Below are 121,896 nucleotides of genomic sequence, written 5' to 3'. Positions count from 1 at the left end.
TTCTGCTGGTGGGGCAGCACGATACTTGCAGCTACTTTTAAGCGTGCCTGCCCCGTGATGGCTTGTCATCAGAAGAGGGCTTTTGTGCCCCGCTCTTGCAGACACGCGTGCCGCACCACCCCGCGCTGTATTTGCGCGGAGGGGCGAGTGCCAGCAGCGCTCCCCCCGCCCGCTGCCCCCGCCCGCCCCGCTGCCGGACCCCCGGGTGGGGCGGGGGGGGGGCAGAGCCGCGCCGGGGCCGCTTTCTCTAAAAAACTCCCTCCCGGCAGCCAGACGGTAAAAAAAAACCCCACAACCCCCCCCCAAAAGCCCCCCGCGCCCCCGCCGGCAGCGCTCACCCGCCCGCCGGCCGCTCCGCCGAGCCCCGCCGCCCGCCCCGGCCCCGGCCCCGGCCCCAGCCCCGGCAGAGGAAATATTGCAATGTTGCAAGCTGACGTAAGGACATTACAAGGAAAGGGCTACATTTCGGAGTGTTTATGAAAAGCCTCGGTACTGTACTGTCACCAGGGGGCACGCAATAGAATGCATTTCGCCAAACATTTTGAATAATAATCATTTAACAACAACAACAACAAAAAAAAGCCCCAGTCCGGTCGGCGCTCGCGGAGCCGGAGGAACCATGCAGCCAAACTTTGGGAAGCCCTTTATTATTTTTCTGACATTGCTCGCCCGCCCTTGAGGAGCCGTAATTGCATTATCTGGTTTTTTTTTCTTTTTTTTCCCCCCCCTTTCCCCCCCCTCCTTTCTCCCTTCTCCCCCACCCCGTCTCCTCGACACTGCAAATTGGCTGCGTTTCGGCAGGAGCCGCAGCCGAAGCGACCGCGCGGCAGGAGCCGCCGCCAGCCCCGCTCGCTCCGCTCCTCCGGGCGTCCAGCCTTGTTTTGAAGGGAGCTAACATGGCGACGGTGCCCGTCTATTGCATCTGTAGGCTGCCCTACGACGTAACCCGCTTCATGATCGAGTGCGATGCCTGCAAGGACTGGTTTCACGGCAGGTAACACAAAGAGATCGGGCCTTTCCCCCCCTTTCGCCGCGGTCCCGCCGCCTTTCGCCGCCTTTTCTCCGCCGGGCAGCGCGGGGAGCGGCGCTGCCGGAGCCGCCGCCGTGTGCAGTTTTCCAACAGGCCTTTTTGGAGAGGAGGAGGAGGAGGAGCCACTCTGCCCCCGTCTCTCGCTCGCTCTCTCCCCGTTGTATTTTTTTTTGTGTGTGTGTGTGTTTTGTTTTGTAAATTTTGCTGGATTCCCCGCACAAAGCTCCCCCCCCCATCCCCGGGGCTCCGGTGTCACCGGGGTGGGGGGGCCATTGTGCCTTCCTCGGGGAGGGGATCGTTCCCGCCGGCCGGCAGGGCGATGGCAGCGCGGCGCGGCGGCGGGCTCTTACGGCCGGGATGTTGTGTGTCCCGCGCCGCCCCGCGGCTCCACACCGCTGCCCTCAGGGAGACGGGGGCCGGGGCGGCGGGGGGCCCGGGGCGGCGGGGGGCCCGGCCGCGGCACGCCCGGGGGCCGGGGCGGGCAGGGGGAGCGGGGGGCCGCGGCAGCGGAAGACGGGGCTCCGCCGCCCTGTCACCGGGCTCCGGCGCCTGGCGCGGCGGGCCGGGCGGGCCTCCTGGCCCGGAGCGGGTGGGGGATTCCGGGCACCCCCCCTCCCCCCCCAGTCCTCCGCGGCTCCCCGGGGCGGCGGAGCGGGGAGGAGCGGGGCGGCGGGCAGCCGGGGTGTTTCCCGGCTGACAGGGCTACCATCGCCGCGCCAGCCTTGCGGCTTAACCCTTGGCGGGGCGGGCCGCGGGCTGAGGGGAGCGCGGCGGGGCCCAGCTCCGCGGCCGCCCTGGCGGAGGGGCGGCGGGCGAGGGGAAGCCCCTCTGCGCCGGGAGCCGGGAGCCGGGAGCCGGGAGCCGGGAGCCGGGCGGGGCGGGAGAGCGCCTGCCCTGCGGCGGGGAGGGCCGGGCGGGGAAGACCCCTCTCGCCCAGAGCCCGCCCCTGAGCCCGGGCAGGGCACCCCCGCCCCGCGGGGAGGCGGCCGGCGGGGACCTCCGCCGCCCTGCCGCGCCTCACGGCGGGCGCCGGGCGCCTCCCCGGCGCGCCGGGCAGGGGGGCGGCTGCCCCCGACCACCACCACCGCCCCCGCCCCGGCCCTGTCGCCGCCGCCGAAGCGACCGGGGCCGGGGCCTGCCGTGGCAGCGGCGGCCGCCGGGCGGGGGGGAAGCGGCGGGCGGCGGCGGCGGCGGGGGAGGGGGAGCCTGAGCAGGGCGGGCCGGGGCGGAGGACTCCTCTTTTCGGCTCATTTCTCCCCAAACCGTGCTCACGGAGCGCCGGTGCGGCAGACAATGGGAGGGTGACCGCGCTGGAGTTAAGGCGGCCGGGCGCAACTTCGGGAGCATGTATTATTCTTCTCCTCCTCTGTGAGAAATGGGGAAGTTGGTGCCTGGGAAGCCGGGGACATGGAAATTCACCGAATGCAGCACCGTCCTGCGGGCAGGCTGCGGCCCCGGGGGAGCAGCGGCGGGAGGTGCTGGAGGAGCGGGGTCTCGGGGGGCTGCCGGCCGGGGCAGGTCCGAAGAGGAAACGGCCGGACGCGTCCCGCACCTGCGAGACTGGCCGGGACCCCGGGCGGTGGTACCGGCGGGTCCCCGTGGTGGAGGGGAAGGTGGGAGAGGAGGGCGGCCGTGCGGGCAGGTTTTCCTTCCGTCGGGTGTTACGGAGGAGGATGATGGAGCGTTACCGGCGTTGCAGCAATTCTCCAGGAGTGATAAAAGTGTAAAAAGTGAAATTAAAATCCGGTAGAACACCTGGATGAGCGCTTTTTATGACAGGTATTCTGTAAGGTTAAACTGTAACTCTTTTGTTTTAACCAGCTCTGATAACGGCCTCAAAATAGTTGGTGGAGGAGGTGAAGGCAAGACGCACTGCCTGCTGTGGTTCACAGACGCCCGAGTAGGCCCTGGGTCAACCGCGTATCTTCCCCCAAACTACCCGTGCACACAAAAAACTGTTAAAGAAACTTCCCTGTGACATTAGGGATCATGTTCCGCCATTGGTTTAAAAAGCTGAAACATGAAACAAAATACTAACATAAATAGTTCTAGCGCCAATGTTGAGAGTGGGGTGCTCTGCACATGTCGTTCTGGACCCGAGGCTTAAAGGACGCGCGCTTGCCCGTGTTGATTAAGGCTTGGGCACAGATGACAAGGTGAGACTGGTTTAGAGGCTGGAGAGAAACTTCGCATGTTGGGCACTTGAAACTTGGAAAACTTAAGAACGTGAAAAAATCAAGATTTTCATGCAAAGTGGTGATAGAGCGGATTCGTGAAAAGCTAAACAGCAAAAGGAGTTAAGCTGCCTGCATATGGTGGTGAATTTTGATTAAAACTGATGAGAAGTGATTAGCTGTAACTGATCAAGAAAACGATCGTTTTGTGAACAGCTCAGGGGCAATATCTTGTGCACGCACAAAGAAAGGTATTTCATTTTGTGGTATAAAGGGACACAATTGAATTGTAGCTCTGTCGCAGGGGTGTTGTACCCTTTTTGCTTAGCTCACGGTAGCATCCAGAGGCGGATTTAAAGTAAGGAAAACTGAGAAGGAGGAGGCTTCTCACCAAGTCAAAACCTAAGATAATTGTATCGGAGAAGTATATTGAGTGATTTAGTAGAAAACAGCTTATATATGTCCCTGTTTGCTTTTCTTGGTATTATATGAACAAATAAATATTCAACAAAGGAAAATAAAAATCAGGATTTAGTTGTATAAAATTGTCCTGTCTCTCTCCTAGACACTCAGAGCACTCGTAGTGTTAACGGTACTGCAACCAAAAATAAACAAGTGTGCAAAGCTGCATACCGTTGAGGAGGCTTGCCCAGTTTTTTAATCATACTTATGTCTCTTTTTAACATGACATACAGAAAAAAAAAGTGTCGTTTCTATTTTGGTTTTGTACAAGCAGATCAGGTGTTTTCATGCTTCCTTTCTGATTGTAGTATCGAAATATTTAAGGAAATGTTTTTCGTGGTTTTGTTCACATAGCAGTCATAGCGTCCCTTCAGTCTGAGCTTGGGTAATATCTCTGCAGCAACTTCAGCAGTTCTGATGGTAAATTCGTATTATAAAAATATCAAACGCATGTTAAACTTATTTCATGCAATTGAGAAGTTGGAAACGGGGAGTTGAAGCCGTCAGCACATGTCGGACGAGCACTCTCCAGACCACCGCCGAGCGCTCGGCGGTTTGCTGACGTGCCGTTGACTGCAGTTTGGAAATCGCTGCTCCGTGTCGCTTCCCAATACCGGTGCCAGAGGGATGGATTCGGGGTTCCCCAGGGCTTTTAGATTTCACTGATTGTTTTTATTATCTTTTTCAGGGAGGATTTCTCTTGTGAAGCGGTGTTAGACCTTTCCGTAGAAATCATTACTTAATCCTGAGAAGTGTCCAGGTGGTCCCTCACTGCTGGGTCTGAGCTCCTGCGTGGCGGGGAAGGCGGCACCTCGGAGCGCTCGCTGCTCTTGCCCTGTCATCATCGCGGTCTTAGGCCTGCACGCGGTGGAGTTGCTGCGTCAGACCATTCGGCTGAATCGATACCTATGCCCGATAGGTTTCTTTGATAGACAAAGATTAGGCATCCGCCTTGATTTTGTAGGCCTTTGCCCGTGTGGTGTTGCTGATCTGTAGGAGGAAAGAGTAAAGAATTTGTCATCGTTAGCTCTGTTCCTTTCTTGCTGAAAGCTTTCTGAGTCCCTCTGTTACGACTCGGTATGTTAGCCGTCATCAGAGACCCTTGGACACTGTTTATGAAGCGTGTTGAGCTATGGAGCCACCAGTATGTTCACAGAATGCTGTTTGTGACTTCTCGTTAGATTGAGTTTCAGTCATTTCCGTGCTTTCTGTTTGCCTGAGCAGCTCGAGACAAGCAGCTTCAAGCTCTGTCTGGAGAGGGTGGAGATGATCTTACAGGCAAAAGGAAAATAACGCTAAAGCAGACAGTGGGGCTGTTTGTCTCCTCTGTTTGTGAAGACCGTACGTTCTTTGATGTGGGTGTTTGGTCTAACGAAGTCCCACACACCTCAATTGCTTCTGGTCCTTTGCTTTCCTGTTAAAAGCCAACCTCGGTGCTCCATGCTTTCCTGGCTCGTCCATCGCTCTGTCATAGTACGTCTATGTTGTGTCCTCACCTCTTGGGTCTCCTACCTGATGAGGAGTTCCTGGCGTTGTTCTGCGTGTTACCCAGCAGCAGGACTGCAGGCAGTAGCAATAGCTGGGGTCGTAGACACCCCGCGGCTGTAAAGCCTGTTGGTATGGGAGATGGCTCTTTGGACTTGTGGAAGGCAAGGGGAGGAGGAGGGAGTTTCATTGTGGATGGCTCTTTGGATGGCTCTTTGGACTTGTGGAAGGCAAGGGGAGGAGGAGGAGGGAGTTTCATTGGGATGGCTCTTTGGATGGCTCTTTGGACTTGTGGAAGGCAAGGGGAGGAGGAGGAGGGAGTTTCATTGTGGATGGCTCTTTGGATGGCTCTTTGGACGTGAGGAAGGCAAGGAGAGGAGGAGGAGGGAGTTTCATTGTGTGCTGATGGATGAAGAAGCTGAGAATCAGCCGGTGCCCAGGAAGTCGCTCTGCTGCGTCAGCTGTAGGCCTGGCCAGACAAATGGCTTTGTGCAGGCAGTGCTGCCGGCTGAAGGAGATGTTTTCTGTGCCACGTACTGTGCAGGCTTGCTTTAGATGATGTGGGACAAGGTGGTTCCCCGGCTTGGTGGAGCGGTTTGGCCAAAGCTTGTTACACCTGCGCTGTGTGAAGAGCACTGCCTTCTCCTCTGCTTCTCGGTGATGATGTTGGTCATGGTCTATGAGGTTGCGTGTGGGTTAGGAGCTGCCTGCTTCAGGGACAGCCTCTGTTCCTAAGCGCCTTTGCTGCGGTTGAAAGCAGCTAGGGTGGGTTTGCTGACAGGTTGTGAATGTAAACCGCTGAGGGTTGGAAGCAGTCATACTTAACAACAGGTCTCTAAGTATCTCATCTATTACGGGAGCGTTACAGAACCTAATAGTCAAGGCAAGGCAAGGCCTTTTGTACAAGTTTGCTCAACTAGAAATCTGTACTGGGTTATTTATTACAGCTGTAGGTGAAGGAAGGTAAATTATTTATTTTCTCTGCAGTGGATATTTTGTTAACAGTTCTTATAACATGCTCCTGGTGTTGTAGGATGGGATCATACAACCACTTGCTAAATAAAATAACAAGTATTTTTCTATTTATTTTTCTACCCCATGTATATTTAAACTTTGAAACTTACTGCCCCAGGCGTAGCTGAAGTAAATAACTTAGTAAAGTCACAAAAGGTTTAGTTATCTAAAAGTAGTTCATGCAGTCACCGTAGCAGCGTAAAATTACGATGGGTGTTAATCAAGGTGCCTCGATGCACAGAATGAACTCGAGCTGGATTAGGAAATGCACTTGTCTGTTACATTGCAAAACTAAAAACCCTGTGTGTGGGGAGATTTTAGTCTCCTACTGGAGCGTTCAGCATTGTCCCTTTTTAAAACAGGTCTAGTTTTGCATGGCAGCATCTAGTTCCTCTCTTTTACATAGGCTTATCACTAGCTGTGGCCAATTTGGAAATTTGGGTAAAATTTTAAGATGAAGATAATCTTAAAAATACAGTGCTGTTTGCCTTAATCTTAAAAATACAGTATTATCACAGCAGAGGGAATTACTAAGGTTAATTGTACCGTGCACAGAATGATTTCCTTTAGTGTGCGGACTTCAGTAGGAACGAGGTATGTAAGTTTTTCCAATAACTACATATTTAAAATTGTTATTTTAAGTTTTCCTGAAGAGTTAGTCAGCATTACAGCCTCAGTTATACTGGGAGATTGACCAGAGCAGCTATCGTGAATAAGCCATGCTAATGCCTGTGCCAGAATGCTTTCCCTTATGGATGCTCTATTCCAGCAAATAAAGAAAACCAGGTTGTTTAGAAATTATTTTATAGAGCTCACAAAGCACTCTAATTATTCTGGATAAAGTGTCCGCATGGACACTTTAGTGGGTATTGTTTGCCTTAGAAGGAAAACAACCCAAATAAACCAAAACACCTACTTTTTTTTAAAAAATACCAGTTGTCAGTATGGAACGTGAAGGAGATTTGAACATAAACCTGTTAAAATCCTTCTTGTCTTCAGGTTGAAATTGCTGTCATTTTAATCTTCCTTTCAGTAACATAGCATTTTTTATTCTGTAAGTTGAAAGCTGTTCAGAGAACTTAAGTTTTTTTTCATTTCACATCCATTTTGTATCTTTTTAAAAATTCTTTTTAAATGTCCAGGGCTGCATAGAGGTAGAAACACGTGGCACACTTGTTCCAGTACTGACGCTGGGTTTGTTGCCTTATACTATGGTGTGGTCCCGCCGTGATGATTAACACCAACTTCCAGAGCATTGGGAGTCTGGCCAGATGGTAAAGCGAGTCGGTTTTGCATGTTGCCAGTCAGTGCTGTGTTCTTGGTCCTTTGGCATGGCTAAATAAACTTCTCGTCTTTCCATTTCACATCCATTTGTGCTCTGAGAAAGAGCCTGAGATTCAGAATGGAAAATATGTCAGAGTTTTAGTATGCCATTAAAACTTTCAGTTGACCTCAGAGAGTCTCTTGGGCCGTTGCAGTATCAATCACAGCTGCAAGAACACTTTGCAACTATTTGTTAAAAGTATACTCTCAATTTGTGTAGCAGATTTCCAAATACAAAGTTTTATCTGCAGTTTTATCTTGCAGAGAAAATATGCTAGAGGGCTGAAAGCTTGTATTTGGTATAAATTAAAAGGGTTGAATTCTTACTCAAAAAAAGAAGTTTGCATGGAAATTGAGGTTCACCCTTAACTTTTCCGTGGTGGTATTGTAATGCTGACGTCCCCGGGAAAAGCACCTGACACAACACTCTACAGCTAAATGATAGAATAGGCTCCGTGTTTAGATCTGCACGCCAAAAGTGCATCAGCTTCCCCGTTCCTGAGTCTTCTGTCCTCTTCTGCGCCACTGCCTAAGTAGCGGACAGGTTTTCCGTGGATGTCCGTGCAACATCTAGGTCTGCAAAGCTGGCTTTGAAGGAGAACGGACATTTCTCTTTTGACTAGTTCTTTGCTGTTGGACTGAGCGTCACTACTAGACACCTCTAGGTTTACTAAGTTTTACACCCAAACCTAGATTTTACACTAGGTTTACCCAGTGCCTGGGTGTCTTGTATTTAAACCGGCTCATTAGAAAACCCTGAGGTTTCAGTTTGAAAAAGTGTTTAACTGAGATACCGAGCCTAGTTGTGAAAAGGACTGATTACTCCAGTTTATGCAAATAGGAGTTTAGGTATCATGAGTGCTTAGCTGGACTGAACGTTGAGGTTTTGATGTGTCAGCTCAGAAATCACGGAATTATCCTCCAAATTAAAGTATGCTTTAGAAAATCCAAGTCTAAGTAATACTAAGCGCAGACAGTAACATGGGGAGAGCTGGCCTGCAAGTACGTTGTCTGGTACCTGGCAGTAAGTATAGACCACAGAAGGGTGTTGTATATAAAGATTCTTTTAATTTCAGATGGTTTTACCCAGATTTTACCTCTGAAAGGATAAAATGTTATGAATATTAGGCACAATTCATGTTCAATTAAAAAAGAAAAATTTGAAACAGAGTATGCATTAACGAGTGCTCTTCAGCAGCCCGAACCTTTACTTGGCTGTGTTTGGTAAGCAGTCCTGCAAACACCCAGGTGCCTGTTAAGTTCAGTAGTAGCGGGACTGCACCCTTTCCAGGGCTTTTAATCACAAAAGTTAAAGCAATGTCATTTTTCAGGCAACAAAAAATCAGTTCTGCAAGCAAAGTGAGGCTTGGTTACCCACTGCTTTTTCCTTATTGCTGAATAGCTCTATAATGAAGGAAATGGATAAAAATATCCTGAAAAAAATTATCAAGGCAGTGTAACTACATACAGGGAGAAACTGGTGAAGAGGAAAAGTGTTCTAGAATCCCTACAAGGCTTTCTAAAACCCGTCGTCTTTAATATGACCTTAATATATTTTCTTCTTTCTGATCGATATACATTTTATCTTAGTAGTGTAGTATATCTACACCGAATAGTAAGGGTATTTTTCTAGCCTGGATAGCTGTCTCCTGTATGGCAGCCTGTAATAACGCAAGCGTGGGCTTCAGCCGAGGGACAGTTTGTACAATTGCACAAGGACTCTCAGTAAATACTTGGTGCCTGGAGCGGTGCAGCCGCCCCAAGTTTGAAGTCAGCTTGGGTCTGCCGTCGTGAATTCGGGTTGCAGTTTTGGATCGCGCTGGGGGCATGTGCAGAGGCCGCGACAAGCCGCGCGCTGTGCGTGAGCGGTCTGCTGAGGCCACCAGCCTTTTGTCCGGCATGAACAGAACGTCCTTTCACTGTCAAAAGCAAAGGATCTTTTTTGCTCACAGCTTTATTAGCAAAATTTTATTACACTTCAAAAATACATTGGAATGCTGGGTCACACTTATTAAAGTATTATTCCGATGAACAAAACTCCATCAGCTAAATGGCAGTAACTTTCTAGTTGTAATGACCTATTTTCCTGTTCGTCAGAAATTTGTGTAACTAAAATATTTTACAGTTCCTCAAAACATTTTATTAATCATGGTTTGTGACATTAAAGGTATCATATAAAGGTGCACTGTAGCAGCGCTGGAGGCTTGTTTGTGATATAGGTGAGGTAACTCCTTGAAATCAGCTGGATTTTTCATAGTAACCATTTTATGCATCTTATCTGTGGCTGGGAACACCGTGATGTGGGTGTGTATTAGAAAATCTTACACTTGCTGAGTGATATGAATAGTAATTCCTTTCTAGATTTTTATTTGAAAACAGTAAGACTGTGTGCAGGCTATTTTAGGGCATTATGCACAACCTATTTTAGGATGTTACCTAGCTGTTTGTTACAGCTTCCATACCTTCCGTACAGAATATATTGGCAATAAGAAGGTTTTCAGCAAATTTCATGAAGTCTCTCATGAGGGGTTTGTCCCCCACTCCACGTAATGACTGAGTAGCTCAAGCCCCTTTGAAGAACACTCTCCGAGGGACGGTGGTGTCCCCGTGACCATGCTCGCTGGGAGACTGCAACGTCTCCTGCTCTGCTGCAGTGCTCGGTGTTCCCAGAGCTGGGATCCCACCCGGGTGCATCCAGGGCGCCGAGGGATGGTTCTCTCCTGGTCTCGGAGAGCGCAACCCCCTCCCCGTTGAGCTCTCCTGTCCCTTGGGTGGAGCTGCTGGACGAGGCTGACAGCGTGTGAAGGATACCCGACCTCCAGTCCACGGAGGAGTTCCTCTCTTCGCTTCCTCCCAGGCACACCCCCAAAAAACAGTGGGTGCTGCTTCTCCGGACGAGGCCCTGGCTTGGTAATGCGCTTACAGACCTGGGCAGATGTGAGGACACCGCCCTTCGCTGCAGTGCTTGCGTGCCTGAAGTTGCACGGCTAGCTGGTGTAGGCCTCTGCCGGGATACTCAGCAGTTTTTGGTATTTTACCCGTTAGTTTTAGCAAGTAGTTGAGACAAGCAGAAAGTTAAGCAAGAATATATTTTCACAGGAAAAAAGAAATCAGAATTTTAAAAACAAAAGTATTTTTTAATTTTGTAGTTGCGATTGTTAATCTGATAAGCTAGAACTATGTGGGAGCAGTTGGAGTTAGGGTTGCCTTTATGTTTTTATTGAATTGCTTATGGATTTCATTGCATTTTCCTCTATTAGCAAAAAATACGGTACATTTACTTTCAGGGAGAGCATTTTTCCTTGAAGTTTTCATCTGGCAGACTGAAAGGATATGTAACAAGTGAAAAAAAAAAAGTGAGATATTTCTGCTAGGAATCATTAGTTGTGATTTTTTGTTAAACCTCCTTTTTTGCTGTTAACATCTCAATGGAAGGTGACGGAAACGTGAAAACTGGCAGGAAGACTTGTTCCTATGTAATGTGTGCCATTCATTGGAAAGCTGGAAAAGCTGGATTTGATATTGCCAAATTGTAATGATTTCAAAAAACCCTAGTTAATACATACCCATTATTTAAAAAAATAATCTTCCTATGCTCCTTTGGCACAATGACACCTTGTCTACACTACATGTGGACAGCAGAGCGTTCTGGTTGACCAGATGATATCTTTGGTTTTCGTGGGATTTGCACATGGAGTACGAATGATTATGGTATGCATTTGTGATTGTTCGTGTGTATAAAAATACACTCATTAAATGTGAGCCATGTGGTTGTGATTTACCCTTTCAGCTCGGATCTGTATTGTAACCGCTACGGTGCAGAACAGTATCTCATTGTACGTGCCTAGCGCTGGGCACTGCGCAGCCCTCTGCCTTCTGATGCCAGATACGACAAAGACGGCAAGTGGTTTTCATTATGGTTTTGGATGAACGCAGAATAACGTGGGAGCACATGAAACAGCCAGTGATTGTTATTCGGGAATACAATCCCCATAGCCAGAATATAAGCAATATTTAATCCCTTCTATTGAACATCGCAGCGAAGTCTCTGGATCGGGGCAGGAGAGGGAAGTGGAAGGGCTTAGACTTCTGCGGCTGTTTGGCCTGTGTCTGAGCAGGGAGAGTGTCTCCTGGATCACCGTGCTGTCCATTTGTGATTTTTCTTTCTCTCCATTCGTGATCACTAAATACCCTTAAATACAATTGCAGCAGTTGCTAAGGAATGTAAAATTAGAGTGTATCTAGTGTACTTTTATTTTTTTTAGCTAAAACGTGCAGTTTATTGGCTGGAATTAATTTGGGAGCGGGACCACTTGAACATCTAGCTCCTTACAGACTGCTGTAGGTGTCGCATATGAACTCCTATCCCAGAAATATTTATTGTGGAATTAAAGAATGCTGTTGTGGTGAGGAACCCTGCTGGATACCTGAATGAGCGAAGAATGGTAAACTTGTAGGGCTATTAAGTATTTTTTCCATGGTCACTTCAGAAGTCAGAGTCTCAGAAGCACCATCAAAAGCAGCAAGACCCACAGGATGGCCAAATAACCTAAGGCTGCTTTCCCACTGTGTGTAATCTAGCCAGAAAAGAAGTCCATAGCCGACCTCTTGGCAGTCTTGGCTCGCTCATCCCTGCCTGTTGTGTATGAAACACTTGTACTTGAAACATTTACTTGCTGACTAGGGATTAATCATTCTAAAGACTTGACTAATTTCTGGTCTAGGGACAAGGCCTCTCAGTTAAGCTTTACTACTGAAAGCCAGAAAGATGGTAGAGCATGTTAGTGAGCATCTGAGAAAGACGAATTTCCTCACAGCTGAACGTGGGACTTTCGGTCTGAAACGGGTGAGCTTACTCTTGCTTATATGGTTGAGGAGATCTCAAAACACTCAGGCTTGTTCTGAGAAGATCCTGTGAACTTACAGATTTTAATGCCAAAATGGTGCTTGACAGTATTCTGAACTCTTACGTAGATCATCAGCCAACTTTTTTTTTGCATCAGAACAAACATATCAGCCAAGTGAAAGCACATCTACTCTTGAGGAAAAGTCAAGAAATCCACTAGTGAGTTGTCCCAATGGTTTATTGTTTCATTATTGGAAAAATCACATGTATTTCCAATTTAAGTTTGCTTTTCCAGGTGTTATATCTTATTATTTTGTTACTTGAGTTGAAGAGCCCTCTTTCTCAGTCAGATTTTTCCATCAACATTTTGATGTCCTTGTGCTGAGAGTCATCTTTGTTAATTGTGAGATGATATAATTGTTCATTTGAGTTCTGCTGAGAAAGTACTTGAACATTTTTTCTACAGTCCAAGAAATACGCTTAATTTTGTAGTTCTCTACAGAGACCTTTTAATTTTTGACCATATTTCAGTGAATGTTTTTTCACATATCTTCCCCTCAACAATAATGTTTCCCTTTTGCTTTGTCTATATTTGCGGGAACTTACCAGGCATAACCGGCAAATGTTTGTTATCTGCATTAAACTTATAAAGAAGCCTAATAAGGGTTTACTAGTTATTTTTTAAGCAACTGGGTTCTGAAATTGGTTTTCTACCTTTTGAATTAGCTCATGAATAATAGCAGAAGACTCTGCTCTGAGTTCATAGAAAGAAAAACCCTCTCCAATCTGGTGAACTAGCACTGATAAGTCAAAGTATGAGTATTTAAGAAAAGTGAAATCACTTAGAGAGTGGGCTCGTGTTGGCTTTAGTCACAGCCCAGTAGCTCTCAGCAGTTGTTGGCCGTGGGATCAGTTCATCGTCAGTTCTGCAGGAGGCCTTGGTTGGTTCTCAGTCCGAGTAGGTATCGCGACTCTAAAGCCATACCCAACTGTTTGCGTTTTTCAGGTGTAAAATAGTGTCGGGGAAAATTATTTACTGTTACTGCTACAAGGGTTCCTGTTCCCCACTCAGTCTGGTCTGATGTTTAAGAGAGGGTGAAACTTTATGATAAAAATTCAAAATACAGCAGGGCATTGAACAGTCCTATGGGAGAATAATCCTTCCCGAGCCCTGCAAAAGGCACGCTGGAACGGTGAAGGTGAAACGTCTCTGAAATACTTGCTGATTTTGTAAGAGCCCTGTGTAAGCAATCCTCTAGGTTTCCAAAGAATTAAGAGAAATAATGTATTTAACTTCTTCAGAGCCTTCTTTATTCATTCAGAACAGAGTGTGTGTCCTGACGTACCGTGCCTTCTGCACCGACTTTGTCTTCCAGTTCACGCTTTATAGACAGTCCCAGAAATGGTAACGTTTTTTCATCCACAGCTGCATTTCACTGTGGTATTATTCGAAGTCCCCTGCAGTTTTACTCCCACATCTTCAAGCAACCCTAGATTACTAATGACATCGCTGTGTTCATCGAAACGTGCCCATTCCCTCCACAGCACCTATAGCACGTCTTCAGAGATCTTGGGGACGAAGTGGTGAAAGCTGAGCAGCAGTCATCCGAGAGAGGCCCACGGGGCTGGTAAAACTAGTGATGAGGATTCAGTAAATAACATGCCGCCTTCGGAGTGAGTATTGAAGCAATTACCTGGCGTCGTGCTAGAAGGAGCTGTGCTGTTGAGCAGGTATCCTCTGCGGTGAGCAGGAGGCTGGTGGTGTGGCCACAGGCAGTCGTTAGGGTGCTTTGTGGTGATTTGACCAGACTGGATTTTGTAATACTAAATTCTGTTCAGTGCAATAGCCTAAACGTTTATTTTGGGGAAAAGTTACGCATTTCTTTCTGCTTTCCTTGGTTCTTAAGCATTTCATCGGTTGTTGCAGCGCAGCTGGTGTTCTGGTTGAAAGGCACGGTACGGTGCAGCCCTGCGCTGATTTGCTGCAACTGTCTCTGTGTTTCGTAGAACTGCGGAATGTAGAGATACTCTGGATTTAAAGTTGCTGTGTGAATTATTATAGTCAGGACTCTGTGTTAAATACTTGACATTTATATTTTCAGACATAGTGGTTAAACAGAGAGAAATGTGGAGGACAGAGAGATGGGACTGCAGGGTTTCATTACTGGCTTTGCTCCTCCTTTCTTCCTGAGTTTTTGTCAAATCAGTTAACCTCTCTGTGGTTGGGTTTGGCTCAATTCTCTCTCATGCGTGCACATTAATTAATACATTAATATTTTAAATGTCATATGTAGCATCATGAAGACAATGAATAGTTTATCTCTGGAAGAGGAAGGGGACTGAAAGTTGTTCCGGAAGACAGGGTCGGAAGAGGACGGAACGGTCTGGTAGATGTGCCGTGGTCTGGCTTTGCTGGATTTCCCACCCTGCGGCCGGCTGACCACTTGAGTTGCCTCCGAACCTGAATGCGCTATTACAGGCATCCCCTTAGCTCCCCTTCTGCCTGGCTCTGGCTGACACTGTGCATCAACGACCTTTGCAGTATTCCTGTTCGGAAGAAGCCCAGCAAACTTGTAGTTGTGTGGAGTCTTCCTCTGTTACTTGGTATCTTAAGGAAATTATTTCTTTATGGCAGAATGTGTGTCTTGAACATACTGCGCTCATTTGCAGCTTGGCAGTGATACGGCATAGCAGATAAGTGACAATCCACTGTGATTTTTCTGAGTGTGTCAGAATATTTAGCTCTCGTTATACGTGCTATTTGAATCAACAAATCTGTGTACAAGTTGCGGTTTCTGGAATGCTGCTATCAGAAGTGCGGGTAATGTCATTTGCTCGCTCTTCTGGAGGTTTTTAGGATTTCATTTTGGGTTTCATTTTTTCTCAGCAAAAGTTACCTGATTTTACTTCTTACGTAACTTAAAGGTTTGGTTTTGATCAGCTGTGTTTTCCTCCTGCATGTTCGCTGCTCACTGTAACTGAGAAAAAATACGTGAGCTGGTTCTCGGGCGACGTGATTTTATTCTTTTGACTTCCAAGCTGAATGCGGTCCATTGTCCTTGTTGGACACTGCGGGTATTACTAGAAAGTAGATATTTGTGTTTCAGATTCACTTTTGATGTTTGCAAGCTCTGTCCTGTGGGGAGTAGGTAAGAAAATTGGTGTCCACAGGGTGGTTATGGTAGACATCCAGAGAAGCCACGGGCGAAAACGGGCAGCACAGCTTTGAGGAGATGGTGTGAAGCTCAGCCCCCCAACCAGTTTGTCACTGGCGGAGTGCTCTGGTCCCGCTTACAAACTGGGGCCGCTCCTGACTCGCATCAGCCGCCCGCAGCAGTCAAGGGCGGCCCGAGGACTGGGACGTGGGGGCTGTGTGTGCCTCGCCGGAGGTGCCTGAAGTGCTCCGGGGGTGCGGTGCTGCTGCCGGGGTCCATGGCCCTGCGCGGGGGCGGGCGCCCGCCATTCACGGAGGGCAGGAGGGGGAGTGTAGCAGAACAACCGGCCCGAGGAGATAAATAAGGCTGTTACACTGTGTGTATAGCTCATCTGCAAGGTGACTACCAGGCTGCTTGCCGACTCTCCAACTACTTAAGTCCTATATACAATTTATATCACTTTTTATAATACTGCTAGATTTTTCCATTTTAAAATGCTGAATTAATTAAAATACTTAAACGCTATTTGAAAAATACTCAAGGGGCTGGAATAAGCAGTAGTTAGAGTTGTTCCCTTATGCTTCCAAAATAAAGGACAACAGGAAACGATCAATTCAACATATCAATGGTAATCAGAGATATTTTTACCCATTACGTTACAGAAATGACAAGCCGAGCCTTGAAGTTTTCATTTCATCAAGCCTATGCTTGTCCTGGGAGGCTTTCCTCAGGGAGGGGCTGACAATTTTTTTTGTTTGGTTGTTTTTTTTGTTTGCTTGTTTTTTTTTTTTTTTAGGAGGCAGAACTAGCAGAGTCCTCATTTTATGCTTTGGTAAAAGGAAGATTTTCACAGATACTAAATGCTTGCTACAAACGCTATTCAGAATATTTTTTTCTGCATTTTCATGGTGAGAGAGTTGGCGAATGGTGTTAGGAAGAAAAGTAGGCTTCAAGGAGGTGTTTCTGAACAGCGCTTAAACTGAATTTAGCAGCGAGGGGAACATATTATGTTTTCAGAGCCCATCTGAGTGCTGATGGTCACAGTCTAAACCTGCTGGCTGCTGCTGCTGCTTTTTCTTTGTTCTTTCTGAATTTTGTGTTTCTTTGCGTTCTCGGAGCTCCGAAGTTCTGCTCGAAGCAGAACTGTTTGCTTTAAATGCAAACCACGGCTGGCAGGGCTTGCTGCAGGGGAGGTTCAGCTGCGCTGGCCGCTGCCTTCCCACCAAAGTCCGTGTCTAAATGCCTGCAAGAGCGGCAGGCTCCGTCCCAGGTCTTGCTCGTGCCACAGGTCTTCCAGGGGACAGAAATTTCACAGAAAATGTCACAGTCATTTAAGGAACGATGGAGTATCTTAAGGGAAAGCCAGCCTGCATGGACTGGAAGCGTTCACTCTTTAGGTAAGGTTTTCCCTTCAGGGAGAGCAAGGCTGCACTCTAATTTTGTGTTGATAAGCCACAAGCAGGGAAACAATATTAACACTTTATGTCATGTTTGTAAGAAAAACTGTCTGGAGAAAAAGAGAAAATATGTTACTTCCCATATAATAACTTAAGTACCTTTGGAAATAAGTGCCATTGGTAACAGTTTGCATCTTCCTACTCTTTTTATGTATGAGTTCCAGTAAATGTACTGTCTTGATATGTGCAACATAATTTTTAAATTATAATTTTAAAATTATAATTGTAAAGCATAATATTAAACATAAATATAGTGTCAATTGTGCTTAGGAATATGTATCAGAATGAAAACAATACTTCATCTAAGACTTTGCAGAAGCATAGCCGAATCTCAGTACCATGTGCTAAGTAGTCTGAAAGACCCAGAGGCTCCAGGTGAATGAACAATCAAAGCCATTCTCTGTGTTTATGGAGACATTTAATCCACGTCTCAAAATGTAACGTGATTACATTTTTTTACAGTTCTTTGGTAAATGGAAATCTGCTTCGTAAATTGTGTGCAGTAAGTGTTTGTCGATTTGCAGACGTCTGAATCAGCTGAAGCAAATAGCAATTTACGGCAGCGTAACATTACACCCATAACAATGTGCAATCTCGAGAGCACGTTCAGTCACTAATGACACTGAATGTCGCTGTGTATTTTAGGTTCTGTTACTGCTCCTTTGCAGTTCGAAGTAATGCCTTATCAAGAAATATTTAGGGGTTCCCATGTCAGTTTGGACCAAATTAGTTGCAAAAATGTGAAGTTAGCGGTTCCTAACACATTTGGAGTAATTTGAAAATAGACTAAAAATTACAGGAGACTGCGACATGTGTTGCCTGTTGGAAACAAATTAATGTCTCCGTTATTATTCACTAGTAATGGAATCATGTGAAACTTAAGGAAATCAGTTTTAGACAGGTTACTTTGAATGGTACTGCTTATATTTGATTTCACATTTAGTTTTTAAACTTTAAACATTTTGTGCTTTTAAATGACATAAGCCCACGTAAAAGATTTGATAGGGAGAGAGAAGAAAAGCATCATCTTAAATACATCTAGCTTGACTGCCAGAGTAAGACCATTATGGCCCATGAATGCAACCTAATAGCCACTTCTGAAGCTTCTCCTTTGCTTTCCACTCAGACTACAGAAAGTACTACAAGATTGTATCTGTTCTGGCTGGGCAAGACAGGCTTTTGAGCAGTGTCAAAAAGGTAGCAAACAAAGAGATTAAAAAAAAAAAGACACAGAAGTAAATTGGCACACTGGGGAACGAGGAGTAGGAAGTTTCTATTTTAAGAGTTGCTTAGAGCTTCATTGAGATACTGTTTTGTTTGCCTGTTTCAGCTGAATTAAAGTTGGTGGTTTGTTTTGGTTTTTCTTAATGGGGAAATGTTAAAGGTGTAACTAGGGAAGCGCTGGTAGCAGCCAGTGCTGGGGGTGGTGGTCTTGGCTGCTCGGCAGCGCTGCTGCTGCCCGGGGCCGTGTTTGCCATCCTGGGCAGGATGCCACGTGTTTCCCAGAAAAGGAGCTGGGAACATGGTTCCATTTAAAATGCCTGGTTAAATCAAATTATGATACTGCGTTTATGAATTCTTTCTTCCATGTATTCAGAGGAGGTTTGGGTCTGTCAAGTGTCTTGCCCAGAACGTTGAAAACCCCTGTCTGCTTCCTGCTGTTTCTTTGGTTTCGCTTACATTTCAGTTTAGGCGAACTTACCTTACAGAGTATTTGTGTGTTACTCTGGAAGTTTGTTTGAACTTCAGCTTTACACAGTACGCATGACCTTCGCAAGTGTTCGGTATCACCCTGCTTCTGTGCGAGCAGCTACGAGACCAGCAATTCCTTTTGGCTTTTGGTCAGACCATCACATGCTAAACAGTTTTGTAAATCCCACCACATGTCTTCCTAGGTTAAAATGAGCGTGAACCTCTCTTCCCTCCTCGGGAAATCGAAATCCCAATCCCTGCAGTCACATCTGCAGTCAAGCCGTGTTTCTCACATGAGTAAGCTCCAGTTCATCTCCGTGTCACGAGAGTAACGCTGTGTGTTCGCTGAGTCGGCCTCTAAGACGTCATGCTAAAATAGAGCTTAAAAGAACAGTTTTGTAAAATGTAACGTTAATTTATAGCAAATCCATTTCCTAGGAATCGCCTACCAAATCCCTGAGAGCTTGCACTTCCGCAGTGCCTAACGGGCTGCTGGTTTCTGCAGGGCACGGTGTCTTTGCATGAGATGCTGTTGTGAAAGCTGTAACCAACAACTTACTGCAACGCATAAAACCGCCGATGAACAACGATAAGCCCCAAACAGCGCAGTAGGCAGAAGGAATCCGCTCAGCAGCGGTGCCTTGGGACCTGCTTCAGTAAATAGAGGTTCTGCTGAAGTCAAGAGGGAGGAAAGGGGCCCCAGGATCAAGCCCCATTGACTGATCCGTTGTCATCAACCTATTATGTCATACAGCTTCTGGAAGTGAAATCGAATCCGTTGCAGACCAGGAGGGAGACCAGTGGTGCCAGTTAGCCAGCGAAGCGTGTACATTCAGGGTTGGATTACCAGGTGGAGTAAATCGTTATTAGTCCACGGACATAAAGGACACTACTTCATTTTATACCAGCCCAATGGTTAGTCTGAAGGCCTGACCCTGGGAAACCTCTGGATTGTACAAATATTACTACCATGTTTTTCTTTCTAAACGTGCAGGTTTGCCTTTTTTCCCTCTATCGCGTATGGTATCTATCATACTGAGATGTGTGTCCTGTCTGCTGTATCAAAGGAGAAGATGTACCATCGCCGTGGTGGCTATCCTCAGCAATGAGACAGTGCAGGGATTGTGTGGGCGGAAGGGTCCCGTATTGTCACACTGGTGAATTATTGTTGAGGTGAGTCGGCCAGAGCTGCAGAGAACTGCACGGGAAGAACGTTCCGAGCGCAGCGCAGATGTACACGTATGCATATAAAGCCGATTTACCATCCTGAAATAGGAATAAAGCATGATAAAGCTGTAATTAGATAATTTGAAATTTGGTGTTAATCTTTTGAAAAATGTATTTGAAGTGCTGAAAGCTAATGAAGTAAAGATACGAGAGCAGGTTACACAACTCAACAGAAATAGACAAGAATAGTTTGGGGGGTTCTGTTAATAGTTTATCATTCTTAAATTGTTTTGTTGGCAGTTTTAATATAGTAAGTTCTTCATAAATATGACAAGTGAAAATCATTCCCTTTCCTTCTTCCCTTCTTGGTATTCCATTGGTTCATTGCTGGAGTTTCCCCTGTGAGCATTACAGTTAGCTCAGAGTGTTCGCCATGCAAAATAGAGCATGAAAAGGTAATGTCCATGTACTGTCAGGACTGCTGCGTGTTTATAAATATATATACATATATAAAAAGAACACATAAAAGTGGTACTGTGAATGAAAATGAGAAACCAACTAAACGATGTGCATTTTTAGTGAGATCTTAGCATAACAATGCCTATGCAAATTACAGTTATAAGTTACCTCAGATTTAAAAATAAGTTATATAAATGGACGTCGCAATTAAAGCAAATCAAACACATGCAGTACTCAAAATTGTTTTTATGCATATTTTGGTACAAGTGGTTATTGTTGTACAAAGTTAATGATGTCGCCTGGGGCTTTGTTGCTGTTTAGTTTATTTGTAACGTGTTTATTTGCATTTATCTGTAGTTTAGTCGTATGCGTATATCACACATCTCCAGTGTGCTCTTGCAGTACGTATGACTTTGTATGTGATATGCAGAACGACCAGATCAGTGGATGGGTGGTTAGACAGAGTATGTCAAACCCTGCCTTCCTAAAATAACAGTTTTCTCTGCATATTACAGTGCATGGTGGCTGCTGGAGAAATGAGCATTTGTTTGCTCGTTTAACGAGCGGCTGGCTTGGCGATGGGCTTGGCAAAGTAAAGTGGTCCCTTTTCTGGGATCGTGTTTGTGCACAAATGCTTGTGAAAGTAGTGCTGTGGTCTCGGCGAGGAAGAAGTGTTTTCTGAGCCTTCTGAACCGTTTCTTCAGAGGGCAGAGCAGCTATGACAGTCATCAGTTGTTTTATTTTAAAGTATTTATGTAGTCTCAGTAACTGAAGTACTAAAACTTAGACTCTATGGACCTCCCATGTAGATGTTTAATCCAGAAGATGGTATACCAGTGTAACTTCAGCGTCGCTCTGTATAAATGAGCCCTCAGACTGGTGTACAGGAAGGCAAAGACATCATTTAATTTCAGTAAGCTTAAAAACATCTGATTCAAATGTATTTTCCCTCTTCAGAGCTTGATTATTTGCAAACCCATCTTTATCAGTGTAAGGGCAGATGCATCTATCCAGGTTGAAATCCAAACCCATTTTGTTATCTTTGCACAGGAAAATTATCCGAACTCTTTTTAGCAGTGGGAGAAAGCCCTGTTTCTTCTCTGATTCTTGGTTCAAACAGCGCGGAGGTTTTCTCTGAAACTACCCACAAGGAACTGGAACTTATTCTCCCCAAAAAAGAGAAGGATCAGCTGGAGGCACAGCTTTACCCTACTGAAAACGTGGGTGTTGAAAATGATAGACAAGCACGGCAGTTTTTCGTAAGGCAAGGTTTGTTGGACATTTTTCAGCTGTGCCCAGGGAGCCAGTACGTACACACGTGTGCTCGTAGCCACCCGGGCGGGTCCTCCTCTTCCTCCCTCCCGCTCTTGCACACCCACAGCTTGCAATCCAGAAAGAGCAAGATGTATTTAAAGCTTGGCAGCGGTGCTCTCTGCGGCAGCCGCGTTTCCGTCGTGGCCCTCGCCCTGGGCTGCCTGGGCGGGACAGCGGCGGGGTTGCAGAGGGCGCATCGCCTTGCCCAGCGCGGTGCGGCCCTTCTGCCGGCCGCCGCAGCGGCTGCGGGCCCCTTTGCAGCAGGGGAAGGGTGCTGGGAGGGTCTGCGCGCGTAGGGCAGGGACTGGGGATTGGAAATGAAACAAGGGGGAAGGAAAAAGATAGGGACTCGGTTTTTTATGGATGCGGATTGCTACAGCTGACTTCACTGCAGCCGGGCCAGTCTACGTTAGCTGAAGGTGTGATCCATGTGTCTTTTGAAGGAAACAAGCGTTTAGAGAAGAGAGAGAATGCAAGTTTTTCCCTGCAAACAGTTGGATTTGTTCATCTAAACTTTCTGTTAAGTTGTTTTGGTCTTCAGGCTGCAAAATTACTTGCTCTCAACCAGTCGTATCGGAGGGCTGACAGTGCGGATGTGCATGAGGGAGGGGACCGAGCAATTTAAGCATGGGTCCCTTCTTACCGCTGGAAGGACAGGAATGTAAAATAGCTTTTGCACATGGTGGTGATCTTGTTAATCATTCTAACGTACTTGGTTTGCATAAGGTACATTGTTTTTATAAATAAATAGCACTGCATTATGGTACAGGGTTTTGGCTGGCGAGTATCTTAATGTGTATTTTTCTAATTTTGTTTTCAGCGATCTGGAGTTCACCTTTAAATTCACGTTGGTCTCTTAATCACTAGGCAGAGCTGATCAGCTGGAAATTTTCTCGCTGTTCACCAAAGGTAGCAAGTTACTTTGAGACGCATCGCAGAGTACTAATGGAAACCTTCCAGCCACCCGGATCGCCCGCATCCCGCTAAGACCTGATGCCTATCCTGAGATGCTGGCAGCGCGTCAGCCGAAAGCGGGAGTAAATCCTAACCCCGTGAGCAGCGAAACAGGCATCTCCAATGGCAGTGTGTGCCATATCCCTGTTGTTCTCACCCAGCTGAGCCGGGTCGCGGTCAGGTTTAGCACCGGTGCGGTCACAGTGCGAGGGAACGGTGTTGCTCCGAGTACTATGGCTTTCGGAGGACGAGTTACAAAATGAAAAATTACTGAGGGATCTACCGGATTGCAGATGTGAGTTTATAACAGGCCAGCGTTACAGACATTTTAGTAAGCTGTGGATATTGTGTGGCTATTTTTACTGTGGGGACAGGGCACTGCTGCATTAGTGTTTGCAGTAACGTTCCTGTTGTAAGGAGAAATGAAATGACAGGGTCATAGCAAGGCTGCGGTCAGTTTGTAAGGGTTTTACATAATGGTTTATTTCCTGATACATATATGCTTATTTTTAAAAGTTAATTCCTAGAATCACAGAGGGCAAGAAATAAGGAGTACGTTTTACAAGGTGGAACTTAAATTGTTTTATGTTGAGTCCTGCATTACAGGGAAATGAATTAGTTCAGCTGGCTCAGCTGAACCCAGCTCCCACTCCCTGGTTCTTGCTTTTAGCCCAGCTTTTGGTGTCCCTTCTGCCTCATGTCCTTGAGGGCAACCTCGGGGTCCTCCCGGGAAGGTGGCTTGTACACTCGGCAACTCGTGAGGTGGCATCCCTGGTAGAGATGCTTTTCATCTTTGAATCCTTGGGACGGCGAAGAAAGCCTGAGGGTGAAATCAAGCATTGTCCCAATGCTGTCTGCTGCCGTGGTGGGCTGGTGTCTTCCAGGTTTCACTCAGACCGGTCTTCCACTGGAGTCGGCCGTGGTAGTCTGTGGGGTCGTGCGTGCATTGGGGCTAGACAGCTGGAAGTGTCCGTCCTCCGCCTCCGTCGTGGAGGCGTGATGTGTTGTGTTAAACCTTGAGACTGTGACCTGTCCGTGGGGTCTCCAGAAACCGAACAGCTGGCGTTGCTGATTTGAGGTTTCGGACTTTCAGCTTTGGAAAATATGTTGTCGCTGGCACGTACCAGTTCTAGGTAGGCCACTTAGCAGTGTGATGCTGGCAGAGATTTTGATTGTGCAGTAACTTTAGACTGCTGTGATCTAGAAACTTTATTTATTTCTGTTTGATGGATTTCCTTTTTTCCAAGATATGTAATATTTCATTTATACAACAATACTGGTTTGTTTTTGCTGAGGAACAAAAGGCACTTGCTAATAATAGACATTTTTCTAAACCAGTTTTGACCTGTACTCATGCAGGTGGTGTCGTATTAATGAGAACAAATGAAGGTAAATCGCAGTGCTGCTTTGTGGAGAACAGTTTATGCTGGTTTTGTTACGTGGCTGTAACACAAGACTGTTTTGACAGGAACTTTCATAGGGGTTGCATCCTGGAGCTTTTTGTGGAGCTGCGGTAAATAGCAGAGGTGGCACATTGAGTGAGGAAGAAGAAGTGCTGAGACACTAATACCATGGAATTTTGTTGATCATGCAGTAAAGCAAGGATGCATTTTTTCCCCAAGACAATTCCCTTTCCTACCCGCTTCTGCACTGGGCAGAATTTAGCCTATGGTTTCCAACGTGTACGTGCAAATGAGTACCTTGCCATTATTTTTTGTTTACCGATGCACTTGACTCTCAGGATCTATTGGAGAACACACTTCATCACTTGATTATTTGCAGCTGATAAGTAATGACTTGTTTTGATCAACCCAGCACCTAATTTCCTGTAGAAGTTTTGAAGTGAGTGTGGAGACAGGCGGGATTTGTAGCTATCCGGAGAGCTGCCTGTGTAGCCTGGTGGCGAGTTGGGAGCCTGGGGGAGGAAGGGTAAGGGACAATTTTATGCATGAGTCCACTTTTTGACTTATTGCCACTAAAACGGCAGAGTTTAAATCCAGACTGAGACCCAGGACCAGTACTGAGCTTGCAGGTGCTCTTTGCTGGTGTAAAGCTCTCAGTGACTTCAGTGGGAAAACTGCAGTATTTACTCCATTTGTTTTTGAGATCTCAGCTGTCAAGAAACTCAGTGTGAGGAGTTACTCTGCTGACGAGGGGCTTTTATTAGGAGTATCCTGTGAGGATGACAGGTTTGAAGGCATCGTGCTTGTAAGGTGAACGTCAGGTAGTCCGTGCGGTAAACTGGTAACAACCACCAAAGCTACCTACTTCGTTAAAGAGTGTGAAGCTGCTGCTTTCCGTAGGACGAAGCAGAAGGGGTTAACTGTCGTTTGAAATGGCTGCCATTGGTGACGTGACCTGTCCTTGAAAGAGGCCCAGTCTCTCCTCCTCCGTACACAACAGAAACACTCTTCAGATTCCAGGGCAAAATGCTCTGCTTCAAGCATATTTACTCTCTCAAAAGTATTTTCTCGAGTGACTTCCCGTGCTCCTTTCTGCTCTGTTGTTCCTGGGGGCTGCGTTGTTTCTGCTCAGACTCAACGTGCCTAGCAGGGTGTAGTTTGAAGCCTTGCATTGCAAAGGTCCATGGTTTCTGGTGATTATAGGTTACAAATGAGAACTCTCTACTGAAATGTGGGAAGAGCTTTATGAGACCCTACAAATATGTGTACTGTTTACTTTTTACAGTCTTGCATCTAGTCTTCAGCTGAGGTTGAGGTCTGTCGTGCTGATGGTGTTTGAGACTAGAAGAAAGTCTCTCCTCAACAGTGCCTATCATCTGTAAGATAGAACCAAAATAGAAGATATTAACGTCATTTTATGAAAATGACTTATGCACATTAATGCAGATCTCCAGAGTACCTGGCCATTTCGTTGTGGATAAGACCGTTTTTCTCTTCCATAGTGTTCTTTTCCTCTTTCCGTGTTTCCTGGAAGAGTATAAGCATCACTGCTGCCAACAGGAACCGCTCGGTCAATGTGTGGGAGACAAAGGCAAAAATGTTTTGGTTTTATATGTGTAGAGGTGAGGAAACCTAGATTCAAACAGTGTATGCCGTCATGTCTGTAAACAAGTAGGCTGGGCCTATTGAGAAAAAATTTTATTTGTGTTGACACAGGAGGCACAACTTGGTGCCTGCAGAAATAAACAGAAACACTTTGGTGCTTTCAGAGATTCCAGACCCGGAGAACATTTCCGTCCCATGGGTTGCTCATGGGCAAGCATTAAGCAATTTTACCTGAGCAAACTGAAATACGTTGCAAAGACACACGTGGGAATCAAGTTTCTTACTGCTTTAATCTTAGGCCTCGTAGTGCTTGGTGGCTCCTCTCCGATCTTGGTCAGGACTGGAAGGGACAAATTTAAGTGTTATGGTTTTGGAAGCTGATTTAGTGATTGTGAATGCAAGTTTGATTAATAAAGGTTATATTTCATTACCATTTCTGTCTTTAACACACAGAGAGGCTCACTGAGAGAACAGAGACATTTGCAGAGATTTCAGCCTTTTTTCACTATTAGAGGTACAAGTGTGTGGGGGGTTTTCATGCTACATTCCTCTGTATTGCTTAACGTAAATTTTAAAAGATATGAAAAGTTGCATCTGAGAACATTTATGAAGAGCAACCACGTTAGGCGTTCATTCTGTTGCTGATCTGTGGGCCCGTTATCTAAAACTTCAGGTAAAAACGACCTATTTATTGTAGTGAAAAATGCCTACTGATCTAACGGAGTTTGGATGGGGCCACTTTTGGTTATTTAAAAGGTAGTTCAGATTTTCCTTGCTGGTTCCTGCCACGTTGCTGTTGTTGAGGTTATTGCATCTGTCTCTTGACTACCGGGTCAAGAGACCTCCATGGGTCCCTATGTGGCGAGATGAGTTTTGGGGAAGGCACCATGCGCTGCACCCAGGTATGGCTGGAGTGTGTGTGCGAAGGGAGGAGGGAGGTGTGCAGCCCACTCGTGTTGATTTACTTTTGACCAGGGTGCCAAAAATGGTCTGTTCAGGTATATATTTTGAATATTGTACCTTGTACAGAGGGATTTTGTAACAGAGGAACTTAGATGCTGTCAGGCTGAGTCAGAGCGGCGTCTTGGCTGGTGTCTGTTTCGCAGTCATCAGCTAACACCTGGCACATCAGTTGAAGATGAAGTGGAAAACTGTATGTAAAGAACAGAAGGTAACTGGTGAAAGGAGCGGGAGGGAGAAAGCAAGCAACGGAGAAAAAACATGTGTGCACGCCAATTCTTTTTTCACACCTGCAGGCTATCAACTTACACCTTAAAGCGGGGAGCTTCGTTGCCCTCATCGTCCTCTTTTGTTGCATTCCTCGGACACAACAGCTTTTGAACGCTTGCGTAATGGTGCGGTCTGCCAGCCAGCACGTTGGGCTTTGTAACCGTCCCCAGCTACCAGGTCGTCTTGAGCACTTCCAGGCTCCCTGCAATTTCCCTGTGTCCACGTAGCCTGGAAAAAAATGCAAGTTTTATTACTCTGTGTGGCCAGATTCTTTTGTGGAGCGGTGCTACTTCTTTCAGTCAAGTTACACAAGGAATAAGTTGAAAAATAAGAGGATGATTTTGAGAGGAGGGTTAGTTGTGTGTTATTTGTTTAATGTACTTCTTGCCCTTTTGTTTTTAATTCACTCTAGCTTTGCAATTTTTTCCTTGAGTTTTGTTTTGTTCTGCTTTTTACCACCGCCTCTTTCTCTGGTTCCTTCCCTCTTGGCTTATCTCCCATCTGCTTTTGGGAAATCCAGGAAGGAGAAGGGGCAGAACAAGAATCAGAACAGCTGTAATCACACAGGGCCGAGCAGCTTCTCCACCAAACAAGCTGCGTTTGGCAGAGCCCCGTTTCAGCAGCGAGCCCTCGGCGCGGTAAGAGGCTATCCCCGCAGAAGTCCTGCGCCGAGTGCCGGCGCTGCACGTGGCAGGGGCTGGAGGGGTCGACCCAGGCTGGCGCTGCCGGAAGGCAAGGCGAGAGGGCAGCAGTCGAGCAAAAAAACTCAAGGACAAACTTCGTAACCAGGGCATGGGTTTGGGAAAGAAACTCTGAAATGGTGAGATCTAAATTCTAATCCCAGCTGTATTTGGACGATTCTCTTGATTTCCATTAGCATGGTCCTACATGGCAGCCTGGTGTGGCTGAGAACAGAATCGGGCTCTGATGATCCAGTTGTCACGGGAGGATGATGAATTTTGGATATAGATGGGAATATGCTGCTGTGCAAAAAAGTGCATAAGCCGTTCTCCCCATGTTGTCTCTGGTAAAGGTGGCCTCTTCGAGGTGTTGCCTTTGATGTCGCCCAGATGACAGACATTGCAGTCAGCTGGAATTGCCTGACTAAACATGGGGGTCAATCTCTAAGCCTTTAATAATTTTAAATTATATGACAGTGAGACGAAATAGAATTTTGATTTGATATAAAATAACAAGGGGAAAAAGAGTCTTATCTGGCACTTTTTACCCCTACCCACTATTGAGAAACCTTCTTTTCAGCCTAGATTTATTTGTGGTTGTCTATTCTTATGAGAGTGTTGTCTTTCAGCAGTAGGAATTGGGAGAGCTGGACTTGCTTCTTAAGTCTGCCACGGATTTTCTGCATGACTCAGTGAGCCCCACTGAGCGACTTTTGTATTCAAAGACTAAAACTCGACTAGTCTGCAACTGCGGACGGTCTGGTCTAAAATGGCAAGCACAGACGGCTTGGTGCACTGCTGAGGTATCTCCGCGGGACAACACAAAAGATGCTGGAGGAATGAATTGGCTCTTGGCTTGAAGCTGTAACATCTCCGGTGTACTTAACGTCTGTATTAGCTGATACCTCCTCAAGGGTGGTGTGTCCGACTAACGTGTCCTCAATGAGCCTCTCTTCCTGGTGAAATAAAATAAAATAAAAGTGCTGTAACCTGGGCAACTTCTCATGAAAATTGTGACATTACGTTTTGCTTCCCAAAATCACAGCTATATTAGTTGTATGCAGCCCAATATTTTGTGTTTCTTTGTTTTCCTTTCTTTCTTTAGTGTCAAAAAATTACACAGTAAACTCAACATAATAGCTAATGAAAGACGTCGTACCCCAGAGCATATGAAAAAATGTCAACTGGAAAGAGCCAGTCTGTGGTGTATTTCCTTGGTCTGTACATTGCCTTAGTGAGAAGAGGTTGTTGGAAAATATCATTCATTTTAAACTAAACAGTAAGCCTCCTTCAAATTATATCTTAATAAAAAAGAGAACATCTTGGATAGTCTTTGATTTAGATGCGCTGCATTTTAAATGTGTCCTAATTATAGTGCTCATCGCTTAACATTAATTTAATGAACATCCTCATTTATACGGACAAGGTTGGCAAATAGGAATTAATGCCATTAAAACCTGCGAGTCTCCCAAAGGAAAAAAATCAAAAGATCTATGAAGAAAACGTAATCTTACTCTTTGTAACAAGGCAAAGCACAAACTCACCGGCCATACATTTTTGTAATTGGCTCACACTGTTTGCAAAGGACCGGTGCCGTGCTGCAAGCGGCTGTTGCCTGCCCGGCGGGTGGCTGGCAGGGACCTGCCCGTGGGCATCACTCTTGCTGACGCACAGCTTGCTTTGAGGAGCTTTCAGTCTAAAGTTCCAGTCTTGCAGGTGGACCCTTGGCTTTGTTTTGGTCTCAGCTGTCTGGATCAAGACCAGACCTCCCCTAATCACCTCCAGAAATGACCACAGTGGTTCATCAAGGCCCAAAAATAAGAACTGAAGGAAGACATCGTTATTTTCTTGGTGGATCTGGAAAAGTGTTGATGATGCACATCTCTGCTTTATCATTTAATTGCATTTAATTTCAGAACTGCTTGATTCTAAGAAACACTAGCTGTCAGATTTTCTCCGTAGGCATTGATTTCAACACACACGGAAGGTGGATGGTCCACTGACTCCTGAAAAACCTTTGTCATCCTGAATTGTGTTTCGGCGAAGTTGGAGGAATTCAAGTGATGGCAATGATGACAGTTATTTATGAGCCAAAGAGCCCTAAGGGTACATTATGTTAACAAAGCGGTAGCGTAGACCTATACAGACCCCTGCGACCCTCAGAAATCATCCTCTGACAGGAGGCTTAGGGCGTGGAAGTCATCACAGCAACTCATCGTGTGGGCTTTAGTGGGGTCTGGTTGGCACCACAGTGGCTAAGCTTTCCATCTAGTCGTTGAATTACTGTACTGCAGACTCATTTTTCTCCCTAAATATGATGGTGGTCTGCAATATTTAGCCTTTTCTTACTGAGCGCAGTGAGGAGAACTTTCATCATCCTTATCCAAATCCCGCTGTACAGTTATTTAAGAGGTGGGGGAGCACAGCTGAGCTTTAAACAAAGATGTAAGCGTTGCCGCTTGGAGAGTTACGCCTCGTACAAGTGCTACTCGGTAGAAAAATGCTGTAATTGAAGGCGCAGATTGTGCAAAATTTTCTTACAGAACTGTGTTTCAACTAATGTTTGAAATCAGTGATGAGTGCATGCTGAAGGACGGCTTGACTCGGGGACTGAATTTATCAATAACTGATGTATCTGATGCTTTATTCTTAGATCTCCTCCGTCTGCCGCTCCTGCTGAGTCAATCCCTACTCCCAGAGTGCAGCTAGCATTAACGTTGAGCTATGAGCACTGTGTGTTGATATTTGCAATCTCACTGACTGAAAATGAGAGGCTAATGCGTTGGTCTTGTATCTTCTCCAGGTCTTGTCAGTGGTGCAGCTCGGTAGGTGTTGGGGTGAATGGGAGTGGTCCTGTCCCTAGATGGGTCACGGCGAACCGTTCAATGTCAGTCATGTACATCTGTAATCTTAGACTCTTGGGTTCCTCTCAAATACGGCAGCCTCTGATCATCTGACCTTTAAAGGTCCCTTCCAACCCAAACTATTCTATGAATCTGTGATTCTGTCTCCCAGATAAAATCAATAGCAATTCTCTGGTGGACTTCATGGAGTCTATTTAGGGTCAAGACTGTGGTTACATGGAGACGTTCTTTGTGTCTGTCTGTGCAGGTTTATACATGTATGGACGTATCTGTGTCTCCAGTGGTGCACAGGTATAGACGTGAGGGGGTTTTGTTTTCTTTTTTTTTAATTCTGAGCGGATAGGTGATGAATTCGACAAGTTCCACTATTGATGTCAGAGGATCCAAGTTTATAGAGTTTTATTCTGGAAACTGAAGTGCCTTGTAGTGAATTAAAAAAAAAAAAAAAAATACAACATAATCAGAAGCTAAGGTGAAGGGAGAAGTTGGTTTGAATATTAATATGACAAAAGGGACTGTAAGATGGAACGTCCTCTGAAACCCAGGAAAAAGGTATCTGACACAGAATAAAACATCCAGTCATGAGAAGACCTGGGGTAGATCTGTGTATATTTGAAAAACAGCCTTAGGATTACTGGCATGCTTTTAACTTGTCTCAATACAGGTGTTTTTCCCTTTTTTATTTCATTATTCATATTTAGGTTTCTTTCTATTAATAAGACGTAAGCAGATCCAAATTCAGCTCCCAGATGCATAGAGAGGGTGGACTCTAGGAGCAGAAATGGCTGAGATGGTTAAAATTTTTGTGTGAATTTACATTTTGCAAGGCATTTTAATTTAACACCTTTTTGCTAATTGGAAATGTATTGTTTCTATGGCAGCATGACACTGGTGTCAGCCTTTAGAAGACAGAGCACGATAGGAAGTGCACGTCTCAAATGCTTCATACGAATCGCTGTTTACGTTACTGGATCAGGAAATGTGCCGTAAAGATGTTTCACAGTTTATTTATGTTAATATTTTGTCTTCTACACGGGCTTCCTGTCTCTTTGGTACTGTTTCATTTTGTAAATTTACATGTTTTGCTTAAAGCAAGAGTGAGAGTGAGATTACATCTCTGCTTGTCGCATGACCTATTTATTGTTGCTTCAGAAAAGCAGAATTGTGTCTCTGCCTCTGAGCTTCTCATGGAGCGCAGAATTAAGGAACTGCTCGGGTATTCGGTGGCAGGGGATGACAGCCAGGGTTGTGACTCGCTCCTAATACCGAAGCCAGCTGCCTTGAAGAAGTTACCTGAATCCAGACTGAGTTGGGGCTGCACAGCGAAATGGTTTATTGGCATGCACACTTAAGCAAAGACCACCACCGTTTCCGTGGTGAATTTCTTGCCTTTTTTAAGGGAATGTTTTGAAAATTAAAGCAGTAATTAGTGACCTGTAGCATGCTGAAATGAGCACAGAGACACCTGTGACAGGACATTGAGGTTTATACTCAATAGATGGCTTCGCGTGCTGCTCATGACAAAGGTGGTTGTTTCTTTGGAAGGGCATCCACAGTGTTTATATTGCTGCCTGCAATTCAGTGAACATCCATCTTCAAAAAACTGTTATTTTCCTGATGAAATACTGGAGTTCTTGGGTACTATGGGGAAAGAAATGGGTTTAGCCTTTGGAAATCTAGAAGCTTACCTGTGGCTTCGAGAGTACAAGCTTTTCGGAGCATGGACCCTCAGGAGTGGCTTCAGTCCATCTGCACTACAGCCAGGCTGAAGCGTACGTAGGCTCAGCAGCAGCACTTTTAGGTTGGCCAGTTTGAGCACCAGCGTGAGTAGCAAGTGGCAGAGGCTCCACCACAGCCTAGAGCCCTGTGTAGGTGCGCAGGGTCCGAGGTTGGTTTGGTACCCACCTGCAGTGGAGCCGTATCCTCCGTCGTCGTCAGGGCTGCAAAGGCTGAGCTTAACCTTTTCGGTGAATACCTAGTGATTCTTTGAGCTCCTCACTTTCCAGAATAACTTCAAAGACTGGTGGATTTTGAACAGTTATGTCGAACATGTTCTATATTCAAAGTTAAACGTTTCCTGGTCGGTTTGATCAAACTGTGACAGATGAGAAGTGGATCTGCATTGATTTATTAATAATTACTTTTAATAATTGTATGAATAAGTGAGAAGTTACTAGGTTATCAGAACTTTTCAACAGCTGTAGTAATTCAGCTTCAGAGAAGGCTGTGGAAGAGGAACCCAGGACACCCTGGCACACCCCAATGCACCCTTGAAAAATAAGAGGCAAGCTGTTTGCTCAAAGGATCCTTCTCTTCTCCCAGGCCATGTTTTGCCAGCCGAGGACTTAGAGATCAAAAGAACTTTAAACCCGTTGAAACACCTTCTTAATAGTGGAACGGCAGTGGCTTTCAAGTTACACGGGGAGAAAGCTTGGAGACTACTCTAGGGTCGGAACAGCTAGGAGAAAGATAGGCGTACGGTCAGTACTTGCTTTCAGGAGGTTATTTGGCCACTGCTTACCGTTTGTCATTGCTCCCGGAGGGAACAGAATTGCAGGTCTGAGCATGCATGAGGCTAGCTGAGCTAATTATGGCTCGCAGGGCAGCGCTGCCGGAGCGCCGGGGCTGAGCACGGTGCCAGGCTCCTGTGCTAGCTTGGGGACTGCAAGGGGTGCAGCTGCAGAAGTGCCAGGTGCAGTTTTACTGAAGAGATAAGCAGGCTGTGGTTTCCCCCCTTCTTCCACCCTTGCTTCACGGTGCAGTGACAACGGTCTGGCTGCTCCACCTCCCCAAGAGCGTGAACATTAGGACAGAGTTTGCCCCGGGATGCAACGCTCCCCGTGTGATGGGTCCGGTGGAGGAGGTTGTATGAACCCGGGCAGAGCGTTTGCTGATGGAGCTGCGTTGTTCTAGCACTTGGACAAGCTGCGCGGCGCCCTGTGAACAGAGCTGAGAGAGTCGTTCACTTCCAGCCTCTGCAGAGGAGCAGTAGTTGAAGCTCTTGTCTTGAAATCCAGTGTCCACAGAGGAGGTCAGGAAGACCTCCAGGTAGCTTCACCTGGTAACTACAGCACGAAGACACTCCGCAGGTCCTAAAGTCTCTATGTGTGTGTGTATATCATGATTGCACAAGTATAACTCCTAGGTGTAGGTGAATGTCTTAGATTCAGGTTGTGCAAAACCTCTAGTTCACAAGTTAAAAATGCCTTTTCTGGGGACAGTCTCAAACATAAATCTAGAATCTGCTTTTTCCATGAATTTCCCTGACACTAAACACCTCATGTAAAGATTTGTGGTTCCCAAGCACGGTGGAGGATTAAATACAGAACCAGAAAAATAGAATCCTTATGCAAGTTGATGTTTGTAAAGTACTCTCTCAGCTCTTCCTGGAGGCTTTCTTGATAACTGGGTGAGAAGAGTGATGTTGGCTGGCTCTTGCAGCAAGGAGGAATTTGGCATGCGAAGCAGAAATAGCAAGGCCAGAAGGAAGGTGCGGACTGCATGTTGACTTGTGTTCAAATCCCAGACAGCTGCTGCAATAAAGAAACGGGGGCACCAGGAAAACACTTAGCAAAGTTACTAACTTTAAATTCAGATAGTTTGTTAAGGGAGAAAATGGTATTACCTTGTCAAGTTGTAATACCATCAAGTTGTTGACAACTATCAAGTAAATGAGATGGATTGTTGATAATTACTACGTATTCATTTGGACAGGTAAATTTTATTCTACAACGGGGTCATGTTAGCACCGCTGTGAATATCCATATTGAGTAGTTGAGGGCGTATTGACACTGTTGGGTTCAGGCACCGACACCTCTGTGTAGATGTGTTTGTGCCTTAACGAATGTGACGGTATGGTTGTAATCACTGATGGCTCTTCTAAATTAAAACAGCTTTTGAGTTGCTCCTGCTTTCTTATAAGATTGGCTGGCCAAAACCTAGACTGTTTCATAGCTTTTTGAGTTTCTCCAGGTGTCAGAAAAAAGAGTCTTCTAATTCAGCATGTTCCAGGGACCCCTTGCAATCATTGTCCGTTTTTAACAGACTTTTGATCTAGGAAAAATAAGCCTGATGTCAGTAGGCTTAAATTTGCTCTATGGAGGACGTCAACAAAATATATAGACCAGCAAAGGTTGGGAAACCACTTTTAAGTAATTACATTAGCTAAACATGGTATTAAAAGAGACAGAGAGATGTTTTTGTAACAGCTTACTGGGGCTCCAGTCCTCTTTCTGTATGTTAACTATGTGAAGATCGTGGTTCTCTGCATTACTCCAACTGGGAGAACTGTATGTTTTTTAAGAAAGGAAAATTAAATTAGTCTTGTGTTTGATATGTTATTGAGCACTTTTGTTACCTGATAATGAAATTAGGTAATGCAGGCTGGTCCTGTGGCACCCAGGCATTCCCCTGTGCTGGAGTAATTCCCAGCTGAGCAATTAGGGCAATATTTTGGTCCTTTGTGCCCCAAGAGCAGCCCAGAAAGACTAGAACAGCATCCAGAATCTGGCTCATACTTGAAATACAACTGCATAACTGAAGGAAAGAAAAATGCAGCCAAACCTGTGCTGCTTTACAGGCTCTGCAGAGCCGGAAAGGGGTCAGGAGTGAGTCCGAGGGATGGAGAGTCGTGGTCCGATGGCTGGGCGGCGGAGCTCACATAACTGGGACTGGCGATTCAGTAAGCATCAAACGCTTTACGCGGTTCGTTCACTAATAGGAGTATGTAGTAACTAACATATAGCTTAGAGGCTTCTGAGTGTGAATACCACTAATGAAAATCAGACCTGGGCTTCCCAGTGGCTTCAGGGATGCTTTTAAAAATCACACCCCTTTCTTCAGCTTCACTCAGCTGGTCGCTTCAAGACAAAAAACCCTTTTCCCTCCCTCCCTCCCACCCCCCCATTGGTTTTTACTGCTTCTTTTGGGGTGAAAAATTACAATTTTTCTTCTAAGACGTTCCTTCCTACGGTGAAGCAGTGGTATAGTGTGCAGTGTATTTTAAGGACTCGTCTTCTTACCATCAACTTAGAAGAATCTCCCTTACGGTGTTTTGAATGCAGGTGGAGGCTGAAAATGGGTTTCATGCATCTAAGCCCCTGGAGTAGTTTAGCATTTTATGCCTCTGAATAGCAGCAATGCAACCGTGTAAAAATAGTAACTCTCTGTGGAGTGATCTAAACTTTTGTTTCCTTTGTAATGTCTTGAGATTACAGAAATCACTGGGGACTTCAGTGAGTGGATCAGATACAACGCATTCAAAAAACAGGATGTCTTTTTCCACAACAACTAACCTGCTCACAAAAATAGCAACTGAGGACGGATTATCATTAATAGTGTTCAGTGCAACAGAGACAAAACTGTTATACCTTAGGGAAACACATCCTATAATAATAGCCTCAGTTGCTAAATATGATTTGTTTCTGGTGTTTTTAAACTTGTTTTATGACTCAGGCTTGAACAATCTGGATATTGTTGATTACATAAAATCTGTAATTCTCTGCATGTAATTTAAGTTCTCAATGCCTGCATTTTGTTTCTCTGCTTACTTTTAGCTTTCCTTGCAATTTGGGGTGCACCTTCTGAAGAATGTTCAATCTGTGTTTTTAAAACTCTGCCTGTGATTTTTTCTCTCTGGAGAGCTCGGAGTGGGTTGCCGCTTTCAGCAGGAGCAGCAAGCCCCTATTCCAAGCAGCCGATCATTTCACATCATTGGGGTTTGAGAGATTTATGTTGAGACCTTTGCAGATACGGCTGTGATAAACATGTAGGTGGAACGTACACTTGAATGCCTATATACTGCAGACGTAGGGTCTTCACACCAGCAACAGGGCAGATTTTTATCTCTTAATCAAAGAGGTGCCAAGCACCTGCACTGGCCAGTAACATCCGTGAAATCCCTCAGCCATTTGCAATTAAAAAAATATTCTACAGCTGGCTTAGTTGGCTGTAACATTTGTTTTTCGGGGAGGTCCTGATTCCACTCACTTTTACAAATAGTTTTATAGAGGTCAAGTAATTCATGCTTTCTCCCAAAGGGCTAATTCTCTGCTGCATACCACAACTGCAAACAAGTTTGAAAAAAAAATCGCAAAATGTGGTTCAGTCAACCAAAGAGCAAAGTTTATCCAAAACAGCAAAACTCGTACAACTAGCTGAAGTGCGGGGATGAAGAAGCAGAGAGAGCAGCTCCTTGCTGAAATTCAACCCTGTTTGCATTTCTCAACCCGACTGTAATAAACAGATTTACTCTGTTCCTCTTTTTAAAAGGAAAGGGCACCTACTTTATAAGCAAGCGGTTAACTTCCAGTACAATTGCAAACATCAAAAACAGCAGGCAACACTGCATACCCCAAAGAATTCCCAAATAATAAAGAAGGTAGAAATGGAGATACATCCCACCCTGTGTCCCTCTCTCTGGGTGCTGGAAGGGGTGGTGGGACCAGGCTTTTCACATCAAAGGAGAAGCGTACCTCAAGAGTAAGGAGAGCATCACTTGCAGTCCTTCCTGATTTCAGCAGCGGTCCCGTCCCGTTCATGCCCTTTTCCTCATCGGAGCTTGGAGGTGCGCCTCGGGAAAGGCTGGTTGGGGGCTGCTCTGGGGTGCTGGCGCTGACCTCGCATCCCGCCCGGGCACCCGGGGCGGCCATGGCCGGTGCCCCCCACGCCCTCCTGGTCTGGGGGCTGTGGTGTTCTGCCGCGCCCTGACCCCCTGCGCCTGCGTTGAACACGCACAGCCGGGAGGGAGCTGCAGGACTGAGTGGTGTGCCTGTTTGCTGGAATAATGTCGTGCCTCCGGCCCCCGAGTACTTGAATGATTTTGTGGCTTTTATGGGTATGGCAACTATTCTGAAGTGCGAGTGGTGCTTGAGTTACTTGAATACGTGTCCTGTGTTAGCACAGCCCTCCTGGTGCACGCTGTATGTCCTGTTTGTGGCCTGGTGGCAATAGTCGTGTGGGCACGTCCCCGCTAAGGCGCAGTTCGCATCCCGTAGACAGTGGGAGGTCACCAAGTGCCTGCACCTTCTCCGGTTTTTTCCTCCAGCCTCTTCAGATTGAAGGAACGTGGTCAAAATTGAGTAGAACAGAAAAGAAGCCCCTTCAAGATTTTTATAAACTGGAGGAGGCTAATTCTTCCTGTTTGAAATACACAGTGTGTTTGCTTTCAACAAGCCCCAGCGTTGGGCCCAGAATTGCAGAAACCCGAGTGTAAATTTTAGTTTAAAAAAGTAACTGTGAAAATGCACGGAGTTGTGAAGCCCAGGAGAGGGTAATGTCACAAGGAAAATAGGTATTTGTAAATTCCCACAGGAGAATTTACAGGCAGTAGAGACAAACCTCTAAAGCAGAAGCTCTGCGTGTAGGTAGCACAACCCAGCACTTGCACAGACATTGTCATCTTCAAAGCACTGAGCAAATGTTTGTTAATTATACTGCAGCAGCCTTCGAGGCTATCAGGCAGGTATTAATATTACTGCGTCACAGGTGGAGAAATTGAGTCAAAGAAGTTACGTGATTTAGTTGAGATTAAGGACAGTCATAACAACCTGATGAATAATGCACATTTTCCTTGCCTTTACGTTTGCCTGTTGCTGAAGCTGCCATGCTCCTAAAGGGAACCGCACAGATACAGTTGTGTTCTGAAAGGAGGTCTTTCTCTCTAAATTCACGTTTCTAATGCACGAGGGTGAGCCTGTGTGAGGTGGCGTGACACGCTAGCCATCCAGCGTAGCGAGGGCTCTCTCATTTAGGCCCTAACCCAGCAGGTCCCGTGTGTTGGACACTTGCACGTGTGCCCAAGCCAGCGCACAGGGGTTTTCTCCTACCGTTGCTTGCCCTGGGGTCTCCTGAGGTGGCACGGACGTGTGCGTCTTTCTGTTCTCCCAAATGACTTTTGAACTTGCTGTTTAGCTTTAACCATATCCGACAGCAAGCTTGAGGTCTCAAAAATTCCTGTATGTTTTGTGAAAATACGTGGCTGATTAGATGAGACAAATCCTTCTGCTTAGGAAAAGGCTTGTCTGTTGTTCCGTAGACACCGGAGAGCACACTTGGAAGAGCCCTGGCCAGCGTTCACCCCGTAACAGCCACCAGAAAAACAGCACACGAGACTCAAATCCAAGGAACAGCTCGTTTCACTGCTCTTGGAACGGCTTCTTTCTTTCCCTTTTCTTGTCTTTTCTGAACATCTCTTGCATCCACAGTGTTGGCTGTTGCACTTCTGGATGCTGTGATGTGGACACAGGAAACTGCTGCCACTTAACCTTGGCCTGGCATCAAAATGTGAAGCCTGAGTCCCTCTGCTCTGGGAAGTCCTGATTTTCCCGCAGTGCCTATAGTTTTTTTCAGATGGTGGAGGCTTCTCAAACTGGCTGGGTATCTTCCTTACGAATGACACCTTGTTGTTAGGGAAGAGCATTATTGTGCAACGCGTGATAAATGACACATCAAGAAATTATACCGGTTGTTAAGGGATAGGGATGAGCTCAGGTTAATTACTAATTATGACCTTTATTACCTATAAAAATGCCATGAATGCCTCTTCTGCACTGTGATAGCTGCCCCACCTGGGGCTTTGACGCTTTGCCCTCGTGCTGGGGTGGAGCAGCCGCTTGCTGCTCCAAAGCCAGCAGCCGGCCCCGAGCACCCCTGCTACCTGTACCCCTGCCAGACCCCCAGCACGCTGGAAGATGGGCCCATCAGCACAACCCTCTGCTCTCCTGCTTGTAGACCATTGACACCACCTCCAGCTTCTGAGAGAAGAGAAAGGAGCGTGAAACCGAGCCCCGCTTCCCGACACTTAATGCGATGCTGGTGTCCCAGGTTTGTGGCTGGGAATAAAAGCTGCTTGGATTTGGACTGATTCAGGGAGAGAAGGAGAAGCAGATACGTGGTTGTGTGAAATAAGAGTTGAAGTGTCATTTTTCACCAGTGTTAAAATTCCCTAAGCCTGTAGCATGCTTCTGGGAAGTGGTAAAGGCTGAAAACAGCTTTTAAGTTAAATACACAGAATATAACAACTAGTCCACTGATATTTGCGAGCTACAAATTCTGAACAATGTATTTGCCCATGGATGTGGCAGGCACCGCTGTACTGGGCAGCGAGCTCTGAAGACCTGTGCCATGCCTTGGGCTGTGCTTTGGCCTCCTGGTAACCGGAGCAAACCCCTCCAATCCCGCCCGTGACAAATTCCTCATCTGCAACAAGGTACAATTGTACTGACCTTCTCGGTCGATAAAGTGTACGGCATGGGGAAAGGTGGGCTCTTCCCCACTCCTGTGGTTAGGGGGGTGAGGCGGGAGTGAGGGTGCCCCGTCCCATCCGTGGCCCTTCAGCAAAGAGCAGAGCGGGCAGGAGCACCCCCAGGAGCACCCAGGTGCCCAGCATCCTGGGCAGCCGCCGTCGTTCCCATCTGTGCTGGCCCGCAGCCTTTCTTACAAATCCAGTTCTCTGCCTGCAGACCTTGTATTTCATGTTTGTGCTATGTTTGAAGAGTGCTTCTCGGGAATGGATAAAATGTATGGCTTTCGGGTTTTTTCAGAAGTTAAGATTTTTATTTTTCCTTCTGCTCTATTTATGTGTTACTAGATTTTATTTTCTTTCCCATCAATTAGCCTTTCGTTTGGTTGTTCTATTTTTTTATATTTTTCTATACTTGTCTTCTGGTTGATAATGGAGATTACATGGTTTTGATAGAACAGATACTATATGGGTTAATTTTTCTCCTAAAATTACCTAAAATGTCATGTCACTGAAGATGACAAATCAAGGTCCTTGTAAACATTCGTGCTATAAAACCAGTTCTGATTTATGCACCTTTTATTATTGTTGCCTGCATAAAAAAATTGTTGTTAACTTTGTCAGAATACTGAAATCTGAACATCCCTTCACTGTGAACACAGAAGCAATTTCATTTTAAAGTGGCAAAGTGCAGAGTTTCTAAAAAATGTAATTTGTAGCCTCTGACTGCAAATGCCTCTGTTTGTGCTAATTCTCATTTAAATCACTGTAAAATGTGTGATATATCAGCTTAAACAGCTGCAATATCAAAAGCCTTACTTTTCATAGGTTTTTTTTCCTGTAACAGTTTTGGTAAAATTCAAATGCATCAGTAACAATGTTTCCCTTTATCTCATTATCAAATTAGTTTTACGACACTGCCTCAACCTGAGTTAAATGACTTAAATACCATTTAAAAATCAACCGTTAAGTTGTTTTAAATCGTTCCAACAAGATATTTTTGGATGCACAATAATTAATCTCTTATGCCATCTTTAGTGCATTTGGACAAAGAGGTGGAACAAGTTTTCTGTAGGTCGAGCATGATGATGGAGCGGTGTGTGCTGGCTGCTGCCGCGGGGCTGGTGCTCCCGCGTCCTCATCCTTACCCTTCGCACCGGCTGCATCCCCGGTTCCCAGCTGGCACGTTACGGTTGCAGCCTCCACACGTTAGCGCTGACGGGACAGCGCGCGCGAGGCTTTGCAGGGTGTCTGGGCAGTTTTCTTTCCTTGGCTTCCCTTCGCCAAGTAAAAGTTTTCTCCTTCTAATTTGCTTTGGGAACCCGATGCTTTCCCCAGGAAGAACGTGTTTGGTCCTGCCGAACGCCTTAATTGTCACACAGTTAAAAAGCAGCAGCTGGAGATAATTCACAGGCAGTCGGGGACATCCCTAAATACTTTGCTGGAGGACGCCCACTTTGTACCTGCACACACCTCCGAGTACAAAATCACCAGCGTCCGCGAGGTACCCTTGCTGTGCGAACAGGGATGTGTTTAGTGATCTCTCTCACAGATGTAAACGCCGCTCTGCTTGATTTGTGAGTTCTTGCAGCAGAGTGGGATTTTGCTGGGATGCCAGCCCACTGTTTTGGGGTATCTGCGGCCTTTATGAAACGGGTTCTTGGATTGCTGGTACAAATGAAGCAAATAAATCTGCTCCTGCTGTTGTTCAAAAGGCTGCTTCCAGCTCTGCCGCCTGCCACTCGGCCCTCTGCTCCCTGCCCGTCCTTTTGCAAGCTCTGCCTTACCAGCTGCCTTGCAGTTCCTTTGCTGAACCTCTTATGCCCCTTTTTATCTCATTTATCTAATAATCACACAAAAGTGCTACTGAGAGCTTTTTCCAGTTCCTCTCTGTCGATGGTAACGTATCCAGGGCTCATATTGAGAGATTAATGTGGGGCTGGCTGCAGCAGGGCCCGTCGCTGGAGGCTGCTCCCAAGCGCGCCGCCTGTGATCCTGCGCTGTCTGACTCCCAACCCGTTTGATCGTTGTAGGGGGTCAAACGCTTGGCTCGAGTCTTTTTTATGTTTGTGTTTCTCTCAGGCAAATGGGGCTGAAAAAAGAAACTGGAGGGAGCGAAGCGGAGCATTCTCATGAAAAAAAATAGATGCAAAACACAAAGCACCATTTGTGCTCGAATTTGGAGGGTTGAGGGGAAGGACAGCACTGTTCAGCTGCTATAGATGACTTGGTTTTCTTCAGCTGGAGAAATGCTTTGATTCTATTCTATTGTTAATTAACCACTCTGAGAAAAAATACGTGTGTAAATTAAGCGGGAGACTGCTTCAGGACTCTGCGCTGACTTCTGCCAAGGCTGGCAATCTCCTTCTGCTTCTCATTCACAGGTGCAAATGCTCTGGAGGCCAACTCAAGGGTAGGTCACTGCTGCGGAGCTGATGGACCCCGCTGCAAAACCTTGCCACATAAAACCGATACACCCGGCAAGAAATCCTCGTTCTTCTTCTGGCAGGAACGTTCTTGAGGGGTTGTCTCTGTCAGTCTGTCTTTAACTACGGAAATTCAATTTTTTCTGCGTATGTTGACATGGCAACCCACAAACAGTTCTGCTGGTGGAAATACCTGGCTCTTTTCATTGAGAAAAGGGGCACAAACTGGAACTGGTTCATATTTTGGTTAAAGATCACCTGAGACATTTCAGTAGGGTGGTCACTTGGAAAGCTTGTACTCGCAATTTCACATACGGTGAGGATAGCAGCTTCTGCCTACGAGTAGCTGTAAATGGCCAAACCTCATTCAAAAGCCATGTTGTAGTTGGAAAAGTTGACTGCATCTTTTAGAGGACGTTTGCATTTGAGGTCAGTTATTTTTACTTTTCCATTTTGTTCTAGTTAAATATTTTTACTTGCTCTCAGAACAATAGCTCCCACCACACTGAAGCCTTCGCCCAGTGCAGTAGCTTTTCATACCTCCTCCCGTAGCAATCCATGCAGTGCCTAAGGGTTCTCATCTCCGTAGTTTAGCTAAATATAGACTTTTCAAGCCCTTGTATAGAGCCTAATCCATACCTTTACTAAGCTTAACAAGCTGAATCCAGTGGCATAAGCAGCTGACGCAGCTTTATGGGTAGAGGAATCCTCTACATTCTCTGATGCTTCCTCTAATCTGCCAGGGTTTGTTTAAATTTTCTACTGCTTAATCTGGTATTTTACTGCCTGTACGTACTTGACTCTGAGAACTGGATTGTTGTGATGATTTTTCCAGTCTGCAAACTTACTTTTCAGTTTTCCATGCTATCTGCCTAGGGAGACCCAATAATTTTGTATTTTTTCAAGTAACTGTTTAATAAAAAAAAACCATAAACCAAATCTGCAGTTGCTTTTGCATGATTCAGAGCTCATGTCCTGTTCACCGGCTGAACTCACAAAAATGAGAGTTTCTCTGGCTTTGGTTGCAAAACTTCTCTCACCCCGTACTCTTTGGTTTGGAGGGCGCTGGGTCCCATACGCACACTGGCGGCTGCCAACGGGATGAAAATATCCACCAAGGTTTCTGGCAGAATCTTATTTTGACAAAACATTTATGATGGTTATAAAAAAAGTTTGTTTCCATATCTTAGCTAGTTTGGCTTTTTCCAGCTTGGTCGCAGACTCAATATGGGTTTTGTTGATGCTCTTTTCTAAAAGCAAGCGGATCTGTGGTTTGTAATCATGATGTAACCTGAAGTTTGTAATCAGTTACGCATCACTGTGTGCCTTGGATTCAAAAGTGGTTTCAAACCCACCTTTGTAAACAGAGAGGGTCATAGTGTATTTTAACAGTTACTCCTCCTGCCCCAAGCGTGCACGTGTTTGCGTGTGTGCTCGGGTACGCCGTGTGCGTGCACACACGTGCACAGCCCCCGCCAGTCATCAAAAGTCATCAGGAGAGCTCTGAGCTCCGTGGTGCCGGGTAGCTGGTTCACAACAGCGGTGACTTGCAAGGCTTAAAAAGCGTAGAGGAGGTGGGCATGCGTGATCATACCATTGTCCTTCCTTTTCCACGCACCTTCCTGTCTGCCAGCAACCAGGGGTTTAGGGCCTTCCTGCAGCTAGACCATCACGTTTAGTAATTACCAGTGTATCCAACCCACATGAATTTCTCTAATTATTTAACTTGTTTGTAATTTTGGACACTGTGGTATTGTCCTAAAGAGCTTGAACACAGCGGGAATGGTTTGAGAGATTCTGTAAGTTGCTTGACAGAACTGACCCACCCTGTTGCCTTGCCTGTGGGAGAAGAGCAAACATCCTCTCCTCTGCTTCCCATGGGTCAGAACCAGCAGCTAAAAACTCTGAGTTCACCTTCCTGCACTAATCGCCGCTTTGCACTGCCAGCGGGATGCAAGGAGGCTGAACGCTTCCACGTGCGTGGAGATGACCTTGCTGTGGCACGTGCCCAAACCCTTTCTCTGCCAGAAGAGATGTATCGGTGTGTTCTGCTAACTGAAGAGCGCAGCATTTCAGGCTGTGAAGTCGAGAAACTCCAAGAGTGCTCTTATCGTGGTGTGATCTAGCCTTGTTTGTGCCGGCGGTTGAGGCGAAGCTACCTTTGTTGCCTCTCGTGGATCCTCTTGCCTACTTGAGCTCTCATGGAGCCACGACACGAGGGCTGTATCTCACAGCACGCGGCTGAAACTCTTTTTTCTGTGTTGCAAATGTGCCTTGCAGCCTGGGCCACTTCAGACCAAGCAAGCAGGAGCAGAATCCTGTTTGCTTTCCCTCCGTCAGAAGGAACAGTGCCATTCTGGAGTTTGGTTGTTTGGCTGGCTGCTCGGCGCTTCGACTGCGCAACAACTTCTTATCTTGGGTGCTTCATTCCTTTGCAGTTTAGTTTTGTTTTTCCCCAGCGCTGTGTTCTGCCATTGGATTGCATTCATGCGGTGTGCCCGCAGGCTGCGTTGTATTGTTGCGTATGTTGTGCCATCCAAAATAATCTCGGTGGGTGTTCTAAGCAGCTGCCATGATACAACCCATCTTCTTGGCAGCCAGAAGTGCTGTGAGCTATGCGTCTTCTTTTCCTCCTCATCTTCGTATATTGTAATAGAGGTGGAACCTATAGAAGTCTTGCAGATGGCATACCTTGCCAAGATTACTCTGGTACCTAGCAGCTGTCCATACATGCTTGGTAAAGAAGATGTGTTTTGTTAATTAGGTTTATGTGGGGTGGTGCTTGGAGAACTCTATGTAGATACAAAATGGTCTCCCTGGGAAAAATATTCTTTGGGACTCTCTGCCACATGTTAATGGAGGTCCACAGTGAGCTGGTAGTGGGCTTCTGACTGACACCTTTTTTAGAACCGCGTCAGGAATGTAGGCTGCAAAAAATCCAGTCTGACTGTACTAGTGTAAAAAGCACCTAAGCTTTGCTTTGCTACAGCCGTTAGCAGTCAGCACAGCTGCATAGTAAATGCACAGCTTATTGGGGTTTGGTTTTTTTCATTATTAATTGCGTGCTTGCATGTTTGGAGATGGACTCAAGCTAATGTAATATTTGCCTTCATGTATTCCAGCTGTGTGGGTGTTGAAGAAGAAGAGGCACCAGATATCGACATCTATCATTGTCCAAATTGTGAGAAAACCCACGGAAAGTCTACTTGTAAGTATACTTGCCCAGCTCGTCCTCAGATACATAGCAGATTCTGTATGTTTAAACAAAAGAAGCTTCTTTTTTTTTTTCCATTACAAAAAGACACACCTAAATATCACGCGTCATAAATGTTAGAATTCAAACCATTAAAAGTTGTTAGAGGGAGAAAACCGTGGGTTGGATTGTGGAGCTTTGGGTGCAGCTCCCTGCCTGGCCCCAGGCAGTGGGGTGAGCTGATGCACCTCACCTGGACAGCCTCCGTCCCCAGTCCCGGCGGTGAAAGTGATGCTTCCCTCCTCGCATGGAATTAAGAATTGTGAAGGCACTTAGTACTGTGGGCTAGAAAAATCCTACAGACAGCTAATTCTAAGGTGAGTTTTGGAAACTACGTGGTGTTTTTTGTCTTTGGATGAGAAGAGTAAGAAACAGTATGTTATGCTTGGCCTAGATATAAAACTGTAGCGATTTCCGTGGCAGTCAAAATTGTAGGATGCACTGAGGGTGCCAATTCTTGCAGTTCTTTCACAGGAAAAAGTTCTCCTGAGTAAAAGTGACAGTTGATCTCAGTGGGAGTTTTGTCTGGGAAAGAACTGTGGGATGTGTTTGCTTTGGTCAGATTAATTCACAAATTCTTTCTATTATACAATGGGAAAAAAAATAGAAAAGAAACCAATCCCTGTAAAAGATGAAATGCTTTACTTGAAAGCCAGTTATTGTAAATAAGCAACAATGATGCAGAGGTTCTCACTGCTTTGCACCTTACAGCAGCACACAGAGAAAGAGCACTGTGCTCATCTCCCAGGAGCTGAACGAATCATAATGTTCCTTTTTTAGTGCGAAATAAGGGATGGCTGGAAACTGACTTCTGTTGTGTTAAAATTCAGTAATTTTAAAGACAAGCAATTATTTCTGCACTGCCTTAAAAGTTAAAGTGTGAAAAATTTCTAGGGGGAAGGAGAGGAGTCTGAAATGTTTATTTCAGGGCCAAAAATGGGAATCATTTTTCCACTTTGACTTTTTCAAAATCAAGTGTGAACTGGAAACCTGAATGACCTGCAGCTGTTCCTGTCTCCCAGATGGTCTGCTAACAACTCTGGCCCAAGCAAGGCACCCACAAATTGGGCAAGCTGGCAAAAAAACCCTTGGGAGGCTTGTTCTGAAAGACTTAACAAAATCAGTATGTCCCCACAAAATGTTTTGATTTTAAAGAGTCAGCCTTTCTAATGTTTTGTTGGAAGATTTTTGACAAACGCACTGGAAATTGGTCAAACAAATAACCACAAATCATCTTCAAGTGAACAATTTGGTATTAGAATGGGTTGTGTTGAAAAGGGGGGTATACTGCAGATACTCCCAGGCTGTTATTGACCCAGTATAGAAGCAGCAGCACAGGATTTCTAGCCTCTCTGAGTTTTGTATAACATTGAGATGTGTCTGATGCTTTGATTTCTTTCACTTTGCTTTGAATTATGGATGATGAAAGGCACCTACTTCTCAGTGCGAGGGGAGAAAAATCAGAGGCAGCAGAAGTCTATAATCAGGAATTAAATATCAATTCTGTAAAAACTGTGGTGCATAATCTTAGAGTTCAAGAAATGGCAGTTTCGATGAAAAGATTACAAGTTTAATATACCGGTTAAGACGAGGAGAGTTGAATCAGCAACAGTCTTCTGATGCTTTAAGAAGGTTTTTGGCTATCCAATTCATTTTATCCAAATAAAAATCCGACTTGGCAGTACGTCCCTCAGTCTGCATCGTGCAGCACGGCAGAAAGTGCTTCTGGAGCACTGTCGCTAGTTCTAGTCCTATCAACGTGTGAGGTTATCAGTGTGGTGGGAATACAGAACGTTATATAATTCTGCAGTACAGCAATACGACTTTGTTTGCTCCCTTCAAATGCATTGCAGAAAGTTTAATGACGTACAAGACCGATCATCAAAGTAGTCGAGTGTAAAAATGTCAGGAACATTTAAACATTAGTTATTGACAACCTTACCTTGAGTTTTGGTGACGCGCAAGATCACAGGTTCTCAAGCTGCGTAGCCGTTTTCACCATTAACTCGTAGAATCGTGGATCCTGTTGAAAAATGAGGCTGTTATCCTGTAGCCCCTCCTTGCGGAGTGCAATAGGCCAGGAAAGTTAAAAGACCGATTAAATGAAGGCAGGAAGAGCTGGGCTTAATGCATTCATTCTGTCAGGCATTTGTATGCAGGGTGTCCTGCTACACGGCACTTGGGCGCTGCTGGGACTTCTGTGAGATGATCACTTTCATTTGTTTATTAACTGTTACAATATATGTTTAAACTAGTTATCTAGCAGTATCAGTTTTGAAATAAATGAGTAAGTGTTGTACCAGAGCCAGTAGTTCACTGGTAGGATTTAATTATTGCAAGATTAGCAAAGGGAAACACAGACACCAATTGTCTGTTATGCAACTCGTCTGGATTTAAAAATCTATGTGTATTTCTGGAGCACACATTCCGCAATATATGTTTTCCAGATGTCAGATTTAAAAATCATTTTCCTCTTCTTACATTTTTCCACTTTGCCAATGTGGCTTAGTGGCTACTATTTCAGAAGATTGCTTCCTGTCATATGACATTGTAAGCCATTTCGGTTTAATGAAATTTGTAGGGACTCCTCTTTGGGAAAAATTATACACATTCACACAGAATCTTCTGACATCATTTAAATAAAATATAAGTAAAAGTGCTTTGTTTAGGCAGACTTGACTCATTTTCATAACATGATCTGAAATGTTTGGTTTGATTGCTGTCTCATTTGCAGCAGTGAAAATCAGGAGAAATTCTTTCTTTGGAATCAGTGAAGTTACACACATGCAAGCAAACCAAAGTCAGGCTGAAACTGTTTTTAAATAGTTACAACCTTTAATATAAATCAATGGAGGAGTAGCAGGGTGCTTCTAGGTATCCCTTCTTCATAAATACATTTGAAATAATGTAAGTATACCTTTGAAGTCTAGAATTACTCATTCTGAGATACAGTTTTCTTTAAAATACGTGCCCTTTTTCCTCTGGAGGGTTTTCTGTAGAACGAACGGGTTATACTTTCCAACGGTCAAATTTGGATCAGAAAGTTCTGCAGAAAAAGAAATCTGTAATCATTTAAGAAAAAGTGGCCTTTTTGGCCAAAGCTAGTATTTGTTGCACATGTTAATGGGCCTTTAATCCTTACTGTGGTGCTCATGGTAAAGATGAAACATAAAGAGAATGGCTGAAAATGGGCCAAATGTCGATTGTTTGATGTATAATGGACTACAGCAGCCAGCTTGCTGCCCTCCAGGAGATAGCAGCTCCCGGGGAGCGTTCTGGCGGCAGAGGCATCTTGCTTGCCTCTGCCTGAGAGGTGGATGTGGGAGTGGATGTGGGAGTGGATGTGGGAGTGGACGCGAGAGGTGGATGTGGGAGTGGATGCGGGAGGTGGATGTGGGAGTGGACGCGAGAGGTGGATGCGGGAGTGGATGCGGGAGGTGGATGTGGGAGTGGACGCGAGAGGTGGATGCGGGAGTGGATGCGAGAGGTGGATGTGGGAGTGGATGTGGGAGTGGATGTGGGAGTGGATGCGGGAGGTGGATGTGGGAGTGGACGCGAGAGGTGGATGTGGGAGTGGATGCGGGAGGTGGATGTGGGAGTGGATGCGGGAGATGGATGTGGGAGTGGATGTGGGAGTGGATGAGGGAGGTGGATGTGGGAGTGGATGCGGGAGTGGATGCGGGAGTGGATGTGGGAGTGGATGCGGGAGATGGATGTGGGAGTGGATGTGGGAGTGGATGAGGGAGGTGGATGTGGGAGTGGATGCGGGAGTGGATGCGGGAGTGGATGTGGGAGTGGATGCGGGAGGTGGATGTGGGAGTGAATGCGGGAGGTGGATGTGGGAGTGGATGCGGGAGGTGGATGTGGGAGTGGATGCGGGAGTGGATGCGGGAGTGGATGTGGGAGTGGATGTGGGAGTGGATGCGGGAGGTGGATGTGGGAGTGAATGCGGGAGGTGGATGTGGGAGTGGATGCGGGAGGTGGATGCGGGAGTGGATGCGGGAGGTGGATGTGGGAGTGGATGCGGGAGTGGATGTGGGAGGTGGATGTGGGAGGTGGATGTGGGAGTGGATGCGGGAGGTGGATGTGGGAGTGGATGTGGGAGGTGGATGCGGGAGTGGACGCGGGAGGTGGATGCGGGAGTGGATGCGGGAGTGGACGCGGGAGGTGGATGCATGCCAGCGCTCAGGGCCAAGGGAATCAGCTCCCCAGTGCTTTTTGAAGAGTTGCAGTGAATTTCTTAATTCAGCACTGATTTGCCGCTTTTATTTCTCGACGCTCCGTGCTATCTGATGTGTAATAAAAGAACACGCTAATATGATAAGCTCTTTAATTTTCACTGTGGCCAGCGACACCTGTTTCACTGGGACTTGTGCGAAGAGTCCCAGTGTTGGTTCGGATCTGCTGAGAGGGGGAGGAGGCAGTCGTTGGAAAGGGAAGGAGAGGAGGAAGGTTTGGCATTCATGTAGGACTTGTTTCCTTTGTTACCAGGAGCATTGAATTAATACACTAAGCCTGAGAGTCATTAAGATAAAGAACTAGCAGCTTTAATGAATATATCCAGCTAGGCTGGAGAGCTGCATGGAACTAATAAAACCAGCATGCTTTGTGCAAAACCTGGGATGGATTCGTTGGGAGATGTCTTTACTTGAGTTATTCCAGAATTGTGGTCGGGAAAACAAAGTTAGCTTATAGCTGTGGCCTCCAGATTCCTTTCTTAATGAAAAAGTATGTGGATCTGTGTGCGTGTGCACGTGCAAAGAGCAAGGAAAGGGTGCCGTCCATGCGTGGTTACTGAGGAGTCTGGTTCCTTCCCTAGCTGTTTTGAACAGTGAGAAAAGCCTGAAATCTTGATTTTGGGGTAAAATACTGAGTTTCATGATTTAAAACAAGGGTGAAAAATAAAAGAAGGTAGTGACATACGAAAATTCTACTAACGGAGGTTTGAAATGGTATGAATTTGCACTTGGGATAAAACCAATTTACTACCAAAATAAGCATGTCCAGACAGACTGTGGAAGTAGGAACAGCTGAGAGAGATAGTGCTGACTAAGAGAAAAAGCTGGACCAGTTTTTCTTGCTCTGCATTATCTGGCTGTCAAAGAGGCAAGGCAGAGCTACATTGACATTTGACTTACTTATTTGTGCTTATTCCAGCTGACCCTTTTTCCATGATGAACTTGCCTATATGTCTCACCCACTGGGAGCACAGTCAAGGGGCCTTCAGTCTGCTGTCATCAACTTAAGGCCTAAGCCTGGCTCGCCTCTCAAAACCTAAGAATAAGAAGAGTTCTAAAAATTGCATTTGTGGTGCCCTTGCATCTTTTTTTTTTCTTTTCTTTTTCCTTTTATGTGCATGCCGTGTGCAGGGCATAATTCAAAGCCCATCAAAATTGATGTCAAATCTGCCAGTGCTGGACAGACCTTTAGATTAAGGTAATTCATGACAAATATATTCATAAAGATCTATACTGCATACTGAGAAGGCAGAAAAGTGGCTTTCTAAGAGTTTTACGATAAGGATTAAGTGTGTAGTCTGGCAAGCACAAAACGTCCAGAGCCTGTGTTTGCATAAAGCCTGCAGTAGCTGTGCAGCTCAGTAATTATCCGTCTGGTTGCCCTTATGTTACAAAACGAACACTGTTCAGTGTGTAATAGATCTTCAGGCTACGGTATAATTGTCTAATGGTGAATTGAGAGCAATATTAAAATTTGCAGTGCAGCATAGTGGGGGTTCCCTCTTCTCTGCTCGTGTAAGAAATGAAATGAAGATTTGTCCTTCCTTCAAATGTCTTAATAATTATCTTCTACTTAACATACCGTCAATTCATTCTTTTTCAGTGAAAAAGAAAAGAAATTGGCATAAACACGATACTGGACAGACGACAGAGGTCAAACCTGTACAGAACGGGAGCCAAGTCTTTATAAAGGAACTTCGAAGTCGTACTTTTCCAAGGTAGGTTGTTCAGCTGCACGCATGGGCAGGGCTGTTGGGGTAAAGCCTATATAGCCAGTTTCCTATGATGATCCCTGCTGAAAGCATTATGTGGTGCGGAGTGATGAAGTTTAAATGAGTGCTGTTTTATTGCCCATGTCCCAGGCTCTTCCCCTTTTTATATTTGTGCAGCCATATTAAAATCTACTCTTGATTGAGCCCAGTTCCTCCGGATTTCCATAGAAGCTAGTATTCTAAAGACAAGAACAAGAATGTGTTTGGCCCCTACAACATTTGCCTGCATGAGAAATTAACCAATTTATTGCATAGAATTATCCAGTTCTCAAAAATACTAATGGTTTTGCTGAAGTCTGTCTCCATCTGGAAGAGAAGAACAATGACATCCTCAGTTGCTACAGTGACAAAGGCTCTCTTATTTGGGGTAATGAATAGTGCTAATTGTTAGGTGACATGTTCCACACTTTATTAGGCTGCTTCACAGCCATTTGTAAGAGCGATGATTTTCTTCTGGTTCTTTAATGTAGGCCTTAGCCAAATAAATCCTTAATAATTAATGCCTAATTATTTTAGAAGAATCCTTGGAGACTGGTAAAGTGTACTTGGTAAACACAAAACTTCTTCCTTTTTACGGAGAATTTAATTTCAGATACTGGTCTTAGGCTGATAAAGGAAAAGGATGAAAATACTGTGTTTGCAGCACTTACGGCTGTGTTTCACTGAACTCAGGACCCAGTGTTTTTACTTGCTTGGCTATTTTTATTTGGGCTTGCTAGACTTTTGTCTTAGTCTTTTTTTTTTTTTTTTTTTTTGGTATACAGAGCAATTTGACAGGTTGCAAAGCTAATTTCTTAAAAGAGGTTTAAGGCATAGGCAGAATGATTTCAGTAACCTCGGATGGCCTCTGACATTGCACTCACATGTGCAATATCTCTGAGTCACTCCCAAATTGTAAAAAAAATACGGACCCCCATTTTTTTTGTGCACATAAGAAAATCCTGCTGCCAGATGAAAGTTTTCTGAGAAAGAAGGGTCTGTAGCCAAAAGGAGTGCCTGCAAGATTCAGGCCTCTGACATCTACACTTGCGCCATTAGTAAAACAAAGTCTTGTTGAGAAATTTTCTCTTCTGAAGAAAATGAATGAAATCTGCAGATGTTCGCAGAACAAAACCCAACACGTCAGTCAGAATGTGATGAACGGAAAAAGGGGGTCTCAGTTCGGAGACAGAAACATCATTGCTGATTCACAGCGCACGACAGTAAATTATAACCCACGGTTAGTCCCTTGTGAGGCTCGGATCAAAAGGAACAGCGAAGAGAGCAAAAAGGCAAAAGCCACAATTCATGTCATTCCGCTCCTGAATGTTTAATACCAAAACAGCATTACAGTAGTAATAGTAGTAGTAATAATAATCAAATTGATGATTCGGGTACCTCAGTGTAGGTGCCAGACTCTCCATTTTGGCACGATCATTACTAGATGCTCTGGTACTGATCTCTCGTTATGACTATGTGTAAGTTTCTTCGGCGCATATAGAAGCAAATCAGACTCAAACAAGTACGCAAGATGCTTGTAGGCGCTGTAAAGTAAGTGCAGAGGTTTAGTGGTAAATCGTGGTTTGCTTCTTGCTCCCTAAAATCTCCAGCCTCGTTCTTTGCACGTTGCTGGCATACGGTACCAGTGCTCACATAAATGAGGAACGTTCCTTTTGATTAATTATTAATTAAATTTGCCTCCTGATCAGCCATTGATGATGCACTGTGGCTGGGGTGAGCCAGAAGTAAGCCAGGTTTCTCCAGCTGATCCCTCTTCGCGTCCGGCCACCTTGTTCTCCCTGGGGTTCCCACCTCCCGCCTGGCCTGTCCCCGCCGGGGCGACCGGCGCAGGCCCAGGGCGAGGGGTTCCCCCTGCGTGGCGGGCTGGAAGGGGGAGCCCCCGCAGCAAAGGCTGTGGGGGAGCCCCCACAGCTCAAGGGTGTCGGGGGCTCTGCCGCAGGTTGGGCTTCACGGGGCGGTGAAGGCGGTGAGGCCCGAGCGTGCCGGCCGCCATGGCGGTGCTGGCAGCCTCGTCCCCTTTCCCACCGGTTTTTGGTGCCGTATGAAGATGTGAGCTGTAGTTCAGAACTGCTGCAGGAGAGGGCAGTCATGTATTAGCCTTACCCGCTCGGGGAGGTAGTCCTTTTTGGGGTGAAGGCTCAAAAGTTTTGCTGCTCCCCCTCCGACAGCCACGGCGCCAGCCTGCCGGGTGGTTTTCGGAGCCCGGCTGACAAACTACACACGGCGGCAGGCCGCTTTTGGGACTGATGGTTGTTCATATACAGTCACTTTTCACTCCAAATTCAAAGTGTTTTACTCTTGAAAAGATGTAGAAGTCGGACTTGAATTCCCCTGGAGAGTTGTCGGTGCAAATAGCCGTCGTCTGATGGAGCTGCCCTTTCCTTAGTCCCTTTGACGCCCTCCCAGCGACTTGGAAAATGATTTGCAGAATATTTCCCGAGCAATTTATTTGACTACTTAAAAACGATTCGCAAAGTATTTCCTGGACAATTTATTTGAGATTATGTAACGTTTTTAATCTTGCCTTCTTTAGAGCGGAACATTTAACGCTGATTTCTTTAGCATTGATCACTGGTAACTCGACAGATCCCTGCAGCTGAGGAACACGGTCTTTCTCCGTAAGCTGTTATTTTAGGATTTTCCAGTAGTTGGTGCATGAGGCTCAAACGAATCGATTCCGGACGATTTTAGTGTGCCCTGCGTGCTATGCAACAAATGGTTTTTTGGCTTTTGTCTTATGCACCATGTTTGCATATAATTGCTTATTCATAACCTTTTCCTTTCGGTAGTGAAATGCAGAGGATGCCAAACTCTGTGTGGAAGCACCTCACCCTTGAATCTGTGTTTACTTTTTCAGTGCTGAAGATATAGTCGTGAAAGTGCCAGGCAGCCAACTAACAACAGAGTATTTGGAAGAAAATGGCTTTGCAGAGCCCATCCTCGTCCCAAAGAAGGATGGCCTGGGTTTGTCCGTACCCGCACCCACCTTCTACGTCAGCGATGTTGAAAACTACGTCGGTGGGTATCTGGCAAGCAGGTGGCATTGTACTGCTTGGAGCTCAGCTTCTTCTTGAAAAATATGTATATTATTTGTGTAAAAAAATGTAAAATATATTGTAAAATGTTGTCTATGTCTCGAGCTATGCTGACTTCGATATTTGTTATGTAGTGGTAGCTTGTAATTAGCAATTAATTCACTCTTGTTTCTTGTACCAACTTGTGTGTCTTACAGTGAGCCAGACTGCATTGTACTCCATAGCACTGCATTAAAAGAAACACTCATAATAGTATCAAAAAATTGTTTCTTCAGGCCAGGTCTTAATTGATTACTGCCATCTCACTTTGTATTGAAGGAATTACTAGACTGAGACTCGCCCTCTGCAAAGGCAGTACAATTTTTAACACTGCTGTCAGTGAGAGCCATTTTCATTGCTGCTGGTCATTCGGATTCATTTTGTCGTCCTCCTGTCTCTGAGCAGGGTATTGTACTGCATCTTCTCACAAGTCATCACGTCATCCCACCTTGGAAGACATACCTTGGCCAGGAGCCACGGAAGTGCTCTGAAGTCGCTTGTCTTGTCTTTGCATCCTTCTTCTGTTAGCATGTGTGATCTTGTCTCTTGTCCTCTCCCGCTCCGTCCCTCCTCTGTATCACTTTCTGTCCAATTCTCTCTCCTTCCAGCCTTCTGGCGAGGCATTGTCCTCTTGGAGCCATGACTCCGGCTCCAATGTGTCTGCATTTCGTGGTCCCTTTATCTCCTTACATATCTGCTAACCACCCTCTCCTCCTGCACTCTCCTTACCAGGCCATTGACCCGCTCCCAAACTGGAGGGTGCTTTCACCAGCACCGGTGTTCTTGACTGTATCTGTTGCTTTTGCAGTGATTGTGTGCAGTGAGATAACTATGAATAAAGGAGAATTCAAGACCCCTGATTTTATTGTTCTCTCTATCCTGTTGCTTCTACAGGAAACATATTTTCCTTGCCCATCTGCTACACTTAGCAGATTTTCTTGTATGACCTAGGTGCTCCTTATGCATCTGTTGGCTTTCTCTCAGCCTCTAGCTGAAATAATCCACCCTACCGACAAAATACTTAGTGAAAAGCTGGAGGGAAGAACACAGGTTGTTTAATCTGGAGCTGGCACCAGATTTGAAAGTGAATGGAACAAACACGCTGGCCTAACCTCCGTGGGGTTAGTTTGCTTGAACGGGATTTCCCAGGCAGGGATTTATCTCCCTGTTTTGTAGTTTATTACACTGGACCTAGAATGTCTTTTAGAAACAATCTAAAGTAAGTAGCGGAGGACGAAACACCACAACTGAGGCTGCCAAATACATCATTACTGTTCTGGCATTTCATGAAAAAACAAATTGATTTTTTTTTCCTCTCCTAATGTGAAAAAAGCTGTGAATGAAGCGCTGGGAGAGGAAAAATAAGGCCAATTAAAATTGAAGGGAAGAAAGACTGGAGAGATGCTTTTCTTGCAGAAAGGATAAGAGAGTGTGCTTAGAAATGGGCACTCTTTATAAAGCTCTGACTTTCTCCGTGTGTTCTCTGGTGTGCCCAGTGTTAAATTCCACTAATTGACCAATACTTTTAGTGTTAACACTGGAGATTTGTATCCAACGAGGTCTGTCAGAGGAAACGTATAAGTACTAGCAGCTTATTCTCTGTACTCTAATACAGAGAGGATGGATTTTTGATAGGTGTAATTTTGGGTAAAATAACAAAAAGTAAATTTTTTTGTGGCACACCTGAAATACCATGTTAAAAAATGGGAATTTTCCTGCAAAATTCCTCCTCAATTTTAGATTTCATAAGCAAAAATTTAAAATAAGCATAAAAGAACTTACAATTTTGGAAAATCAGTTTGACAAGATAGCCTATACAGTATTACACTCTGTCTACAATCACGAGACTTTTACAGAGTGATGGATAGGGCTTACTCTGTGGATATACAAGTATTTGCATATAATTTTCACCATGCAAATAAAATCCATAATGAAATTAATAGATTCAAAATAACATTAATCCTTTAAAGATAAAAACTACAGAAATAATTATGTCAGGGGCATGAATACAAAAGCACCATTTTATGCATATACATTTTATGTATATACACATCTTTTATATATATATGTATATGTGTATACATGCATAAACAACAGGGAAGATAGAAAGGCCAAGAAGATCGGAAAATCGAACGACTGAAACGTTTCTCGAAATGTTAACTCGCCGCCCAGCATACAAAATGGGGCAAGTCAGGCTGCCCTTCAATCTCTCTTTTTCATTGCATTAATTTGTAGGACCAGAGAGGAGCGTTGATGTCACTGATGTCACCAAACAGAAAGACTGCAAGATGAAGCTCAAGGAATTTGTGGATTACTACTACAGTACAAACAGGAAAAGGGTCCTCAACGTGACCAACCTGGAGTTCTCGGACACGAGGTAAGAGTCCCGCCTGCTGCACCGCGCAGAGTCCAGGGTACGTGGGGGTGCGGCTGGGGGAGTTTGAACCGCCTCTGCCTTCTCCGCTGGTTCCCTCTTTAGGAGGTACTGCTTTAACCATGGGATAGCGGCTTCTTGTTGCTCTGACTCTCCCCTGCATCGTCCGTATGCAGCCAGTTCAGGCAAAGCACGGACATGGAAGTGCTATTTGCTACATGAGGAGAATGGTCCGTAGCGGACTAAACGGGCCAGCATTTGGCATGGCAATTCTCACTGCGTATCATCAGCTTTCATGTGCCCTCAGCATTCACGTGTCAGAACAGAACGTTTTGGCACCTTTCGGTTTCATTTTAACTCTAGTAGTATAGGTAGAGTTAATTCATTGCAACTAGATACTAGTGATTTATAACTAGAACATGACTTCATGCTCCAGGAGCAAATTCTCTGCCTTGTTATTATCAGTGAGTGATGACGTACCATGTTCCTAGTATGATCTTGGGTACTTAGATACAGCTTGACGAATACTGGTAAGACCAAAGAAAGGAGGACAGAGATGACCGCAGAGGAGTGATAAAACTGTATGTGGGTTCATGGGAGAGCATGGACATAAGGGGTCTTATTTTTTAATATTCTGTGTTATTTTTCTGGTGAGATGGGAATCCTGATGGATATAAGGCAATGACAGCCTTTCTTCCAGCTTAAGGTGATCTTGAAACATGGTGATCTCCTTGGAGCATTCTTTTTTAAAATGCATTGTTCATCAGTGAGCATCTGACTTGTATAGCACTGGTTTGAGTGCATCGTACACTGCTTACCGAAATCTTCCATTTAAAGTAGCGGAGAGTAAGTAAATAGATGATGTGTGGCTCTGGGTATAGCATAACATGTCACTGGATGTCCTTGAATGAGCGTAAGTTTGAAATTATTATCATTTTGTAATCCTATACCATGCGTTATAGTTTTCGTTTCAGTGCTTTTGCGAATTAACCTGTGATCTGTATGACAGCCGCTCAGAACTAGAGTGGTGCTGACTTCTTGACGGAAAGTTGGGGGTTGTGACGGTTCAGATTAGCTCTGAATTTGAGGCTGAGGTGCTTTAGTGATGCAGCGAGCCAAAGGTAATGGTGCTGGCTATGTGAATATCACCAATCCTCAATGACAGGAAGCCTACTATTCTCCTCATGTTTTATATTATCTGTTTTATATATAGCATAATTAGCTGATCTAAATGCCTAAGAATTCAGGTTATTGCTTTGTGCTTTATACAGCTGTATTCATCACCTGAGCTGTGCTTTTATTCCAGAAGTAGGCAGATGCATCTACAATGTATTGAACTTCATGCAACTATGCAGATCATTTTTACAGTTCTTGTAGTCCTTCTGGATAGCGAGTACTTCTAGAAGGGAAGTATCAAAGAAGGAAAAAATTCCTTTATATACAAATGCTACACAGAAGATGATGAGTGTCAACATGAAAATAAAGAATGGTTATTTTGGGGGAGCATTCCATTTTAGCGAGAAGACTTAAAGAAGCCTTAAAAAAGAAGGCTGATGAGTAATTACAAGGTCATTTTTTTTAAAGCCATTACCTTTAGCCCTGTAGTTAGTGTTTTAGTAGTGCACACCCATTTCTGCAGAAAGCATCTCTAGTAATTACAGGCTTCAAAGATTACCAGTATCTTCAGTTGAGACTTTTTTAGCTTTCTGCCATTATCCCAGAATAACGGGAGCTCTTTTGTTCCGAAGGACTGCTGGAGCTGTCACTCATATGCTGCTAATTTAGACATTAACTAGCAAATATTTTATTTCTTAACATAGTCAGTGACACTTTAATTGAATGCACTGCTCCATCTTTCCCTGCCATTTTAAATAGAGCTATTGTTATCAGTGTTTGACAGTGAGCATAAATGACACATGGGAGCATTTAATTTTAGTTTGAAGTGCAGATTCTCTTACTGATGTGGTATTTTAGAGCGTCCAACAGTGAACCTCCACCCCCTGCAAATATTAGTCCAAATTTTGGACTATTTAAGTATAAATTCTAGCACATTCTGGGATGAAACACTTTTAATACCTGTTTATCATGCCACTACGTTGTCTTACGATATATATTCTATATTTAATATAAACATAATATAAAAATTACATAAATAAATATATACAATATGAATATATGCTCAATGTAAAGACATGTTCATTTGTATAAATTATATAAAAAATATTGTATATGCTTTATTTTAAATATATTCACATTATCAACCCAAATTAGACTTTTTCCTTCTTCTAAGCTTTTAATGTAATGTAGTCAGTCTAAATAAAAAGATCATTGTGATTTTCAGCATCAGATCAAGACAGGTTTAGTCCTTAAGTATTCATGTTATTGTTATTAGGATTTTTAAAACTGAGATTAACTTGCAAATTTGTAAGATTTGCCAGACCATTTATGTATGAGAGCACACATTTCACTTTCTCTTCTGAAGGGGGCTGGAAAAGTGGCTGTGATAACAGCACTATGGATAACTGAGCCTACGTAGCAAGAGGCAGGGACTGGAAAAATACAAAGAGCATATATTTGATCAATAAATAAATACATACTGCTACTGAAAGAAGTCAAAGGGTCATTGTTAAGTCATCATACTTAAAAAGCCTTAAATCTCTGTCTGGAAACAGTTTTCACAATTTTTCTGAATGAGGAGCAGTTCCACTGACACGTAAGGAGCTGCTTCAGATTGTCGTGCAAGTATGAGAGTCACGCTCCGCTTTGTGTTGTATCAGGGTCCTTGTGCTCTTTTTTAAAAAGATGCATGTTTGTTTCCAATTCTTTCTGTAAAGGATGTCCAGTTTTGTAGAGCCTCCAGATATAGTTAAGAAGTTGTCCTGGGTGGAAAACTATTGGCCTGATGATGCTCTTCTGGCTAAACCAAAAGTTACCAAGTACTGCCTGATCTGCGTGAAGGACAGCTACACAGATTTCCACATAGATTCGGGAGGAGCTTCTGCATGGTACCATGTGCTGAAGGTGAGGGGTCATGTTTTTGCAGTGTATCTAATAACGAACTAAATTGTACATGCAAAGACCATCCTAAAATTCGCTCAGGAATGCAGGTCTCAGGTTTTTTTTCCCCACGGTCCTGTTGTATCCGTAAGAAATATGCAGAGCCTTAACTGCTGTAAGTGGGTACGCTCTCAGCAGTGCCAGGGTCTGCTGAGCAAGGAAACCACTTGCAGTGTGGAAGTTCTCTGTGTGTTTTCCCTGTATTTGGATTTTAATATTTGTTTAGTGCCTTCTGCACATACGTCGCCTAAGACCTGAAAGACATTACGTCCTGCTTTTGCAGGATAATGGAATCTGGCACTGTAAACTTCTTGCAACATCAGTCCCATAAGCCTGAGCACATGTGGTCAGCTAGTGATTTAATTATTTCAGCCATTCTGTACAAAGCTGACGAGTAAATTTTATTTCAATACTACTAAAATATGTAATGCTATGTATTTCTTTAGATAAATATTTGTGTGCGCGGGTGTGTGTGTGCATGAATCTGTGCCAGTGCAGCAGTACTTGGTTTGGCTTGTTGCTAATTTTATATTTTCTAATTCAGGGAGAAAAGATATTTTATCTCATCAAACCAGCCTCTGCAAATATTTCTCTTTATGAACGCTGGCAATCAGCAGCAAACCACAGTGAGATGTTTTTTGCAGACCAAGTAGATAAATGTTATAAATGCACAGTTAAACAAGGACAGACACTCTTCATTCCATCAGGTGAGCAGGCTGTCGGAGGTGAGGTTTCCTGCTCTTTTTAGAGCTGCTGGAATAGCATGTCCAAAATCCTAGAGGGATGTGATTTAACCTTCTCTGATAAAGTATGAAGTCTAATTCTCAGTAGAAGTATAGTTTCATATGCTTACAAAAAAAAATCAGAACTTTTACTGCTTTCTATCAATATTTTAGCACCCTTTTAAAAACACAACCAGTAGGTAGAGTGTTCCAGCCTTGGTCTAGCTGGGTTGCAGTAACTCATGAGTTACTTTCTATATCCAACATGACATAGGTGCTTTTTGCCATCTAACAGAGAATTCATGTTGAATTACTTGCTGACCATGACTCCCCACAAAATCCTTTTCACGGTCATTGATTCCCTGTGACACTAAGGAACTGTAGGTGCCTGCACGAGTGTGAGTGTGCATTTTTGGTTTCACATGAGGCTGAAGATCTGGATGTCACAGATTTTTATGGGTTACTTGATAGACTCTGGCTTTCATTGCAGGTTAGGGATGGTGGATTTTTTTTTTTCTCAGTTCCTGGGACGATCTTCATAAGGATAGGGAGCTGATCAGCAGATAGTGCAGAGTTTTAAGTGAATGCAGTTCTACTCCTCCCCCCGTCCCTCACCTTCCTCTCACCATGAACAATTATTTCCTCATTTGCATTGCTGTTTCCAGTACTCCCTGTTACCTGTTGAAACGGTAATCTCTTTGGGACAGGGATTTTCTCTCCCTCTATGTGCCTTTAAAGGGTGCACTGCCCACTCGATCCATAATCTGAGTTGAGGCTTCCAGGCGGTGGGAGTAAGTAACAGCACTGGTACTTGTGTTTTGGAGGCAGCATCCAGTAGTGCCATTTTTCTGTGTGCGAGTATATTCTTGCACAGAATGTTTACACACTTGAATTTTACTTTGACTGTAAAAAGTGGAAAGTAGGTATTTCTCTCATGGCCATATGTGGAGCAGATGGTGGAATAAACACCGAGCAATTTATAGAGATTCACTAATTTAAGTAGATTTTTGTATGAAAATAAGTGTTTGGAAAACACCTGTTCCTGGCGCTACACTGAAGTCAGTGTCAGGAGCTGTCACAGATTTTTATGGTGATGGGAAAGCAGGTACCATTCTGTAGCTGCTGCTGCTGCTTTCCACAGTAACAAGAAAGTAACGTCAGTGTGAGCAGCGTGGCCCCTTTCACTGTCTGCCACCGTTGAAGGTAGTCCTGGGACTGGGAGTCAAAGGTGTGTAGCTCCTTCCTGGGCTGGGCATTTATCGTGCAAAACAAACAAGGGGCCAGATGCAACTTCATTCAAAGCATATGCGGTTCTGGTGCTGACTTGGACTGAAGAACTCTATTGGTACCTAGGAAATAAGTTGCTAAGTGAGGTATAAACATCATGTTGTGAATAAAGTCTTTGTTACTGTCATTCCAGTTTTTATCCTCGGGACTCTTCTTTTTCTCTTTTAGGTTGGATTTATGCAACTCTAACACCTGTAGACTGCCTGGCCTTTGCAGGACATTTTCTACATAGCCTAAGTGTTGAAATGCAGATGAGGTAATCTGTCTTTAAAATCTAAAGTTAGGTAGAGGCTCAGTTTTTAATAAATTTGCCATCTCCCTCCTATGAATTAGCCTACATTTGCAGTAATGTTGATGTAGCTCTATTGGGCAGTTTCGGAAAGTGTACCCACGTTTGTCCCCTTTGACCGTGTTCTCCCGTGCTGAGTTATTCCAAGCTGTCTTTACACCTATTGCATGGAAGGGTATGTGAGGTGCTTGGATTGATGTGGCCAAGTCCTGAAGGAAGAACTGTTAAAAACTGTCAGGAGTTTTACCCTCGAACCTGCCATACGCCTTCTGGATAAGCCCCCACCTGCTCAGCTGGGTTCTTTGCCCAGTGTAAGACAACACAAGTGGTTCTTTACTGGTGCTGGACAAATAATGCAATAAAACTATCCTAGGTCTGTATTGCACAGTTTCTTACTAGTGTTATTCTTACGTTTTGCTTTTGGTCATGCCAGAATACGTGGTAGCAGCACAAAGAAATGAAGCACTGCAAAATGAACCTCGGGCATTTATGAGCAGTGCTTGTGGCTGTGCGACATACTTGTGACCTGCTATGCTTTAAGTTCATGTGGCTTTGTATTGCAGGGCATATGAAGTAGAAAGACGATTGAAAATTGTCAGTCTGACCCAGTTTCCAAACTTCGAAACTGCATGTTGGTATATGGGAAGGCATCTACTAGAGACGTTCAAAGGTAAAACTGCATTTCTTTGCCTGCCTTAATTGCTTAGCTTTGGGGGCCTGAAAATAGTTACACTTCATTTCTGCTGATGTGTCATGTAGAAGATGGACAGGTGGCCAAAATCAGTCTTGTTAATATTTGAAAACTACTTTCAACATACCAGCAGAACATGCTGGTCTCGTCCAGCTTCCCCCTTAATATCCTGCCATCTCGCTCTAGGAAGGGCCTTAATTGTTCCTCTTACCTATGCCTAAGGGAAGGTTTCATCTTCTTTATAAAATGTATTTAAGTTGCCTTAGAGGCAAATAACGTTGTAACATTTTTGTCAGTTTTTAGTTGCTTGTCAAGTCTGGATTCATTCCCTGTTTTAACCTAATGAAAAACACACTCTGTCAGCCCAAGGCGTAGAGTAGCACTTCCTTCTCCCGTCGTTCTGCTGGTACCGGCTGAAGTACATGGGCAGGTCGCATATACAGGGGGCCACGGGAACGTCGGAGATGTGGCCGGCAGGAGCACTGAGAAAAGTGTTCTGTGAAATTCAAAATCTTCCCAAACAGATTGCTTCAGAGTTGATCCAAACATCCATGCGTGTATGTTCTTTACAGATTCGGTCTCACTTTGCTCTTTGCCTCTATTTCTCTTATTACAGAACGTGTCTAGAAACACCCACCAGATCCTTTTATAACGAGAAAAATGTGTCTAATTAATAAGCAAGGTGAGGGGTTCCTCTGAGTGTCACCTGGAAGGGGCCCCTCTTGTGACCGACTCTGAACAAAAACTGGCATGAGGGGAAGAGTTTAGGCAAGCTTGTACTCATGCAGAAGTGAAATTCTTTGCCCAATATAACCTTTGTTTCCACATATTGGTACTTGCTTTTTCAGTCAGAATAAAAGAACTGCTGACGGTACCTTTTTATTCCCACAGCCTAGGATGTATGAACATGGAAGCTAGCTTGAGTATGGGACCAAGAAAGGAACTGGAAGGATTGCCAGTGTAGACATAACCTACAGGAGCACAGTGTAGGAAGGCTGAGTTGGATTTATGACACAGTAAATACACTCCTTATTACCATCAAGCTATAATAGGGATTCATTTATGGTGACCAACTTTCAAAGAGTTAACTTTTACAGTTAAACTTTTTCAAATTAAAGACTTTATGTAAAACAACTTTAGCTAGCAGCGTTTGAGTGGCATTGTTTTTTTTCCTCTACTTAGGTTTGCATAAAGCTGGGCAACAACCTCCTGCTCATTTACTCCAAGGAGCAAAAATTCTCAATGGTGCTTTCAGGTCATGGACTAAAAAACAGGTAGGAGAAGCAGCCTGTTTGAATATTGTGCGTTCCTCAGGTTTGTCAGTCACTGGAACAGAGAGCAAATGCTAGAACAAGTAATATCTCCATAGCTAACCAGCTAATTCTAAAATCCCAAAGAGAAGGGACTTGGGAGAGCAGGGAAGGAGGGCAATAGCTGGGATTTCATAGTGCCACACGAGGAGTCAGCAGGAAAGAAGGTACCACCAAAGCTTTAAAGAAGTCAATTCTGCATACCGCCAAAAGGATACTGAATGACTGTTCTCCCTGACTCTGAGCATTTTCATGTGCCAAATCAGTTAAGCAGAGGTTGTGTATGCAAGCGAGGCCTAGAACAACGCCTACATTTTTGCGTGCACAAGGTGCCCAGTTCAGGCAAATCAACACGTTAATTGAGCCAGGAAATACATATTGGTTGGAGAGAAGGCTTAAAGGGATTTGCAGCCTGAATTTCCGGCTGCAGTCGTTTCAGAAGTGTTATTCTTGCGTGTGCTGCTCCTAAAGTTTTAGGGAATTAGCTGCAGGATACGGGCCGTTCAATCATAAAACGTGAACAGGGGAACTAGCAGCTTTAGGATTTTCAGACATTTTCAGAAGGGATGAGCAGCTGAGTACACAACGTTGCACGCACAGTTAGGTCGGTTAGGTGGCTGTCCCAGATTTAAATGAAGTCAGGGACTTGGCTGCTCCCTACTGCAAGAAGCCAGCGCTTGAGCCTGAATTCAGAACTGCTGCCTGGTTTCCTGTAGAAGGACCGGCTGTGTGGAAGCTCTCTTCTCCATGTCACCCTGTTTATTTTTCCACTTGCCAGGCAGATGAGAAGTAGTGAGTCAAAGGAAGTGAGACTATGTTGGCATTTAGGTAAAGTTGAACTTTGAATATTGTAACATGACATGTGAATGCAAATGTTTAGTCCTGACAGGGAGCTCCCAGACCACTCTGCTGACAAGGTATATGTCTAGTATACTCATTGAAGATACCAGCCTAAGACAATCTCTCCTTCTAGATGTAGAAAAGGCATTTCTCACAGAATATCACGTAAGGGGGTGAGCAAAGTGATGTTACAGTTATGAAAATTCAATAATATCTGAAAAAGACTATTGACTTTGTTGTTCTCTCAGGACAACTATTTACAATAACATCCAGAAGGGGAAAATAGTATATTTTTTCCTTATTTGGAGTACTGATGCAGTCAGTATTGATTTCAGTACGTAGGAAAAATATTGATGTGTCACTTAATGAGTTTTTTTTTATATTTTTGCAAAAAAAACATGCACAGAAACAGTAGTCTGGCTTTGTTCTATTTTAGGCTTTAGCAGAGCATGAAGATGAACTACCAGAAAACTTCAAACCAGCACAACTTATCAAGGACCTTGCCAAAGAAATAAGATTAAGTGAGGTTTGTGTTCTTTTCATAATATTAACTATATTGTGGGTCTTTTAATAATCTAGGCTATAAAATGGATGACTTGAAATAAATTAATCTTTCTTTCCCAGTCTCTTCATTAAAAGAATTCATGTGAGGTGTCGCAGTAGGGGGACTGCTCAGGACTCTTGTCCGTGGCTGACTCGCCACATACCCTGTTTGCTTTCTCCTCGGCTTTACGCTGTGTCTGCCTGTCCTACATCCTTCCTCCTCCACCTTCTAGCTGGACTGGACACACTCACTCTCCATCTTTATCTTCTCTTTCACTTTAGCTGCTCCTTACCCAAAAATATGGTAGATCTCAAAGAACACTGTTGCCATCCTTGATCGTGCTCCTTATGAAGTATCTCCTTGTTCATCGGTCTTGTCTATGACATTGTCTGAGCTTGGGACTATTATTCTGTACATTGTCCCAATAGGAAGCCTTGCTCTTGGCTGGCTTCTAGGCAGAGTTACTATAGCAAATGCAATAATAATTATACACCCCCCACCCCCCCAAAAAAAACCAATCCAAAAAACCCAAAAAAAGGAGGTTGCATGGAGGTATCATCCATTAAGTCTGGTATCAGATTCCACTAAGTGGAGATGTGTGACAGTGCAAGGTGACAATAGCTAGTTCAGTTGTTTTAAGAAGACATTCTGTTACATTCTACCCCTTTTCTAACTATATCCAAAGACCTCAAAATTGAAATCTATCTTGTCCTTTTATCCTCTTTGATGTAGTATATAAGTTTTCGGATTGTCAGAATGGCAAGTTAAGCAGAAAATAATTTCTTTTTAATTAGTCAGACAGTGTTAATTTTAATTGGGCAGCTATTTTACTGCTTATTTTTCCTGAGGGCATGAAACATGATTCTGCTACATTTATCACATCTGAATTTAATGGAAATGGTTTGTGCTCAAGCTGATTAGCATTTTAAACAAAAGACCATTCATTTTATACATTTGTTTGTTTGGGCAGTCCATTTAGCAGTCCTACCTGATGGTATAACCTGGCGAGAATTACATTCCTTACGAAGCCACTGGAGTTTCTCCAGGCCAAACTTGAGCTTGAGCAATGTGGGGGTGGGAATTAGTGGTGAGCAGAGCGTTACTGTGGCATGTGGTGTGGTCTTCATTCCCTGGCCAGCCTGACCTGTGAATGCAGTTGCCCCTTTATTGAAGGGCGGATCTTTGGGGTTTGTTTCCCCAAGGAAGGGCGGGTGCGGAGGAATATCTAACGTGAGACAGGTGGGTCTGAATGCCTTCCCATTTTGTGCTAAACTACAGAATGCTTCGAAAGCCAGCAAAGCAGACACGAGTGCCAACACAAATGCCGAGGAGATCTGTCCTGTGGAGAAGGAGGAGGCACCATCACCTGTCCAAGTGACGCCTCCGCCCCCACCTGTAGAAAAGCTCCCTAAAAAAAAGACTCCCAAAACTGTGAAAACCCCCAAACAACTCAAGCCATCCAAACCCCCCAAACCTCCCAAGCCACCCAAACCCCCTAAGCCTCCCAAAACACCAAAAGTTAAGGGAGAAGGAAAAAAGAAAGGAAAGAAGGCAAAAGAGAGTCCACCGCCAGCCATCCCGAATCTCGACTTGCTGGAGGCACACACAAAGGAGGCTTTGACAAAGATCGAGACGCCAAAGAAGGGGAAGGTGGGTCATATTTTAACCTCTCCCTGATCTCACGCCGTAATAGGGATAAAATCACTCCCCAGGTCTCATGAAAAAAATAATTTAAGCAACACAGTGTAAAACCCTGTCTCCACTGAAGTAAATGAAAGTGTTGTAAATGCTAGCTTATCGCCCTTTTTTCACCTGACTGTTCATTTGATTTGACTGTTTGCTTGATTATTCTTTTGATATGAAGCCTCCGAGAAACCTATTGATTCAAGCTGAGTCTGGCAAACTGCTGCCAGTTCCCTGCCCCAACTGAGGCGAGATGAAAATTAAAAGGCATTTTTAATGGCTTTTTTTGTGCCCTTTGAACTATTATATTCTTATTTCAAGTGTTATTATCACTCTCGTGTGCATTTTCGTAATCGGTTATCAAAGATGAAGGAACTCATTTCTAAAGCATCTTATTTGGATGAAATTTTGCTCTAGAATGAGTGAACAAAGATAAAACAATAGTTTGCTTCCATTTTTGCCCACGTAGGATAAGTTCCATTTTGATGTCCTTTAATTCGATGTGAATTTTGCTGCTGACTTCAGTAGGGGACAGGATTTCATTGAGGCACTAACAGAGTGATGTATTGGCCACTGTTTGTTAAGAAATATCCGTAAGTCTTTTCTAAAATGCGTCTGAATTTTCTAGTAGTTTGTATGTAGTTTGCTCCTGTCCACGGAGCAGTAGGCAGGGAGATTAGTTTGTTTTTACAGTAATCTTGTATGTTGATATATCAAGGAGAAATGCAGCTAAGTCTTTTGCATTCTCTGAAGCAGCAATATTTGATTGCATCTCATATTTGGGTTCAAAAAGAATGAATCAGAAGAGGAGTTTTCAAAAATATATCATGTTATATTCCAGATAAAAAATGTGTTTCTGTAACATGCCAGCACTCCATCCTCATTAAGAGTACATGCTGACTTTTTCCCCAGGCTGCAAAGAATGTTTTAAGTGTTCCCAATAAGGAAACTGCTAGTAAGCAGAATGAGGTGGAGAAATTTGAAGTTCGAGAGCAAAACAAAAGCAAAACAGAAGCCAAATGGAAATACAAGGTAATGTCTCCTATCAAATTCTGCTGCTGATTCTGCCACGTAGTGATAAGTCAAGGTTGGAGAAATGTTCATAGGTCTACCTGAGCAGAGAGTACAAGGCACTGATTTTCAGTTCCCAAAGAAAAAATTTTGAGCAGAAAATAATTTAATCACTGATAAAGGAGGGGGGTCAGGTTCTTCAATAGCACATGCCGAAATGTCCATCTTTATCCCTGTTGAAGCCAGTGGGAACACTGTGAATAGTGACATTTCTCAGTGCTGATCTCTTTTGTGATTCTTACTTTAACATAGTCGTGCTACTTTTAAGTCTGGAATAGTTCCAGAAAAATCAATAACTAACGATGTCATGAAAGTAGAGTTAATGAAATCTGAATTATGCCACATGAATTAAAAGCTTGCCTTCCCGGAGGGCTAATGTAGGGTGAGTAAAATTCATTCATAGAATAATCCATTTTTTCTCCAGGTACCATTTAAAACAAGGTGACACTAGGCTTTCTCACAGAAATAGCTGTCTGAATTTTGCCTGCTTTGTGAACTTCTAATGACAAAGGTGCAAACAAATTCCCTAAAACAAAACAGAAGTTCATGCTTTTTCACATGGGGAAATTACTAAGAATCATGAATCATTAACATTAGAGACATCTAAATTTTTTTGTGTTAAAAAAAAGTCACAGTTAATGTCATTAGATCAATATGTACCAATTAACGCCACAGCCAGTACAGCTTAGGGAAGTATTAAGGCGATGCTTAAAAAATAGTCAAAGGCTTCCTTTGCACTGAATGACTTCGATATTAAATTACTAAATCCATAATTCAAGCTTTTCTGAAGGTGTGAAAGAAGCAAGTGGAGCCTGGGAATAAAATGCAGTTGTATTTGTGAGATTACAGGCACTGTGCGAGATTCTGTCCTCAGCCACACAGGCACGACGCTGATGGGCAGCGTGCTTAGCCTGTGCTCTGATTCACGAAATGTGTGTTTAGTGTTTTACATCAGTCTGTACCAATTCAAGAGAGCAATATTTAAATTTAAATATTTAAACATGAGGGCATCGTGTTTGTGATGGGCATTGTTTAAACTGGTGCTGAAGTGCCTCCTGAATGGGGACAAGTTCCTGAAGTAAAACCCATGTAGTCTAAGGAAGAGTATAATCCTCTCTTACTTACCACATTTGGGGGAACATATTTTTCTCTGCATATAGATCAATGGATTCTCTGAGGTTACCTAGGAATCTGAAATATCAACAACTCATTCAACTAATTTTACTGTTTTGTTTTGGGTCTTTTGCCTTTCAGAACAGTAAACCTGATTCACTTCTAAAAATGGAAGAGGAACACAAATCGGAAAAGACGCCTTTATCAGGAAATAAGGACAACAAATTTACATTCTCTTTCTCTAATAAGAAGTTGCTTGGGTAAGTAAAAATATGATAATACACATAATTAAAAAAGGCAAATTAAAAAATCTTGTCATTGTTTATGGTTTTTTATACAAGAAGGTGAAAATCTGCTTTTCTGGTCGATGTAGAAAATACACTTACGCAAAAAGTTCTTCGCTCTAGAACTTGATTTTACCTAGAACCCAGCATAGCTGGCCATAACAGCAACGCCCTATCTTTGAGGCTGGTAGTTTGCTTGAGAATAGTGTCTTCAGTATTCAGGCAGTGTCTCATGTTTTGGTTCTTACTAGTTGAGTTATATTAAGTGGTTTTTGTGCAGACCCTACTCAGGGTACGTTTTTAAGAAACCGTTAAATGAACTCTGCATACTAAAATTCCATGCTGTGTGTGCATTATGCATATCACGATATACTTTGAGACAGCTTTAAATAATATAGTGCTTATTTGAAGCCAACCAAGGCTACTCTAGTCAGCATTGTATTTTGAGATATAAATTGTAGGTACAGAAGTGTGTTTGTAAAATTACTTGAATTGCTGTGGCACCTCTGAAAGTATTCAAGTTGACTAAGATTTCTACATAAAGATACTAATTGTCTTCCTCTCTGTCAATTTGCAAGATGTTTTCTAATCAGAGTATTGTTGCTGATTTGTAATTTTCTTTTCCTCAGTTCAAAAGGAGTCAAAACCCAGCTGAATACTAGTGTGTTTGGGTCGCTGCAGAATTTTAAAGAAGATAAAGCAAAACCTGTACGAGATGAATATGAGTATGTGTCAGATGATGGTGAACTAAAAATTGATGAGTTTCCAATCAGAAGGAAGAAAAACACTACAAAAAGAGAACTGCCCTGTAAGAATATTTCCTATTTTGTCTGTGTCTACACAACAAAGTCTTATGTGTTGGTTGTCCAAAATTAGTCTTCAAAATCTATGTGATTTATAATTAAAAAAGCCATGTCTTAACTGTCAGTCAAATATAAGTGGCTTTGAATTGCTTTAGAAGTTATGGCTTAGGAGTGCTATCTTTCGAAGGGAAAAGAACCATGACTTTGTTTTTCTTTTTTCTTTAATTCAGTTTTATCAGATAAAAAAGACACTCTGCAGCACACTCCTGTTAAGAAGCCAAAGGTGGAGTCGGTATCATACAAGGTATGGCTGTCATTGTACCATCACAAGCAAGCAGCCCCTGTACGTCTCTAACAGCGTGTGGGGCAGTACTGGCGGTAGCAAAGCCTCCTCTCAGGCTGTTGTCGCATCCTCTCCCTCATCCTGCAGAGTAGGTAGCGGTCAGACGTTGCCAGGACTAAGCGTAATTTGGTACTGTGGCTTGAACTGCTTGTAGATGATCAGGCCTGCTGGGAAGCCTGCGTGGGCACCGTGACAGTTGTATCGCAACAGGAGAACAGGAGCAAGCCATAAGAAGGAATGGGAAGGGTCAGAAGGAGTTTTCTGTCATACCTGGCTTGATGTTACATTGCTGACAGGCACAGGGTCTGTCCCAAGCTGTGCTCCCACCCTGCGTCTGTCCTCTTACTTCCATGTGCTTTGTACACTGGTCGTTAAATTTCCATGTTCATGTTTGACAGATGAAACTCGGAGTAATGCGGATACAGGTGAACTCACATCATTTGGCGTTTCACATGGCTAGAAGCCCTTAATACCTATTATGTAGCAATTAAAGGTTTTGTTTGCTATCACTCAGCAGCGTCTCCCTCTGCCCATTATGGGCTTACATCTAGAATGCCCTGACTCAGCACAACACTTTATCGTGTCCCTAACTTGAGGCAGTGTCAGTGTGCCTGCTGATAGCTTACCAGCTGAACAGCACAGGCATAAGTTTGCTCTGTGTTAGCATTGAAGCTCAATGCTGGAAATTAAATGACATTAAATGACATTAAAATTAAATATTTTGCCCACCTGTAGTTAATACAAATTCATAGTATAATATCTGAATAAGTCAGAAAAAGCAGAATAGCTTGTTAACACGGAACTGTAGGTGACTGAAATGTTTGGCCCTAAGAACTAAGGAATCCTTTTCATCCTGGTTTGGCTCAGGGATATTCAAGAGCAAGCACAGACCTCCTTGCCCGAGTCAGTAGTTGACGTCTGGAGACCAGTGCACAGAGAACAGGGAAAAACATGCTGGTATCTCACTGTGCAGAAGCTTAAGGAGGGAGGCCAGTTCCTGGAGAGAACAGTGATTGGCAGTCTAAGCAATAAGGGCTGGGACTTTAAAGGCCTGAAAGTAGGGCAGGAATGGGGAAAAAAGTTGTTCTATTATACTCGACTACAGTGCATAGAGATACTGGCCCCAGAAAGATAGTTAGAAGCAGGTAGCTTCCTTCAGTGGCCTCAGATGCCACTGTTTATATGTGTCTATCCCATTCCTCTGTCAGATCTTCCTCTTCTGTTGCAGTAGGGATGGCAGAAGTGGGTCTGTCCCTGTGTCTGAATTGGCTACGTTAACAGTCCTGAAAGGTACAGACCTCTGCCCTGAGCATATCTGGGCTGACAGAGGGATGGCCACACAATCTTTTCTTTCGCTGCACGGGTCAAGGTCTCAAGAACAGGAGCAGGGGCTGAGATGGCAACACAGCGCCTGGAAACACCACTGTTACAGTGGTTTGATCCCATGAGCAGGATTAGATCTCAAAGCTGGTTCTTCAGGGTTGGAAGGGGAAAGAAAAACCTACCATGACTACAGGCTGCAAGGAAACTCATTTTTACTGTGTGGTTTTGGGTTTTTTTTCTTTAATGAAAGCAAATTATAAATGCTAGCCCTGTGTCTTTGGAGGAGCAGCAGGCTGCAGAAATTACTGTGCTGCTCTTCTTGACTAACTCAGGGAGTTTCTGCTTTTTTGAGCCTTTTCCTTGTTTTTGCAGAGCGATGACTCGTCAGATGAAGATTTGCTTCACATTGACACAGAGGCAAAGCCAGGGCGCAATTCCAAAGTAAAGAAAGAGAGTGGAAGTTCAGCAGGAATTCTTGATCTTTTGCAGGCAAGCAAGGAAGTTGGGGGTTTAGAGTATAACACCAACAGGTATGCACCAAGGAATGTTTTTTACCCGTAAACAAAAATTGCTCTTTTGTGGTTGTGCGTGTGTGAGAGAGAGAATGAATTTTGCAGCTCCGTAACTGCTTTTTCTCCAGTAAGCAAATTCTTCCTTTATCCTGTGATCTGGAGGGAGAGGTGGGAAAGTGTGTGGGAAAGGTTTTGGTGGTAAAATTTAAACAAATAGAGGCTTTTCACATCTGTAAATGCTGAACATCCATTTTAGCAATAATACTATAATAGATGAATCATTCAAAAGGAAGAGAGAGCTCAGTGAATGCAGCTTGAGGGCGTGAATAATGTTTTTTAATGTAGTAATAATGTAATAAAGTAATCTAAATGACCAGCATTCCTTCCATAAGGCATTGTAAGGCGCTGCGCATTTCCCCGAATGTCAAATGTTTGAAAGGAGAAAATAGGAAACTGCCTACCCTCCCTCACACCCCTGGTCATCATTCTTCTCCCCACCAAAAGACATGGCTTGGAAAAAACCACACTCTTTTGTGGATACTTCTATACCTAAAATGGAAGTGCTTGCCTGGGCTTGGTTGTGTTTCATATGGGACCACTGTAGGTGGGCATTGAAGTTGACACTGGATGTTTTGGAATATGGTTAATAAGGTACAGCACTAGATCTTTTAGTAATCCAAACAGTGAGCAGTGAAAAGAAATGCAAAATTGGAAAATATGGTTCATAGACTCAAATCCTGCGGTTCAGGATTGTCTGGCACAAGGTTTTTGTTTGGGCCTCTCAAGACAAATGTATGGGTTCACTACCTCCACTCTTTTCAGGCCAAGACTGATCTGAAACTACTGAGAGAGAATTAGGTAATAGAAGCATGCGTGTCATTTCGAAAGAAGCTAGTGGGACTTTCCACATATGGAAATGTCTTGCTTAACTCAAACCTTAGGAACAAATCCCCGGGAAGGGTTTTGGGAACATCAGCTGCGTTTATGGCTTCCGTGCACAGAATGACACTGCAGACATGAACTGCTACGTCTTATGCCCTGTGCTCCCTAGTAGTCTGCTGATCAAATAGATCTTTGCTGCGGCAGCCTTAACTGAATGATTTGTCCCTCCCCTGTAGAAGACCAGAGGTATTCCCTAAGCACTTCCCACTGCTCCACAGGGACCGTAGCCTTGGTACTTCTGGAAGCTGTGGGCTGTTGGTAAATTGCTGGCACAAGTTTCTAAATATGCCTGTTGTGCAAACAAAGGAATTATCCTCTGAAAGGTGAGAATGACAGGCTGGGTGGTGATGTGGGAAATGATGTGAAACGTGCGGTAAGGCTGTTCTTGTCTGGCATTTTAATAAGCCAGTTCCATCTCCACTCTGCCTTCATTTGAAAACCACCTTCACCAGGCAGGCAGGACATGTTGGTTCTCCAGGCTGGCTGCTTGAAGCAGCATTTATCCTACTCATGATTCATACAGCAGATGCGTGGAAGCAAGAAGTGTGTTGCACCGTTTTATACGTGCAAAGCAGCAAAACTAATTTGCTTTGAGTAGTAAAGCCAGATACCACATTCAGTGGTGCCACATTCAGTGATTGCTGGGGTGCCCCAGCATCTTTTTCCTCCCTGTTTTCTCTAGCTCCGCCTTGGTCATACAAAGCCACAGAACCTGTGGAGGAAGTAGAAATAGCTGTAGGAGAAATAGGTCCGAGAGTTGAGAACAGACTGGACAAAGAGAGACTGGTGCTGTCCTTCTCACCCCTGCTGTGCCCTTGCTGGGTGTTGGGTGTGCGTGACCCAGGAAAAGTGCAGCTTGCAAATTTGAAAGGACTTGTTAAAATGGAATGAGAAGGTCCCCTCGGAGGGGAAGATATTATCTAAACCTGGGAAAGATTGGAAGTTAAAAGCCATAACTGAGAATTCCAAAAGATATGCCTCATGGTCAAAGGGGAACATATGGAGTGAGTTACCAAGGGAAACCATAGAAGCAAATTTTATCACTGAGTTTAAAAAAGATAGGTTTTTTGATGTTGAGAGAGAAGATGGAATTTTTTAAGGTTGCAGTGTGGTGACAGAGCTACAGAGGAATCTAAAGGAGGGAGTATTGCTGAACCAGAAACATCTTCTGGTTCAACCTTCTCAATTTATTAGGCAATTGTCTCTTCCGCAGCTTAGATGGTTGCAAGGGATTAAAGCATATTATATAGACCGGCTTCATGCAGGCTACATCAGTTGTGAAGTACCAGGCAGCTCTGTGAGAGACAGTCTTGCCTTTGTGCATCCACATTTAGAGTTTATTACTTGTTGCAGCACAGCGACAGGGATCCTCCTCTCTGCGTTGAACAGAGGTGTGCATGCGGAGTCTCCTGTAAGAGTTCTCTTTTCATTCCTAATGGGGGTGAAAAAAGCCAATCATTTTAAAATTAAGTAACATAGTCACTACATATCCTTGGAAGGCTTATCTTGACAAGGCTGCTATTTCCAGGGAAGAGATCTAATCTCAGTTTAGTCCTGGTTTTCCTCCATTACTGTCTTCCCCATAGCAAAGAGTGGTTGATCGAAACCGTCAACCACCTCCTATGATTGCGGAGGGTATGGGGAGAGGTACCAATGTGTCTGCAGCTCCCAGGAAATAGAATATTTTTTGTTGTCTGAGCTCAAGTGGGTCAGTGGTTCTAGATTTTCCTGCTCTCTTGAGATTTGGCCCCAACTCTGCGCCTGCTCTTCAAAAGAAGTAATCGCATTGGCACTTGTTGTCTATTTGACTGTTCCTATGAATTCCTTTCCATTCTGTGTTATGGTGCATAACGGAACTGAACTAGTGTTTATGTCGAATTTACACTTACATTTTTGGCAGATAATTAGACATGTCGGCAGGTAGTTAGGTGTATCTAACTCTGGGAGTAAAGTTCCCAGTGCAATATGATTCCCATGCTTGAAGTTTGGTATAAAATAAGAAAATTTATCAACCATTGTAAGAATTAAATCTGCCTTGGCCACGTTTACACTACTAACCATTCCGTGTATAACATGGTTCACTGCCTGTTTACGATGTGCAGAAATGCAGGGGTAAGCAGAAAACGTAGGTTAAAGAAATGGTCCTCAAAGATTCTCTTCCTTGCTTGGGAGGTGTCTTTTGCTGTTTGCAATGGATTAAAACTGCCACTCAGTAATGGAGTAGGACTTGGGCCTTTCATTTTTCCTCCCTTCAGCCTGGGCTCTGTACCCAGTGTATTTGTAGACTTTGCGGTTTCTGAAATCAAAGTCACAAACGCAGTCACATAACTAAACTCTGCATGAATTACTACACTGTGTGTGGTAGTTTAGTGGGAATGTGTCATATCAATTTTGGCTCTTGTATAAACAATTAGGCTTTGGCAGTGTGTGTTGCAGCTTGATTGAAAAAAGCTCCTGATAAATGAAATTACTATGTTTCATTTCATAATTATGCTAGACTTTTTAAAATGGCCATAACGTGTTTTTTTTTAAAAAAAAATGGAAGAAACATGATATGCAAACATACTGTGTCGCAACATAATGCCAATGTGGTCATGTCTGACTCTCAGGAACAATTTCCATCTTTCTCTACTTGTAAGGCAGATAAAGGGTAGGCATATGTATGTATTTATATATATACATATATATATGTACGTGTGTTCTGGATACTCCACGTAGCACTAGTGCAGGTAGGTCTATGTGGAATCTCCTTTGCTCACACAGTGGTCTGTGCGGATGAGAGCCAGCTCTCAAGGGGAAAGCATGGAGCCCTGTCAGACCAGTGCCGGAGCTGCTGAGCCCCAGCAGTAACTTAAGCAGCAGGTCAGGGCTTTTTGTGATAACGACCTTATCTGAATGGTGTGAAACTTTATTCTGTAAAATATCGGACTGTCATTTGCAGCTGACCAAACCAAATGCCCTGATGGCATTACCTAGATTGCTCTAGAGAGCTGCATCTCCCGTACTTCTGTCAATGGTAGCGAGAGATAATGACAGAGGTCCTGCAAAAACTGCTGTAAATGTGGAAACAGTCTGAAAGAATTAAAAAGTGGAATATGGAAAAAAGCTTTGAGGGACTGGTAGTCACGTGATCTTGAACTGAGCAAAATTATTTGTTGTTTCCAGGTCTGATTCAAAAATGGAAGGAAATACCGGTTTTGTACTTGAAATTATTTGAGTTCCATAGTTTTATACAACCGTGACTTCTCCAAAATATTGATAAGTCATTACTGTCTTGGCTCCACTTCTTCTTTGTGGTTCATTTGCATTTGGCCACAGGTGAGGGGAAATGCAGAAATGACAGGGAAATACTATCACAGAGAGAGGATGGTAATTTATTGCCTTCCCTTTACATGCACAGCTGTTTTTCAGTGGTTCTTATTTGAAGTATTCCAGAGTAACGGCAGTTGGAAGGGACCTCGGGAAGTCCCCTAGTGCAGCCGCCTGCTCACAGCACAACCAGCTGCAGTTTCACCCGGTTGTTCAGGGCATTGCCCTGAGTTTTAAGTATATTCAGGGATGGGGATCCTGCAGCGTCTCTGTGTGAGCTGCTTGGCCACCCTCACTGTGGACCTTTGCTTCTTGCGTTGGATTGGGATTTCCCCTGCTGCAGCTTGTGACCACTGCCTTTCATCCTACTGTGCACCACCGAGAAGGGTCTGGCTCTGTCTTCTCTGTAACCACATGAGATAGTTCTTGTTTCAAGTTAGTTCTTATTTCCATTTAGAATATGCTCAGTGGTTCCTGTGGCTTTCCTTTTCCCTTATCTATTTTTCCTCTAATCTTAAGATGAGACTGGGCGATAGCTATTCAGAGGCGAGGTGAGACGTTAGTGAGCTTACTGTCTCTCATCTCCGCCTTGCCCTTCAGTGCCTCCAGCCGTCTGTGTAGGATGGAGAATGCGGAAGAAGCCACCCCTCAATGACTAATATTCTGCTGCAATTAATAAATTCAATTTCTACATATGAGGCTATAGGTGAATGGCTCAGTAATTGCTTGTGGAAGGAAGGAGATGATCTGCCTCGAGATGTTGAACCCTCAGAGAGAGATGGCAGTAGTAGAATTGGTCGTGAAAAGTGAGGCACCGGCTCCCTGCATGATATCCTCTCCTTCAGGGTGGTGGGATCGTTCCTGTGCCCAGGCGGCGCAGGCGCCAGCCTCAGCTAAGGAGGTAAAACCTCAGTCTGTCCGCGCTGAATTGTATGTATTCTTGTCACAATCACGGCTGTTGCTTGTTGCCACCCGCTCTGGAACGTGCTGTCAATGCTCTTGTCAGGTCCAGGCAGGTAACACAGGCAATGTGAAAGCCCCAAAACGTTAGCCTGAAGGGATGCTGTACGCTCTCCTCCCTGATGAAGATACTGCTAGCAATGGCAAGCAGTTCTGGGACACTGAGGCCCCGACACTTAAACCCAACACAACAAATAGTTGCAGAGAGCACTGTGTGCAGGGCGCGAAGCCATCTGTGCCTTACAGACCAATGTCTTTTCCTCGGGTGCCCACTGAGGTGGGTTGCCCTTCCCTGCGCCTCATCCCGCTGTCCCGACCAGCCGGGCAGGCTGGTCAGCCCTGGGGGGATTTTATTTGGGATGAGTTTTAACAGCAGATTTCCCCTTCTGTTATGGTGCTTCTCTCTGTTAATAATGTCCTGCCAGTTTCAACTCTCGGGAGCGGCAGCAGAAAGGCAGTTGCTGATGATGACGATGCACGTGGCTCGTTAGCAGGCACGCGAGCTCAGGCTGGTCGGTGTGGCTACAAGCTTGGCCCGTTGGGCTCTGTACCAGCTCAGTGCGGGCTCTGGGTAGGAGCTGGGCCTGGCGTACCTCGGGCTCGTCCTCCACAGCCCAGCCCTGTGGGTCATTCAGGCGGCCACCGTGCTGCTTTGGCCATGCCTTTTTGGCCACCTGCGCGGTTCTTTTGCCTGTGGACTGTGCGGTGGCTGCACCGAGGTTTACCGCGCGGTGCTGGGTGTTGCGGGGGAAGCTGGCAGTTTCCAGTGTGGACCTCTTTCAGCTCCTGCACGGTACGCAGCTGAGAATCACCAGATGCTTGCTAGGCAGCAAACGGTTATTGCAGTAAACTAATCTCTCAATCACGTGTCCTTGTCTTTACAAGAGTAAAAGGGAACAATAAAATCCCGAAAAGGGAGGCCGTGCAAAATACTGAAGTGGAGCCCACTGCAAAAGGCACAAACTGCTACCAGTCAGTTTGTTAAAATGTCCTTCTCTCTGTTCATCCACAACCTCATTTTTTAGCTTGAGAAAAGGAAAGCAAGGCCGCCGGGATTTGCAGAGCAGAGGCTATCGCCAAGTGCCACCTCGCTGTGTGTTCGAAGGGCCCTTGCCAGCCGGCTGCTGGGAAGGGAGCGCAGGGGCAGAAGCACTCTGACTGCTTTGCTCCTGCTCCTGCACTCATTTTAAATGTTTTTTAAGTCATAGTTGTAACTCACAGATAGTTTACTTTCATAAATGTTTTTTTTTAAATCATTGCTGAAGCTACAGAAAGGGGATATGGCCTTCCAGAGCTTAAAAATCGCTTCCTGATTCTTCTTGAATTTTTTTTGGCTTAGAAAGCTGAAATACTTCTAACGGAAGCACACGTGAGCGCATGCCCTAATGAGAAACACTTTGCCCCGTGTGCAGCTCTGTCTCTTTGAGACATTTCACCCACACATTCAGGTTGTGGTTTGACTCTCAGAACCACTGGTTTTGATCATATTCCACAATTTATTTGTTGAAGCTTGTGTTGCTTAAGGCAGTTCCTCTCTGATTTGCCCGTTTAGTGGTCAGTGTTTGATGGTCTGTTTGCAGTGTTTTGAAAGTCCAGTGTTTGCAAAAATAGTTGGGGGAAAAAATTGAAAGAAAATATGTTAATTTCTTATAGATGGTGCAAAATATGCCTTTGACGGGGAGAAGGCTAAGGCATCTGGCATGATAATGAAGGGATTAAAATGTCTCTTTCCTAAATAAGTTTTTCGATGTTCTTCTGTTCGTTGAGTTGCTAGCTGCTAACACCAGTCTTAACTCATTTTCAGGATTATTTATAAATGCAATTAGTGCCCAGAAACTCCCGTTATGCCTTGTACGTTACTCTATCCGGAGTCCTGTAGTGGTTTAAAGTGGATTAAATTAAGATCAAGTAAGAGAAAGCGATGTGGTACTGCTAATTTACTTGGGAAATGCTGTATGTTAGTGGCTTCTATTGCATAATTGTAAAAAATATCGTTACCACAGCAAGTTTTTTCTGCATTTCACTATTTGCCCAAACTCCAAAGTTCTGGAAATTCTGTTGCAGAATTCATGTCTGGCGTTCTCTGACGAGACTGTCATTCTTCTATGTTCTTGTATATTGTGGGGAGCGCGCTTCCCCACCTCGCTAAGCGTACATGCCAGTCAGAATTTACACATCGTTTGACCTCAGCCTGTTCTGTAGGACTGTATTTCTTTCTGTAGTAGATGTGCCACGCCTGTTGACAACTGGCAATAAAATACCAAAAAGCAAGTTCAATGACAGCAAGGTTTCCACCCACCCTGTAGTCCACCCATCCAGTCTGTATCTCTCCAGCATCTCCCATAATCAGTCCATCCCACATCCACTTCAGAAAACCCTCCCAGTGCACTGCAGAAATCTCTTGAATTGCTTGTGCCCTACCATGTTGCTCTTGCAGCAGATGCTGGAGTGGTGACAGCCCCCAGCGTGAACTGTGACCTGTGATCATGAGCTTCCTTCCAGTTGTTCAAATTCTTCCTCCGCTTGCTTGGCAGTACGTAGCAGAAGCCCACCACGACATCCCTCCCCAGTGCTGACCCATAAGCCCTCAGAGTTGCTGATAGAGACACTGCGTTGTTGGGAATGCTGTTACGGGCTTCGAAAAGTTACCTGACCCCTGTCCTCGCCCACCAGCGACAACAGCCCCCAGGGAGCTGCCCATCACGTGCCCCAGCTTCCTGGCGTCAGGGGCAGCAGCCCCAGATCTAATGTGCTGTCTGTGATACTGCTGTCAGCACAGAAATAACTGGTGTCACTTGTGGCATGCCCAGCTGCCCAAAGGGCACCAGCACTGTGCAGTGAAAGGGGTCAACTGTGTGTGAGGCGTTCCTGTTTTCTGGAATCGCTAATAGCTCTTGTATTTCTCAATGTTTCCCTGCAGTCAGCCACCTGCCTCACCCAGCACGCAAGAAGCAATCCAGGGCATGCTATCGATGGCAAACCTCCAATCGTCAGAGTCCTGCCTCCAGACATCGTGGGGTACCAATCAGGCGAAGAATAACTCCATCTCCACACAGAACTCTAAAAAAACGGGTGGTGGCAGCAACAAAAATGCTGGCAAGCGGTTACTAAAGAAAAGCACAAAGAACAGTATTGACATCGAAGATTACGATGAAGATCAGGACCACTTAGATGCCTGTTTTAAAGATTCAGATTACGGTAAGTAGAAACAAAGCAGTCTGAGTGAGCGTGTGCCTGGGTATGCATGTACATATTTGTGCATGTTTGCAAATACCCCCCGTGTTTCTCATGCGCTTGCTCACTTTCTGTCACGTTGAAATCGACTGGGTATTTTGCTAAGAAGGAGTGCAAATAACAAGAGGTCTGCACGGCAAAATTAAGCAAACACTGTATGATAGGTAGACTATGGAGCCGGTGGTGATACGGCCATCCAGGTAGGCTGTATTTGAGGCACGTCACAGTCAGAAGATCTTAAAAAGCATGGAAGCCCGCTGAAACCACAGCAGTCAGCCAAGAAACAGGAAACTGTCCCAGAAGTGTGTGTCAGGTGCTGGTACTTAGGACAGGAATGTCCTTGTCTGCACAATAGCAATAAAATATCTAGCTAAAATGAGTAAGAAGTTGAATTTGTACGTGGAAAAAGGATCCAATGGTATTTTGAGTGTTGGCAGAGAATGCAAGCATCTGAAGCAGAAATGGGCACAAAGCCAATTTGCATCAGTTGTATCAGTTCTGCCATAATAATCTGCAGGAACATTTTTGAATATAAGTAGTGAGGAAATGAAGAAAAGTAGTCATGTGAAGACTGATAAGGAGTGGAAAGCCTGAAGTCCCAAAGAGGGCAAGAAGCTGGTAGAGGTTTATGCTGTATAACAGGAGAGTCTATGTGTGTGTTTAAGTCTCCCTGGCAAGTACGGCCATCAGAAATCATGCGTTACGATTGGAAAACAGGAGTGTGTGTTTTCACATTATTAACAGAGGTGCCAAGGCAAAATGGAGGTGCTGTGACGTGTTGCAGAGGAAGGCTGCCCAGCCATTCAGAGTGCGCTGCATGCGCGGGGATGCAGTGTAGTGCTGGAAGGTGCTTTGGGAAAGCGCGGCTCCGTGAGGCTGTTGGACAGGGCTGTGGTTTACAGGCAGATCCACGCATGAACAAGGCTCTGCTCTACTGAGGGGTGGATTTGCTTATTACGTGTCTGTGCTGCCAGGGAATGGAGCGAGCAGGCTTGGTTTCCGGAGGCTCTGTTTATGCCACATCTGATCAGCAGACTTCTAGTGTCAATGGCCAAATGCCACAGTAATGCCAAAATCAGTGGCGATGTAACAAATGGCAACTGGCAAGAAAAGCAAACGCATGTGAAAAAAAAATACAGAAACTTCATAGTCTGGAACAAAATTTAGACAGATAGGTGTTCATCCAGAGGCCTGTGAAGGGTCCTTTGGTAGAATGGTTCACGTTCACCTTTGGGATACTCACACTATGTCTCACTTCTCTCTGCCTGACTGCGGGAGTCACACGGGCCGGGAAGGTGTGGTGCGGAATGAAGTGGCTGACATGTCTTCAGTACCGGTCTTGCTTGCAATAAGGAAACCTGTTTGTGCCTCTTCTAGCTGTGCTGCCGCTCCACAGACAAGACTGATTTTTCCTGTCTCAGAAGTTTCACTGTGTATCCTAAAAGTAGCTTGTCAGAGTTTAATGACAGCAGCTCCCAAGTGTAGTGTGTGGATGAGAGCAGGAGAAGGTCCCCTGAGTATTGCCGCTGTGTCACCACTCAGTGCTACCTCTGGGGACCCTGCTGTTCTAGCTGTGATGCCTCTTTGCAGGGTAGAGCCGTTTCCTGTACTGAAACTATTGCCTTTGTTTCCTACTGTAGTTTACCCTTCTCTCGAATCAGATGAAGATAATCCAGTATTCAAATCCCGATCAAAGAAAAGGAAAAGTTCAGATGATGCCCCTTACAGTCCAACGGGTAAGTCCATATGGTCTGTGCTGCCTAGAGTCAGGCTAAGTTGTGCAGGTCCCTAAAAAAACGGCCATTTTTCAAGGAATGTAGAAATTGTAAGACCACAACTAGCGATTTCTTTATCATGTGAAGGATTTATCCTTTCCAGTGCAGTGGGAGGTGATATCATGCGCTGGGACTCATGCCGAGCGGTGTCAATCAGTTGGCAGGAAAAAGTCATTCCTGGGTGGGTTGTTGGTTTATTTTTCTTCACACTCTCGGTGATGGAACAATTGGCAGCCACTGTAGCAGTGGTGTAGCAGTGCAACCCCAGACAGCTGAGTAGCCATGGCTTTTAGGTGTTGACTGTGTAAAGAGAAATGAGAGAGAGTGTGGGAATCGTCTCCTCCAGCTTCAGCCAAAGCTGGTGGTCTGGAAGGGTGTTTCTGTTGCAGCTCACCAGAGTGACAGCCCAGGGGGTCCTTAGATCCCTTTGATGTGGCCCACTAATAGGGGAGCCTCCACGGCTTGCTTGTGTGCGACAAACAGCCCATGTCTCATCAGCTTGTGGCACTGCGTGTCCACTCCCAGCTGATGGGGTGGTGAACACTGTCCATTTGGAAATGATGCTGGAGTCACTTGCGTCTGTAGAGTAGGCAGAAACCTCCCGTGGCTTTGGCTTCAGGTAGCTGCAGCTGCCAGTGAGGTTGCTTAGCTGTGTTACGTCTTTATTGGCAGCTCCTCCCCAAGCCACCGTGCCTGGAGGCTGTCGGCACCTCCTGCCCTCAGGCGCGTCCTGGGGAAGGAAGGGCAGGGGCTGCGGCATCCCTGGCCCTCCCGCTGAGGAGGGCAGAGCCTCGCTGCCCAGTATGTGGTTATGCTGCTCACACGGGCACGTTCTGCACGTCTCACCTGCATCTGCTTGCCTTGTAGCACGAGTTGGCCCCTCGGTGCCTCGACAAGACAGACCGGTGCGAGAGGGCACGAGAGTCGCCTCCATTGAAACTGGACTCGCCGCTGCTGCCGCGAAGTTGTCACAGCAGGTGAGGTTGCTTGAGAAGTAGTAGCTGCCAGGAAATGAAAGCCCTCTCCCCCAGCAGCAGAGTCATGCCCAAATAGCAGCGCAGTGCCAGTCCTCCTCAGTGTTTATTCATGCCAGTGGCACAAGGCTCAGCAGTCTCAGGGGAAATAAATGGGATGAAAGTCCAGTAGTGTCGCAGCATATCTGGTAACGCCACAGCGCAGAGCAGGCGACGTATCGGAAGTGTAGAGAAGTATGAGCGAGCGAGCATAGCTACCAGGCTAAGACAGGCGGAGGCTGCCCGAAAGGAGTGTGCATGAACCGCATCTTGATGAGTATTTGAGAGTCTGACTGGTGTGATTGCCTTGTCTGTGGAAATCGGCTGCTGGGAAGCACAAGGATTTACTTCCAATGATTTGGTGAACTGTGCGTAACTATGGGTCAGTTTAGCAAAGATATTGAGGCGCTTTGGGTGTCGATAAGTGTCCGGTCTCTGAAGAGGTCAGATGGATGCTAAGTGCCTAACGCACATAGGCCCCACAAATGTGACACCATGAGGCGCGAAGGTGATAAGGTCTGCTGGAGCAAGGTTGCCGAGACACCGTGGCAAGTTGCTGGAGATGCAGGTTTTGGTGGCATTGGGCTTCTGTGGTGCGTACGGTTGAGTAGAAGAGCTCTAAGAATGGTAGCAGAGTTTCATCAAGAAGCGGACCGAAGGTAGGCAAGGGAAACAGGATGGTGACAGTTCTCATAGTATGTATGCATAAGTGCAGTTGCAGGTCGAGAGATAATGTGTGTGTCCTGGCAGGAAGCAGAGCCTGTGAATCAGTGGGATGTTTGATATCCTCCATGCTATTGTGAAAGTGTATGAAGATACCTGAAGATAGGAGGTGCCAGTTTTTGTGGAACATCGAAAGGTTTGTTCATGCAAAACCACGCTGGTCTCCCAAGGCAGGGTCATTTTGGTCCTGGCTGGCTCCCACTCGCCGCAGTGTACGCAGAGTTATCAAAGAAGGAGGCTCTGCAGAAAGCGCATACGTAGATGCGAGAAAGGCAAGCGTGTGCATGCAGCAGAGCGAGCTGTGAGCGAGATGGTATCGGAACAGACCCTGAGCAGTTTGTACGTGGCAAACTTCGTGGGTTTTCGTTGTATCAGGACCCTAAGCAACGCCGCTGGCCCTTGCCATAGCTAAAGGTCTTCTGGGGATTAATCTGAGCTTCATGTTTGTCATTTTAAAGGAGGAACAAAAAGGCAAGAAGAAAAAAAATACCAAAAAGAAGCTGTCAACCAACAACGCGAACAAACCGGCTCAGGAAGGCAGCTCGCCAGAGCCGAAGCTGGAGTCACATGCCAGCAGCCTCACAGATCACGAGTACACCGCAGGGGCCAGCACCTTTGGGGTCGCCCAGCCTAACAGGGGATCGCAGCCGATGGCACCCGGTGTTTTCCTCACACAGAGGAGACCCTCATCATCCTCGCAGAACAATGCCTCCGCCAAAGGTACCAGGAAACGCCTGGGGTTATGGTGTAGGAATGGGGAAGGGTGAATTGGTCGTGTAATCCATGCCTTTTGCAGGGCCCTCACACGTTGTGTCTGTCACGGGTTTGTAGAAGTGCTTCGGCAGGTCAGATCTGGTCGCAGACAGGGCCCACGGCCTTGGCTGTCCTGGCGCTGTGGGCCCAAATATGTGTTTTGCTGCCGGGCTGTTTGTTGCAGGGTGTGAGGCATCCCATGCTAGGAAGTGCTCCTGAGCATGCCCCGAGGCTCCTGAGGAACACCTGCAGTGGTCACGTCACAGTCCAGCCTGTCTGGTGAAGCCTTGTCCAGGGGAAGATGCGTCCATGAAGGCTGTCCTGCCAGGGCTAGGTTAGGCACTGCTGTGGTTGGGTGGTGGTTGTACGCCGGTACCTGTGCTGACAGGTACCTGAGGACATCCTACCCAGCGGGTGTAGAGCAGTGCAAATCTGCAAACCTGGCTTGAGAGTTGCCGCAAGGGAGCAGAGGAATATGAAACCTTGGGAGTAACACAGCTACACAACCAAAGCCAAGAGAGAGGATGAGGTCTCTTGTCGGCTGTAGGGAAAGCGTTACAAAGCTGAGGCTGTCCTGGACCTCCTATTCTCTGCTTGAACTTTGCTCAGAAAGCGTGACAGAGGCAGGTGTGGGGGACAGGCACTGTGTAGTGTGAAGATTAAGTGTGCGATCCCACTGGGAGAGGCCCTGATTTAAAAAGTGAGGCAACGTGGCAGTGTTCCCTGCATTCCCCTATGTTTGAGTGGAGCAAATCAGAGGTAGTGCATGGCATCCTGCCAAACAGTAAAACATCAGAGTAGCTTGAATGGGCCATACAGGAGGACACGCATAGCCCGTGGTAGGCGCTAGGGTCCTGCCAGGAGCTGGTAATACCTGTGGTTGTCTGCAGAACTGGAGTAGAATGAGCATATTTGCCTGGAATTGTGTCTTTGTGGTGAAATGGTGGCATTAGTGAAACAGGTCCAAGCCAGTGGAAGATGTGATGGGAAGAAGAGTGCTGAATGGAGCCGAACCCCAGTCTGGCTGGTGAGCTGGGCGGCCCAGCCAGGGCATCGTGAAGGGAGCCTGACCAGGCACGTGGATCACACCTTGCCTGTGGTATAGCTCAGTCCCCAAAGGAGGGAAGGAGCCATGTGCCAAGAAAGCGAGTGGCTGACCTCGCAGGGAGTGGAGCACTTTCAGGGCCTCCTGTGCAGGGTCTTGGGACAGCTGGGGGCACCAAGGGGACTTCAGGGCGTCTCTCTGCATGGAGCACAGGGGAGTCCTGAGCCTGGGGACTACCAGATTGGGCATCACTGGGAACGAAGGGACTGTGGAAGGAGATGATGGGATGGAGCAGAATTAGGGAGCTCTACGACCTCCTCAGGGAAGGTCTCTCAGTCTTAAAGAGTGAGGCGAAAGGATGAGAAATGAGGAAACTTCCCATGGAAAGTGTCACCCACACTGTCGTGGTCTTTGAGGCTGGGGCACTTAATGCAGATGGGAAAAGTGGAGAGGAGCTGAGTCTCTGCACAAGAGTGCACCAATGGCGGCATGATGGGAAGAGGACGGGCTGCCGGGGTTTGTGTTGTGCCTGGCAGTCCCAGGTGCCTTGGTGACCAGGGGAATTTCTGGCTGTAAGGTTGTAGCTGGCGAGCGGTGGGGCAGTGAGCAGCTGCGGTAGCTGCACCAGTCCCTGAGGACCAGTACACAGGGAGCACAGACCTCGCTGAACCGCACAGCTCATGAGCAAGGGCCGGGGCTCGTGGTGGTGGTGTCCTCTCATCGGTATGGGGACAGGGAACGTTGTCCACCTTGGGTGTGTTGTAGTGCCTCGGTGCTAGCCTGAATCTGTAGGAAGAAAGTGCGCGTGTGTGTGTGTGTGCGTCTTTTCAGTGTCCTTCTGGCAAGGCTGGGTGCAGGTGGTCTCTCTAGTGCTAGGGGAAGAGAGGGCAAGAAGAAATGTGGAGCTGCGATGGTACGTGGGTTGGTCTCGGTGTGGTGGGCGAGGGACCAGGTGTCCTCAGGGCAGTGCTTGGCCCAGGACTGATGGTGCCCTGCGAGCTCAGCATCCCTGTCCCGCAGCTTTCCCTTAGAGGATGTCGGAGAGGTGCCCAGAGATCCCTCGGGAGCGTGCGGGTGCGTGGTGAAGGCAGGCGCTGTAGCGGCCTGCCGGGTGCGAGGAGCTGTGGGGTGCCTGTGCGCCTGCAGCCTCCCCGGCGAGGCGCTGAGGAGCGGGACGGTGCTGGCGTGGCTGGGTTCGGACTGTCGCCCTGTGGGCAAACAGGTCACCCACGAGCGGCGAGCCAGGCTGGGTGGCAGGCGGGGTGAGGGCACAGGGCAGCAGGGCTGGCACTGCGGAGGCAGGAGGAGCCCCAGCAGAGAGGAGCCTGCACCCTGAGCGGGGTGCGCTCACAGGGATGCGTCCCTGGGCGCAGGTAAGCAACCTGCCCCGGCCGCCGCCGTGCTGGTTGGGCTCCCCGCCCAGCCCTGCCCGATGGCTGCGGGGGAGCCCCCACGCCTGAGGGGTGGCCGTGGCCTCGGAGGGCAGGGGGGCAGGGCTGGCTGCGGGGCAGCCCGGAGGGGCTCCGGAGGAAGGAGGCGGCCGGTGCGGGGCCGGAGGGGTCGTTTCTGTGGGGTGGTGCGGGGCGGGAGCGGGCCCTCACCCCGCTCCCCCGCTCTCCTTCCAGGAAAGCGCACGAAGAAGGGGATGGCCACGGCCAAGCAGCGGCTCGGCAAGATCCTGAAGATCCACCGGAACGGGAAGCTGCTGCTCTAGCGGCGGGGCCGGCGGGCAGCCCGGCGGCGCCGCGCCCGGGGGCGCTGCCGCCTGGCGCTGCCACCACGACAGTAACCCCGTTAACTTGCAGCGGTCGGCGTGTACAGAATCCTGCTATAAATATTTTTTAATATAGATGTCCTTTCTCAGAGTGCTGAGAGCGACTAGCCGCAAAAAGTTAATACTAATCCCGGCCGCGGAGGAGCGGGCCGCTCCCCCGCCCGGCCCCGGCCCGCCCCGGCCCTCGGGCGGAGCCGCCGGCGCAGCAGCGGCAGGGCGGGCCGCCGCCCGCCTCTTCCCGCCCGGCGAGCGCGCAGGGAGGGGCGGCAGCGGCCCGCGTGGGGCGGCGGGGCCGGGGTGGGCCGGGCTCCGGGGCGGGGCGGGGCGGGGCGGGGGCCGTCGGGCTGAGGCGCCGGGCCGAGGCGTCGGGCGCGTTTCTCAGGCAACCCCCCGTCGCCCTGTGTCGCTGCGTTTCCCGAGGCATCCTTTTCCTAGAATGTAGCTTGTACATAGCTTTTGGAATAACCACCACCGGTTTTTTATAAGGGGAAAGTCTCTCCGGGGCGCCGCCCGCCGGTACCAGCTCTTTGCGTAACTTCTTGTACGAGGAGGGAGACAGTTATTTTACTAGCACCTTGTGGAGTGTTTCCGTGTTTTGTGACGATGTAATTTATTAATGTTTGTAGCTTTTTATATTTGTACATTTCTTATGGGCTTTGTTTATATACACACATTACCGGGGCGCGGCGCCCGCGGGGAACCAGAGCCACCCGCGGCCGTGGGCGAGGGCTGCGAGGGCCGCGCCGGCCTGGGCGTCGCGCCGGCTTTTTTTATTATGATTATTATTATTAGTATTATTATTTTTTCGCGACATGTACATTTCTAACAAAGTTTATCGTGGCTATCTATCTATGACGGTGTTTTATTTACCGATTCATATCAAATGCTCTTGTATCGAGTTCACGGAATCTAAGTAAACCTAGAGCAAAGTTTAAAAAAAGAAAAAAAGAACAAAAAAAGAAAGCAAAGTAAACTATTTCAGGTTTTGTACACAACCGCCTGGGCCTGGCCTTTTTGTGGGGTCGGCGAGGGGCAGTGCCTGGGCTCGGTGGGGAGCAGAGGCAGCCGTGGGGGTCCCTCCGGGTGGGTGGGAGGAGCGGGCAGGACCTGCAGGGGGGGAGGGGGGCAGGCAGCCCGGCATGGCGCTCTGCCCTGTCCAGCCCGCTCCTCAGCAGGAGCAGGCAGGTGGGGGGCTCCGCTGCCCCTTTACAAGCACACCACAGGGTGCTAAGCCAGTGCCCCGTCTGCTACCCAAACCCCTTTCCAAGACCTCTGCTTGCTGTAGCACCACAAGAAGCCCTGGCTGATTTGGCGTGGCCGAGTGTCCTGGTAAGATACCCCATGGTCCACCCAGGCATGTCTGCCCACCGCCCACCACTGCTCTCATCATCACCTCCCTTGGGACAAGCAACACACTCGTTTCCCTCTGCTTCCTCCCTCCATCTTGGAGGTCACCAGGTGCTTCAGGCTTTCCCCGTCTTTCCACTCCCTGAAACACCAGGTACCTCACCCTTTACTTTGAGCCATTTCTCCAGATTGACCCTCCTGTCCCTGGGGCCGTTTTCCACATACTCCTTCTTATCACAAGAGAGGCTGAACGTGATACCCACAGCCATGGGCAACCGCTGCTGCTCCTGCCGTTCTCTTCCCCAACACAAGGCTGCTGCCTAGCGCTTGGCCACGCTATGCTGGCAGTGGCACGAGCCAACCCCGGCCTGCACAGAGTTACCCGTTACCTTCTGACAGCCCCAGCAGGCTCGAGGTCAGCGTTGCAGAGTCCTCTGCCTAGGAGCAGGGCATAGGTAAGCATGATGCGGCCCCAAACCCCAATCATGTTGTATTTGGCTACTAGATGACAATGACACAATGGGATAATACGGATCTTTTCACTGGCCCCATCTCTTCAAACAGGTTGCCTTTTGATGACACTTCATTGTAAGTGATTCCTTAAGAAAGGCAGAAGGCCAGGTGTGCTGTTGAAGGATTGCTTCCTTTTTGGGAGGCTTTGCCTCCGACATCTGCGCTGTGTCTGTCCTGGGTCTCAGTAATACGCAGCAGGCAAGCGCAAAGGCCGTCTGTGTGCAGGAGGGGTGGTTGCCTGATGTTGCGTGCAGTAGGAGGCATTGCAGAACGGATCCCAGCGAGATGTTGTCAGCTTTCAAACCAGGCAGGCAGTGGTGACACGTGTCAGTGGATGGAGACAGTGTGTCCCGGGGGACGGAGAACCGTTTGGATTGCGGGATCTGAAGGAAGGCTGAGAAGTTACTTTCAGCCAAGGGTAAGCTTTTGGCCAAGGACAACATGGCAAATATATACAGGGGCCCAGAGAATGTTCCTGTGGGGAGCAGGGCAGCAGGCCCTGGGTGGACGTACCAAAAGAGGCAGCAGTTTGGTCCTCTCTCGCTGCCGTCCAGCAGAGAACTTGGTCGAATGTTGGCCATTAGCTCCCTACAAAGTCACAGGCAAAAACGGTAGTGCTTTCGGTAGATGGTGCTTCCCACTGAGCGAGCTCCCAATCCCACCTAGTTCCCACCTTTACTCAGGGGTTCCCTCCAAGAGTGGGGACACCACTGCCAGCATCCCCACACCCACACCGTCCCACTCCTGCCTGTGTATTCCCAGCAAGCATCTTGCATTGGCTCCCTGAGCTGGTGAGAAGCTCACCTAGAGGCGAAGAAGGAAGTGTTTCATTTTCCTGTTCGGCTCCTGGCAACCTCCATCGCCAACAAGTGCTGGAGCAGGTTGGTGCCCACATGAATGCGGGGTGGATCAGGAGTACGACGTTTGCTGCCTGTGAACTACCTCGGTCTGGCCCCTTGCATGACCGCAGCAGCATGACCAGCTTCTTTAAGGCCATGTGAGGGTGTGTGCTGCCAAGCAGGCGAACAGCGTTCTTCGGTACACGCTGCCTTCCCATTTACGCCGTGCAGCAGTGTTCCTGACGCTTTTGTGTGTTAGAGATAAGGCTTTAAGCTCCATCAGGGATGATCAGTGATTTGTTATGTATAGAGAATCTTATGTACGAAGCCCAAAAGAACCTGCAAGTGACCCGAGACATGTGGCATGGGCCACGTTTTGTGGCTGTGTTCTCTGAAGGTCACACTTCGAAGTGATCCGAGTGTGATGTTCCCTCATGGCTATTGATAGAGCATTGATAGAGAAACTGCTGCGCCCGCAGCTGCTGGGGGTTTGGCTCTTCCCACATTCCCATCCAGCATCCCACAGTGCTCAGACTTCGTGAGACAGACAAACCCCACCAGGCATTCAACACCTGTAAACACGTGCTGACCTTGTTCCCCTTCACAAACGACAGACGAGACAGTCGAGCACCTGCACCGCCCGCTTCCGTAGGCTCCGTCAGTGCATCCTCCTGCAGATACGCATCGCTCAGGTGTCCCCTCCGGCTCCCGACTGACCGCACATCCCCGGACGCTGGTGAGTTTTTGGGGTTGGTCTTGCAGTATGTCCTCCCGGAGACGTTTTGGGCTGGAGGTAAGGTGTCTGATGGTAGTGGCAGACGTTCACCAGCTGGGGGAGTTCACAGTTCAGGAACAACCACAGCCTATGAAATGGGACCTGTTGTAATGAAATGCCTAGCACCTCCTCAGGCTTGGTGACACGTACAGCCTTTGTTTACCAGGTTCACTGCCGTGCGGTTGAGGATGCCCTGTGACTCGTTCCAGTGGACACCTGCCAGCAGCCCGAGGAGGCCACTGCAAGGCTCTGGTTCAGTCCAGAAACACCTCAGAAATAAGCGCTGACAGAGCGTAGCTGCCACAGTCCAAAGGAGACGGTGCACTGGCAAATCGGTACGGAGCTGCAGCTCATCCAGCGGCGAGAGGTAACAGTTGCTGCTCCAGCTCCCCTTCGCAGTAGCCCAGGGCTGGGATGGGACAACGCAGCGCAGAACCTGACTGCCCATGTCCCTGAGATTCAGCTTTCGCAAAGTCCCCTTTGGACACCTTTAGAAAGCACGGGCAGGAGAGCCCAAACGCTTCATCTTAACCACACGCGAGCTGGCTTCATTTATAAGCACGGAGGCTTTCCCAGCAACATAGGCCCAGGGCTGCCCACGGGCAACGCAGCCCCGTGCACCCCTGCTGCTCAGCCTGTCCTGCCTCCTGGCCTGGGGTGCCAGACACACCTCCGAACGGCAGCAAGATGGGCAACGCTCGTTGTTGGACAACGTGGTTTCCAATACATGCAGCGTGGCCATCAGAAGTTTGAACAGTGTCTTCGCACTTTCCAAAGCATTTCTTACCCTTCCTTATCCGTAGCCAGTAGCAAGCTTTGAGGCCAGTGCTGCAAACACCCTTCACATGCTGCTTCTCAGGTAATTCCATGACAACATTTCAGAAAGGACCGCCTCGCTGGCCTCCTGGGTTGCTAGGGGCTTCTTGCCCTTCTCCTCCTGATTTACCTTGGCTTTTTCAGTCTTCTCCCTAAGAACACGCAGTGGCTTGTTACAAATCGTTCCTCGGTCCACGATTCTGTCCAGTCATTTCAAATCTCTTGCCTATTTCCTGAATTGTTGTTGCTTCCTTTGCCTGCGCGGATTTGCCCTTCCTCTGTGCCCCCAAACAGCCCGTGTCCGTGCTTACGCACCAGCTGACGGGGCGTGTGGCTCAGTCCTGGCATTCACTGCCCGCGGCTGCTGGAAGCGTAATAGTGTCTTTGTCTCTGCAGATGGGCCGCCGACCCTGTGCGGTTAACACCATTTCCAGGCAACTCCTCCCCCCCTTCTTGGACAAACTCCAGAGGGCTCTGCATTTGACAAGTTCTTATCTTACACAAATGCAATATAAAAACTAGGGCATAGACAGGAAAATGGGGGGGCCAGCCCAACTTACCCTCTGTCTGGCTCGGTGCTGCCCATCAATGCGGCAGCCTCGTGCTGACAGCAGAGACAAAGGACACCTGGCGCAGGTCCGATCTCTCTCCCGCTCCTCAGCAGGGCTCTCCAGCAGGCCTCCGAGCAAGCACAAGTGAAAGCTCTTTGGGTGCCAGTGAGACAAAAAAGTCACTTTTTTTTTTTTTCCTTACAATATCGCACACTGAAAATACAGCCTGTACAATTGCAGTCCACGTGCGACACCTCTAGCAGCCCCCGAACTGTCCCAGCCCCCTCTGCCTTGCCGCTGTGCTTGGCGAATGCTGCCCCAACCTCCGCCCCACGAGCAGCGTGCAGGGATCCCGCTGCCTTCCGCCTGCCAGCTCCACGGGCAGCAAGGGTGACTTTACGTTCCCCGCAGGCATTCGAAGAGGCCACAGAGCATTCCACGTTTACTCCCGCTAAGCTGGCTGAGGACATCTAGCACCCTCGGGTGGTCTCACTATGCTTAATGGGTGCTGTACCGGGCACTTTTGCAGACTCAGGTGAAATACTTCTGCATTCTTTTTTTTCGCCAATGTGGAGCTACCCGCAGGAGGGACGGGCCGTGCACCTTACATTTTACTTTTACAGTGACTGGCAACTGGAAATTCATAAATCTACTGCTCAATATACAAAGGGTGCCAGGGAGGTAATTTCTGTACACCTGTAGGCAGAGAGGCTGTTGGCTGCTCCTGGTAAACGATGGCTAACAACATTCGGGTTTCTGCTGTTTCTGTCTTTAAGCTGACGAGAATCATTCAAAAATGGGCGTTTGGCACAGCCCCACATTAATCTCGCAGACCCTGCATTCGTCTTTCATCTCTGATCGGGGCAGACTGACCGCACTGCAGAGAGCACGTTTGTTACTTAAAACAGTGGCACGGTGCCATCTTGCACTACAAACGCCGTTCTTTCCATTAACATCTGACATGGATTTGTAGTACCCACCCCGCAGAATTCACAGCATTTGTGTAAACAGTTTTGAAGTTGTTCTCTGTATATCATGAGAGAAAGTCTGCTTCTCCTCTTCTCTTAAAAGTGTAATAATTATAATTAATTAGATTTCCTTCTGTTTCCAGTCTGCTGGGAAGACGCACTTTGAGGCCCATTTTTAGGTCACTCTTCTGTCAAACTTTACATACTTCTTTCCCCCAGCTAACTGTATTTACTAAACATTTAGCTCCATGGCGCGCTTCTCGGAGAAAGGCACATAACAGCCCATGGCTGCCAGGCAGGGCTGGACGGCTCCTTGGCTCGCCCCTTCGCACACTCCTAGGCGTTTGCAGACCGTGAGTCTTCCTCTCACCTTCAGCTCTGTCAAATTAATAATTAGCAGTCACTTAAGTGACAAGGAGACACGTCTTAAAAGGCTTTGTGTTTACACTACTCCTTCATTTACTGTTTAAAAAGCTTTCTCTGGCAGCCCAAGGAAAACACGATGCACCCTTTCTTCCCGAGGTCGCTGGGGCATCTTTGGTTCAGCCCCGCACGCCAGCCTGCTCACACGCCTCGTGCCCGTGCCGTAACGCTGTGCAGCACTCATTCCTCGCCGTTAGCTGGGAGAGGGCGGTGGGCACCACGGGCCAGACCTCTGCTGCGCCCACAGCTCTTCCGCAGACCTTGCTTCGTGGTCCCGCAAAACCTGCCGTCACCTCACCTGTGCCGCAGACCTCCGTAAGGACCACGCGGGTGTGCAGGGTCTGTGTGGGGTGGGGGTCCAGTCAGGAAGGAGGCACGAAGTCTGTGTGCCGGTTTCTTTGACGTAACTGGAGGACTTTTAGCCCAAGGCCATTTGTTATTCCCTCCCATACATCTTCATTCTTGGTCCACTTTACACTGCGGGGACCATCTATCTCAGAGAGGATTTATCTTCCCTGCACTTGTGATGTGGAACAAATGGCCCTTTCTCAGAGCTGGATCCCTCTTTAATGTGGTGGTACTCACAGACCTACTGAGAAGTCCCTGACCCCCAAAACTCCTTTCCTTCCTTTCCTCTCCGCCCTTTCGCTGTCTTTTGTAGCAGCATGATGTGCCTCCAGCCCCCGCAGAGCGATACCCGCTCCGGGCAGGCTGAACGGAGAAGGTGCTGCTCTGTAGGAACGTCTTGCTCAAAGCAGAGGTGCAGCGCTGCACAGGGCGGGAAGGTGGGACACCGCGGTAGACCGGGCAAATAATGCGAGCACGGCTCCTCACACAAGGGGGTCTCTGCAGGGTGCGGGCTTTGCCTTCGTGAATGGACAATAATAATTTAACTGGTTTCCCCTGAGACACCACAGCATTCTTTTTAACCTAGGTGTGCCGGTGGCCATAACACACCGGGATAATGTCATCCAGTGATGCATGAGCAGAATGCTTGAGAGGTCCTTAGCACAACAATGGAAGAGATGGTATATCAATGTCATGGGAGCCATTAGATGGATTAAGTGCCTCTGCCTCGCTCCCTGTGCACAGCCAGGGAGGGCTTTCTTCAAATTGCACAGCCAGGGAGGGCTTTCTTCGAATTGCACCTGATAAGCTCATAGGTAAACCACTCAACACATAGTGGCATCATTTTTCCTACTGTACCTCCAGTTTACAAGTCTGAGATCTGTGATCGCTTTGCTCTCTCGAGCAAGCTGTATCCTGAGGAGTCACAGCTGGATTAAGAGACTGCTGCCTAACAATAACCCGTGGCGAAGAGAATGAGAAAACGCTGGACGGAGCAGCTCAGCTTTGACACGGCGTCGTAGCCACCTGATGGCTCCAACCAGCCTAGGCTTGCAGGCCACCCTCTCTTGCTCAGCTCCGGGGAGAACTTCCCTCCGCAGCCGATGCACGTCCCCTCGGCCAGCCTCAGGCCGGCTCCGGTGAGCGCCGACGCGAGGCAAGGGGTGGGAGCGTGCTGCTGCGCCGCCCGGCTCCGACGGCCTGGGCTCTGCCGGGCTGAAAGCTGGATGACATTGCCAGGTTGGCTTGCTGTGGAGGTTCAGAGGAATCGCGTCTGCCTGTTTTGCCAGTAAGTAGCCTTTCTTTTTCCCATTCCCTTGGGTAGAGAACCCTAAAGATGAGGCCCATGACGAGTGACGCGGTTTCATCCTTTAGCTGCATAGGTGGTTGTAGCCTTGCTGGTAATGACTGATGTGATTCTGTTACTGCCGTGCCCAACGTGCCGTATCTGTACAGCCCTGTGTCACACAGCTCTTGGCCGTGAAGGCTGGATGGCCCACCAGCCTGCTTTATCTGACGCCTTGCACTCGCCGGCAGCAGAAACTCTCCTCCACTGGCCATTTTTTTCACTGTCTTTGCTGAACTCAGCAGTTCCAGCCACATAGCCACTTTATTTTATTGCTGTCATAAAATATATTTGGTGGGTTGGTTTGGAAAACAAACACCTCCGCAGAATATGGAATATCAGATGCCCCAGTCCAGAGGAGGTAGAAAGGGAAGAAGGGGTGAATGTTTCCTAGCAGCATTTATGTATAAATTTATTGGAGCAGACTGTAAAATAGGACATAGAACAAGTTATACATTAAAAAGTGCACTAATACCGTATGGTTTACGTGTCCCTTGCCCAAGGTTAAAGACTGTAACAGCTCCTTTCAACATACTTTCTTAATTCAAGCTCACCAGCCTCGTTTCTTTGCCTCAAAATGTGCAAACCTTTAACTTCTCTCAAGGGATAACTTGAAACTTGCTCTGAGAATGAAATATTAATTAGAGTAAAGAATCTCACCGTGTGCCCCGTCACTGTGTGGCCTCTAGGAAGCCAGAGGAAGCCAGACACGCTCCAGACCTAAAGTGCTCCCTTTGTGTGGGGCTTTTGTTCCCCACATTCCGCCCGTTCTGCCCTGTCACAGCTGATAACAGCTCCCCAGCCCACTGAAAGAAAACTGTCATAGCTAAGTGTACCTTGGCCTCACAGAGAATATAAGCTATTAACGAGCTTGTTATCTTGGGCAGGTTTTACACAAATTGTTCCCTGTCCGGCATTTGGCATAAGCAGCGATGACAACTTTTCGACAGATGCTAGTGAGAAGAGAATAAAGATGCTGTGGCTTCAGACCATCTGCAGGGATTAAACCTTCATCGCATTGGGTGACTTTTCTGCTCTTGAGACAAAGGAAACTTTTCTTTTTCTCTAGCTACACACCTCGGTTTCTCCAAGACACTGTTTCATTGCCAGACACTTTCATCGTAGCTTGTCTATCACAGAGCCATTTGAAAACCACTGTAAATGGACTTTTTGCCCCTCTGATGTCCAGGCAGATTTAATCCATGATGCGCATTCATGCTTTTCTAAATCTCCATCTACAACCTTCTGCTTGATCCAGGGCTGTTTCAGGAAGGTTCTGGTGGCTGCTTAGGCCACCAGCTTCCAGCGCTGGCGAAAGCCTGCACGAGCCACAAAGGTCCAAAGAGAAAGTAACTCCGTAATGTGTGACCGTAAGTCACAGCTTTTCATCGGCTTCTGGGCTATGTGCAATGGGGAAAAAACCCTGTAAATCACCAAGGATGTTGTGAGTCTTCGTTTTCTCCACAATGGCACAAATATGATTTGAGGAACAGAAAGGAACATTTGCTATAAAAAAAAGGAAAAGATTAACGCTAGGGTTTGTTTGTCCAAAATTGAAGAGGAAATTAAATTCATCCAGGCAAAGCAATTAACTTCAGTTAAGAACCTCTGCTATTTGTTTTCAGTATGTTACAGTAGCATATAAAGAGGAAACAACATCAGATGGGGCCTGTTTATATGGTGGTTTATCTCATGAAAATGACTCAGTCCTCACGTCTGATGCTTCTCAAAACGCCGTGGCTGACTCCCCCCCATTGCAGTCCTATTTCCCTTGAGCTCCCAGTTACCACTTTGCACTTTTATTCCTTCCAGAGCCCTGCTGAGTATTTTTCAGGTAGGACTAACAATGTGGTTGGCTGGATTCCTACAGATCTCACAGACCTGCAGGCAGCAGGATCCCGTGTTGCACGTGTTGTGACTGGCCGAGCAGATGTCCTCTTCGTGCCATGCTGGAGGAACACTTACGCTTCATACCAGCACTAGTGCACACAGCGTGGTGAGTTCTTCTTCTGACCAGTTTCTGGGCACTTTCCAAGTGTACTTCCAGTTTGAAAAAGCCATGAAAGTGCCCTCTTAGTGCAGCCCAAGCGCCCTTCATGTTCTAGAGCTGTCCTGGCTCTGCATTTAGTGCTCTCCTCTTAATAAGGGACCCTTCTCATCGCTCTTCAGGTGAAAAGGAGAGAAGGTACCTGCGGATAGTCAGGGCCCCAAACTGACTTTTCATAGGACACGATATGAACACAAGTAATAAAATACGTCTCCAGGAGATGCTGTTGTGGCAAACATTTCTGATGGTTGCTCCTGTGTCCGTGGTGGTGTGGGCTGCCTTCTCACCAGCCACCTAAATCCACTGGAATGACAGGAGCAGCCCCACTGTCAGTCACCCCTCGCGTTCAAGCCGAGCGGGCTCTCCCCAAGGCTCGTTGCTGTGAACTATTGACGCCAGGGTCACAGTGCTGAGGCTTTCCATCGACCCCAAAGGGCTTTGGATCAAGGAAGCTGCCAGCCATCGGCTTCTCGTTCTCCGGAGGTCACCTCAGTTCTCCATGCATCTCCCCACAGAAGGGGGAGAATCTCAGGAGTTATCCAGCTGGTACCACAGAGCTAATGCCGCTGTAGCGACTCACACGGACCTAATTCATCCTTGCGACAGAGAAGTTCTTCTTACTAGTTACAGGCCTTCCCGCAATACCCAGACCTCTCTGGAGACCCCCCACATGCATTGTAAGGTCCGGTGCCCCATCACCCAGGTGGCTGACTTTCTACCGCGTAGAAGGAAAGGGGAGAGATACAAAGCAAGCACCTAAAAATCTCGCATTGATAAATCTCACATGTAATAGATGGTGTGCGGCCTGTTTTAATGCGTCGTTTACAAAAAGTCCACAAAAGTCTTTCCTACCCTTTCTATTATGAGAGCCCAATATGCTGAGAACGTCAAAACAGACCTTTCGGAGGGAGGGACATAACTACCCCTATGACTGTCACAGGAACGTTCCTCCGTGTACAGAAGGGAGCTTGCAAGGAAAAAAAAAAAGAATAAAAAAAAAAAAGGCAAAGGTTGCCTGTGAGAAGCAAACAAAAGGATATTCACAGAGCTGTCATTTGCAGAATGGGACCACAAGGTGAGAGGCTGGGTTGGTTGTGGGGTAAGACTGGGTGTGTGAGGAAGGGCATAGGTTTTCAGGTCGTTACAGGTAAATTATCCTGTCACATACAGTGAAATTACTGGGAATGGAGGGTGTTGGCACACTGCAAGGTCTGACAAAGAGTTGGGTGCCTTCGTCAGTTCTTCTGGCAGGCCAGAGCTATTGAGCTATGAGCCCGGAGGAGACCAGAGGGATGGGAGGAAGGATGACATTTATCCAAATAATTCTTCATATCTGAAAATATGGCTCATTCCTCTGAGCACGTTTCTTGTTATGCAGAATATCAAGTCACCTATAATAAAAGTAAATGAGCAAGTAAACCAAAAGTCCTTGTTATTTTGTTGCCCAGAGTTAAAAAGAGCAGATTCTTTGTTTCTACAGATTCTTTGTGTTGTGTTTGCTGTCAAAAGAAACTCACTGTTGCGTAGTGCTGTTGATACTGTAGATCTGTACGGCGCTCGCTGCAAAACCTTCCACTAGTCTCTCAGCAATACATTAAGGAACATTAATAACCCGATGACCATTGACAAAGACCACAGCCAATCTCCCCCAACCCCTCTGCTTTGGCAAGGCTGGATAACCTGTAACTCACCAAACTAGGTGGCAAAACAGCTGTACCCTTCCTAGGCCATTTCCGACCTCCCTCGACTATCATTTTTATTCAAGGGCAACACCAATTCAATCATTACCCAACAGGAGCCTCATGAAATATTTTCCTGAGTTTTAACAATCTTGGTTTGCTAAATGAGGAGCAGGGGGAGAAATAAATCTGTAAAAACTTGGGCAGCAAGTGGTTTTTTGATTCATGCTCACCCTGCGCTAGACAAAAAGGCTGGTGAGCTGTTAGCGAGGGCAACGTTAGCACGCCTCTCTCTGCGGCTGCAAATGGATGACCGCGGGTTGTGGAGGTCTGACCTGGAGCCTAAGAGCATCGGCTTCCAGTCGCTCTGGGCAGGGCTTTTTGTCCTGTAAGGGCAGACGCGGCACCGCCATCGCCGCTGCTGGAGGTGGCTGCCAGCCACATCGCGACACCCTGTCCTGCTCCTGTGCCTCCCCCGAAAGGGTGCGGGCGGTGGCTGCCCCTCGCTAGCACGTGCTGCTCGGCGGCAGCGTTTTCCGGCAACGGGCGGGGAGAAGGGGCTGGGAGGGGTCCGTATAGCTGCATGCCGAGGAGGAATAAACCCGCAGAAGCGATCTCATCAACATAATTCCTTGTGGATTGCTAATTAACCCTGTTAAGTGGAGGCCACGTATTCCCACGTTGCCATGAAGCGGCGTGCCCCCGCCGGCACGAGGGAAGGGCCTGTAAACCTCAGGTGGTTGAGCTGCCCCGTGCGTGCAAGGAGGAACGCGATGAATACGACGCTAAATGGGCAGGTGAGGGACGGTGTAAGGAGCAGAGCTTCAGCCTGGACCCAGGACCTCGCTCCGTATGATCGGCGCGGTGCTTTCCAGGAAATTCCCACCCAACCGTCACCTTCATTGGTTAACGTGCGGCAGGGCAGCCCGCTCCAGCAGCACTCGCAGTCGCCTTCACGCGGAGTGCGGTGTCCCTGCAGCGTGCCGCACGCCTCAGCGCTGCGGCAAGAGGTATGGTTGGATGTTACCAACAGATCTGTTGCAGCGCGTTACTTGTGCACAATTCCATGCGTATTAAATACTGCAAATATATAAAAACTATCCAACCACCACCTCGCGAACCTCTGAAACGGGTATGTCTTGCAGCATCGCCAGGTCAACGAATTGATCCTGAATTTCTTTTTGAAAAAATATTTTATTTGCCAGCAGTGTGCTCTATGCTTCATAATATGTTGTCCTACATAACCCAATCTCCTTTTAAAACAGAATAACTGAGTTTGAAAGAAAACATGACTTCGAAGATTAAGAGGTGGGATCAGAAGTAAGCCACCTGTCAGACAGGATAAGAACCCAAGATTTTTTTCTTTGGATTTAACCAGTCATTTAAAATGTAATAGTCATATGTTTTAGTGTTCTCTGTACAGTCTAATTTTAGAGTATTTGTACAAAATAAAAGGGTGCCTCACATTTAAAGCCGTATTTTCAACTATTATCTTCTTCATTGCGCTGGCCAATAATGACAAGGAACCAGACTCTATTATAGTTATTTCTTGTCAGCAGCAATTTATTTATATGCAGAAGTCAAGGGAGATTTCTTTCTGAAAACTGTCTCCGCTCTGGCCCTAAATGGTCGGTAACTGCTTGGCCGGGCGAGGCCCTTCGTACGCACGGATCTGTCCCGGGAAGTCCCATTAATCCCGCTACGTGCGCACAGTATAGCTTTGCACAGGCGTGAATAAATAGACCGTTCTGTGCCTGCAGTCCTCGCGTGCAGGCACCTCTCCCTATTTGCACGTTGTGCCGGGCGAGACAAACCTCGGCCCAGGTCCCGTTCCCAGGGCAGACCCTGGCTCAGGCGCCAGATCCGCGCGAGGGGAGCAGAAGCCCCGGCAGCATCTCCCACGGCTACGCGGGGCTTCTGGTGGGGAACGGCCCTAAGAGGCGAGCAGGGACAGAAATACGCTCTTGTCTACGCAGCGATTCCAATGGAGGGAAGTGTCGTTGCTGCTGCTGGTTAAAGGTTTGCTATTTCTTAGAGCATTGTTCTTGCCAGCATCCCATGAGCAAGCAGCTAATTCTGTGTACCAAAGGCAGACTGGCAGTGTTTGAGAGGCGTTTCTCTTCGAAAAACGAGCTTAGTTTTGCGCTTGTGGCTGATGGACCCACATGCGATTTGGGTGCAGCCCTTCTGCACGGCTCCGCGGTGGAAGTCCTGAGCTCGGATCTACCTACAGGTTCAAAAGACACATTACACTGCTTCTTAAACATTATTTTCCATAATCCTAGTGACTAGGATGAGAAATCTAGAATAGTCGGGGGGATTTATCTGGAAAGATCTCACTTTTCCCTTAGGTATATTCCTTTTATATATATTTTTTATGTATATATATATAGGAAAAACAAACTAACCTTAGACCTAACAATAGCTAAAAGCCATCCTTCAAATTCTTATCCATTGTTATTGCTATTAAACGGCTGTTATTCATAACAGAGCCCTACAGTACTTTGGATCTTAATCTCCTTTTGTGGTATAGAATGGTCCAAACAGCTGCTAAATGGAACAAAAGTGTAATCCATCAGTATCAATTTGAATAAACATAAACATCCCATTTCCTTGCAGGCAAACATGGCATGGGCTAAGCAGCTTGCTGTGACCCTCAGAACGATGCTCCTGGAGCCCCAACAGCCTGGAAAACCGGGGTTCTCCGGCACGTGGCACTCCGTTTTGGGGGGTGTGGGGCATGTGAAAGGAACACGCCGTGGCTGCGCTTTTGGGGGGGTTGGCGGTTGGGAAAGACGGATTTGTGAGGCTGAGCGCCGCTGGCAGAGCCGCGGGCTGCGGGTGCTGCTGTGGGCAGTTATTTCGCAGCCCTGGCGCTGGCCCCCGGCTGCTCGTCCTGCTCAGAAGAGCGCTCTGCGGCCCCCCGGGCTGCGGGCAGAGTGGCTCAGCTGCAGCCAGAGCAGGAAAACCCCAGCAGAAAAGAGTTCTCCTTGCGCCTGCTGAACAAGAAACCACACTTCAGCCCTTTTCTCCGTGAGGCGTAGCAGGAGAGTGGCTGGGGTGTGCCCAGCGTGGTCCTTGAGCCAAAACCGCGGGGACCCCAGCCTGGGCACCAGACCACAGCTCAGCCGGGCTTTTGCGGGGGGAGAGACCTTTTAGTGCCTCCGCACCGTGCGGCCACCCCCCGCCCCACCAGCGTGGGGTAGCGTCTGTCCCTGGGCAAGCTGACGTCTTTCTAAGGACTGCCAGGGAAGGGACCCTTTTAGGAACAAAAATGACAAGTGGAAGCTGTTGGCATGAGGTTCCTCTTGAGACCACACTGCCAAGTACTTTCTGAGCCCCTTCTCCCACAGCAGCAGCACTTGCCAGCGTGCTCCTGGCGGCTTGGAAATGACCATGACTGGAGGAAGAGGATGATCAGAAAAGTCTGGTTTTAAGAAGCAGAAATGCTTTCTCTGATTGAATTTGAAAGTCAAAAACCTGAAACTAATCAGCAAAATGTTTCTCCCTTTGAGATGCACGGCTCTTTTGAACACATGCACATTTCTGTTCATCTCAGGTTCAAAGAAAAGCAGGCGCTGGGCGTTCGACGCCGCTTGGCTGACAGGTTGGGGTAGGATGGATGAGGTCATGCTTGTCAGCCCCGTCCCAGTACGTCTCCTATCTGCCGTACTTCCACACTGAGTGCATGAAAGTCAGTCTAGAGGCAGCTAAAAAAAGGAGAATCAAATACATAGTCAGTAACTTATACTGAGCTGGAGGCAAACCCCACAACTTGGGGATCTGCTGGGGAAAAGGAAAGAGGGAAGGGAGGAAAGGAAAAATAACGGATCTGGGAAAGAACATGTTGTCTTCACCCACAGATAACTGCTACTTCCATCAGCTGCCCTGAGTTGCTGCTTTGCCATCTTCTGCAGGCGCTTAGATATGGGTAGACACCACCATCGTGCTGCCTCCAGAGCTCAGGGCTGCTAAAGTGACTCCAGAAACAAGAGCACTGCTCCATCCTAGCAAACGCCTGGCACCCCGAGACGACCCCGGTGACTTGCACTGTGCCGTGACTTTCAAACGAGGTAGTAGGTGGCCCTGCGTCTCCTCTGTCTCCTCTGGAAAGTGGACTCCGGCTCTTGGCCAGCGCTGTCAGCTGTGCCTCGGTCAGGTAGGGGTAGAGGTATTAGCATTCATTAATTTTGAGGCAGATCACTGCGCCGTCCAGGAGAAATCACCTGATATACAGCAAAGGAAATATTATGGTTTTGAGTCTGGGACTACATGGGAGTTCCTCTTTATCTAAACAGCCAGGCCTCTAAATCTTCCCTCGCAAAAGAAAATTATCAACAATGTGGCTTTGTTAATAACGAAAAGATTTTAGCCTATCGCAAGTGCGTGCAAAAAGTCCATGAGCTTTTAGCAACCATCGGTCCAGACTCAGAGTCCCGTTTGAATGCGATCGGCTGTATGATGGTAATTGGAAAAATATGGCTAAAAATGTGTGTGTACACATGCACATAAGAAAAGCAGCTTTCATTAAACAGCATTAAACATAGAAACATATGCCAGAAGATTTAAATCAAAAAAGTTTCCTCTGATTTACTGCAACCAGCACGGGGTGTATGAATGGTACCTTGCTCGGCTTGCTCGCGTGCAGCACCGGTACCTCCCAGCAAAGAGGTGAAGTCAAAAAAAGAGGTGGGCTGGAAATCTGGAGACTGACAACAGAGTATTGTGGATCTTCACTCTTCAAGTAGAAATCAGTGCCAAGTCACCAGGAGACATCCTCACGGGGGAAAGCCTCGAGGCCTGCAAGAGTGAGACCTCCTCATTTGCTTGAAGCGGCTCTCAGTGCAAGATCTGGTGAAGAGATAAACTGACTTATACCTTCATGGTGAAGATATAAATCGATTTTTTTGTAATAAGTGTGCAGCTACGCAGGTGAGCACACCTTGGATTTCCTCTCAGTTTTCTGCCTGATGCCGATTGCTTGTACGTACGTCTGGACTCAGGCTGGTTTTGGAAGAGCACTTGGAAGGGAAGAAAAGTACTTGCGAAGCTCAGAGGGCCAGGAGAGTGTCCCGGGCTGCCCACCCTGGCCAGACGGGTATGGCAAGGCCACTTCCATCCCGAAGGTGCTCAGCCCCCTGAGCCTGGCCAAAGTCTGGCCGCGGCCAGCGGGGGCAGGCGCCCAGGCCCGGGCTGTCCTGCAGAAGCTTTCGTCACCTTTTCTGCCACGAAACAGCTCCAGTCCAACACGCTCTCCCACCCACGGGCACCTCCAGGTCTCCAGCAGGAGCAGACCGAGCGGCTCACCTCCCCGGTTCAGTTACTGGGGGGCCGTGAGAGGGGTGAGCGAGGCGTCAGGCGCGGCGAAGGAGACAGAGCAGCGCGCAGCGGGCTCCGTTGCAGAGCAGCGGGCTGGGCGTGGGGCCGCCCGGGCACGGATGCCCTCCCTCAGCTCCGCAGCCATGCGCAGACACCCGAGGGAGCGCGGGCAAATCCGCCGCTGCACGGGCAGCTGTTTTCAAACCCCAGCTCGTGCATGCACCGCTGCAAACCTGGCAATCAGCGTAACCCCACATAAGTGATTAAACCGCGTCTAATCCCGTCTGTTTTCTCTCAGGGAGCCTACGCCGCCACCCCCCCGCCCCGCGTCCCGGTCTGCTGAGCTGGACGGATGCGAACGCGGAGGTGCCACGCCGCTGCGCGACGCAGCGTATCCTGTTTACAGTACGAGGGAATTAGCCAATCTGCCTGTTTACGCATGATGTTAGCTGGCCTGCTGCTGTAATGGGAGTGCAAAGATCATGGGTTTAGTTTGTAATGTGTTTAACTTGTTTGTTTTGAGGCTAAATTACCAGACCTTTCTGTTAGGGAAAAAGAGAATTGTTTTTAAGGGGCCTCTGTAACATGAGCCCAGAGGTTAGACGTGTCCTTTGAACGCAGCCTGTGACCAGCCGAGGTTCAAGTGTGGCACTTGAGTTTGTAGTGGCCACCACAAAGGCAGTTAACGCGACAAAGGAGATTTTAATTAAAAGGTATTGGTTCATTACATCGCTCGCAGAGAAGCGCGGGCGGGGCGCACCGCGCTCGCTGCACGTGGAGGGCCGGACGGCCCCGCGCGGCGCTCCCGGCACGGCCCGTACAGCCGAGCTTCGGTTGAGGCTGGCCCGGCAACGCCGCCGAGGGACTCGGCCGGGTGGACTGCAGCAGCGCCGCGGCACCCCGCGGCTGCGGGAGCTTGTAATTCTCCATGAAAGAAATATAAAGCAAAAAAAAAACGTCCTCTGGATGGCATCAGCCTCCGCTTGCTATCAGCCCTCCCCAAAGGAGAGCTTTCCTGCTTAGCTGAAGGTTTACAACCTTCATGTCTTGTCTTTTTCTTTTCTTTTCTTTTCTTTTTTCTTTTCTTTTCTTTTCTTTTCTTTTCTTTTCTTTTCTTTTCTTTTCTTTTCTTTTCTTTTCTTTTCTTTTCTTTTCTTTTCTTTTCTTTTCTTTTCTTTTCTTTTCTTTTCTTTTCTTTTCTTTTCTTTTCTTTTCTTTTCTTTTCTTTTCTTTTCTTTTCTTTTCTTTTCTTTTCTTTTCCTTTTTTCTTTTCTTTTTTGTCTTCCCTTCCCTTCCCTTCCCTTCCCTTCCCTTCCCTTCCCTTCCCTTCCCTTCCCTTCCCTTCCCTTCCCTTCCCTTCCCTTCCCTTCCCTTCCCTTCCCTTCCCTTCCCCTCTCCATTTTTCCCACCACCTGGTACGGGGTGGTCATTTCCATGAATGGTCCCGTCAGGTTCAGTGAAATCTCCCGCAGCAGACGGTACAAGCTGGCCAGAGTCGGGGCTTCCAGCAGTTGCTTTTTGGGATCAGGAGGAGCGCGGCGGTGGGACCGTCCACGAGAGCACCAGCTCAGCCGAGGGCAGGGACTCGGCCGGTGACGGTCAGCCCGTCCTCACCCCGGCAAAGCCCGGGCGCCGCGGGAGGAAATCGCTTCACAGACACGCAGTCACTTCCAAAGCAGCGCCGAGGACGTGGGTCGCGGCGTGCCCCGTGGGACGTAACCACGTCGGGGAAGGGGTCAGGCCAGGGGGGCGACCGCAGACGAGAAAGAGCAGAACATGCGATCTTTGGAGGGGGGAAAATATGCAGTTCATATAATGGCCCTACAATGTATAGTGTTTAGAAACAGGAAACCAACAGAGCCAGTAGGTTTTTTTAATTGGGAGTGTAGAGTTTTATTATTTAAAAGGTTTTATAAAGGAGTTTTAAATAGACCATGGAATTGCTATAGCAGTTTTTTTTCTGTTAGAAATTACTCAGCCATTTGGTTTCTATTTTTGCAAAAAGCACAAGCTTTTTGAACAATCATTTGATATGCTTGTTGATGCATCACAATAAGGAGATATGCTTTGAATTCTCCTTAAAAACCCCATGTAAACACAAGGCTTATGTATAATTGCAACAAAATACCATCTCCTTATTGAGTGCTTTCACATGTAATTTCCTCTCTGACTACTGCATGTAAACACACTTATTGTATTTGGGAAACTCCCAAATCTCAGGCACAATCAGGATCAATAGCTCAGCACAGGCAAATTATAGTTTAAAATGTCCATGTTTTGCAACAAGATGCCTAGATGGTAACAGAGGAAGAAAGAAAGAGGCATTTTAACATGGAAGGGTGCGTGGAGGGCCCCATTTTCCACTCCTTTGTGTCAGAGGATGGCACCGCGCTGCCAGCAGCATCCTCCACACCCCGGGAGCACCGTCCGCAGGCTGCAGGACAGACGTCCAGGCGCAGGAGCGTGATTCCAGACAGACGAGGGCCTTTGCCTCTCCGTCCCCTAAATTGTCCCGACTGAATTTCTCTTTCTTTTGGTAAAGAAAAAACAATGTCTCCCACCCGCTGGGGCTGTGTTCATTTTTCTTGTTCGTTCTTCTTCTCTTTGCTTCCCTCAGGCAGTGGGAGGCTGTCACAGGCGGGACGCGGGGGCTGCTGCGCCCCAGGCCTGCGGCCGTGCCGTGCCGGATCCTGACCCGCTCCCCGGCTGCACCGCCACCACCGCCCCGCAACGGGCTGAAGGAAGGGCCTTCCCGGGAGACTTCACATTAGGAAAAGGAATGAGCAGCGGCACCAAGACATTACACAGGTGAGAAGAAATAGCCACTGGTGTAAAATTCCACACGCCAAAAGGCTGTAAGAAAATTATTAATTACCACTGAAATAAGTGTTTTTCCTTGGTTTCCCGTTGTGCAGATTGCTGTGCGTAGAGTCGATCGCTGTGTACTTCCCTTTTGCTTCTCCCCAGAAGCCAGCCAAAATGCTGTACGCCTTTTCCATTTCTTGATCTTCAGTGTCCCCACGGAGACTTGCAAGGTCTTTTCAGTTCAGCACACAAGCCATTACCACCTTCCTGCCCACAGTTGCGCCTTCTGGACAGATTGTTGAAAGTCTAAATCCCGTTAATTTGTAGATGAATAGCCATGAAATTCTCCTAGGAAAGTTCTAAAGTACTATTTGTACCCCTAAGGCCGTTTACGGTTATAATGGTTATATGGTTATAACCATCTTTATGATTATAATAATTATATGGTTATAACCACCTTTATGGTTATAATTTTCCTCTGCTGAAATTGATATTAAAATTTAAACTAGATAGAGTTCCGTCTGTACCTGAAGGCAACACAAGATCGGGTTTCTGCTTCTTCAAAGCCCTTCAGCTTCCCCTACGCTGGATTCCATAGCTCTGGGCTGAGCACAACTATTGCAACTTGGACTCTGCCAGTGCTGCAGTATGGCAGAGCGTATTTCGCTGTATCCACATACAGGCAATCACATCACCGGAGTGCACAATATTGTCATCAAGCAAAAGAGCCGCGTAACGTGAGTATCCTGTAAAAATGGCATGGTTGCAAGCTGAAATGGTTTTCCCCTCAACTTTCTGTATATTTTTTATTTTTGAATTTGTTTCTGCTATGCTCTGATTTATCAAAGCACTAAAACACATGCTTGACTTTAAATGCCTCACTGCAGCTAAAACTAATTGCATACTTAGTCTTTGATGGCTCAAGGTCATAAAGAAATCACTAGCTTTTCCAAACAAATACTTCAATATGGTAATTGCTAGCAAACCAAATCCCACAACCTCTTCAGTTATGGTGTAGGGCTGTATGCCTGACTAGAGGGTTCTGCCTGGGATTTCCCAGCACAAATGTAGGCACCACACAATTACTCAGGGCACAGAAAGTCCAAAAGTATCAGACCACATGGCTTGGTCGAACGTCGGTCACACGTCTACCTGGAAATGCCTGCCCAAATGTATAGAGCACGTGCAGGGCACAGACACAGTGCAAAACCTCTGCTTTCTGTGGGTTTGCATCTGACCTGCAACAAAGCACTGGGCAGAAAAATGGAGCTGTCCCGACCCTGCTGGCCCATGCCCGGGTGGGAGATGCCTAACCTGCCAGGGTCACCTGAACACACCGGTGAAGTCTTCAGCATCTCTTCAGCAAACATTTCCCACCTGGCTGTGGACACGCGGTAGCCCTCTCCTGACCACGTAGCCCCTGCAATCCGTGCTCTGCCTAAAGATGCAAGGGTGCAGAGGCCGGGGAGGGAGCGTAAAGCAGAAGCATAAGACACGTATGGCGAGACGGTGATGGCTCAGAGCCCGGTGGACACGAGCGCATCGCTCCTGACGGGGACGTTGTGCCCGTCCTCATCACGCCACAGCCCAGCGCGCCCGCACCATCTGCACGTGCACGTTGCCTTCTCCGTTGGTCCTTCACTCTTCCTCTTTAAGTGAGGCTGCGAAAGAATCTCACTTTTCTCTGAGAAGGTGAATCACTATTTAGCTGTGAAAGCATGAGGTGAAACTAAGGATACTAAATGTCTCATACCTAAACATATATACACACACACACGCACATTCTGCGTACATGTGTATGTATATATACACACATACATCTGTATTAAATATATATACATAAATATATATGTAAATAATATATAAATATACACATATATATAAATGTGAAGGCAGTACTGCATGAGTAGAGCTCCCATGGACAGCCTGGGGATATTCACTCCCTCCCTCTATACTGGCTGCTTTCCCCTCCAAAATTCTTAGTGGAACAATAATATTTTAACAGTTGCAGCTTTAAAAAGCTTGATTATGACCAATCATTTCTCCCAGGCAATTGTATATTTAGCAGAAGGGAAAAATTAAACTTCCCAGGAATGAGGTTATTTAGGGCATAAAATTCAAGGAAATAGGTATTTAGGTCATTGTGGGCATGGTTTTTATTTTCCCTAATTTTCAAATTACTTTCGATTAGGTCTGTTCAGAGTGGAAACTTCTTGATGTGAAATAGATACTATCTAAATCATTAGAGCTCATTCATTGCCATGTGCCACCTTTTAGAGCAATTAAACCTGACCCTGGGGTTACCCAGCCGAACACGCACCGACCCAGGGCACTTCCTCTGAATATGAATAAGCCTGTAGTACAAATACAGTCAGGAGGCAGCATCGCTCCTGGCACAGATAATGCCTTTGTTAAACCGAGCTGGGGTCCACGGGCTCTTAGACTATGGGGTCCATTGATTCAGAACGTTCTCTGTTGGGATCAGTTCTGGGGGTTTTTTTTCCCCTTCTTTTTTTCCCTGACATCTGGAGTCTATCCCTTCGCCAACCTCTCAACCCCCCGCTCAAAGAGAGAAAGTGAGGGAACGAGACGGACAGACTCACGGACAGGCAGGGTGAGCCCCAAAAAAGCTTCGACAACATTTGAAAGAAGTAAGAATGATGTCTGAATTTTTAAGCCTTTTGGACGTTAATATTTTTGTCAAGTATTTGCAGTCTCAAAAACCCGTCACTGATTCTTCCCGGATTGGTTTCTTCTCACTTTCAAACTTTAGGTAGTTCTTCCCGCAGCACCTGTGCGCCAGATTTGTAGCTCTTTGATCACAATATATTTACAGGGCAAGGAACTTCCAGCATGTGAATGACTGATTTCCCTGGAAATGTCTGGGAGGCCAACCTACCCATCAGACTTATTTCAATGCCTTCTTCCTTTGGCAGAACAAACGTGGAAGCTGCCTCTACTTATATTAAACAGAAAAGGAGATGCTGGTAAACAATTAAGTGGGGTCTTGTTTAAAGAACAAATCTTTTTATATGCTGCCAAGCTATGCTAAACAATAACTGTCAGAATCTGTTAAAATAGCAGAAAACCAATATTGCTTGGTACAAAACTAATTTTGCTAGCGTTTGTTCACAAACTGCATCGCACATTTAGTCCCGTTTACCCCACGAACTCTCAACAATCCAAGACAGCTCCAAATGCTGTTTCTTTTAGCTTTCATAATGTGTTAAGTAGGGAAGAAAAGCCATATGGCATTCCTTCGCCTGGCAGGGCGACTCCTCATTAGGCTGCTGACCTGAAACGTAATCTCCACCGTGACCTACGGAGAAATGTGTGGGACCCACCTGCAAAGTAAAAGCCCTTTTTGAGACATAATGCCAGATTCCTGATGGCTGATGTGCTAGGATTCACCTTTAGGAGACTTTGTCAACTCATATTTCATTGCCGTGATGTGCAAAGGTGGGACACCATAGGGGTCTTCTTGGGTTGTGATGACTTCAGAGATAAACCTTTTTGTTCTCCATTTTCTCCATGTTTGCTACATGTAACGTGCTGAATTATATAGAATTGGAAAGTCTTCTCTTTTACCTTTAGCCTAGCTTATGGCCTGACCTACATGCAATTTCTGTGTCTATGCTGACTGCCAGTGGCGTTTCAGTGATGCTGGGATGAATCCATGTAGAGCAGAGGGAGCTGCTGGCAGGAGAAAGACGTTTTTCTGTCAAAAGAAAGGATTAAGCTTTTCTGCACTCATATTTGACAGTGGATAAAGCATTGCCGTTTTTAACATTCCCCCCACCTATGTATTCAGGCAACAGCGGTCCTGTGCGCACAGCCAAAGCCAGCCCTCAGAGCCGGCTCTGCTCGCCCCTCGGGGGCAGGACAGGCACAAGGAGATGCCATCCGAGTTCTCCTTTTCAGCACGGCAGTTTGGGACCAGATTGTACCGCAGTTATCCGAGCTGATGGTACTGTGGGCGTATAGGTGTTACTCAGGCTCCTCTTAATAAACACTTGCTTCCAAGCCAGTCTTCCTGTTCATTTGCAGGCAGAAGTGAAAGCTACTGAAGGGCCTAAATCAAACCGCCTTGTTCCTCACTGACACAATCCAAGAGGACAAGATATGGACAAGATATTGTACCTCTTCGGAATTCCTTTACGCTATCCATCTTGTACACGGAGTGTGCAAAGTCACAGCACAGCCTGCAGAAGCAAGGTCAGGACTTAATGTTGAGGGGGCAACACTTTTCCACTATAGTCTATAAAAGTCGAATGAATTAGCAAATATTCACAGCCATGGCAGATTTGGGGATTCAAACAGATTTTTTTGCAGGTGTAATTATCAAAAAAGATGATGGAGACTATTTTAAATCCAGCTTTACCTAAAAATTCCATCCGAAGTAAGGACGCAGCTGAATTAAATTGTTGTGAGAAATGTTCTTCATGCTGATTGTTATCTTCATAATTGCTAATATGTTATAAAAACACTTGTTCAAGAAAACCTTTCAGCTTTAAAAGGCTTGAAGATGGTATAGAAAAGTCCTCAAACTTCTGAAGGCTTACTCACACCTTAACTTGTTCAAAACTTGGCAATTAGACTTCCACGATATATTGATCTGGCTACAGTACCCTTTCAGCACAGGAAAGCCAAAATTTGGAGAGTCCATGTAAATAGATAAACTGATATTTCACTGAAATCCACTGTTCAGCAATGTTTTCCAAGTGTCTTTAACCACTGGTCTTACAGTATCCACAAGAGAAATAACTGTGATTGTTACAATACTGTGTTCCAACTGACCTGTCCGGTTAGGGACATTTTGTTTTCTAAACTGCAAAATTAAACATGTTAATGAACTGTTGAATGCTTTATCACAAATTAGACATAGTGGGAGGCTTCCTTTCCCTGGAGGATGGCATCCATGTGTCCACCATATATACCTATATAAATAAAATATGTATTTTTGTAGAGCTGAAGTAGCAGATTTTGTATTAAACATGACTTCATTATCTTAAATTGTCTATAAATAAATAAGCATTATGTAATATGATATAAAAATAAATGCTATTAAGCCTATTAAATTACTCTGCTCTAGTCCTCCCCTTGCTCTGACTCCTACCAGACGCTGTGTGGATCCAGTGATGGGACTGCTGCCTTTCAAAATCCAGCCTACATTAAAATCATCTGCTTGATCGGGGGATGGCATTTCCAACAAGGAGGTAAAGTGAAAGGCACTCTGAGAGTTAGAGCTATGGAAATTGTTGGCCTTTTTCTCTCTCAAGTAAGGCGAAAATTATCATTGGGCCTCTTATAATAAAGACAAAATAATCACGATTCCAGATGGAAATCTCATCATCTAATCCAACTGAAATGTTTTTTTTTTTCCAAGTGGAGTGGCTGCTAATTCCTGGGGAATAATATAGCAATTTGGGGATTCTGCCTGCACTGAATTTATGAATGTACAAAGAAACAAAATACAAACTCATCTGGCTTAACCAGAAATTGGAAGTTGTTCCATTACACAGTGGGGAATGTACTTTAGTCCCAGGTTTTTATGCAGGTCTTGCATTTTTCCTGTGGCTTTAATACTACAACTGTTTGGAAATCCTATGTTGCTTTGGACCACAGCGTACTTGGTGACACAAGTCCTGCCTCCACATTTATATGACTTTAAAAGTAACTGCCCCTACATCTGCAATGTCTGTAACCTTGATGCCTCGCTGAGTTTGTCATGTTTATTTACGGAACGGGATCAAAGTTACTGACTTTGAGTCTGAAACCACCGCCCAGCCTCCCCAGAAGATGTGTGCGTGAGTTGTTTTTCTCCCAGTTTCTGTTCAGGCACGTTCCCTCCATGCTACATCCATGACGTGTATTTTAAACAAAACTCCCCATTTTTACTTCCCTCCAGCTGGAATGTAGCAAAGCCAGATACCCAGGGCTTTGATGATAATTGTGCCAACTGAGATTTTCTGTGCTTGTTTTTCAGCATTACAGGAGCAGACTGTTGCCTAACAAAGCAGAACTTGGAGGAAACCAAGTTTCTGTGGTGGCTGAACAGTTTCAGGGTGAAAGCTCTGCTCTCTTTTCACCTTCATGTACACATGCAGAATCAAACCAGCCACTATTACACACTCGCAAGTGCAGCACTTGAGTTCATGAAAATAGCACTCTTCTCCTCTTAAAAGTTTCTCCCATCATGCATTCACATCCCCTAGGGAGCAACTCATTTTCTGTGTAAACATTTTATTTGAAAACCATAATACTACTGTGAAATGAGAATAATGAAACGTCACCCATGCTAGGATATCACGTTGGGAAGAAGAGGCTGGAGATTCGCGCCACCGTCAGCCTTCACAGAGCGCCAGCAAAGCCAGCACCGCGTCATGGCAGTGGAATTGTAGGGTACAAATGAACTTGCATTTGCTCAGTTAAAAAACAGCAGTTTTACTTGATTAGCTGTTTCTATGTACACCAAAAAAAAAGGTTGATTACCTGGTTACAAAATCGTCCTTTCCTTGTCAACACAAAATTAATAATTAAAAAAGAAAGCATTTGGAAAGCAGTAAGTGCATCCCACCTTCTCTGACCATGAGGCAGACAAACTAAGCCGTGACAGAAAGGAGCCGCAGAAGGAGCAGAGCAGCCGGTGCTGCCCGTCCGCCCACTGCAGCACCCAGCTGGGCAGCACCCAGCGTGTTGCTCGGGGATGCGCCGCGCTGGGTGCCGTATTCTAGCACAGAGGAGAAGAGATTCGCTGTTATTGTTAGTTGATGTCTATTTGCTAGTGAAGGCAGGATAAACGTACTTGCAATATAATTCCCATTAACTAAATACTTCATCCCCAAAATCGTCAGCACAAGTTGGTAGTGTTGGAAAAATGGCCAAGAGAATGGTTCACCGGTATTTCAGTGGCACACTAGCACGACAGCATCCGTGTGTTTGCAGTGTTTTGGTGTTATTTTTTTAACCAAACTATATTTTATCAAACTACAAGTATCCTATTGCTAAGTAGAACTTCACTGTCCCAGGCACAGAAACGCTGCATCCATAGGAAAAAACCCTGGTTAAAGCCAACCCATTTCTTGCAAAAAAACACTAGTCTGGCTCCTTTTTATCATGCAGTTAGAAAGAATAAGGGCCGCATGTGAATAGCGGGGGTCAGCGGCGGTAGGAAAGGCAGCATTGCCAGCTCCGCTCCGGCCATTAGCAGGAGCAATTTACCCACAAACAATCTGGAAGGAGTTTTCTCAGGTTACAGTAAAGTTAATGGAGTTGGAAATTCCTCCTCTTTCGGATTAGCTCAGCCTTCTTTATGCAACCTTTAAGTACATGGTGAAGTGCAAGGAAGGTTTTGGTAGCAGCAGAAGCAAGTGGGTAGCGTATAACCGACCTGCGGCACGGGAGCCTGACCCGGGAGCTCCTCACTGCTCCCAGTGACTCCGGGTGCGGAAGCACAAGACCTCCCCGTACGGGTGCCTTTGTAAACTGAGAGGAAAATTAAAACACTGGTAGGCTGATTCTGATCTAACTGGTTATTTAAAGGGGTGGGGACAATTGACGTAAACAATAGAAATTTAACAAGATGCGGCATCACCACTTCAACATCAGATTTTGCTGACAGCCAGGGCGTTGCAGATCCTCATGAGCACAGAGAAAGCTGTTGAGAGGAGAGACAAATAACATAGACGTGCCAATAGAAAACATGCATTCTATTTAATGAAAATTAACTGTCAGTCTGAGCCAAAGTCCATGATGTGACACAGATTAATCAAAACATCAGAAACCAGCTCAGTTATTCTACACATCAGGAATCTCTTCCATAGATCTCTGATCACAACATTATGGATTCTTCATACCGTTCTTTCAAACGTACCTTTCTGCCTCCTCAGATTTAAGAGCTGTTATTATAGTGTCAAAGTAAGTGATTATAAAAAAATTGAACGTCATCTATTTATGTCAGAAGGGAATCAAGCAAAAGCTATGTTTATTCTTCATCCATCTTTATTATAGCTAAGATTTGATAAAAGAAATTAAATTGGGAGAACCCTGTGTGGTGAACAAAGAGTCCTTCCACTTAGAGGTCAGCAGGATTTATCCACACATGGCCTTTACCACCAGAGAGCTAGCAGGGAAGCAATGAACACCTGCTGGACCCACCTCTACCTGCAGAAGAAATGAAAAAAAGCCCGTGCGCTTTAGTTAAAAAAAATGGAGAAGCTCTTGCACTGCATAGACTTGATCCAAAACCTACTAGAGTCATCGCTGCTAACTCAAGTGGGTTTGAGATCTATCTGTACAAAGGACCATGTCTTCTTCTATTAATCGTTAGAGTAGCAGAGGCAGGGCATGGAGTGTTGCTTCAAGACTCATTTTCTGCGAAGCCAAGTGACGGTTCAGCAGGGATGAGCCCACAGACACGGGTGACCCCGTGATCTCAGCCGCAGCCTTGGCCGTCCTCAGATGAGGATGTAAGGGCATATCCTCCTTCTTTTATCCCCACCTCCCTTTTTTTTTTAACTGCCATTACCTTACTGAAAAAATACTTATAGTTAATCAGCACTGCTTAATCCTATTCACTTCCATCTGTGCCTCTTTGTAGCCTGACACCTCTCCTGTCCTGAGGCCAGGAAAGCGGAGGGTATTTAGTGCTCGGGCTCTGCCGTTGGAGGCCTCTGGGGAGCAGCTGTCCCCAATCATCCTGTCCACGGCCCTTTCATTCCCAGATTACATCTTGTACCAACAGTTTGCGTGTGGGAAAAATCAAAGATGTCAGGGGCTCCTCCCAGTACGTGCACTTCGCGTAAGGTGCCCAATCACCGGGGCGCGGGCGCTTGACCTTTGCGCTTGCGGAGAATAATGAATTGGGGGCCAGTTTTCAGGCACTCGCCATCATCATCCAGCCCCCACCAGAGCTCAGCATTAGAGTAATCACTGACATGCTGAAGCAATGAAAGCAATCTGTTATTAACTGGCTGAACCGGCTTGTCCCGAGCCCCCAGACTTCCTCGTTCGGGCATATTACACAATGGTAATGCTCCCTTTCTTTAAAGGAGAAGAAAAAACTAAACAGGGTAAAAGATGCCTCCTCGAAGCCTTCCTTCCCCTGTCCAGGGGTCCAAGAACAGCTGACAGAAAATCCAAGAATGAAATTTCAGAAACCATAGACAGTAATGAAAGTTGAATGCCTGAATAATTCCTAATGGATTAGAAAGACTTGATAACGAAAAGAATTTCTTTAATATTAGTTCTTCACCCAAGCTCGTTGCGATGAATCTGTTGAATTACTCGCATTCGCTGCCCTGGAAGGGACCTCAGGATTTAGTTACAGCTGATCAGGGTATTTCCGATGGTTTGAAATGAAATGAAAACATGCTTACAACTTCTCTATGGGTGCAACTTTGAACAGCAATTCACAGCAGACAAAATTCTATGTTTTGGGTGTCAACCCAGCTACAAAGCAGGCAGGGGAACCGAAAACGTGCTGCCTGCTCAGCCTTCACACGGCAGCCGTGCGGCAGCAGCTCTGCCTCAGCCCAGCACTGAGTCATCACCCATCCGTCCCGGGCTTTCACCCCAAATTCTGCTCTCTGGTACCCACTTTGTTACCAGTAGTTGCATACCTGCCAACAGTAGTATTTTAATTATCTACTTAACATTTAAATTAAGCATTCAGTTGGGCAAGGACCAAACGCTGTGGGGTTCCTGCACATGGATGTGCTGAGCCTGCTCCAGCACGGCACTGCCTGGCTTTTGGCTTCTGGTGATCTTTAGCTTCAAACATGATCCTTTACACCACAATATCCTCATAAAACCATAAAAATAAAGTGCAGTTTTATGGATGTATTAGTAAAGGACAGGACAGCTCAGCACCCAGCTAAGCTTATCGCAGGAGCCCGTGGCTGAGCTAGGAGGCGCATCTCACTGCTTGCCACCTACGGGGTGCTCATTAGATGGTGCCAACTTCCCTGGCTTATAGAATCATAGAATCTTAGAACGGTTTGGGTTGGAAGGGACCTTTAAAGGTCATCTAGTCCAACCTCCCTGCCGTGGGCAGGGATATCTTCAACTAGATCAGGTTGCTCAGCGCCCCGTCCAACCTGACCTTGAATGTTCCCAGGGATGGGGCAGGTAGCATAACAAGTAGCAGACACTTGAGCAGCTTTATGGAGGGGATGGATGGGCCAAAGACACTCAGTCTGGCTGCACACCCCGCGGGCATGCTCATGGTGCCCAAAGGCTGTGACCCCCTTCCCTCCCAGGTCCCTGTCCCCACCGCGCTGCCTGCGTGGTCCCAGCCCTGCCCTGTGTGCGGCTTCGATACAGCCCATCCCTCCGGTCTGCTCTTAATCCCGCCAAGCTACAACCTCGTAAATACCTGTCTGGCTCATACAGCACAACCTGCACTCCCAGGCAAGGCAGAGGCTTTGGAACCCAGTAAATACCCAGATGTGGTTAGGAGTTCAGGACAGGCAGCACGAGAGTATCACATTGAACCGCTATTAATGCTTTCAAAAATTATATATCCACCCTCATAGCAAATGCTCTTTTTTCACTGCAGAAATACCATTGTTGAGGATATCGATGGTACTACTAGATAAACTTGTCAAACCTGGGTATTATTTTGTGAGTGATTTAGGCACTTTTTCCAGTTGTTAAACAAAGGCTTCTCTTGCAGCTTGGCTGGGGAAATGCTACTTAATGCCTAGGTCATGTAAAAAAAAAAAGTATTGTTATTTTATGAACAGTGTGAGATGATGCTATCGCTTTTTCTTCTGCACTTCAACGGCTTCCTGTTGCTGACTTGTTAGCAGGTATTTTGCAGGATTAAATGACCTGATGTTATCGGGCTGCAGGGCAGAGTTTGGCGTGTCCGGACAGATCTGATCGACTGAGGCAGTGTCCCCTCTTCAGCGCCCAGAGAAATAATCCCCATTTTTCATGACACACACCAGGAGATGTTGTCAGGGTTGCATAAACAGATATTTTGACAAGGAAATTTAAGTTTTCCCTCCGTTATTTTGTCTAATACTTCTCATGTTTTGTCTATTGTATTGCAGATTGGTTAAAACAGGAGTGCAGCTGATGCGGCAGCGTGCAAAATACGTAGACAAAAACGTACTGTCCACTTCATTTTTCTATTAGAGAATACTTGTGGGTTGAAGAAATCTACTCCAACTTAGGAAAATATTCTCGTGTTTCAACGCAAACCCTTAAAAACTGAAGTTTTAACACCAAACGTGCATATTCCAGCCACAGCCTTGACGCTGATCCTACAGTCGTGCCCGCTGACCCTCAGTTGGGAGAACCAGCTCAGCCTGGCTGCATCCTAAACATTTCAGTTAAGGACTATAAAAATTATTAAATCCCCCCTGCCGAAGGGCCAGGCCACATGCATCCTCCTGTAATCAAAGGAGAAACATGGCCACGTGTCGGCAGGGTGCTCCTGGTCCTCCTCCCCATCACCCCCCCTCCCTGGGGAAGTCCAGCACTGCCCTGTGTTTGTCCTGCTTGCCCACAGGGACACAAGACCCTGTACCCATGCCTGACACAGCAGATCCGTATAATTTAGCTGTAATAATTTTGCTTGTCTTAATATACGAAGGGCCATTCCGGACCCTTGAGCACCCTCCGGCAGAAGCAAAGCAAGTCCAACAGTTGCTCACCAAGCACGAGAGAAAGAAAGAGCAGAATGGGTCACTGTTTTGAAACAGCTACAGGTGTATCCTACATCATTTAACAGATTGTCACTATTATCTTCATTTATAAATATAGGTAATGCCATACGTAATCTCCGGAGAGGTGGCTGAAGCTTCCGGCAAGCTCTCACCGCAGAGACCATGCTGCAGTCCAGAGGTCCACACGATCCCTGATATTTCTGGCCCGCTCGGCCCGTCCTCCAGACCTTACAGGGGTACAAAACACAGAATGTGTTTCTTAAACAACCATCAATCACAATCATATCAGTATTATAGCACCGGTCTGGGTTGTTTCCTTTAAAACTAAAACAATCTTGCAATGTGCCTTGAAAAATGAGGAAATCTGGGGGATGAAATCTTGGCTCTCTGCAACTGAGTGGTAAAACTCGCATTGCTTCAGTGGAGGTTGGCCGTCACATCGGCTCTTCTGGTCCGGGGCAGAAAGGAAAATTATGTGCACGGTGCGGGGCCCCTCTTTTGGGAGGAAAGGTGTTGGTTTAAGGGCCTCAGCCCAGCTCAGCAGCGGTGGTATATCTACAAGAAAGTTAATAGCTGATGCAGGTATCTCCAGTATGAGTTATGAAGTTGTTAATCCTCCACAGGTTTTAATAATCATTTAGTATTTAGTAAATACGCTATCCTATAAATGTCTTATTAAACCTAAATTAAATGCAGATTTGGAACGTAAATGTGCTATAGAAATTTATGAGGGATCTTAGCAGAGAGTAATTTTTTTAGACACTGCTGTGAAAGCTACAGAATATCAGTTTCCGAATGAGTATAAAATACTGTGTGGTTTTTGTCAGTTATTAGAGAATGTGTCTGTGGAGGTATGTCCCACCATGCAAACCAAAACTTAATTCATCAGCAGGAATTTCCAAGTCTGTAAAAAGCAAATGAACAATTTCCATGTCAGTACAGTACTGCACCACCTGGAATCGCCGGGTGCGGGTCCCACCTTCTCCATGTTAACCCGGCTCAGGATGTGCAGAAATGCTGTGCACGTCTCAAAGGCTGCAAACATTAGGGTTGATGATGCTTGTTTGGACCATCAGTGTTTGTATCCAACATTTAAGGATTTCCAGCGTGTTATATTTGTTGCAGTATCAGACTCAATACCAGGCTTCAGGAAAGGATGATTAACACTAAACTGGTGGTTCTTTTCTCTTAGCACTTGTTCACTTGTTTTAACCCTAAGGCCTTTGACCAAAAAAAAAACCCCTTAGCAAGTATTTCATTTTACATCCTGAATAGGTCCGCCAAAACCGGGCGGGATAGCTCGCACACCAGCTCACACGCAAAAGACCTTTGCTGGCTGAGCGCAGGAGTCTGTTCAGCCACAGCCTGAGCACTTCTGACAAGCTCAAGACCATTTCAGACACAGCTTGGACCAGAAGGCACCTTCCCTTGGCTAGGTCAGTGATGAGCTGGTGTCCATAAACCCATGAGTCCGCCCCGGCTCAGTGCGGTCCTACCCGGCACAGCTCCCGGGCACCGCAGGGCCAATCCCCTCTGCAAAAAAACAGCTGGATGTGTCCACCCAAAAGGGAAACGAGCTGAGAAACTCACACCAAAACGAAAAGGAAGAACAGAGCAGAAGTACGGACATGCTCAGCATCGCTGCTGGCTGCAGTGGCTGCTGAGAACCAGCCGTCAGAGCACCTCAGGTTCCCTGTGAGAAGCTGAGGATCTGTCACAGCTGAGTCCTGCAGAAGCAATGCTGCATTCATTGCGGTCTTGGTTTCCTCTTCTTCCCTGAGACATCATCGCAGCTCCCGCACCCCTCACTGCGAAGCCTGGAGATGTGTTGTTGATAAATTCGGGGAAGCCGTTCCCAATAAATGTCAAGCATATCACACACCATGAGGTATCATTAGAGGACAGTATGGCATGTGTTGACATGTTCTTGGTAGAATTTACATCAACAATACTGTGCATTACTTTGAAATACTTACTGCTGTTTTGAAAGAAGAAAAGCAAACCTACAGCAATTTCAACCAGCTTATAAAGCTGTTAATGACTGCAAAAGCTGGCCCTCATTCACACTGCAGCCAGTTTTTGGCTCAGATGGTCAGGCTCCGAGGTATGCAAGGATCTCATTTTCTGCAGAACAGGTCATTGGTCTTGCAAGGTTTAACACCTTTAGGCAGAGCAAAGCTCTTAGCTGAGAAATGAACATCATCAGTACCATAGTCAAGAAACAGCACCTACCTAAAACTCCTCAGTGGCTGGGAGGTTAGAACGAATTTTAGGGAAGACAAAATAGTGGAGAAGCAGCTAATTGGTCCAACGATTGTGCTTTATTTTACAGTCATGTCAAATTTACTTCACGG

At 46.4% G+C, this 121,896-nt stretch overlaps 1 protein-coding gene across 3 annotated transcripts; it reads left to right on the top strand.

The window, feature by feature from the left end:
• The first annotated feature begins 427 nt into the window (after positions 1–427).
• PHF2 (PHD finger protein 2) lies at positions 428–88,238 on the top strand. Of its 3 annotated transcripts, none has more exons than XM_075159444.1 (22): positions 428–994; positions 45,104–45,189; positions 51,076–51,190; positions 54,102–54,262; positions 56,554–56,695; positions 59,527–59,713; positions 60,294–60,456; positions 61,927–62,014; positions 62,611–62,717; positions 63,921–64,012; positions 65,325–65,414; positions 66,711–67,082; positions 68,028–68,147; positions 69,441–69,559; positions 70,213–70,391; positions 70,617–70,690; positions 72,425–72,582; positions 80,696–80,973; positions 82,650–82,745; positions 83,652–83,761; positions 84,979–85,240; positions 87,944–88,238. In XM_075159444.1, exons 1-22 carry the CDS (start codon positions 897–899, stop codon positions 88,030–88,032), a joined length of 3,186 nt encoding a protein of 1,061 aa, XP_075015545.1. In that variant the 5' UTR covers positions 428–896; the 3' UTR covers positions 88,033–88,238. The 3 variants fall into 3 exon arrangements, with proteins under 3 accessions (XP_075015545.1, XP_075015546.1, XP_075015549.1); XM_075159448.1 differs by lacking the exon at positions 428–994 and adding an exon at positions 50,604–50,670 and having other exon boundaries at positions 45,101–45,189; XM_075159445.1 differs by lacking the exon at positions 84,979–85,240.
• Positions 88,239–121,896: the final 33,658 nt, after the last annotated feature.

The sequence above is a fragment of the Calonectris borealis genome, chromosome 10 (genome assembly GCF_964195595.1).
Source record: "Calonectris borealis chromosome 10, bCalBor7.hap1.2, whole genome shotgun sequence".
Classification (NCBI taxonomy): Eukaryota; Metazoa; Chordata; class Aves; order Procellariiformes; family Procellariidae; genus Calonectris; species Calonectris borealis.
The sequence above is the reverse complement of the archived record's forward strand: the minus strand, read 5'-3'. Positions and strand labels throughout refer to the sequence as shown.

Coding starts and splice junctions, on each gene's coding strand:
- PHF2 (XM_075159444.1), top strand. CDS start 897: ATGGCGACGGTGCCCGTCTATTGCATCTGTAGGCTGCCCTACGACGTA. Junction 54,263..56,553: donor CGATGTTGAAAACTACGTCG/GTGGGTATCTGG, acceptor ATTAATTTGTAG/GACCAGAGAGGAGCGTTGAT. Junction 85,241..87,943: donor GAACAATGCCTCCGCCAAAG/GTACCAGGAAAC, acceptor CTCTCCTTCCAG/GAAAGCGCACGAAGAAGGGG.